At 50.7% G+C, this 104573-nt stretch overlaps 3 protein-coding genes across 7 annotated transcripts; all 3 read right to left on the bottom strand.

Moving 5' to 3' along the window:
* Positions 1 to 20035: 20035 nt before the first annotated feature.
* On the bottom strand, positions 20036 to 28159 carry Gatd3a (glutamine amidotransferase class 1 domain containing 3A). The gene is given in 7 exon segments (NM_001004225.1): positions 20036 to 20630; positions 21377 to 21533; positions 22663 to 22755; positions 25794 to 25913; positions 27230 to 27343; positions 27791 to 27843; positions 28015 to 28159. Coding segments are annotated over 7 exon segments (801 nt in total). The 5' UTR covers positions 28150 to 28159; the 3' UTR covers positions 20036 to 20501.
* Positions 28160 to 29308: 1149 nt separating this feature from the next.
* On the bottom strand, positions 29309 to 43642 carry Pwp2 (PWP2, small subunit processome component). Of its 5 annotated transcripts, none has more exons than XM_087598348.1 (22): positions 43138 to 43633; positions 42951 to 43050; positions 42630 to 42742; positions 41476 to 41570; positions 41199 to 41298; positions 40925 to 41068; positions 40081 to 40216; positions 39614 to 39849; positions 38659 to 38802; positions 38252 to 38322; positions 37413 to 37549; positions 36877 to 37025; positions 36636 to 36783; positions 36195 to 36345; positions 35424 to 35604; positions 34884 to 35031; positions 33932 to 34040; positions 33334 to 33399; positions 32181 to 32399; positions 31920 to 32070; positions 31729 to 31803; positions 29309 to 30511 (listed from the first exon to the last, which is right to left on the bottom strand). In XM_087598348.1, exons 2-22 carry the CDS (start codon positions 42960 to 42962, stop codon positions 30340 to 30342), a joined length of 2757 nt encoding a protein of 918 aa, XP_087454474.1. In that variant the 5' UTR covers positions 42963 to 43050; positions 43138 to 43633; the 3' UTR covers positions 29309 to 30339.
* A 257-nt stretch (positions 43643 to 43899) lies between these two features.
* On the bottom strand, positions 43900 to 103356 carry Trappc10 (trafficking protein particle complex subunit 10). The gene is given in 23 exon segments (NM_001173528.1): positions 43900 to 46840; positions 47488 to 47682; positions 51564 to 51741; positions 52923 to 53093; positions 54350 to 54476; positions 55568 to 55668; positions 57060 to 57289; positions 57843 to 58001; positions 59257 to 59398; positions 60331 to 60845; positions 63719 to 63831; positions 64139 to 64279; positions 65995 to 66086; positions 66980 to 67056; positions 67450 to 67564; positions 68121 to 68267; positions 71551 to 71798; positions 73869 to 73980; positions 77021 to 77216; positions 81167 to 81363; positions 87162 to 87297; positions 89844 to 89925; positions 103150 to 103356. Coding segments are annotated over 23 exon segments (3780 nt in total). The 5' UTR covers positions 103217 to 103356; the 3' UTR covers positions 43900 to 46601.
* Positions 103357 to 104573: the final 1217 nt, after the last annotated feature.

Below are 104573 nucleotides of genomic sequence, written 5' to 3'. Positions count from 1 at the left end.
GGTTGACCAGAAGTCCCTGTTGCTGAGGACATCATGCATTTTGGACACAGGACTTGGAGGATCCAAGATAGGTCAGGTCTACAACCCTCCCCGAGGACTAGCTCCCATAGAAGCAGAACGTGTTACTATGGAAGGGGGTAACCAACGGTCCTAGGTAGCTATAATGCCTGTAGATCACAGCAATGGCCAGCATGGTAGGATTACGGGGTAAGCATACAATAGTGGCACTCTTGTCGTGGTGGTAACCAATAGCTCTCTAGTTAGACTTAAGGCTCGTTCAACTAGAGAGAAATCATTCCTGGTGCTGGACATCTATCCAGCTACCTGGGCTGGAGAGGTCATGAATCACAGAGAGGAACCTACTACCACTTTACTAGACCAACATAACTCCTAACTGCATTCTAAATACTCATGCTCATAACCACAGGTAGTATAGTTTTCACCCATCATCAAGGATGCTTCTCTTCACAATAGATGGAGCCCATTGTAAAAACCCACAACTGATCAAAAAGCAGAGTTTAACTACTCACGAGGTGCCCAACCTCAATGGATGCATCAGCATACAGATACAACTCTGGCATCTAAGACTTAGGGACTGTGGTAGTTTGAATATGCTTGGCCCAGGGGAGTGACACTATTTGGACGTGTGGCTTTGGAAAAGATGTGGCCTTGTTGGAGAAAGTGTGTCCCTCTGGGGGTGGGCAATGACACTCTTGTCCTAGCTGCCTGGAAGCTGGTCTTCTCCTGGCAGCCTTCAGATGAAGATGTAGAACTCTCAGCTCCTCCTGCACCATGCCTGCCTGGATGCTGCCATGTTCCCACCTTGATGATAACAGACTGAACCTCTGAACCTATAAGCCAGCACCAATTAAATGTTGTCCTTATAAGAGTTGCCTTGGTCATGGTGTCTGTTCATAGCAATGAAATTCTAACAAAGACAGGGACCGTGGCCGAAGAGGGAGAGAAAGATTGTTAAGAGGCAAACAACCAGGAAATCTGTTGTGAGATTGTGTCTCCTAGAACTGACAAGGAAACTTCTCTCATGACACATCAACAATTCGGTCACCTAAACAAGTCCTGAACTAGGACAATGCCAGGAGACATGCTAACATGAAAGGAGGAAATCTCACAGGGCCCCAGCCCTAGACAAAGAACCACAGGCAGCTGAGAGTTGGGCGAATTCATCTTTCCTTTAATAATCATCCTCTTTAATACCAACTGGCCAGCCCTGACCTCCTATACATACAAGCAACAGTAGATGAACTCAGTAGGTTGTATTTACACACACACACACACACACACACACACACACACACACACACACACACGCCAATATATACTGTATGCGTGTGTGTAACAATAACAAAGAAAATTAGGTCATAAATTTGAGGAGAGGGAACATGGGAGAGGTTGGAAGGAAGAAAAGGGAGAAACTATACAATTCTATTTTAGTTTAAAAGGTAAAAAAAATGTAAAAAGGAGGCAGTGAGGTAGCAGCAACCATGCAGGTCTAAGTCACAGGGTACCCCCAAGTTCTGAGCAAACACCCCAAGAGAACTGCACCATTCTGAACTCCAGAGTAAAGAGCAGGTGCTAGACTGCAATATGTAGAGAGGCTGAGCCTGGTCCTGCCTGTGCACACCTATCTAGAAAGAAGCCAGTCCAAGACCCCTGAGGCCCTGCTCCTGTGGATCCAGAGTCCAAGGAAGTGTCTCCTCCTCCTCCTCCTCCTCCTCCTCCTCCTCCTCCTCCTCCTCCTCCTCCTCCTCCTCCTCCTCCTCCTCCTCCTCCTCTCTTCTTCTTCTTCTTCTTCTTCTTCTTCTTCTTCTTCTCCTCTTCTTCTTCTTCTTCTTCTCTTCTTCTTCTTCTCATTATTATTATTATTATTATTATTATTATTATTATTATTATTATTACATAAGGAAATGGGGAGGGACCTCTGTTAAAGCCAGCTGACCTCTGTTACATGGTGGACTTTGCCTTGGCTATGGAAAGAGAGGACTTAGAATAATGGAGACTCACTGTAATGAACTCTACAGATCCCTGGGGAGGCTGCTGGACATTCTTGCCTAGATCCAGGCCAGCCAGGCTCCCTGAGGGCCCAGAGGAAGGATCCCACTCTGACTCGACATCTCATGCTGTGCCACCCATGTGCAGGTGGCTCTACCCCCCAGTCCAATTGCTGGAGGACTTTACGTCCTTGCTTGGAACTTCTTCATTTCTCAGAAAATACCCAGAGGAGAAAGTCTTCAAGCCAGATGCCACTTTTCAGCTCCGCCTTCACTGAGGAAGTTGCCACCACAATGGCACTTTGGGGGGCCCTGGGTTATGCATATCACCAAAAGCAGGTGAGCTGTCACTGTGTATTCTCTGGCACTCAGGGATGAGCACCATATATTTTTTTTTCTTACCATTTCCGGTAAATCGGTTATATAACTCCACAATAGCAACTTAATGTCAAACATGGGTGAAGATTGGGGGCTTAAGGTGGAGCTGGGCAGGCCTTCTTTCCCTTCCTCAGAGGCAGCGGTTTCCAGAGGATAGGAGTCAGCCACTCCCGCTGAGGTGCAGAATCCCCCAGTTCCAAAAAAAACGCATACCCTATTGTTATTCCAAGGCATCCCAGATTCCTAGGGAGATCAAGGTGGGGCTTAGAAGCTCCTCTTGGGGGGCTGGGGATTTAGCTCAGTGGTAGAGCGCTTACCTAGGGAGCACAAGGCCCTGGGTTCAGTCCCCAGCTCCGGAAAAAAAAGAACCAAAAAAAAAAAAAAAAAAAAAAGAAGCTCCTCTTGGAAAGGTGCGTGAGGTTGAGACTCCACCCTCACCGGAGCTGATGGGATGCAGGGCAGGGACAAACTGAAGTTTTGGTGTTAGACAGCATAGCAGGACCTGTGAATAGTTTGGGGGCAGAGTTATGGTTTCTTCTTAGGGGTTTCAGAGAAAGGAGAGGTTCTGTACAAATGAGGAGTAGCCGTTAGGACATGCTTGTAGGCAGATGTCTGAGCCCGCAAAGCGACAAGGGAGCATCTTGCATTTTGGGGAAGGAATCCGACTTGAGAATATAGAGGGGAGGGGGGACCCATTTAGTTAATGCATGTCTGTGCCATGGAGTGGGTCACCAATAGGCCCCAAGAGCTTGAAGTCTGGTAGCCTATGACCTGCCTACAGAATCACTATGAGAGAGGAGGGACAGGGCTACGGATGGGTGTGACCTGAGCAGCCTCTTGCCTGGATTCTGATTGCTTCGGATCCCCGGGGCAGGCCCTGGGATTTTGGGAGTGAGAGTTTCTGTCCTTGTCCTGAGTTTGTTGTTGTTCGAGCTTGGTAGGTCATTGGGGGAGGGGACCCTTAAGAGGAAGCCAGTCTGTCCTGGGGATAAAGTCAGGCCAAAGGTAGGAGACACATGAATGTTCAGATTCCTCTTCCCTTCCGAGTCAGGGAGGCAAGGCTCCCCATCAGGGAGATAATCTGGGAGCCATGGAGTAGGGAGGATGCCTTCTCCAGTAGTCATGCATGCTCTGACCGCACGTCCAGTACAGCCGTGCAGAGATCAGGCTGTGCCCTGCTCAAAGCCACCACCCAATGAATCTTTTGGGCTGTCTCTCCCTGGAAGAGCTCATGTGACTATGACTGCAGAGGAGGGATGGTTGTAGTTTGCTGGATACAAAGACGCTACGTGTTTAGCATCACCCACAAGGCGAAACTCAAATGGTACCACTGAGGTTGACCAGATGGCTCAGTCCAAGATACTTCCTGCACAAACATTCAGCAGGGATCGGACCCCTAGCACCCATGCTAAAACCAGCGATGATCTCAGTGCTGGGGAGAGGCAGAGATGGGTCCTAGGGTAGACTAGTTAGCCTGTCTGGTACAGTTGGTGAGTAACTGGTTCAGAGACCCTGTCTCCAAAAAAAGTAAGGCAGCGAACAGTCATTGAGGAAGACGTCTGATGCTGATGTCTGGCCTTTACATGCATCCGCACCTAAACATGTATAAGCACAGAGGCACATGCACAGAGTACCACCTACAAACTTACACATGCAGGTTGGGAGTAGATAAACTCCTGACTGCCCTAAAAGCCTGTGAGGAGGAAAGGCACCAATGTGTTCATTTGGATTCCAGGAGGGCCCAACACTGTGAAGGAGATGGTATGTCAAAGAACTTATAAGTAAAGCGTGCCTGACTGTCCTGGGGCTCCTGCTCTGTCTGGTCCTCGTTGTTGGTCACAGCCTACTCAGATCTGTTTCAGTTTATTTTATCTATCTATCTATCTATCTATCTATCTATCTATCTATCTATCTATCTATCTATCGCATCTATTTTTTTTTTCTTTTTTTCAGAGCTGGGGACCGAACCCAGGGCCTTGCGCTCGCTAGGCAAGCGCTCTACCGCTGAGCTAAATCCCCAACCCCATCTATTTATTTTTTGTGAGTACACTGTAGCTGTCTTCAGACACACCAGAAGAGGGCATCGGATCCCATTACAGATGGTTGTGAGCCACCATGTGGTTGCTGGGAATTGAACTCAGGACCATCTGGAAGAGCAGTCAGTGCTCTTAACCACTGAGCCATCTCTCCAGCCCTATTTTGTTTTATCTTATTTTATCTATTTTATAGGTACCACATGCATGCAAGCCTTTAGGGGACAGAAGAGGGTATCACATCCCCTAGGGCTGGAGTTATAGATGTTTTGTTTTCTTACAGAGGTTCTGGGAATCGAACCCAGGTCCTGTGGAAGCATAGCCACTTCTCTAACCACTGAGTCATCTCTCCAGCTCTCGGTCTATCTGTTTGGCCTTCAGATCTGGTTCTGTTCCTCGCCTCCAAGGCTCAGCTCAACCACACAATCCTGTGGCCGCTCCTCACACAGGAAGTTAATATGATGTCTAACCGGTATGGGTCTTCGGATCTACCTCTGCCTCCCTGCGGCCTCTTAAAGCTCCCTGAAGTGGGCTGCTGCTGCTTCAACCCTTTGTAGCCATTCAGTGATCCACACGTCTCTGTGTAGATAGAACCACTGTGTAATGTGTAACCGTGACCTAAAGGTTAATAGTCGTGTTCAACATTAGGATGGATCTGTTTGCCAACTGCCATCAAAGCCAACCGGATCTCCTTGGCAAAACTGCAGCTATTAAAACCAACCTGGGGCTGGAGAGATGGCTCAGTGGTTAAGAGCACTGACTGCTCTTTCAGAGGTCCTGAGTTCAAATCCCAGCAATCACATGGTGGCTCACAACTATCTGTAATGGGATCCAATGCCCTCTTCTGTTGTGTCTAAAGACAGCGACAGTGTATTCACAGACATAAAATAAATTTAAATAAATCTTTTTTAAAAAAGCCAATCTGGTTTGCACATTTATCTATCTATCTATCTATCTATCTATCTATCTATCTATCTATCTATCTATTTATTTATTCATTTATTCATATAAATTCTGACATCACACAAAGACACAAATGTGTCTCTGAAGTAGCTATCCCTAATATGGGGGTCTGGTCCATGTGCTCTGCTTACTTCCGGTTTACTGTGTCTCCCTGTCTCTGTCTCTGTCTCTCTCTGGTGACTCATTTGATAAAAAAAACTAGTCTTTCACTCTTGTCCCCAATAAAAAAGAGCCCCTGGCTGGGAATCCCCTGAAAAGATCAACTTCCTCTCCAGACGGTGTGGTGACTGTGGCTGTCTCCCCTGTCACCTGCTCTGTGGTCGGGTAGCACCTATCCTGCGCTGGCCATCCGTAGGAACTTCTTGACCAGGTGAGGGATCGGGAACAATTGGAGGCTCCTGAAAGCACAGGACTTGGCCCTGCGCACCACTATCCAAGTGTCCAAGCAAAGCCACATATGCTGGCCTTTCTACAGGCACTGCCCCACTTGAAAGACTACTGGGAGAGTGACTTCCGGTCTTAGGAACACTTTGTTTTCCTGCCCATGATCTATCACCGATGACCCCGTCACAGCAGCCAGCAGACAGCGCCGAGGTCTCCAGGACTTCCTATGGTAATCTCACTTTCTCCAGGACTGTGGGTGGGAGGAAGATGGTATTGCCTGCTTCCCTTGCTAACTTACCTCAGATCCTCTAAGAGATCAGTCCTGGACAATCTAACTTGTCCCCTCCTTCCTGCTTCCTTCTGCGTGGCCCATCTCTCCTCTGTAATCCAATCACATGCACAAGAATCCCTCACCTCTACTGACTTCTGAAGAGCAGATATAGAACAAGTGGTAGACCCATCACCCTGCCTGGGATTGAGGCTCATATGAGAGAATCCCATAACCACCGGGGAACCTCACAGTGGTGGCTCAGGGACAGTGATGTCCTTAGGAAGTACCAAGCCTTTTCTGAACATGCCCATATCTCTGGTTTCCTGTTTGCCTCATATGAAGACCTCAGAAAAGCAAACCAAAGCAAGCCAAGCCAAGCCATGCCCAATGTGTGTGAACTGGTCAGGATGCCCGGGCACCCTGATTGGTAGGGGACGATGAATACTATGGCTTAAGCCCCACTGTGTATGCTTTTACTACAGTAGCATAGCAAATTAACTCAGAGCCTTGATCCAGACACATCCAGTTTCCCATGTCATTTTTCAGTTCAAACAGGTTCGATGGTATCTCCCCAGGCACTGTCTGGAGTCCTGGGTCACCCACGGAGGCCAGAACACAGACTTTGTGTGACAGACCTCTAGAACTTCCTGTTTGGGGCCATGTCAGAAACACCAAAAGACGCTTAATGTGAAATATTTTAGAACTTCTGCTAATTTGGCTCAAACCAGGAAGTTCAGGGATGCATGACACAAGACGGAAAATTCTAGAAGAATGTTTTTAAAGCCCTCAAAAGATACCATGGTTTGAAGGCGGCTCCACGAATTCCTTTCCTGGTCAGGAATGCTAGCAGAGCCCAGTCACACATGGGTGCATGGGTCTTAAGGAAGCTGCAAACAGGGTTCAAGAGCCAGGGGGCCAATGATGAAATCTGGGTTACTTCCCTTCAGGAAGTGCCGGCCCTGTCACAGAGCTAGGGCTTGGCCCAAGTCAGCTGTGGAGCATTGTTATGTCATCTCTCAGTAATAGAGCCACACAACCTAAGGGCTCCAAGGGGCTCCTGAGAAACTAAAACTAAGGACACGACCCAGCACCAAGGGTGTTCTTAGCAGTGTCTGTCCTGTGAAATACCCAGAACCATTGTCCTACCCACAGAATTCACTATTAAAGAGTGCCAGGCAGCAGAGGGGACACAACAGTAACAATCCAGGCACTGGCAGTAGATAGAGATGGAGACCCCGCTAAGGTCTCTCCTGTGAGCCATTATGTCTTCAATGTGCACCCCCATTGTGCCTCAGTTTACTCCTGAGAATGGGCTCATCTGTGCCCTCACAGTGTACTTGTGAGAGGCTTCATGCCAAACCCTGTGAATGGGACCTTCTCTCATTGTGACAGAAGTTAGGTCATTTAACCAGGCAGTGGTAGCGCATGCCTTTAATCCCAGCACTCGCAAGGCAGAGGTGGGCGGATCACTGAGTTAGAGGCCAGCCTGGTCTACAGAGCGAGTTCCAGAACAGCCAGGGCTGCACAGAGAAACCCTGTCTTGAGAAGACAAAATATAAAATGTGGTGGTAGTAGTAATACAATTAGATTCTTTAGGATCAGGGTCTTCTGAGATGGTAAATGGGGATATGGGGAGACCCGAAGAAGTGGAGGGCAGGGGAGAGAGAGATGGCGAGGAAGAGCTAGTGGAGAGGAGGAACTGGAAAGGATGAAGAGGAAATACAGATACGGTGAGAAAGAGACGTCATGAAGCAGAAGTCCTAAGAAAATGGAGGCCACCTGGAGATTTAGATCATCACAAGAGAGATTATGAGATAGAGACCATGAGGAGACAGGCTGTGAGATGGAGGGCGTGAGGAGGTGAGGGAGGGTCATCAGGACATAAGAGACCATGCAGGAATAGAGGCCACAGCTGGGACAATGCCATGACACACTAAAGGATACCCAAGATGCCCCGGGAAAGCCTGGGACGGCTCCTCCATGGAGCCTTGGAATGAGCTAGCCCTCTGACATTTCGTTTAGGAGATTCGATCCATAATATTTTAGGATCCTCTAATGTCAACTTACTCACTTTTGCGGTGACTCATCCCTGAGTGACTAAATACATCTGTTACCCATGAGCCACACAGGATTGGCAGATTCCAGGGAGCCTAAAGGATCAGATGAGCATAGGAGCTAAGCCTTAGGAGCGACCAAGGGGCCAAGGATAGACCTGACAGTTGGTGTGGAGGATCTAGGAGCTGGCCCAGAGGGTCCCAGATGAGGGTTCCATATTCCTTGTGCCCACGTCACTTAAAACCAGGAGTCACTTACTGGGTTTTGAAGCTAGCAAGCTAGGGACAGACAGTGTCCACCATTTCTAGAGTAAGTGCTACTTATGTGTGGTTTCGCTTGGCCGTCATATAGATCTAGAAGTGGGTTCTGTGGTTGATACACGGTCCCTGGATTCTACTTTCACCAAGGACCTCATACTCATGTCTGGACAACAGCTCACATGAGTCAGACACGCCTCCTTCTATATGAAAACAAGTCCGAAAAGAGCCACTGCTGTGTGATAGATTCTCTGTGGGAACACGCCAGAGGCTCAGGGTGGAGACATGCCATTGCCTGCAAAGGGTGCTCATGCTGCCACACCAACTCACTTCAGCTCAGGCCAGAAGAGGCCTCGGAGGCAGAAGCCTCATCCTCCACTTCCTGGGAGTCCCAGGGCGCAGAACAGCAGGTCCTTAGTCACCACAAGAGCAGTTGTTAACTCCCTGCCAACCTCTGGTTCTCCTGCCTTCTCAGGCCACAGTAGTGGTGAGAGGCTTGTTAGAGCACCAAATCCATGCTAAGCTCAGAGAAGATGCTCTCCAGTACTCCTGTTCCCACCCGCCCTCTGCTATCCCTTGAAGGAGCTTCCCAGCCTTCTCAAGAGTCCCGCTTGGTAGCCCTGACTTTCTTATAGTTGTGCTTTGTTCTAAACAGATGATTCCCACTGCTGAGCAACACACACATGGTTCCTGGGACAGGAGACAGCTTCACCTGCTCAGATTGTCTGCTGTATCCTGTCCTATGGCCCACCTAAGATCACACACACATTCTACTTATATTCCAAAAGCCAGTTAGTTACTCGTGTTCCCATGACCTTAGCCTGTGATGTAGTAACATGTAGGTAATATGACTGCTGGCCTTGAATAGTAGGATGTCTTTCCTGTGTTGAGTTTTCTTCCTCCTCCTCCTCCTCCTCCTCTCCCCCCTCCTCCTCTTCCCTTCTTTTTCGGTTCTTTTTTTTTTTTTTTTCGGAGCTGGGGACCGAACCCAGGGCCTTGCGCTTCCTAGGTAAGCGCTCTACCACTGAGCTAAATCCACAGCCCCTTCCCTTCTTTTTCTTTCTCCCCCTCCTTTTCTTCCTCCCCTCCTCTTCCTCCTCCTCCTCCTCTTTGTCCTCCCCGTCTTCTTCCTCCCTCTCTTCTTGAGACATGTTAACTATTGGGTTCAGGAAAAAGCTGAGAAAACTCACTTCAGGACTTTAGAAGGGGGTGAGGGGGAGCTGGGAGAAGCTTCAGTGTTATTCAATTGTATTTGACATTACAGGCTAAGCAAGGGAGTACCTATTGGAGACTGGGCTGTATCCAGGGCAGCAGGCTTCAAGATCCTTAATTCAGTGTGTGCAGTCAGGTCCCCTCCTGGACTCTGGGCCGAGATTTTAGAATAGTGGAATAAGGAAGTAGGCAATTGTATGTAGTCAATTAGGGCATAAGAGGCAATGGTTATATATTTTTATACCTTGTGCACCTTGGTTTGGGTAGTACCAATTTCTATATTCTTTACCAGTTAACAGACAATTAAGAAAACATTCGGAGAAGTGGGGTAGGTGTTCATTCCTAGGTCTATGAGCATGAGCTTGTTTGACCCTGCCAGGCAGATGGACAAGTTGTCTTTGAGATGGCTGGATTCAGACATCTGTCTCCTTACAAGTTGTCCCTGACTTGTCTGGATTCAGACAACTGTTTACAACAGAAGCTGTTCAGCTATAGGGGAGTCCCCAGCTCCCCTAGGGCCTGGGAACTTGAATCCAGTACTTAGAATAAGTTCCTTTTGCTTGGTCCCAACAGTTTCTCTGTGTATCCCTGACTCTGTAGAACAGGCTGACCTTGAACTTACAAAGATCTGCCTTCCTCTGCCTCCTGAGTGCTGGAATTAGAGGTGTGTGCCACCACCACCTGTCTCCTATGTGTCTTAATTTGTTTTCTGTTGCTGTGATAAACATCACTTCCAAAACCAACCAGGGTAACAAAGAATTGTCTTATCTAACACTTAAGGATGGTTCATCACCAAGAGAAGTCATGGCAGGAGCCGAAGCAGAGACCATGGAGGAGTGCTGCTTACTTGCTTGCTCCCAGACTCGTGCTTGGCTTCCTTTCTTACACAGCCCAGAACTGCCTCCCTCGGGATAGTACTATGACAGAGGGCTGGGTCCTCTGACATCAGTTAGCGATCAAGTCATGCCTACAGGTCAATGTGATGGAAGCAATCTCTCAATTGCGGCTCCCTCTTCCCAGGTGTGTCAAGTTGACAACCAAGATTAGTCATCACAACGTGGTTCACCCAAGGATGGCACCCAAAAGGTGTATGTTTCAGGGTCTCATTGGATGCTCATGGCCTGATCTTCTCCTACCCCTCCAATTTCACATGTGACACTACCTTCTCTGGCTGCTGGGTTCTAACTCTGCTTTGACAGTTGGAGACTTTCTCGTCATAGCCCCAGGACCTCACAGCTCCCAGAGCATTGAGAGGGCTGGTCTACTCTGACTGGGAAGTTGGGGCCCCTACCCCATGACCCATCTCTATCCAGGAGCCTCATTCCCCCAACCCCTCCTCTGATCTTCCCTCCTGATCCTCAGCATGGGTGAGAGTGATGTAGCCAGTGATCAGCTGCCCTGGCTCACCTGGGTACCTGGGTTTGGGAGGTCTGGTCTGCTCTGACTGGGAAGTTGTTCTTAGGAGGCACAGCCTTTCTCAGCAGATGACCCTGTTCTGTCTTGCCCCTCCCCATCCCCATCCCCAGTGCATACAGCAGGACACAGGAGATCTCCCATCTGCTTCTCTAACCGACACACTCTGGTCTGGGTCTCGCAACAACCATAACACCTAGAAGCTGTCTTAAACACCTCCGACCTCATGCTGCAGCCCACCCCCACTCTCTTCCTGCTCACATACCGTGAGGTCCTATGGTTCTTCAGTCCAGCTCAAGGTCCTGTACAGGGTACTGGTCAATGGAGAAGTGGCCTCTACCCCATGACTCATCTTTATCTAGGAGCCTTCTTCCCCGACCCCTCCTCTGATCTTCCCTCCTGATCCTCACCCACGGGTGAGAGTAATGTAGCCTGATCTCCTGTGGGAAGATTGTCAGCAATCTTCCCTGGCTCTCCTGGGTACCTTAAGTTCCCAGAGCTCTGCCCAGCCTGAAGCCTCTGCTCTCCTGGTTTACTATCCTGTTCCTTTTCTTCCCGCCACACTGGATGCGCAGGTGTTTGGGGACCAGTGGACACTTTCCTTGGGGCATCTGGAGTAAACGTCCAGCTGTCTGGTCAGCTGCAGCAGCTGCTCAATCATTCCCCAGATGCAGCTTCACTGCAGGCTTAAGGTCGTGCTTTGCTGGGACCCAAGGCACAGACCTAGAGTCAGCAAGTGAAGGAACCCCATGGGGTTTCTATTGAGGCTGACTCCTGACGTCTAACGTACTCCTCCCAAACTCATCTTCAAGTATCCTTCCTCTGTTCGCAATTGCCACTGAGGTGCTGACTTGCTCCAGTCACTGAGGCTCTGCAGTCAGTCTGTGACAACGGTACACAGCACAGTAGAGCCTTGGGGTCCCCGAGCCTTGTCTCTAAAGCTACCAGCAGGTCACAGGGTCATAATGAAAATGAAGGAGATTGAAGACGTGGCTGAGACCGCCTCGGGAGATTAAAGCTCTGCCCCACCTTATGGACCCTCCCTTGACTCCTTTCCCCTCTTCCTCTCCAGGGCTGGAGACCCCTGGAGAGCAGCATAGGTCCAGGAGGGAGCCCCGGGAGACATCAGAGTCCAAGAGAGGACCTCCATTCTGTAGTCCTGAGACAGTTCCAGGCAGCAAAGGCCAGGGCCCTACTTGAGAACTGACAGAATTGGCCTGGACTGAGCTCAGGTTAAGAGCTGTCTCAGGACAGAAGGACCACAGCGAGTCGCATGGCGTACCAGGAGCTGAAGTCACAAAACCAGCTTTCCCTAGCAGGCCATGCTCTAGGTGGGAATCAGCTACAGTCCCCCAATATCCTGCCACAGGGACATTGTTGGGGAACATGTTAAGCAAGGAGAAGCAGCACCAGACTATACTCCTGCAGGCAGCAAAATCAGCCTCAACACTAGGAAGAGGTACAGCTGGACAGACAAACACTGAGAGAGGTTCATATGCTCAGTAACACACGTGCCCTGCCTTCTGTAGTTATATCAATCACATCAGAGAGAACCATCATCAGAGCAGGGACATATGAGGGATAAAGTGACCCTCCATGACGATAAAGGGTTAGGGGTAAGTCAGTTCCATCAAGATACTTCAACTAGAAGGACACACATGTGTGTAACAGTGTTGAGCCACGAGGCAAAACTGGCAGAACCGCATAGAGGAGCAGATACGCCTGCGATTACAGCCAAGACTTCAGCACCTCTCCAGCAGAAAGGAAGCCGGTAAGGACAGCACTGAAGTCAGCAACGCCATCGGCCATAATGCTCAGTGGTGGTTGGTAGCAGAACATGTATTTTTTTTTTCTTCAACTCTCAAGGGGCATCCCTCAATACAGACCACGTCCTGGACCACGAACATCCCCGACTTAAAGGCCTAGAGGTCGTACATGGTATGCCCTCAGATGACCACGGTGGAGTTAAATCCCGTAGCTGGAAAACCCCCAGATTTGCAGATTTCTTGCAGATTAAACAAAATACTTATAAATAGCACATAGGTCAAGGAATCTGGAGAGAATTTTAAAAACATTTCGAACTAAGTGAAAATGAAAATAGAACTCATGGACAATTGTGGGATGCAGGGCAAACTGGGGCGGGGTAAGGGAGGGGCGTCTGTCCTGGGATGTGCAGACCAGAGGAGACTGTACCTAAGCGGATGCCTCAGGACACCGGATAAAAGAGAGTAAATTAAATCTAAAATGAGAGAAGGGAGGGAGGGAGGGAGGGAGGAAGGAAGGGAAAACGGAATTTGTAAAGCCTAAAGCAGGCTCTCTGAAAAGGTCATCAGTCAGTTTCTAGACAAGCTAAGAGCAGTACCAGGAGTAGGAATGGGGTCACAAAGGCTTGTGAACACTGCATCCACAAATGTCATAAAATACGCGAAATGGACCAACCTCTTGAAAGACAACCTGAAAAATCCACAGAGACAGTCTGCAAAGGTTCCATCTATCACCTGTCTGTCTGTCTGTCTGTCTGTCTGTCTGTCTGTCTGTCTATCTATCTATCTATCTATCTATCTATCTATCTATCTATCCATCCATCCATTCATCCATCTATGTGTGTACCTATCTATCCAGGTATCCATCTATCTCTATGTATCTATGTATCTATGTATCTATGTATCTGTCTATGTATCTATCTATGTATCTATGTATCTATCTATGTATCTATCTATGTATCTATCTATGTATCTATCTATCTATCTATCTATCTAACATCCATCCATCCATCTATATGTGTATCTATCTATCTATCTATCTATCTATCTCTTATCTATCATTCATTCATCTCTCTGCCTATGTATCTATCCAGGTATCCATTAATCCATTCATCCATTTGTATATGTTTGTATATACGTATATCTCTAACATCCATCCATCCATGTATGTATCTATTTATCCAGGTACCTGTCTGTCTGTCTGTGTCTGCCTGTCTATATGTATGAAATTGAAGATACTATTAACCTTCCAAACCGAAAGACCCAGCTTCATGGGTTCAGAGGCTCACTGTTCAACCCTACACTTACTGAAGACATTGCACGATTCTCGGCTATCTCTTCTGGAAGACAAAAGCAGAAAGAACTCGCCCTAGCTCATCTGTGAGGCCTGTGCTTCCCTAATACCAAAACCAGACAGACGGTAGAGAAGACAGAAACTGCCTATCATCAGCTCTCACAGAGAGACGGCAAAGATCGTAGCAGCGTTAGCAAATACAAGTCAGCAATGTTGGAAAGGAACTGCACATCAATGACCAAGTGAGACTTATCCACATGTGAACCACTGCTAATGCCAGAAATCTGGGGTGTATCATCCACATCGGAGAGGTTAAAGGAGAAAATCATATCGCTATGAGTGCTAGGATAAAAAGTATGCAGCGGGGGTGTACTTTTGGCAGACACATGCAAACTGAGAATTTTGATTTGGTACAAAAGAGGTTTGTTGGAGGGAAGGGAGGGGAGTGGGGACCTGGGGGACATGTAGGCATGTAGACAGGCAGATAGGGGGAGCAGAGAGACAGGGAGAGGGAGCGGAGAGACAGGGGGAGGGGGAAGGGGAACAGGGAGAGGGAGAGGGAGAGGGAGAGGGAGAGGAAGGAGAGGGAGAGGGAGAGAGAGAGAGAGAGAGAGAGAGAGAGAGAGAGAGAGAGAGAGAGAGAGAGAGAGAGAGAGAGCGCCGAGCATAAGCATGTGTCTGGTAGTCCTTTTATCAGCAGAGAACACCAGGCACACCTGGCAGTGGGAGGCGTGGCCAGTGATGACGTAAGCAGTTGCTAGGTAACTGAGAGTCGACCAGTGGACTTGCCTGTACACTAACAATGAGTACTATAGGGGACTTTCCTTACCTCAGTAAAGACACCTGAAGAGCACAGACAGCTAATATCGCTTAATGGTGAGAAACTAGGCAGGGACACCCCTCTTGTCGTTCCTTTTCAGCATCACACTGGATGTTCTAGCCAGTGCAATAAGACAAGGAAAGGAAAAAAGATACAGATTGGGAGTTCTCTTTGTAGATGAAATGCTTGTCTTTGTAGAAAACCAACAGACACTCACTCACGCACACACACACACACACACACGTGCACACACATAAGTACACACGATACACTCACAAACACGCACACACATATATATACTCACATATATACATACACATTCACATACATGCGTGCACACATAAACACACACAATAAACTCACAAGCATACACAAACTCACACATACACATTCACACACACGCGTGCACACCCATAAATACACACTCACAATACACACACACGTGCACACACATAAGTACACACAATACACTCACAAACACACACACATATATATACTCACACACACATACACATTCACACACATGCGTGCACACATAAACACACACAATAAACTCACACGCATACACAAACTCACACATACACATTCACACACACGTGCACACCCATAAATACACACTCACAATACACACACACGTGCACACACATAAGTACACATAATACACTCACAAACACACACACATATATATATTCACACACACATACACATTCACACACACGCGTGCACACCCATAAATACACACACACACACACACACACACACACACGTACCTACCTCTCCTGGAACTAATAAGCAACACAGAAAAGTTGCAGAATACGAAGTCAATTGCTTTCCTATAGGCCAACAACAAAGAGCTGGAAATCAAAATTAGAATACAGCATCATCGACTCTAGTACCCACAGAAGGAGAGAGCCTAACAAAATATGTACGAGATCTGTGAAAAACAACAAAAACAAACTCCACAAAACCGTGGTGGAAATAAAAACCCAAGCTCCAAGGAGCCTGAGTTATTCCACGCTTAAGGTCACGAAGGCTGTGACCGCTGCGTCATCGTCGTCAAGGTGAGGATCCTGCTGACACACCTGTGGACTTGGCACAGTCCCAGCTAGAACCCCAGCAGGTTATTTGACAACGAGCTCTTCCGAAGTGTATGCTGAAACATCTAAGCGTGACGGAGAAGGAAACAGAAACTGAGGGAGCACGGGACCTGACTTGGAGACTTAGAAGGAGCACTGACCTGACTTGGAGACTCGCCTCCAGGTCGCTGAGACAGTGGTGGGTTGACTGCCTAGACAGGGAGCCTTGGTTAAGCACTGGGAGTCCATGGGAGACCCTGGTAAACGGTAGCCGACCTTGACAATGGGCTGGAGGCATCGGAGGTCTTTCCAAAGGTGCTGCTTGGGGATCTCCACATTAGTTACTTCGTTTTGTTTTGTTTCCGGATAGAACACTGTGACACTCTCGGAACACTTTTCATTACTTTCTTCATTAATTTATTTATTTCCTTTACGTCTGGATTGATGCCTTCCCCCTTCCCAGTCCCACCCTCCCTCCCTCCATTATTCCCTCCCATTTCGAGAGAGTTTATTTTGACTCATCAGTTTAGAGGCAGGAGACTGGCTGGCCACTTTGCATCCACACTCAATAGGTGGAGAAAACAGGAAGTGGACTGAAGCCACACATAATCCCTCAAAGCCTGCCCCCCCAGGGATGTACTTTCTGCATCTCAATGTTCTATAATCTCCCCTAACACCACCACCAACTAGGGACCAAGTGTTCAATACCTGAGACTCTCAGAAGTGTTTCTCATTCAAACCACCACCTACAGGGCTAGAGAGATGGCTCAGTGGGTTAAGAGCACTGGCTGCTCCTCCAGAGGACCCAGGACTCAATTCCCAGCACCCACATGGCAGCTCACAACTGTCTGTAGCTCCAGTTTCAGGGCATCTGGCTCCCTCACACATGGAGGCAAAACACCAATGCACAAAAAAAACAAAAACAAAAACAAAAACAAAACAAAACAAAAACAAAAACAAAAACAAAAACAAAACTAAAAAACCCCCCAGGGGCTGGGGATTTAGCTCAGTGGTAGAGCGCTTACCTAGGAAGCGCAAGGCCCTGGGTTCAGTCCCCAGCTCCAAAAAAAAGAACCAAAAAAAAAAAAAACCAAAAAAACAAAAAAAAAACCCCAAACCTCAACATATACGTGGAGAGAGGGGGGGTGGGAGGAGAGAGAGAAAAATGTAACACAGTCTCGTCACCCTTTATGTTAGCTTAAATAGGATCACAAACTTAAATGTAAAATGCAAAACTTGGAAAGCCCCAGTTAATCACAGAAGATGAAAGCTAGATGATTTTTTTTTTTTTTTTTTTTTTGAGATGGTCTCGTGTAGCGCAGGCTAGCTTCCAGTTCACTATGTAGCAGGGGATGACCTGAAATTCCTGATTTCTCTTGACTTAGTCTGAGTGCTGGGACTTCAGGCTCACAACCTGCGTAAGTAAAGCTTGGCCAAGGCTGTGGGGCTGAGGCTTTGGCCAAGTCAACAACAACACTCTCAGGACTCCGCCCCCGGGGGAGGGGCTTCCTGAGGACTCCACCCAGGACCCTTTCCTTTTGAGTCCTGTTACCACCCTTTCTTGAGCATGGATCCATCACTCACACCTCAACTCATGAGGGCTGGCAAAACTCTTTTTGGAGTCCAAATATGCGTGTTGACGGGTAGTCGATCAGAATGTACAAAAGCTAGCAAATATGGCTTCCTCCTGCAGGTGTTTACAGCCTGAGACTGTCCAAAGTGTGCACACCCACATCGAGACTTCCCTCTATGTGTGTCTGTCCTTTCTTCCTTCCCTTACCATCCCTTCTGTCCTTTCTTCCAGGGCCGAGCTGCAAGGGTTCCGAAAGGGGTAGAGGGAGAGAGGAAGAGGCTGGTGTTCAGTGCTCAGGGTGGCTGGGAGCAGGTCAGGGGTAAGGATGAGAAAACACGGAGCAGGAGCCCCACTGGGAACTAACTCAGTCCACCCTCACCTTGAGACTTGCTAGCTTAGATGGAGCTGCCTGTGAAGTGAACCTGGGAGGCAGGGACACTGGGGGTCTCAGGAGAGCTTCTGAAGACAGTAGGGTGTAGGCGTCGGCGTTGGTCAGCACTGGGAACATACAGAAGGCTCCGAGGCTGGTCTGCTGCGCCCCCTGGTGGTGGTATCTAGAACTACAGCCCCGCTAACGGGGTTTGGTGGACTTGTCTCTAGAGACAGGACTTGCTCCAAGAACCTGGCTTTCTGGGCACACCCTTTCACTCATCCTGACTTGCTTCCTTTTCTTGGTTGGTCTCCGACCATTCCCTGATCTCCCTGTCCATGTGTCCACTCGCACCACGCCCCCCACCCCCCGCAGGCTTTCTGCCAACAAGCCCCTATCTCCATGAGGGTAGAGATCATGGTCTTGCCACGTGGACTGTGCCTGGCATACCATGAGGACTCAATTATTTCTAGGAGTTCAACAGTTAACCTCTTGCATCAGGCCCTGCTGAGGGCTTTCCAAACACCCCAAAACATAGTCCAGGATGGTTCCATCTGGCCTCAGCTAAGCAGGTCTGTGGTCTCCATCGCCTGTCAAATTGAGACGGACCAGGCCAACACAAGGATGTGATTCACACTGGTGACGTAATGGGCAGGCGCCGTGTGCTGGTCACACTTGGTCACTTCTGTGGGAAGCCTGGGAAGACGTGCATGTTGCAGCATGTGCAGCTAACAGCACTGACCTTTCCCTTGAGGTCTCTCTTGGGTTCACTTCCCTCTCAGCTACCTGTGGCGTGTGGTAGACATGAGAAAGGACAAAGTCCCGGGCAGTGGCCATTCCTAAGCCTGGGTTCCACTTGTGCACCTTACCCTCCTGCAGCATCTATGAACACCAAGGCCGCACGGGAGGGCCTGCAGTGGGCACGGGGTCTAGGGGTACCTTCACCCTGCGGGGTGCTCAGAGGCCATTGTGTTCTTTCCTGCCGGGCCAGCACGGCACAGCAGGTGAACAAGCAGCTTCCGGTCTGCACGTGAAGGGGATAGATGTGGCTTTTGATGAGGTGGATGCTTCCTTCACAGAAGCAAACCGGAGGGAGCATGCCTGCCCACCAGACCCCCAAGGAGAACAGGTATAGGATAAAAAGCCCATGGGCGCTGCTTACCAAACGAAGGGTTTCTAAGTCGCCTGTCAAAGAAAAGGCCCAAGTCAGCCAGCGAAACCAACAGATCTCTGCCCAGGGATGCCAAGGCCAGAGGGGAGAGGTGACTAAGTCAACCCAGTAGAGCTGGGCGGCCTGCCGGGCTAACAGCAGACTGAAGCAAAAATATCTGGCAGGTGCATGGCGAAGGTTGTGCTGTCACAGCTGGCAGAGCCACACATCACCGGGCAGGGACTGTCACCCTGGATGGTCTTGGGTAGACTGGAGCAGACACTTTGTGTATGTGTGGGATGCGGGTGGGGCTGTGCTGGCTCTGTATTCACTGTGGAAACTCACGGAGCTTTAACAGGTCCTCCTCGAGGGAAGGGCATACCGGCCTTGGCCTCCCCGCTTTAGTAAGGAGTGAGCTCCTCAGGTTCTCCAGAAGGGGGCCCTGTGACCAGTAGTTCAGGTATCATGGGCGCATGCTATGCATAGGTCCTGGTAAGCGGCCTGGAGACCCAGACCACCAACAATCAGGGCCGCTGGAGAGATTAGCCTCCACACACGTGCACTGGGAGACGGCAACATCTAGCTATGGAGGTTACATCCATAGCTGACAGCGACATCTAGCCTGGCCTAAACCTGTTTCTGCCCAGCATCTGACATAACCGAGCTAAAGGATTGTCTTATAGTCCAGTGTTGTAGTAGTTACTGCCAAGGCCAAGGGACGCCTGGCTGCCTGGCCCTCTGGGAGAGAGTTCTGGAACAGATGTGTGCTCTGTCAGACCAGTTTGACACTTCTCCACGAGGGACCACCAGGGCACTACTGTCCTCTACTTTCCTTCTTTGCCCAGGTTATACAATCTCACAGCCTGGGGCAACTTCCCAGACCCAACCAGCAGGCCCCTCCAGGGGCCCACAATCAGTGATTTCTCCCATCTCCTGAAAACTCAGAGCTGAGACTTGGTGACACCTCATGTTACGGGGTACCATTCGCTAGTTTCAGAAGGCCTGAGACATGGCTGGAAGGAGTTTCCACTGTGGAAAAGAGTTTATTGTATGGCTGCAGGGATCTACTACAGAATCCCCCTGGCTGCAGTTAGCTGTGCTTACTCTGGACATATCTCCGAAGACTTGGAGCCTAAATGGTTTTCTTCTTTTAGAGCTTTAGTACCCGATCCATCAGACCTAGGACTGCACAACGTGAGTCCTTGAACCAGGCTCTGGAAAAGGTGCCCAGACCACCCAATGGGGACACACAGTGAGGCCAGCCCCCAGTGAAATTCCTGCTGCTACCTGGGGCCCTTGGTGAGACTCTGGCTTCCGGCTGATAGAAGCCAAGGTTGGACGCATAGTTGCAAAGCTCCTCCTTCAGGCACAAAGTGTCTATGCTTCTAATAGAACAGCAGCTCCCGTGTCCTGGCTGACCGGAGCACACAGGCTGAGCGTGCCACAGCGACGACGGAGGCCAAGCGTGGTGCTGGTGGTGTTACTTTCCCGTGAGTTCCAGCACCTTCTTCACCATGGCCCCAATCCCGTCGTGGATGTGGTGGAGTTCGGTCTCACACATGAAGGCCGGGGTGGTGACCACCTTGTTTTTCTGGTCGACGTGAGCTTCGTGAGTACATGTTAGGGAAAATCTAGCCCTAGGCAGGATCATGGGCATCGCACAGGAAGAGCCCTGCCCACCCCCCTCAGTCCTGCAGGCCCCCTGCTGCTCGATGACATCACACCAACAACGCACCTCTGTAAGAGGAGCTTCTAACTCACAGGTACTCGTGAGGAGGAAGAAACTGTGATCTGGGGGTAGGACAGTGCCTGGTGACAGCCTACAGGCTGGCCCCACACGGGGACGTAAAACTCACCCTGGCCAGCTCCAGCTGTGGAAACTGAGGGGCCCACTAGAGCCAGGAGTCCTGCCCACCGCCCCACACTGCTCTAGTTCCGTTCTATGGCCACCAGCAAGCAGTTCCTAGTCTTCCAGACGCCACCTCTCCCCCCGAACCCTGCCCCTCGCCTGTATTCCTCACAGGCTGCCTCCCCTTGGGATCAGGTATCCTAGCTGTGTGCTCCAGGCTGATTCGCGGCTGACAGGTCTCACTCTGTGGGTGCAGGACCACGGATCCTCCTCTGCCAAGCGAGGAGCCAGCTTCCTGCCAGCCTGCCTGTGGCACTCCAAGCCAGGTATATTCCATGACACTGGCTGGCCCTGTGCTCCTGCCCAGGGGTTCCCTTCAAGTAAGACCAGCAAATATAACTGGTGTAGGCATGGCGGCCTGCCACGATCCCCTCCGTGATCAGATGAAGGGGCAGCCTAATGGGCTACCTGATACTGACCACACTGACCAGCTGAGGAAAGGATATGGTCACACCCTTCACACAGTGCTTGGCACCCAGGGCTTTGACGGCTTCCGCGGTTCCAGCATATGGCCACTTGCCCCCCTCCTCTTGCTCATGGCCCACGGTGACCTCCACACCTTTGATCACTTTGGCTGCGAGGACAGGAGCGATGCAGCATAGGCTGAAAAGTCAGAGGAGCTGCGTGAGCACAGGGAGCACACCGAGGGAGGACCGAGTGTGTGAGCACAGGGAGCACACCGAGGGAGGACCGAGTGTGTGAACACAGGGAGCACACTGAGAGGGAGGACCAAGTGTGTGAGCACAGGGAGCACACCGAGGGAGGACCGAGTGTGTGAGCACAGCACACACACTGAAAGGGAGGACTGAGTGTGTGAGCACAGGGAGCACACTGAGAGGGAGGACTGGGAACTGAGAACAGAGTTCTAGTCTAGTCCCCAGACAGTGAGGCTTGGGAGTCTTGCCTCAGGCTTACCACACTGGGCAGTCAGGAACTGGGGCCTGAGCAGCTCTGGGTGGAGATGGCTAAGGGGAAGCTGAGGGTCCCAGGAAGCCAAACTCTACACTGCCACTTGGCTGGCCACTCGGCAGTGGTTCTCAACCTTGGGGATGAGGGTTGAACGACTCTTTCACAGAAGTTGCAAATCAGATATCCTGCATGTCAGATACTTATGATTCCTAACAGTAGTGAAATCAGAGTTATGTGGTAGCAGTGACATATGTTTATGATTTGAGGTCACCACAACATGAGGAACTGTATTAAAGTGTCACAGCATTAGGAAGGGTGAGAACCACTACTCTACAGTGTCCAGTACAAGTTATCCAGAGAGCAAGAAACAGCCTTGCATGCCATGACCTGTGACCTGGACCATGACCCTTAAAAGTGAGCTGCCCTGGTTGGGCATGGTGGCAATCCCAGTATTCAGGACGTGGATGGATCTCTGTGAGTTTAAAGCCAGCCTGGTCTATATACTAAGTATCAGGCCAATCAAAGCTATAGAGTAAGATTCGAAATCAACAGAAAACAGTGAGCTGCCCTGACACACAGGAGGCAGAGAGCTGTGCCCGATGTTCCAGCTCTGAGCCGTGCGCTGGACTCCCGTGGCTGCCCCACTCAGAAACCAATCCTGCCTCTACTGCAGCCATACATGTTCCCAAGCCACCTGTCTTCAGGCTGCTGCTGGTCTTACTGGGCTCCAGCGCTGGTGACACTGCCAGACTAAGAGCCCGCAGAGTCTGTCAGGAACTCCCATGGATTCCTCCCGTCCTCTCGAACCCGGAGCATCACCTACCCAATGGGCTTCTTGGCTCCGTGGAATTCCTTCAGGACACGCTCCACCTCCTTGTTAACCTTGCAGTCCTTCCCGTCCACAGCGAATGTGCTCCTGCCATGAGAGGAGAGGCTGTCCTCATCAGTGTCCCACGATCTGGCCCACTGCACACCAGAGGAGCTGCCCACAGTGTGGCTGTAGGCCACACGGAGAGCCTGCTGTCACACTGAATGCATGGTTGCTAATCTAGCTCCTCACTGACAGCCAGCCAGCAGGGTGGGAGGCAAGAGGTGGGTGGCCAGTCTGTGACTGCACTCGGCCTTCAGGGTCCAGGGACGGCCAAACAAACACAAAACCCCAAAGAGGGTTCTGGAAAAAGAAAGACAATTAGCCTAAAAGTAGCGGCCATTAGCACACCGAGTGTCTGCCTTGTGTGCCTCTTCTTCCTGGGAGTGTGAAGGCCAGCCCAGGGCAGCCGAGGAGGTGGGACGTTACCTATCCTTAGGGAATGCACCCTGGCAGAGCCCAGCACCTTTCTGTCAGGATGTAGCTTCCTGTGCTGCGGCCTCCAGGTCTGGCACTGAGGGGCCAGGTTTACCGTCAGGCGTTGACTTCTGTCAGCCAGACTTGCCAAACCAAATCCTTTCACCCTTTAATCAATGTCTCTGTCTCTGTCTCTGTCTCTGTCTCTCTTGGACAATGTTAAAAAGAAGCAACAAGCAAGACTTCAGGTCACCGGGGCCACCAGCGTGGCAAGTAGCACGACTCCCGGCACCCTGGACGCCATGTGGAGTCTGCACCACTGAGCAGCTCTCAAGCCAGCTGGAAACCACACAGAAGTACATCAGGCAGAGCAAGAGACCGATGTCGGCAGCGACCAACTCGGCCACACACGTGCGGCTTCTCTAGAAGATACACAAGGCCAGCCACAGTGCCTGGACCAACTGGACCGACACATCGCACGCACGCAGGCACGCACGCACGCACACACGCACACACACTGGACCAACACTACACACACACACACACACACTGGACCAACACTACACACACACACACACACACTGGACCAACACTACACACACACACACACACACACACACACACACACACTGGACCAACACTACACACACACACACACACACACACACACTGGACCGACACCACACACACACACACACACACACACACACACACTGGACCAACACTACACACACACACACACACACACACGCACGCGCACACGGGCACACACATACACACACGCGTGCACACACACTGGACTGACACTACACACACACACACACACACGCACGCGCACACGGGCACACACATACACACACGCGTGCACACACACTGGACTGACACTACACACACACACACACACACACACACACACACACACACACACACCCCACCACCTGCCAGGCCCCAGGTGCGTGAGCCAGCCACCCACTACCTCAGCCCTGTTAAACCTCAGTTGCCCTTCACTGCGTATGCACACTTGGGCTTGGCCACCGGCTGCCACATGTGCTGCTACCTTTCAGTGACAGCGGCGACCACCGACTAGCATGATGGCCTCATGGCTTCAGCAGCAGCCCGTGAGCGAGGACCTACCATTCTTCTGTAAAGGTCAGAAAGAATGAAAATGGAGGCTTCCCCACAGGGGTCAGAGGGCTCAGACATAGGTATAGAGGCCTGCAGCCTCCTTAAATGCCATGGAGACTCAACGCCAAGAACCTCTCACACTCCTGAGCCTAACTCCTAAGAGAACAAGGCAGCCGCGCAGACAGATGTGGCCTCTGGTCAATCTTCCACCAGGCAGGAGCTGACAGGCAGGAGTGATGAGCACAGCTTACTTTCCCAATGGAAGGGAGGACCCAGTGACACCATGCCCAGCCATGCTGTTATGAGGATGGGCTGCACAGGACCCGGTTAGGGTTGGCACTGCCAGCTTCACTGGTTTCAGGATGAAGTGGGTGGGTGCTACCCAAGGGGCTGAAGTATACAGAATCTGAGAAGAGACATTTTGACGGCAGTACGAAGGGTCAGAGGGTTCACATTGAGAAAGGCAGACTGGTGACACTTCAGAGCGTGAAGCCCCGTGTCCCTCCCTTCTGGGAGCAGGACACTAAGTGAAGTGCCTTGGGGGGTATTTCAGAGCCTGCTCAAGGCTCTCCCTGACAACCAGTTGGGTGAGCCCCTCCCAGGCAGGGTCCTGCTGAGGATGGTACCTCGAAGACCTCCATGAAGGCTCAAGAAAGAACCAACAGGAGCTGTGGAATGGACTCCCTCGAATGTATCTTGGGCTTCCCCCAGCAGCAGCTCAAACAGCAAAGCAACAAAAGGCCTTCCTCTTTCCTGGTGCCCCGCAGTTGTAAGGGGGTGTTCGACTTACAGCTCTACTGCTGTGAAGCAGAGACATTGTGCTCAAAGTGACTTGGAGAAGAAGGCACTGTTATGGATTCAGAGGGTTAGTCCATGGCGTGAAGTGTGACAGCAGGCGGGTGGGCGAGCCATCGGAGCAGGTCCGAGGGCTCACATCTGATCCGCAAGTTGGAGGGAAGAAGGGAAGGAGGGAGGAGGGAAAAAAAGGAGGGCGAGAAGGAAGAAAGGAGGTAGAATGATAGACAGACACAGACACACACATGAGTGAGTGAGTGAGTGTGTGTGTGTGTGTGTGTGAGAGAGAGAGAGAGAGAGAGAGAGAGAGAGAGACTGAGAGACCCTGAGACTGAGACTGAGAGGACCTAGCATTCACTTTTGAAACCTCAAGGCCCACCCCCCCAGCGACACACCTCCTCCAACAATGCCACACCTTCTAATCCTTCCAAAACTGTTCCACCAAATAGGGACCAAGCATTCAAACATTTGAGCTTGTGGGGGCCATTCTCACTTCTCACAGCAGCCCAGAGCAGAGGGAGAACGGCTCTGTGTGAGAGCTGACACTTGCAAGGGCAAGCGGGCAGAGTTTGCGGGGACCTGACTCCCAGCATGGAGGTCAGCCCACCCTGACAGCTTCCAGGCACTGCAATGTTCAGAGGAGGGAGCAGAGACCGCCGCCCCAGTGATCTTGTTAAAGTGCCCCCAGCCCACCCCTTGTAAAAGAGAGGGTACGCGTGTGGTCTAGACCCTTACACTTGGACACGCACAGGTTTTTGGCAGCCCCAAAGCCTCCAGGGAAAATGGCAGCATCGTGGTTAGCAGCGCTGAGCTGAGCCAGGTTGGTGATCTTGCCTCGGGCGATCCTTGCTGACTCAGCCAAAACGTTCCTGGAAGGAGCAGATGACACGAAAGATCAACTTGCAGGCAGGGCAGGGACACGGGCAGCACTGCAGACTCATCTTCAAGTGAGCATGCTCACACGTGGAGACTGAATGCTTCCCAGTTAGCACAGCCAGGCAACACCCGGAGACAGTGACAGGATTCTAGTGACCTACAATAGGCATTGCCAGGCTGGGGTCAGCAGGAACCGGAAGCCCACCAAGTATCCACAGCAGGCAGAAACCAGGGCTCCACACCAGAGAGGGGTTGCCTAAGAAGCCACTCTTCAGGATGACCGAAGCCACCTCATATGGGCTTGAACAACAGGAGGGAGAGGGAGATTCAGGAGCCAGGGTTCTGGATAGAGAAGGAAATCCCCAAAGAGAGCCTCGGCAGTTACACCATAGTTCCTCCTCTTACCTTTACAGTCTCAGCCCCCACCCAGCAAACAGGCCTCAGATAAGAAATATAGGTGTGCTGGGCGTAGAGTCAATTGCCTTTGATCCCAACTCTTGGGAGGCAGAGACAAGTGAATCTTTGCGAATTCAAGGCCAGCCTGGTTTATATATAGTGAGTTCCAGGCCTGTTAGGGCCGAACAGACTCTGTCTCAAAAACAAACAAACAAACAAACCCAAAAACCTGAGGCAGTGATGGAGTATGCCTCTTTAAAAAAAAATTTTTATTTATTCTATGCATATGAGTACACTGTGGCTGCCTTCAGACACACCACCAGAAGAGGGCATCAGATCCCATTACAGATGGTTGTGAGCCTCCATATGGTTACTGGGATTTGAACTCAGGACCTCTGGAAGAGCACTCAGTGCTCTTCACCACTGAGCCATCTCTCCAGCCCGAGAGTATGTGTCTTATCCTAGCACTCAGGAGGCAGAGGCAGGTGCATCTCTGAGTTCAAGGCCAGCCTGGGCTACAGAGTGAATTTCAAGATAGCCTCTCTATCTATGTAGAGAGAGGCTCTCTACATAGAGAAACTTGGTTTGGGAAAACAAAACAAACAACCCTTTCCCCCCCTACAAAAAACAAATAAAGGAACTAGATAAAGAAAGGGAACACAGTGCCTTGCAGGGTCAAGCCAGAACAAACCATGACCACCTCACGTCCAGAGGGAGGGCAACAGTAGTTACTGCTCTTCCCGTAAGGGTCACTGGGAGGTCAGAAACATTCTGCCCACAGCAGTGTATTTCCAGACTTGCCGGATGACAGCTGTTTTGAGGGACACATGTTTGAGCAAATAATCAGGAAGTCTGCGCTGTAGAAGGTGCACATAGGAACATGGCTCTCTCCAGGTCCTTTCCCTCCCCATACCTGCTTTCCTTCTCAGAAGGCTCCCCCTTGGTGTGGTCAATCACGTGCATCTGAGGGACATCAGGAGCAAAGATATGGACCTCAGCTCCGCCTCGGCTCAGGTGCACCAGGATCCTACGTGAAGAAAATCCACAAAGACATCACTTCCAAATGTCTCCTCCAGCCTCACGGCAGCAAGATGATTTTGCAAACGGACTTCCACTGAGTGCTAGTGTGTAGGACATCTTGATGCTTTTTTACGAAGCCAGGGCTCCTGCCACTTACAGACCTTTCTGCAAGGTGAGGGTAGAACCAGAGCGGGTAGGCAGGTATCCTTTTACTGACTGATGAGCAGCGAGGGTAGCTGACTCGCAGGTGTTACATTTTGGGTATGTGCAGGGCCCCGGGTTCCTGCCAGGCGTTCTGCCTTCACCCAGGGCCCGGGTGGCACCTTTTATGTCTCGGCTGTGCTAATTTTGGCTTTGGACTTATCACGATGCGAACCCACTGCGTTTGGTTACGACGCTCTGGCCATTTCTGCCTTTTAAACCAAGAGAATGTTTACAAACTCTGAGGACTTACGCTGAGGCCTCGTGGATCTCGGTTCCGTCATAGACTCCGCAGCCCGACAGCACCTGCAGGAAGAGAGGCACTGACGAGGGCGTGGACCCGACACGAAATTACCGAGGGTACCGGGAAGCTGAACCCCACCAACGGCCGACCTTGGGCGGACAGGTGATCGACCCCAGGCTGCGAGGACCGAGCAAGGAGAGGCACATGGCCTGGGAGTCTGACCCTGTACTCACCAACGCCACCCTGGCCCGGGGCCGCGGTGCGGAGCTGTGAATGGCTGCGCGCTGGGAGGTAGTCCGGTGGCGCCCTGAGAGCGGTAGGAGCGCAGAAGCCAACCTCGGCGACACCAGAACCCTGACAGCAGCCATCGCGAAGGGCAGACAGCGACAGTAGTGTCGAGAGAGCGTGCGCAGTAGGGCGGGGTCGCGCCTGGCCAATGGAGGAGCGCGCAGTGAGCCCTTTCCTGAAAGGGCCGGTGGGTGGGGCCGCGCTTGCGCAGTGAACGACTGTGAATGGGAACCCCAGAACCATTTTCCAGAGCGGACAAGCGGGATGGCGGGGCCGCAGTCCTCAGAACATGCCCCCTCACCTAAGAGACTGATTGGCTGTACCTGCCCAGTGAACGGCAGAGTTGGGACACGCCCCTTCCCGGTTCCGAAATGGCAAGCATGGTAGTATGCCAGGTTAGGGCCTTCCTGTGATCGACCTTGTGGTCCGGCCTGGTCTGCCTAGAGAAGGGAGCCCATCTTGGCGTATGTCACCCCGACCACCTACCGCAGCTCCAGTCTATGCAATGACTTAAAACTGATTTTAAATAATGGGATTGCAGCAAGCTCCTGCCATTGAGTCTGCTCTGGATTCCCTTGTGGCCTGAGAGGAGGCTGCAGTTCTGCTAGTCACTGTTCAGTGGAGGAGCTGAGCCTCGTGCTTTCACATTTTGAATCATTGTGGTGGTTGTAGTTACATACAGTCCAGTGTCCTTCGGGGTAATGACCAGAAAGCTCCTAAGGTTTAACTGCCACACCTGGGCCACTGTGAAAGATGTCAACGGTGGCCTGGCTTCTCTAGTCAGCTGCTGGGTGTCCCCATCAGATGGGAACCCTTCACATTTAGGAGACACATGATGGGAAGAAGCCTAGGATGCACAGTGTATGCTGAAGCCAGGGAGCATACAGAAGCGGGTTTGGTGGTCCAACACCTTATTATAATTATTATTATTATTGGGAGCCAGGGATTATCCAGTTTCAGCTGACACCAGAAGGAGTGAGGGAGGGGTAAGTGCATAGCTACTCGATGGAGTGTCAGGCAATTTGCATCTGGCTGTCCACTGGGGATGGGGTGGATGGGTGGGTGGAGTGGGCATGGTCACCACAGAGCAGACTCGTAAAGTACTCCAAACTGAGTCCAGTTTCTGGTATAAGAAGTAAACTTAAGAGACAGGTGATGGCTCTGTGCTACTTGCCTGTCCTTCCCCAGGTCCTCAGTTCCACACTTACACCCCCCCCCCCACACCCCACACACACAGAGTAAGGCTTCGTAAAACTGTATTCACTGCTGTAGATAAGAGTCATGGCACAAAAGAAGCAAATCCCTGTCTCTCTCGGCGGCCAGGACCTTGCTGCTGGGCACATTGAGAAGCCGTTTCGTTTTCTACCCCAAGCTACACAGAACTGAACGGGAAGCTTGCTGATACCAGGCTAAGCTCTGGCTTTTCTCCATACCCATGTGCAAGCCTAGGTGGATTCCAGGCAACCAGGACAGTATCCAGTCATGGTGTGTCCCAGGTATAACGAGGACATGATAAGCTGATGGCTCTCGGTGCACCAGGCGTCACATAGATCCGCTCCTGTGGCCTGGACAGAGGCCAATGGGTAGTCATCAGTGAGTTGGCACCTGTGGGCCTCATCAGTGGCCAGTGGCATGCTGGGCCTGGTCAACCGCACACACAGGGGGTATCGGTAAAGCACGACTCTGGCATGGAGGGGCTGCCCCTCTCTCACATAACCCGTACATACTGGCAAAGATCAAGCTTCCCTGGCCAGCCTTGGGCTGTCATGCCCACCTGCCGGGGTCAGCCCAGCACATGCTGTTTCTTGACTACACATAGATGATCAGGGCCCGTGGTCCAGAACAGAGAGTCACTCTGATCTCCCTGCTTACCCGAAGACTATGTCTCACTCAGGACACATTAGAAACATCAGAAAAGCAAAGTTGAAAAGCGAAGCCCTCATATTTTTTAAGAAGCCCACTTTCCAACCCTAAGTTCATCGTAGAATGTCATATAAAAATATAAATAACTCTGACAGGAATTTTGCAAGCCCACACTTCTAAACCTGTCCACTCCTCAGGAAGTCTGTGCAGGGTCGTCATCCATGACGCCAGCGTTCTGGGCCCACAGCGTGTGTGCCCATTGTGTCCTGCTCATGGCAGCATGAGCAGTCTCACAGGAAGAGGCCTGGCTGGAGGGTCTTCGGACCTCTGGCATCTCCCACTTCCTGGGCCCAGGAGCACCGTGGTTCCATCTCCAATCAGCCAATGAGGCTATGACGTATGCGGTTCTACACCAGCATCCCCTCTTCCTCCTCCTCTGCAGCTCTGAGTAGGTGCAGACTGTCCTCATCAGATGCATCTGTGTCCTCCTCTGTGTCTACACGTTCGAGGGTGCGTTTCATACCCCTCTGCTTGGAAACCGCCAGCGCGTACTGGATGTTATAGCGGTTCCAGTCACAGCTGAGGACAGAGGACATTAGGTCAGCACCAGCATCTCGCTTTGCTGCCACCAGCAGGATCAGATGCAGCTGTTCCCAAAACGTATCCCCTCCTCAATTCAGTCCCTGCTCTCCCCGGGGTAGTGCAGCATCTGGCCCCTCCCTTCCAGCCACTTACAGAGCCAGGGGCCAATTCTCCACACTCACAGGACAAAGGGCAAGTTTCTGACCTTATCTCCCAGAGCCATGCGTGGGGCAGAGCTCAGTAGAAAGGAACGGCTGCACATTACACCTATGGGTGCCCTGCTACCTATAAAGGGCGGTCTCATCAACCTCACATAGTCAGTTATGCCAATGCCTTCGCCATAAAACCAGAGCAGGAGCAATGCTCAGAGAAGGAGGTGGAGTCTCAAGAGCAACCTCTTGGGGAGCTGTGGTGCACCAGCCAGGGAAAGGTTAGGTGCATGTGCCTTGCTAAGCAGACCCATGCCTTAGCACAGCCGCCCCCAACACCAGTCTTCCTGCAGCCAGGCAGAAGTCTAGGAGGGAAAGGGCACGAAGAGGAAGGGCTCGCTCTAGACTTGGAGAAGCATTTATAAAGATAATCAGGGGGGCCATGGGGGTCACAGTGCCCAGGTGCCAGCCTCCCCCTGGAGACTCTGTATGGAGAGACCAGCAGACACGCGTATTATACGCCTGGCTGGAACACGTAGCAACTGCTCAGTGACAGATGATATAGGGACACATGGGTCACAGACCACCAAAAACTACCTGAGAGTAGGCTGTAGGGGGAAGAGGTACGGGATGCACATGGGGTCATTCTAACTAGCGCCGTCCCAAGAACACTAGTTATATTCTGTATTACTGTCATGCTAGGGAAATGCCTACATTCATAGTGCAGATCCTAGGAATTCAGGCTCCCTGGCCCCAAGACTGTGACACAAGAATCCAGGCTAGGCTGCCTGGTCCTACCCTGTGTCCATGCCCAGGGTGAAGGGCTCTCACTATGCCTCAGGCATGTCCGTCCCATCTCTGCCTGTTCCAAGTGTTACATGCTGTCTTCAACAAGTGTCAGTCACACCCAGAGGGGATCCTCGCACCCATGGCAGGACTCAGTCCACCCAGCAGACAGAACGTGTATCTCTGACCCCAGAATATTCTGCCCCCGATCAGACACCACAGGGCTAACTGACTGCATGAACCCTACCTGACCCTGCCCACCAACCCCGAGGTACATACAGCTTGGAAATGTCATCTAGATGCCGCTGGAGGCCCTTCTGAAGGAACTGGACCACAGGCAGCAACTGTCCCGCCCTGGAAAGGAGACACCGTTGGTGTAGGCGCATGGAGGGGAATGTTCCCTGTGGCCAGGACCAAGTGCCTGGGTTACTTGTCCACAAGTGAGGAGCAAGGGGGAACCCATTTTATACCTGGACTTCAGGCGCTGTCCATGTGACATCAGTAACTTCTGTGTCCATATAAGGTAGAATTCCAGGTGCCGAGACTCTTCAAAGGAGGCGGCTAAGAACTCTAGCACTTTCACCACATACAGCTCAGGCAGAGAAGCGCTGACCACCTCAACTGCAGGAAGAAGAAAAGCCATGCTCAGTGTGCAAAGAAATCGCCAGGGAGAGTGGGGATGCCCGGAGCTCCTCTGTAGCAGCCGGGTGTGGCTGGTGGTCCTGGCTTACTCTCATTCTGTGGTACAGCCTCCAGGGCCTCCTGGGCCAGTTTTTTCTCATTGAGGCGGAAGGCCATAAGGATGGCCCGGGTAAACTCCCTCTGTCGGAGGGCTTCCCGGATCCGTCCAGGGGTCACACTGGTGTCCAGCTCGAATGGGTCAAAGAGCATCTGGGCGTCCAGGGAGAAGATGAGGAGCCCCTCTGTGCTGGTGGCTGCCCAGCAGCGCCCTGTGGAGCAAGCGGCAAAGGGGTTTCGTTAAACCTGGGAAGCTCATTCATCCCCTGCTTGGAAGGTGTAAACTGCAGGCAGACATTTTTTCCAGGGCTGCAGCTTCCCAGACACCCAATTCCTCTGGCTATTCCAGGAAGTCAGTAGGCTTCCCAGAACAGGGCAGACCTTCATTCAGCCTTGAAGGCCATATAGTTCGTGCTCAGCTGCTCACGCCACCCACACCAAGGGTACAGCCACACACGGGACGTAGTGAGCAGTGGCTCAGAAAAAAATTAAGGGGTTGGGGATTTAGCTCAGTGGTAGAGCGCTTGCCTAGCAAGCGCAAGGCCCTGGGTTCGGTCCCCAGCTCCGGAAAAAAGAAAAGGGAAAAAAAAAAAATTAAGCTGTAGAACTGAGTGGCAGGACAGATGGGACCGATGTGGGCCTCAGGCTGTGGTCTACGGCCAGCTGGTCTACCTTCCACAGTGGGAAGTGGGACACAGGGGTGATCGTCTCCAAATGTGTCTGACACATGACGAAACATACCTCACCCTGTCCCCTCCACTAGCGCTGCAGGGCACGGCTCGGGACCTTATACCTGCCCTGCCACGGCAGGTTTCAGGCCTCAGCAGACCCTTGAACATGCTGAGGGACAGAAACAGGGTGGGTAAGGCACTATCACTAGCTGAGGTGCAGAGAGTCTGCCTCCTAGGAAGGGTACCTGGACTGTCACCTCCTCCAAGAGCAGGGTCCAGGCTCCCACTGTGGCGGTAGGGATGGAGTTTCACATTGTACACCCCAAGAACTAGAACGCACATGTGCCAGTCACTTCCTTTTCACCAGACAGCAATGCCCAGAGGCTGTCAGCAGGTTGACACTGTCCTTGCCCTTAGGAACAAAGGCTCTGACACCTATTGGAATTGGCCTGTGCTAAGGGTTACCTGGACTCACCAGTGGGAGAGAAGCGTAGAGAAGTCACCCTGATTTCAGGTTTGAAGTGTCTGGAGCTCATGTCACCTGGAGAGGAGAAACAACTGTCCTTACTTGACTGTGCATACCGAGGCCCGCCCTCAGGTCCACTGTGCTGCCCAAGGGTGGTCACAGGGCCCTACAAAGAACAGCGTTGGAGGAGGGAAGCAGTATTCCCAAAGCCCAGCAGCCCCAAGACCTCTGTGGCAAGTGTTGTGGCCTCATGGAGCAGGGCATCGGGACCCAGGTTTGAGGACATGAGCTCCCGAGCGCATCCGCTGGCCAGCAGACAGCTTGTCTCTGCTCAGCCTAGGTGGGTCCAGGGAAACCCTGCATAAAGGAACTCCAGCTTTCTGACTCATGGTTACTGGGATGGTCAGCCTGGGTCCTGGGTGCCCCTAGCATTGATCCTGTGGAGCAGACGCATGGGGCCCTCCCCGTCTAATACAGCCTGGGCATTCCAGGTTCCAGAGAAATGTCTCAGTGTGGAAACAGGCAGAACCCTCATGCAGCCCCATGGAGGGAGCAGCAGTGCCACCAAGAAAGTGGGTAGGGGACAGGGCAGGGGGCTTCTGCTCACCCTTCCTTACACCCGGCAACGGAATCGCTACCCCGTTCTCTTCCCCGGCATCTTGGTCGATGAGTGCCAGGTTGCCAAACTCCGTCATCTTTCTCCGGTTCAGGAATTCCTAGGACAAAGAAGCCCATATTACCATGTCACCAACTGTGCCTTCACAAGGACCTGACATGTAGGCCCAACCCACAGACGCTTCCTTCACAGCCTGAACTCGTGGGGAGGGGGAGGACCCAAGGATGTGTACTGGTAATGTGGGGCATGGAGCTGTCTCTGACAGAGATGCCCTTGTAACACACACACACACACACACACACACACACACACACACACACACCCAGACACACACACACACACCCAGACACACACACACACACCCAGACACACACACAACACACACACACACAGACACATACACACACACAGACACATACACACACACACACACAGACACATACACACACACACACACACACATAGACACACAGACAGGCAGACAGACAGACACACACACACAGACAGACAGACAGACAGACACACACACACACACACGACAGCTGCAGGCAGCTATAGGCCTACTCAAGAGGTCCCACCCATATTCCTGAGCAAACTGAGTGTGAGGAGGGCTTAGGTCACAGACTGTGGTAAATAGGGACAGATACCCAAGGGATACTAAGGACACAGCCCTGTGACACCGGGGTTGTGCCTGGCCATGATCTGCCTTTGCTCTCTGCTCTGAAGGAGCCCGCATACCTGCCAGTTTACACTGAATACTCCTGTCCTCCAGCTACCTAACCGGGCAGTACCAGGCCCAAAGACAGAGAGGATGCCAGACCCTGGGCGTGCGGGCTTTTCTGGGCGGTCAGGCTAGCATAGCCACCACCCGTGTGCCAGCATTCTGGATCACCCAAGGCCCATGGAGCCAAAACACCTTCCAATGGCCCATGCCACTACTCACTTCCATGGCATCCAGAGAGAAGTTGCAGGAGAGCTCAAACCTCTTCACCAGGATTTGTTCCCGGACGTGGTAAAGGCAGACGAACTTGGACATGCCTCCCGCCAGGATGTTCTGGCCGTCCGCAGAGTAACACACGGTGGTGAAGGCCCTAGGTGAAGAGACAGCCTCTCAAGCACCAATCACTTTGACAGCTGGAGAAGGTAGGGACCACTCCACAGTAACACCCCAGGAGGCAAATACTTATCACACTAGGGTGGCTCAAGGTTCCCTGGCCAACCTCAGCAAAACAGGTACACCTGTGACCCTCAAAGACGGCACCACCCACCACCCCTTTCCTTTCTTAGATGGTACCCTCCTGAGGGAGCCCACCCGGGACGCCCCAGAATCAGTCCAGAACCACATGGTTCCGGTTGGGTCCAAGAGGGCAGAAAATGGAGTCCACCACAGACCAGAGGTCCCACCTCCCTCCCTCTGTGCCCTGTGCTAGCTGCCCTCCTCCCCCCCATCCCCGCCGCCCCTGCTGAAAGAGCTGACACTCACTTGCCCTTGGCCGAGTGTTTAGCTGTGATCTTGTCCAGCTCTTTCCTGCCCGTCTTCAGGTCATGCCTGCCCTCGATGGAGCCCACCTGTACAGCATTCTCCGGATCCCAGAAAGTGATCTGTGAATTCAGAGTAGCCACAGCCAGCTCTGCACCATCAGGCCGGTAAGTCACAGCTAGGACTAGAGAGAGAGAACAACATCAGGCCCAGGAGGCCGGGGACCCCAAGGTGCTTGGGGAATTCATCGAGAGCTGCCTGGAAGCAAGACTGTTGTACACACCAGCTGGGGACACCCACACCACTGCCCAGCTTGCTGATGGGGGCTTGGTGTCCCTCAGACACAAGAGCTCCCACGGCAGCACAGGGTGACAGCCTCAGGGCTGCAGTGTGCTGGTCCTGCAGGTGACAAGACAGTCACACAGACCACCCTATAGCTCAGTCTGCTCCAGGCACTCCCAGGGACTCAGTGGTTTAGCTTGAAGGCTGCTCTGGAGAGCAATAGGGAGCATGACGAAAGCCCCAGGACTCAGCCTGACGCAGTTGGACAGTGGACTCAATGACCAGCTTCTCTCGTCATGCCTCCAACCCTGGGGGCTGCCAAGCTGCTGGGTCTGGGGGGGTCTAGCATCGTTCTCAGCACCCACTGAGCTCACATCAGAAACCCAACTAGGACCAAGGAGGAGGCGGCTCACTAGAGAATATCAGCCTGGATGGCAGCAGGAGGAAAACGGCTCTGGCCCCGGTCCGTCTGCAGACCCAGCCGCAGCTCACCGTCAGAGGTCAGACTCAAGGTCTCCTTGGTTCTCCAACTGTCGAACATGTCCCACAGACGCACTGTCTTGTCCCAAGAGGCACTAGCCAGGATGGACTTCATGGGGTTAAAGCAAAGACCACTGATGGGCCCCTCATGGCCAGAGAGAACCTAGAGACGAGAATCAGAGACAGATGTGGGAGGGGCCCGAGCACGATCTCAGCTGTGAGGAGGAGTGTGGGAAGGCCAGGCCGAACCCTCCATTAACTGCCACTGCTCAATACGTGGAGGTCTGTGCTTGGCTCTGCGCCCAGGTCCCCGAGCCCCAGCCACTGCATCGGCTTTTTAGGGTATCCAAGTAGGACCCCATGGATGCCAAGGATTCAAGCAGGGACAGCCTTGCCCACCTGTCCCCAAGCGTTCTAAGTACGTCGTGGACTAGGGGATCAGACTGCTCTTACATCAAGGAGCCTGCCTGTCTGCATGGACCACACAAAGATCTCAAAGGAGTCCTGCGCCCCTGCAGAGACGATTTCCCCGCTTGAGTCGACGGCCACACAAGAGAACTGTGTGGGCCGTGGAGACGTGAAGGTGCGGAAATTCCGGTACCTGAACAGGAACAAGGTCAAGGCAGATGTCAACACACACACCCCTGCCCCTCTTGAATGCTTTGTCCACAAAGTGCTTGGAGGCAGGACTCACCTGTGAAGATCGTAGGCTCTCACGGTGCCATCCAAGGAGGAGGTGACAATGACATGGCCTGTGGCAGTGAATGTCACTCCAGTGACCCCACTGGAGTGTTCCGTGAGAGTGACAAAGCAGAAGCCACTGAGGGTGTTCCACACCTTGACCTAGAGAGGGAGCACACAGAAGCCATGACCACAGCACCTAGACCCTGACCATGCAGCCTCACAGGCATAGTGGCTATACCAGGTGATGCCAGGAGAGGCCACTTGTACCCCACAGCTCCCACACCTCTGGGTGGAGACTGAGGGTGGCAGTGAGAGCTCTAACAAGGGTGAACGTGGCCTGATCCAGGCCCAGCAAGTGCTTACCACTTCACATGTTGGCTGGTACTGGAAGTCTCACAAGAGTTAGAAACAGGAACATTTGGACCCTGTCCACCCAAAGTCCATGAAATGCGCCCCACTGAGGCTGTTAGCCTAAGAAATGGAGGCCAAATTTCCACCACCCACCTGGCCTACCCACAGCTCAGCCCAATGAAGCCCAGTGCCCACCTTGCCATCGTCCCCACCGGTGACAATGTACTGCCCGTCAGGGGAGTAGGCCAGGGCCACCATGCTGTTGAAGTGGCCTTGTTGTTTGAGCACGTAGGATTCACTCTGCCACTCCCACACCAGCAGCTGGCCCAAGCCTATGGGCACAAGAAAGCTGCCGTTACTGTCTGGACACCTCACCCCCGGCCTCTGCACATGGCACGGGACAGGGTTTCCCAACTACTCCTGCAACGCTGTCAGCCAGGGCTGGACTCACCTTGAACACTCACTAAGAACACAGGCCTACGGCAGCCCAAGGCAGGGGAATGAAAAGACCAAAGAGAGAAAGTGGACCCCACCCCTCGCGCCTGATACTGACACCATCTGCAGCCCTGCAGCTGACTGGACTGGATAGGTCCAGGACTACTAGACAGGGATGTGGCCACCTCTGCAGGCCAAAATGAAAGGGCCACCGAAGACTAGAATTTTTTTTTTTCTTTTCTTTTTTTTCAGAGCTGGGGACCGAACCCTGGGCCTTGTGCTTGCTAGGCAAGTGCTCTACCACTGAGCTAAATCCCCAACCCCTGAAGACTAGAATTTAAGTATGAGTGTGGGCCTCAGAAGATCGCCCATCTGTAGCCTTCACTGACTCCTGCCATTCACACCTAGAGTCTACACTTCTGCTCAATGAGCTGTGGGAAGCTCCTCTCCCCAGGGGAGCAGGCTTCTTCTACTACACAAGGCACTCTGGGGCCCCGCAAGGTGCAGTCTGGGTTCACTGGGCTCTCTGCCCCAAGACTTGACTTGAGGTCAGCTTCTGGGCAGATGCTTCCCTTCTAAAGCAGGGCAGGGAGACCAACCTGAGCAGCCAAAGGCAATCCAGTCCCCAGAGCTGTTGATCGCAACCGAAGCGACCCTCTGATCAGAGATGCTGGGCAGACAAAAGCATTGTGAGGGCAGGGTGAACAGGAGCGGCCATCTTGCCCACTTCCGCACCCCTCTCCCTTCCTGTCAGAGCCCAGGCCTGCTCGCTGGGGCCAGCCAGCAGTCACCGGAGGAACAAGCACTTTAATACTCTCTGTGCTTCTGAGATGAAGAAGGGAACGGAGAGACCAAGGCTGAAAGTGGACCCCGACCCCTCACACCGAGCCTGGCGTCTGTGGCTCATGTGTAGGGCGCAGTGGTTGGTAGAAAGCTGTCCTGCAGGCCCATTCACCCAGGGACCTTATTGTGTATGCCCAGAAGCATTCCAGTGAGCCCCACTCACCTCAGGGAGTGGATGAGGTTGAACTCTGGGAGCTCATGCAGATGGAAGATTCCAGAAGCAAAACCCGTGACCAAGAGATGGGTCTTCTTATGATAAGCGGCGGCTGTCAGGTTGTTAAAGTCTCCTTCTTTGTTCAAGAAGTACCTGGATTGACAGGCAGAGCACAGGGAGGATACAGGATGGGGCTCAGGGTGGGTCTGAATCTTCCCCCTCACCTAGGCTCGGGACAGGGGCACATGGAGAGCCAGGTGTGCCCTGTGCTCCAGGCAGCTGCTAGCCCCCCACTTCCTTGTAGCCTGCCCGCTTCTCCAGTGGGTGCTGTCTATGTGAAGGTGACTGGGAAGCACCTTTACCAGGGCAAAAGAGGTCTCCCTACAGCACACAGGTCTCCTGTATGGCTGTGAGGTGACCCAGACCTGTTTCCTGAGTGGTTTTTGCAGGTTCCACCCCAATCCTTTCCTGACCTCTCACAGATAGACACCTTCCTTCTACACTGGCACCTGCCCACAACCCTGGTGGCTGCTGCCCTGATGTTGGGGCCAAGTGTGCCCTACCCCGGTCTATGTCCTGAACCCCTATCTGGGATACCCTGAGACCTCAGGTCCATCCAGACCTTCTCCTTCATCACTGCTTGACAAGGAAGAGCAGTTCTTCCCATCCCCCACTCTGTCACCTTCCAGTTCAGAGGCCATGATGGCCACCCACCAGGTCCTGTTCTTCTATACCCCAGACAGTGGCTTCTATCTAAAGTCAGGTGACTTCAAAACAGAGCTGACCCTTGGGCACTCTTCCTTTGCCCAGAGCCCCACTACACTGCTAATGCCACCCCACAAGTCCCCCCACCCACCTCTCCAATGGAAACTGGGTGGGTGACATGTCCCCAGGGCCAAGGCCAGAGCCGGGCACACGGCCAGCGCCAAATAAGTAAAGAGAACAGTTAAGCTGGAAGACCTACTTGGCCAGCCGTGAGTATTTCACTTTCCCGACCCTCTCCTGCTCGGCTGGCACGGCCTTCCCTCGGATGGTGGTTTCTCGATTCCCTTCCCCTTCTTCGTCCTCCTCCTCCTCTTCTTCCTTCTCCCTCTGAAGTATGTCTGCCTTCCAGCCCCTAGGCGCCTTAAGCCGCAGGCCCTCAGGGGGTGTGTCACACTGCCACACACACAGGGCTCCATCTTGGCTGAGCGAGTACAGCTGCAAAGGAAGCAGCTGAGCTGGAAACAGGCCGCTCTCCCGATGCCCAGGCCCTTGTATCAGGTGCCCCTCAGGCTTGGTGTTTGGATTCTGATTCCATCAGCCCCAGCCCCCGCCCCCCAGGATGGGTCGGGGTCACACATGGCAGTGGCCAGGGCTAGAGAGATCCCCTAGAGGTAGCCTTACGAAGGCTCAGACTGCCAGGCTAGGAAGTGTAGGTAAGGGACGTACATCTAGGCTGTTGGACTCAAAGAAGCAGGCCACAATGGCGTCTTTGTGTCCACTCAGTGCATAGTAGATAAGGTTGTCCCAGCGCTCAGCTCCAAACACCCAGGTGGACATGTCTTTGCTTCCGACCACAAAGCACCTGGAACAGAGATGGCGCCGGGGCTCACAACGGTGCCGCTACCCTTGTGGCCCACCATGGCTTCCCTCTGAGAGACCACTGATGCCCCATAAGGGACTTAGAGGAAAACTCAATACTATGCCTGTGGGTCTCTCTGGGTATGGCTGTTGGTATTCTGTCCCACCCTGGATGCAACCTGAGATCCTCTTAACCACACTGTCAGGTGAATGGGATGGGCTTGTTGCTGCAAAGGTAGCATGCTATGGCTCTGTGCTTGCTGGAGGCCTGGCCAGGGTGCAGGAACAAGGAAGATGCCGTGACTACCACTGACCTCTTCCCAGGAGACAGGGTGTCAGCACCCAAGGCAAGCCAGAAACAAGCGGATGCCTTCAAGAGAAGGACAGTTAGATAGTGTACAAGGCAGAGGTTGGACCTCAGCAGCAGCTCCCGGACAGCAAAGCTGGCTTACGTGCTCCTGAGTGGGAACTTATTTCTGCGTATACCTCCATCCCATGAGGAAGTCTCCAGGGGTAAACGGGAGAAGGAAGAACACTACAGACCTCACTTAGAGCAGAGTTCAGTCCTGCTATTAGAGGCTGGACCAAACCACAAGACGGGCTCATAGCGTATTTTAAAACGCAGCCACAACTTATGGGAAGGAGACGGCATTCTCTGGGGACAGATGGCCTAAGGTGTCCTCCCTCCCAACCCCCATGCCCCCGGTCTCACTTGGAGTCATCTGTCCAGTCAATGCACGTGGTCTCATCGTAGGGCCCAAAATAGGTTTTGTCCAGAACAAAGGCATTGAATTCTCGCTTCTTTCCGGGGGCATGGTACATCTGGGCAATGTTGCCCTTCGTGATGACAAATTTTCTGCAGGAGAAACGGGGTCACATGTGGTACTGGAGACCAACAAATAGCTGGCCCGACACCAATGCTCTGTATCCTTCAGGGAGAGGCACCCACGGCAGCACCCAGACAGAAGGGAGACAGATGCTCTTACCTGCCATCGGGGGAGAAGGAGACACTGTGCACGGAACCCTTGAAGTGGAAGTGGTGGAGCACGGACCTGCACACCAAGCTAACTAGCAGAGCGGCGCCTCCTGCGAGAGAGTGAGACGGTGGCCACCCGACCCCAGACGCAGCGTGCCTGTCCACCTGCGACACGGACTGCCTGGACCCGTGCTATGAGGCTGACCCTGACCCGATGTGATGCCCTTGTTCCACGGCCCAGAAGATGCAGGGCCGCCCCAGTGCCTGACCACACCCACACCCATTACCTTCGTCGACGATGATTGCCAGGCGACCATCTGGGGACAGCCCCACGCACTTGATGTTGTACTTGGTGGCCAGAGGCAATGTGTCTGATCTGTTGCTGAGAAACACAAAGACCCCAGCGCACGGTTGGACTCGGGTACTCAGACCAAGGAGGACAGCGCCAGAGACAGACTAGCAGCTGGTTCTCCTGCTGTAGGGTCCCCTTGGGCTACAGCTTGTTCCTTGCTCTCCTGGGTAATCTTGGCATTGACCTTTTAGAGTCAAGGGTAGCACACTTGTAAAAGCTGTGTGTTCTTAAATTGAAATGTGGATAGAAGGGGGAAGCAGGGTTTGGCCAAGCTGGAGGCACATCACAGGTGTAGTAATGAGATCAGAGTCCATTAGTTTGTTCAGAGTCGTCTTTAACAAACAGGTTCTCTCTAATCCCAAGTCCCCGAGATGCTATTTAAAGAGAGAGCAACACAGAAGACCTGACTGGACCCTGTAATCCATCAACAGCAGGCAGAATAGGTTGCACTGCTGGCCCCAGCCTACAGAGTCTGGAAATGGAGGTTAACTGAAGCTAACAGGAACACAGTGGCCAGAAAAACTGGAGGGTCTTGCCCAGGATAGAGAGGGTCAGTCTACAGCCGCTCGGACAGTCCAGGCAGAGACTGTCAGACAGACAGGCAGAGTCTGTCTGACTCACAGTCAGACAGAAAAAGAACGGCGGCACATTTGTTGGGACAAACGAAGCTAAGCCCGACCGACCTCTGGCTGCCAAGTTGCCCATTCTAGATCTGACCATCTTAGCAGGGAAGGTGAGAACCATCAGAGCCGTTGAGCCAAGATTCAAGGCAGCCTGCCCAAGGCCCTCAGAGGCTTCCTCTCAGTAGTAAGTGCTTATCTCTTGAGATAACCTTCCTGCCTGCCACCACCTCCACAGAAGAGGTAGGGTCCCTTGCTAGCCAATAGCCAAAAGGCACATGACTTTTCCTTTCCCTTTAAGGATAATGTCGGTGTCCTAGATACTAGAATGAAAGATGAAGATCCCAGCAGGCAACCCTACCATGACCCAGTGACCTCCTAAATCCAGAAGCCCTGCAAGCCACAAAGAGGATGGCTAGCCTTCACATGAAGGCTACTGTCCCTGCTGGCATTGTCTCTCTATACTTACTTCTTAAGGTCAAACACAGTGACTCTGTTTCCCACAGGGCTGATAACAGAATTTCCATCACGTGAGAAATTTAGGTTTCCACACCGATAAACTGTACCCAGCAAATTGGAGAACTGCAAAGGAAATGAATCAGTCTTAACACAGAGAACACAGTGTCAACTCTCTGAGATGGTGATGGGAGGCATCCTGGAATTGGGTTTCCTCTAAGGGAAATGATACTCCCAAGACAGGAAGCATTTTCCAGGCACAGAAGGGCATAGGATCCCTATTCTAACGGAAGTTACCTCAGTGAACGGGCTCCAGGAGATGCTTACCACCCACCGTGCTATGCATCAGTGCCTTGGTGCATCCATGCCGTTATCAAACACAAGCATCGCCATCCAACAGACACAGCTCGGTGTAGAGGCCCGAGTCTTGTGTTCTATGTCCACATAGAAATGGCACATAAGCACCTGGACTGATGTCTAAACACTGCAAAGCCCAGTAGTGCAGTAAGGTAGCTGCTTACAGGGATTGCCTGGGCTAAAACCTAAGGCGGGAGTCAGTTTGGGCTGTAGGAGGACAGCCATGCAAGAGATAACACCAGGCAGAGCTTGGCTTCTAAGAGGTGTGATCAGCCCGAGGCGTGCTGTCGAATTTGTTCCAAAGACTGGCGGCCCGGTAGGGAGCTGGATGTTGCTTGAGGTGTGTTGTTAAGAGCCTTTCTGCAGCCACTGCTGTGTTGTCTGACCTGAGTATGGACAGGGCTAGGTACAGCCCGAGACCCTGTTTGGTGGGAACGAGGGCTTCAGTGTGAACCGGGAGCGACAGCTTGCGATGGGCCGACCCACCAGTGCTTTCCGTGGGCAGCCGAGATGCCAACGACCTCGGTCTCTTCCGCGTCCTCGGAACCTTCGATCGCCCTCCCGCTTCCCCTGCCTGACCCGCGGCTCACCCGATAAGCGAATTTCATCCCGGAGCCACACGTGCGGAACCCTGCTCCAGCCACTTCCGGAATACGAACTATCTCCGGCGCTCAAAATGCGTAATTCCGGGGGCGGGGCCTCAACCATAGTGTTCCAGGAAGTCCCGCCCACTCCCCGCCAGTTCGCAGGTGAACCGAGCACCGGTGAGCTGGCTCAGGGGACTGCCAGGACCGTGGTGATTAGAGCTAAGCTCTAGGTCTCCTTGTGTAATGATTGCGGGATCTTGGTCAGGAGCTGGGAAATCAACACACTCGCTTGTAACCGTGCAAAAACAAAAAAACAAAAAAACCCAAGTTCAAACGGAGTTTCTTCTTAAAATGTGTATTTTTAGAATTTTAATGCTTACACTTTAAACAATCTTAGTACAGTGGTTTTACTCTGACATTATGTTACAGAATACTGTGAAAATGGAAACAACGCCTGCAGTGTCAAGGTGCGACCGGCACCGTTCCTAGACCCAGTTCCAAAGAACAGCTGCCCGCTCTCTTACAGAGAAAGGGTGTCTTCTTCGTGAGAAATAAAAATTTAAAGTCATGTCCGGCTTATTTTAAGCATCATGGTTTAAAGGAAACACATTGGTCAGTTCTTTCATAAAAAGTGGCATAACTTTGCATTTTTAGATAAAATCTGGCATGTTTAATTGGATTTTAAAATTTCACCTTGTTTTTTAAATGCTAAAGAAAAAGAAAAAAACAAAAAACAAGAGAGGCTTTTCTAGGATTTCTACTCTTTATCTGACACAGGCACCCACTCCAGGCTGCACAAAGGGGCTGTAAGGCAGGAGTCATCAAATACAATTCCCATGTTACAAACAGAAGTTACAATTCTTCCAATCACAGGAGACCCTGTGAAATTCACAACAATTGTAACAGCCTTTCTTCCTGCGCATCTACACGTGGTGCCAACTGTCGGTAAACATCAGTGTATTTGCTTCCAAGACACACTCCCTGTCTGGCTTCACCATGTCTAACACCTGCTTCATCCTCACCAAACCACCAATACCCGTACAACACAATCCAGTGACAGTCTCTTAGCTCCTCTACAAACAGAAGAAAATAGGATGACTTTGTGGCCCATCTCTGGTCTTGAAAACAAACACATGTCGTTTTTGGGTAGCTAGAGGAGGAAAAAAAAATCCCTTAACAGATTGGATTTTATTCTATACTGAGATAACAGAACTACCACCAACATTTTAGATTACCCCTAAATATATATAATTAGGAAACTCCAGAGAATTCAGACCTATGAAAATGGGGTGGGTGGTTAACTCAGAACGAGACTCCACTCTGAACTCCACTCTGAACTGGGCAGCACATTACGCAGGGAGGTGGGAGGCAAACAGTGCCAGGTGGAAGCTTCTCTGACAGGAGGAGTTTCAAAGACTTCCTCACACATGGGTTTGACAAGTGTCAGGGCAACTGTCAAGGTTTGCCACAAACAGAGTCCAGAGGGCTGTAAACATTTAGGAAGTATGAAGTTCTAATTTGCACACCTAGCTCACCCAAGTTTATTAGTTTTAAACTGCACATAAAGTAAGTTTCCTAAAGGTTTTAAATGTTTATTTTCTTTATGCATTCCTCCAACTCTTGCAAATGAAAAAGATTTGGTGGTAGTGTGTTAGCGGTGCGTGCGCGCGTGCACGCGTGCAGGTGGCGGGGAGTGTCACACCATCTTTTATTTACTCAGTTAAAAGCAAATACACTGAATACTGAAAGTGTTGGCTTGGTTCTCCTGGATCTACCTGTGTCCCTGACTCCCTGAGCCCAAGCTTGGTCCCTGGCCACGACTGAAGAGGGCTCCTTGCTCTTCCAGCTCCCCCTCTCAGGTCCCACTCATGTAAGCCATGCCAATGAGCCCAGAGCACTCTGACTCCTATGTACAAAAATACAGCACTTTGGAGGACTGAACACATTTAATACATACAGCATGTATTTACAAGCTAGGACTTCCACGCCAGTAAAAACAAACACACATTTATTTTGTCCTTGATTTTTTGGTGCAACTTATACACAAACATTACATCAGTTAGTCTGTACTCTTAAAAATAATAAATCAACAATATGTACAATCAAATTTACAACCAAAAGTAAATGAACCCGTCGGTGCGGTATGACTGCAACCCAGTGGCCCAGCTGAGGTCCTCCAGGCCCTGAGCCGGGCACAAGAGAGGCCCCTGTCATCTTCACTGCAGACAGAACATCTTCAGTTCCGAGACTTAAGGTGCAAAGATGTCGATTATGCAGCTACAACACAAGCAGACTTTAGAGGGCGAGAACACATTCTCCCCCCACATCCAACAATTATAATAAATAGAGATTTAATTCCAAGTGCATATGCTATTCAATCAACATTAGAGGGAGTCAGGGGTCCAGGACCTTTAGCCTAAGCCGTCTCCATACCACACTTCCCTCCGCTCTGGTCGTGTCTGCAGGACCTTCCACGTGGCTTCTACAGATGGACCTTGTGATCTGCTGGGCATCCCAAGGCACAGAAGGGGTTATGTTCCCTCCCACCCCACCCCACGGACCCAAAGCTGTTACTATAAAACTGTAACCAGGGGCTCTGGGGTGGAGGACAGTGTTTCATCCTGGGAGGCCCACGGGTTGCCCAGGGACTGGGCTGTGTGAGAAGGGCACACAGTGCCATAAGAGGACTGCAGTCTGCTGAAGATCCACCTTAAAGAAACAATGGGGGTGTACGGAGAGCCACCAGAAGAGAGCTGTGAACGGAGACCAGACCCCCTTGAGAGGGTCTGATGAGTTGGGGATACCAGCAGGGGGCACAGGGTCAGGGATAAAAAATGAAAACAAATCCTGTGTCATAGACAACATGAGGTGACGCTCTACTCCACTGAGCAGCTGAAGGACACTATTCTCTGCTGCGTCTGTAGCTAGGCAGGACTGCCAGAGTCTGGTTAGAGCTAGTGTGTTACCACAGACCACAATCCAGCCACAGTCCCTAACGTGCACTCACGGCCACTCTGTGGCTTTGCTGGCTCATGGCACGGTCAGGTGACACTGACTTCCAGGACGTGGTCGTCTTGACTGGGAATGACCAGGATCTGCATGCCAGTGCTGGAGTTGAAGACCTGGCCAGCGGGCAGTGCCTGGAGCCGGGGCATCGGCAAGCCTTTGTGCTCGCCGCTGGAAGTGGAGTGTGCACTGCCTCTGCTCCGCAAGCTGCTGCAGTCCAGCTGGTCGTCTAGGTGCTTGTCCACTGACAGGCTGTCATTTTCTATCCAGCTGTCTGTGGGACACACAGGAGGTCAGACAGAGCCACCACAGAGTGGGCCTGGGGAGGGGGCGAGCCAACCTGGGCTGTCATGTGGATGCAGAAGAGCCAAGCAAGTGTCATGCTGTTACAGAATTCCTGTAGTTTTGTTTTTTTTTTTTTTTAAACTAGGACAAACTGGGATTTGGGTGTTAAATTCTACTGGCCATGAAAATATGTGTTAACTTTTCAATTTGTGACATGAAGCTACAGCTTATTCAAACACAGAATTTACCATTGATTTTCAAGAGGGCTCTGCCACAACTTTCTTATATGTTCAGGAGACACCATACTTTGAGCTGGCAGTGTGGTTTGGTCCTCTCAGGATGCCAGGTAGTAGCAGAAACTGCAGTCCCCAGTCAGCCTTCCCCGGATGGCCGGGGAAGCAGCAGGCCAGCACAAAGTGCACTGTGCAAGCCAGAGTTTGGGGATTCTGTGCTTTGTTTTAAACCATGTCTAGGACTGTACATTTAAACCAAGCTCTGTGCTAACAGTTCTGCATAAGTGAGACGCTAAGGCTATCACAGTGAGTGAACTGACTTCCGGTACTTTCAACATGGGATGACTTATCAGGATATGACCCACTTTATGTAAGACGGGTTTGCCCTGTGTAAACTCCTTACCAGCGTCCAGTTGAGAGGCATGAGCAGAGTGGTGGGGAAGGTACTTGAACAGTCGGACATCAGGCAAGGGGAGGTAACCAGCAAACAGAGGCATCACTTCCATGTGGACTCTGTGAGTAGCCTGGGCAGCCAAAGGCATGGCGATGACACCACAGCTCTTCCCACAGACAGCCCAGTTGCTGCTGTTGTCCACAACTGAAATGAGGAGGACAGACCATTGGTACAGGCAGCAAAGTGAGACCCTCCCTTTCCAATCCTCACGGCCACAGTAGAGACCCCATTATAGGACACACACGTCTCACGTTAAGTCCACCTTAGAGTGAGCATGCACTCTGATAATTAAGGCACACCGCTGTTTTAGTGCAACACTCAATTACTTCTCGTTTGACTGGATCACAATGGATGCAGACAGAAAATTACGTTTTCCATCAATAGCACAAGTGTTAAATAGGCTGTTTGGTGGCTGGAGGCAGATCTGTCTGTGAGTTGCATCAAGACCAATGACCTGTGCTGTGCTACTAAAACGCCACTGCAGGCTCACATCACAACGGTGCCCACTTCAGCAGTGGGCTCCAATGACTGTTCATGGGAAAGAATGGAGGAAGTTCTCTCTGGAGATGTGTCTTCTGAAGGGTCTATCTGTTTACATATCATTCTTCCTCTCTGCATCCTGGATGCTATAAAGTGAGCACATTCTTTTGCTGTATTCCCCAACAGCCATGTTTCTGTCTTGCCTCAGTCCCAAAGCAATGAAGCCAACTGCTGGTGAGCAGAGTGACCAAAGACAGTCTGCGTTTGGTTTTCACAGGCATCTGTCACAGTGATGGAGAGCTGGCCAGCACTGCCTGCGTCCATCCGTCCCTGTGCCTGCCAAGCTTGTCTGACCTCTGGGTGGGACCACTCATGGAGAAAGAATAAAGCTATCAACCTTCAGGTGCTTCCCAAGGGTCTACATTGTGTCACTGAGGCCCAGCTTAGGCACAGCAGGGCCTTAGCACAGGGCAGCTGTCATCGACATTGATTACTTTGTTTACTGTGTTTGTTTGTATGATTGTTGTTTTGAGACAGGGTCTGGCTGCTGCTGGACTCTCACTATGAGGACCAGGCTCACGCTGAACTCACAGAGGTGAGCCTGCCTCTGCCTCTGGAGTACTAAGATTAAAGGTGTGCACCACCACACCTAGCTGATCACCATGCTTCTTCTTAAAACCCTTCCCACTGATGTAGGGCGACCCTAACACTCAGCCTGAGGTAGGACAGTGAGCAAGACCAGCCAGGAGCAGTGATCAGGAAAAGACCCTTTCCACAGGAAGCAGACAAGCAGCAAAGCGGTGGTCACAGCTTCCTATGCTGTGACAGCAGTAGCAGCCTGCATAGCGTGCGACCTGATGGCCAGGGGCAACAGAGGCAGGTGAGGGGCCGTGAGGGGAGGTGCTGCAGGCACGGCCTCCATGCCACATTCATGGTGGTCCTGATGAGGGCACAGGCCGCGCTCACAGTCTTCACCAGCACACACCTGCTGGGTATGACAGCTGGACCTAGGAATGACCTCCAAAGAGCAGCCACCGTCCCCTGCTGTCCAGTTCATCCCCCAAAGCCTTTTCCCCATTTCTAGGGGTGGGGGGGAATGTGTGTCACAGAGCACATGTGGACGTCAGAGAACACCTTGCACAAGTCAGCTCTCTCTTTCCATCATGCAGGTCTCAGGGATCAAACTAGGTGGTCAGGCTTGGTGGCAAGGACATTGACTCACTGAGCTGTCTGGACAGTCAGAGGTGGCATACACCCAGCCTTCCCTACTGTGCAGTCTCAAATGAGGACAGGAGCTTGCACTGGTAGGCATGGCCAGGCAGCGGTCTTGAAAGGCCACCACAGTCAGAGGCACTTGGGTCAGCTATTTCTTTTGGTCTAATTCCACAGAACCACAGACATGGGCTCTCTGCCCTCGCCCTGACTCTTGCCAACCTCTGAACCATCCTCCTTCCTGTGGTGCTGTCACTTGAGACTGTCCTGTCCTCAGAAGAGGGGTAAAGACACCCAGCCAAAACAGCTGAGGACACAGAGCTAGGCCAGCCTGGTGTTTCAGGCTTTTCACATTCCCAGCTGCAGAATGGTGGCTGTGAGCAGAAGTGTGTAAGGAATTCTGCACGGAGTGCTGAACTAAGCCATCTTCACAACAACGGTTCAGCTCTTTAGTTAATGACTGGTAAACTATGATAATCTGTGCTAGCAGATGTTTAGGAAATAAAGCACGTGAGGCTGCCATGTCAGGTCAGAGAAGAACAAGGCAGGGACCGCAAACCCGACATCCCAGAACTTTGGAGGCTGAGGCAGGAGAACTTCATGAGTTTTAGGCCAGCCTGGGTTACAGAGAGAGATCCTGTCTCAGCTCCCTTTACCACCACCCCCATAAACCCTCAGCCCACAGTCTTTGTCTTGACTTTAAGCAAGCATTGGAGTCTGTGAAGCTTGCATTTGGCCCTGTGCTTGACAGTCCCTGTGCCCCTGTGCGGGTGAGCTGCTCAGATGTGCCTTCTCAGGCTGTGACATCAAACATGTCTACAACTGGAAGATATGCAGACTTGGGAAATCATGCTCTCTAAATGACCAACTCATGGAGCTACAAAATGACCCCTGGCCAAAGAGTCCCTCCAACAAGACAGATGGAAGGACTGCAGGACATGAGCGACTTCAGACTCCAAGCAGGGGTGGTTTCTAAAAGCTTCCTCATGTTCTTCAGCCGTACACCGCTTCTCCTCAGAGTGGGCACAGATGAGACATGGGAATTTGGTTACCTCTCATTAAGCTAGACAGCAAAGAGATCAAAGACCCCAGATGTCAGTCAGGTGTACTGTATCTTTCCACTTGGGAACAGAATTATTTTTCATGAAAAAATACCATGTTATTTAATCACTGTACTGTTTTATTGATTTATTGTGTACGTGTATGATGTACCAAGTGAGTCAGAGAGCTCCCTCCTTCCAGAGGGTGTCAGGGCTGGACTTGGCTGTTAGGCTTTGTGTAACAAGCAAGCTTTTACCTGCTGAGCCATCTGCCAGCCCTGTTTAATCTCATATGTAAATGCATGTTCGTATGTATGTACATGTGGAGGCCAGAGGTCATCTTTGGCCATCACTCCTCAGGTAGGTGAGAGACATGGTCTCTCACAGGCCCAGATCTTGATAAACAGATTAGCCTGGCTGGCAAGCAAGCACCACCTGTCTGCCTTCCAGCACTGGGGTCACCACATTCAGTTTGTTTGTTTTAAGATAGGCTTTCTCTGTGTAGCAGTCCTGGTTACCCTAGAACTCACTCTGTAGACCAGGCTGGCCTAAAACTCAGAGATCCATCCACCTGCGCCTGCCTCTGAGTGCTGGGATTCAGGGTGTGCACCACACTGCTGGCTGCATGCAGCAGTTAACATAGGGTCTGGATACTGAACCCGGGTCCTTGTGCTGCACTAACTGACGAGCCAGTTCTTGAACCCTGTTCTTGAAACAGAATCTCAAGTAGTCCAGGCTGACCTAGAATTCACTTTGTAACTGAGGCTGGCCTTAAACTCCCAATTCGGATATATCTATTTCCCAAGTCCTGGTGTTAAATTAGTGTTAGTGTGTGCAGGCCTGCGTGTGGGAACCAGTGCCCTCTCCACTGTGGCTCGGGTGGAGCTTAGGCCGTGCCGTAGGTGTTTCATGGCAGGAGCCTTTGCCCACTGAGCCATCCTGCTAGCCCCACTTTTAAACATGAAAATACTTGGTTCATCAGTCATACTTAGTGATTGTGAGAACGGCAGGGCCTGGGGAGAGTAAGAGAGGACTGTGTGATCAGTCAGGGGCTTCAGCTGTTGGGAGCATGATGACCGAGCTCTAGGGCGATGGCTGAACTCTGAGGCCGACACAGGAGGGCAGACGCATCAGTGGTGCTGAGTGCCCAGGCTGCTGCAGAGCGCTTGTTAGAAGCACCGTGCTAACAGAGCTGTGCAGAGTGAGCCCAGGAGCAGGCTCACCGTGAACCTATTGGCAAACACTCTCCCCTAGGGTGCCACTCTTCACTGGGAGGGAGAGCGTGAGTCCTACCTTCGTACATAAGCTTTGTGGAAAAATAGTCCTCAGACTCCACCAGTGCTTCGTCCTTGTCCACATCCAGGAGGTCGGCGAGCCGTGTGATGCACACCTCCAAGGAGCAGAGCGAGCCTGTCTTACAGAACTCGGCTCCTGAGGCAGGAAGGATCTCAGCTCTCACACTGTACAGCGTCTGGAGGGAGGGACAGAGAAGATAAGGAAGGGACGGCTGACCGGAGCCGCAGAAGAAACGCCATCGAGCAGGACAGAGCTGCACGGCCACAGAACCACCGGGGCAGCCAGCACTTACAGATGCGAGCCCGACTCCATGGCCCTAGGCGCTCTTTCCTTCTTACACTTCACTGCTGCTGAGAGGGCAGTGAAGTGCGCACACACCATGGCGGGTGTGGAAATCAGAAGGGAACTGTGTGGAGCCGGTTCTCTCCTTCCACCTTCACAGTTTCCAGGGATCAAAAGCAAGTTACCAGGCTTTTACCATAAGCACCTCTACGCGACAGCCACCTCACCAGCCCCTTAGGAGCCTTATCTGTATTTCAAACATGGGAGCACAGACATGGAGCCACCTTCCGTGTGTCTCCCTCACATCAAGGTCATTAATATTGGCATCATCTGCTTGGTCTGCGTCTCCACTGGGGTTTCTAAATCTGCCTAGGATATTCTGAAGAAGATTCCAGACAGCCTCCATTTCACCTCTCACATTAACATCGAACAGTACTAAAAACTAGACATTGTCTTGCCAAAATACACCACCATTACCAAAACTAGTAAAATGAACGCACCCCCTGGGTACGTTCTGTGACCCCCTTTCTCCATATCAGCCTCATTCACACAAACCAGTATTTTATCACCACCCAGCACAAACCAAGAGTCCCAACCTGCCTGCTGCCAGTGGCATAGGCGAGAGGCTCACACTACTGAGTTCCAGCTCAGAAGCCAGGCACTCTTGCCTGTGTGCAGAGCTACCTAGCATGTCCAAGAGGAACAATGCACTGCTGGTCAAAGGAGAGAGCGGAGATCTACGATCATGCTCTCTTCTCGAGACTCACGAAAAGGTGACAACTTCTGTGTCCTCACACAGCCTTGGTAATGACTTTCCTATCAAACACTCAGTGAAGTCTGCTCAGAGAAAGGCAATTGTCTGACCATCTGATGGGTGGTCTCCTTATACAGTGCCGCAAACAGGACAGGCACAGACAGCACAGGCTCTGGCTCAGTTGCTCCTTGAGCTGTGGCTCCAGCGTATTGAGAGAACCCACCCGGATCTCCGCAGTGACAGGAAGAGGAAGTGCCCTGTGCGTCCATCCCCCCCAACCCCGTGCCCCATGCCCCGTTGCTCAGTAACGAAGTACATACAAAAAAGCTCTCCACTTGGAACTCGTAGGTGTAGGGCTTCAGGGAGACAGTCAGCCGCTCTGCAGAAGCTGGGGAGAACCCCACTGAGAAGCGGCAGTGCAGAGGAGGGGGTGGCTCCTGTGTCCACGTCAGCTCCCAGACAAAGAACACGGACTGCTTGCTGTGGATAAGCTGCAACGAGAGGCACGACTTTGCTCACAGTGCTCAAAGCCTTGTAGAGCAAAGAGGCACGCGTCAGGCAGAGTCTGCGTGTGCCTGTGGGTTCCTGTGGCTACGCAGCACCTACCACTGCCCCATCCTGTGCAGGGGACAGAGCAGGGCCACCGGCTGGTAAAGGCTTATGGCTGTATAAACTCAATCATCAGAGGTCATGAAAAGTTACTTCAGGGTCACTCTTAGTACATAGCAAACTCCCTACATGGCTCCATAATGGGGACATCACTGTCCCAGCTGGACCAATCACTGCGTGGAGGTGGGCTAGTGACTGAGGAAGGAGGTCACCAGGGGTGTGAAGAGAGCCTTGCCCCCGGCCCCACTCCCTCCCCTCTCCTCGGTCACTCCTTGGCTCCCATGAGGGATTGGAAACAGCAGCTCTGCTCTCCATGCACTCCTCTCCATGATGTGCAGCCTCTCTCTGCACAGGCCCAGAAGTGACCACGAACTAAAGAAAACCTCTGGAACCAGGGCCAAAGAACCCTTCCTTCCTTTCAGGTCATTTCTCAGGCACTGTGTCACTGTGACAGAAGGCTAGCACACCATCACAGCACGTCCATGTCAATCATTTCCTACTAACATAAGCTAACTTAGGAGCAGGTCTAGCCAGACACATGGCCTAAACACCAGGGTCTACACCTACAGGAGCAGGGACAGGCTCAGCAAAAACCTAACAATGGCCAAGTAAGTATCAGTGGGAACATCTGAAAGACTGAAGCTGCAGTCACCTCTAGGAATCCTGACTGACATCCAGCAACACTACTGACAAAAGTACACATAGAAAGAAAGGGTGGGAAATGCCAGGCAGTGGGGGCCCACTTGAGCTTCTCATAGCAACACAGCACAGTAGGCCTTTCCTCACAGCAGCACAAGACCACCACACTGTCTCAGGGTGACAGCATGCACACAAGTAATAGATCCCACACAGGCCCGTGTTCACACAAATCACACACGGGGCAAGGCAAGCTCAAGGCTTAATTCCAGAATGACAAAGGCTTTCCTGTGCCACATGCTGGCCCCTCAGCCCTCTAAACCCACCTGTTCCACAAGTGAACTCTGCAGGCACATGACCCGGTACAGCGCTGACCCAGGCCCTCCTTGGTGCCCAGAAGCTCATGCAGGTCAGCAGCAGAATCTGTTCAGCTTCAGTCAGTCATTCTGGCCCCCTTCCCTGAGCTGCTGAGAACCTGCTGCTCAGAGCAGAGGACAGTTACCTGCTGGGACTGTGTGTTCAGGGGCACCAGCCTCAGGTCAGTAGCATGGCCTTTGTCTTCCAGATTACTATCTGACAGCTCAAAGTCCAGTTCCGATAGGTTCTGAACACAGACTTGCACATATTTCCTGAAACACAGAAACAAAGTGGTCAACCCAACACTCAGTACTCTTACTCCCCGCGTGTCAACTAATCATGTCAAAGATGGCTATCTGGATTAGTGAACTGAGGTCCTAAGCCCAGTGGAGTCGCTCCATGGGCTGGCACCCCAGCATGGATGAGAAGGCAAAGCAGATGGAGGACAAATCCACCTCTCTCCTCCCTGACTGGGGTGCAGTATGAGCGGCTGCCCTGTTCTGCTGCCGTCCTGCCCTCGCTATGCTGGACTGTATCCCCCATAACTATCAGCCCTAATAAACCCTTCCTTAAGTTGCTTTTGCCCTAGCAACAAGACAAGGAATTACTGCAGACATTTCCTTAGTTGCTCTAACAAAGTCGCCTGGAGGTTTTCAGCCTTTGCATGGAATGTTTCCCTGCTGAGTGACATGAAGAAAAAATACTGCTAGTATAACATTTTATTCTTCTATCTAAGCCAAGCCCACCAGTCCACGGGAAAGAGACTATTATAGGGATAGGGCAGTCGGGTGCCAGTGTTGTCACTTGAAGCAGGAAGAGCAGTGGTCCTGACACCTCTGACCTCCCCAGTAGGTCTGATGGATCCCTCTAGAGCAGCAGTGCTCCTCCCAGAAGACACAGCATAGCTGGGGCTGTGGGACTGGTGTCGTGAGAGACCGAGAGGCGCCACTGAGCACTCTGCAGAGTACGAGCACCAGGCTCTCTACCTGAGGCAGCAGGCAGGGACCAAGGGTGCAGTGACGGAGAACTAGCTACACAGACCTATGGGTAGACTGGGCAGCCTAGAACAGAGCCTTGTAGCTGTTGATCAGTTGCAGTCTGCCAGCACCTCATGCCAGCACCTCATGCCAGCACCTCAGTAGCTTAAAACAGAGATGACGGGTAGAAGGAGACTGCTGGTCAGCTGAAGATCCGATTGGACCTCACCTAAAACTTCACACCGACCTGTCAGCTGTGAGGCAGAGAGGAAGCTGGGAACATGGCCTGGGTATCCAGAACACGGGGAGCTACTCTGGTACTGTGTAAAGCTAGTGGCACACAGTCCACTCCAGGGAAGGAGCAGAGCTGGCCTCCCCTGCCTTACCGGGTTCCAGCGGACAGCAGAGAGTGCGCGGTCCTGAAGGGCACACTGAATGTCAGTGCGATGACAGTGGAGTAGATAGACCACGGGCAGTCGATGGACACCTGCAGAGAAACGCGACACCTTCAACCCACTGGCCAACAGCACAATCCTGTCACCGTCCAGCCGGCGCACAGTGGCTTCTCTGTGGTTCACCATCCTTGTCTTGAGAGGACATTCTATTAGACGTATTGTCACGTGGGCAGGGGACAAACAAGGAGTCACAGAACCAACAAGGATTGAATACAGAGTTGGACACAAGGCCAGAACAGCAGCTCAGACCCCGGCACATGCACTCAGGCAGGAAAAGAGCCTCCTTGTCCACCGAGATGTCAAACGCAGGAAGTATGCCAAGGCTGTAAGCAACCAGGAACCACTGGAAAGCAAGTGGCCATCCAATTACTTCACTTGCCTGACAGAACCCAGCTAAAGGCCAACCAAAGTCAGGGTACGCTGTGGACAAAGAGACACTCACTGGGCGCAGGAGAGGAACAGCTCTTGAGTTTGCTTTTATCCACACACAGAGCAGACCGCACCTCCCACTGAAGGAGACATCAGCTGTACTCCCTGTGTTCTCTGCACAGCGTGCAGAGAACAATTTCCAACCCCTTTTGAGAGACCGTGTAGTGGTCTGGATGATGAGCACGGCCCCCATAGCCCGTGTTTGAATATTTGGTCCCCAATTGAAGGAACTGGTAGGGAAGGCTTAGGTGTGGCCTTCCTGAGGAGGTGTGTCCCTGGAACTCTGAGGTTTTAAAAGCCACTATTACTAGTTAGCTCTCTCTGGTTCATGCTTGTGGATCAGCTACTGTTCTGTTCCATGCCTGCCTACATGCTGCCATGCTCCCCACCGTGGCAGTCATGGACTCTAACGCTCTGCAACCACACGCCACAAAGCAGATGCTTTCTTCAACAGGCTGTCTGGATCACCGTGCGTTATCACAGCAACAGATGGGAAGACTGGAAAGGAAAATCTCTTCTACAGAGACTGCATTTAAAGTGACTGCTGTCTGAAGCCTAGCCTCCTGTTCCTGTACCCATATTGGACAATGTGGGGGGCCCAAAGGGCCTCGGATTGGAACCCGAGTCAGAGGAGGTGGACACGCCTGTACGGGCTGATTTCACATGATGTAACCTGAGCGATCCTATCTCTGAGGAGCTGTCAACAGATGCCAGCCCCAGGCCCTACCTCAATAGAGCTGTTCCTGGCTGAGTTGACCCTGGCTGTGTGACACAGCTCCTGCAGCCTGGTCACAGGATGCATGGATCTACTCTCCCTCACAGTGACATCACTCTAGCTGCAGTGAAGTCAGGGACTCCTTGTCTTCTATGGTGGCTGCAGCCCCAATGATTGCACACGAGAGCACAGGAGGACAAGAAATAGATTCCGTGCTCCTCAATCCCGACAGGCAGAGGCTGCTGCCTAACCACACAGCCCACAACCCTCTCTCTCTACCTTGTGATCTGTGGTGACCATGCAATGGTCAGCTCTCTGAGAATCTTTCTGCTTCCTGTGGAGCTCTGGTGTCCCCAGAATACTGGAATCCTCGACAGCTGCTGGGGCTGAAGGTAAAGACAGAACCTCCAGCTCAAACTCGATCACGTGGTACGCAGGCGCAGTGGGGAGACCGATGCTGGTCACCTTGTCAGAGGACTGGATCCGGAGCAAGGCAGAGGAGCACTCTTCTGTGGGAGACAGAAAGTCACCTCAGACACAGATCCTTGTCTTGCTCCCCTGTCAGCAGAGGTGCTGCCCAGCTCTTGCTGTCCTAAGTACATGAATGAGGGCAGTGCTAGGGAGAGGCAGGGAAATCCAAGAACCAAGATGGGACTGCATAGGAGGCTGACAGGCCAGACACGGCTCAAAGTGCAGACAGGCAGAGGCAGCTCCCACAGGCCTGCAAGTTCCACCTATTCAGACCAACATCTGCCCCGAGGGAAAAGAAGATGAGGGCTAGGAGTGGGACCTAAAGGCCTTCTGCTTTTGCTCTTCAGTAGTGGGTGAAGTGGATGAACCTGGAAAAGCACCCCTGTGGAACAGGGTCCAGCTGTGAGCTTGCACTGAGCGCTCCCAGCAAGGCTCACAGCACCTGGCACCGAATGAATGAACCATGCTCTGTAACATCATCCCCAAACCCATGCCACACGCAGATGCCAGCTCCGGCCACTTACAAATGCTGACCCCAGAGGACAAGGTAAGGGCAGGGACGCCTGGAAGTCCCAGCTCGGCCTGCCTTACCTCTTGTATTAGAGTAGACCACGGCCCTGTTCTCCGCCTGACACAAGATGAGCATGGCCTCCACATTGCTGAGCTGGAGGCTGTCTCCGTCTTTTACTGTGTAATGGCCGGTAGTGACAGTAAACTTGACTTTCTGAGGAATGCCGGCCAAAAGGCTATCTAAATGAAACAAGACAGCAATTACTAATTCTGTCCCCAGACAGCAGTTATGGAGCCATGGAGAAGTGAACGAGCTTTTCTTCCTTTCCTGCAGAGGTTGTTAGGCCTGGGCTCCATTCCCTGCTGCCTCACCTTTTCCTCTCATTGTGGGCCACAGGACCCAGCAAGACGTCACTGAGAACAAAAGACACTGTGACCCTGAGGGAGGGAGGGAGGGAGGGGAATGTTACCTGGGCTGGCAGAGTGAGATTGTGGTGTTCATAAATGATCAAGTCAGACAGGTGGCCGTGGGAAAGAGTAAAGAAGTGAGCATTGGAGCTGCTCCAGAGAACGGAGCAGGGGAGCAGGTGAGAGGCCAGAGGGGGGAGCCGAGGCCATGGCAGGGAGGAGAATGGGAGTCAGGGCTTTCTAGGAGCAGAGCTCAGGCTGCCCCTAGTCACCCCCATGCAGGAGCCCCTAGAGACAGACTGCTGTGCCTGACACCCAGGAGTGACTGCTGGTGGCCCTGACAGAAGATGCAAAATAGAGAGAACTGAGGAAAGTTAACTGGAAAAAAAGTTTTCTTTCTGTGTTTTTTCATTTTGTTTTAAATAAGAGTTTAATCACAGCTCACAGCTAGGGGTTAAAATCAAGAATCTGCATCTGGAGATCACCTCCTGAGGCAGCCAGGGCCTTGCATGGAAAGACAGGGAATGTGTGTGGTTCATGTGTGCACTGTGTGTCTGAATGTGCACCAGAAAACTGCAGTCCTTAATGTTATTTCTGGAGGGAAGAAGACAGCAGGTAAAGGTGTTCCTAGTCTAAGACCTTCCTTCTCTGGTGTTCCAGAACATGCCACATGGCTGCAGTCACTTGTGAATGTTTGCTCCCTCTACTCTGAAAGCTTACCAGCAGGACAGAAACTCTGGGTTTCTTAGGGCCATGCTGTGGGGTCAAGCCCACTGAGAACTTCAAAGATGAAGCCTGATCAGATTGTGAACTACACTGTGTGCTGCCAGTTGCACAAGTTCCCTGCGGAATGCCTTGTGTCTTACTTTTAGATACTCCATGGTTACTAAGCAAGATGGCTAGCAATCAGATAATGAACATCCCCCATGCACAGAGCTGCAGCCAGTGGCTTCCAGGCTGCTTCTCCTACCCTTTCTTGGCGCCCCCTGCAGGTAGACAGCAGAAGAACAAGGAGCTGTGGAAGTTGGTACATGAGACCCTCCCTTGAACCCTCTGTGGCTCCCCGTGTGGTGCAGGTCGCACTCACCAGCCAGCGGTTCCACATGCAGCTGAGGCTCCTGAGAGTACACATCATACTGTACAATGGGGTGGATGTGTGCAAGGACAAACCACACAGGGCCCACCGAGGCCCGAAGCTGTCGCAGCGTATATGTTCCAGGTTCTTTGGCCTAGGGGCAAAACGAAGTACTTGGAAAAATGGCACTTGCTGTGTTACAAGTCCTGAAGGTAAAGAGGGGCCGCCCTCTCACCCAAATGCTACCCGTCTTTCCTGCAGCCCTGTCCTGTGTATCACACCTACACCTAGGCTGCTCCAAGAAACTGCTGGCTCTCAGGCCCTTCCTGAGCAGCTGATGCTTCTGGCTCAGCTTTAGCCTCTAATGAAGTAGACTCAGGGTAAGGACCTGTATGTGGTACAGACTCAGAGGGAGCTGAGTGAGGCACCAGCTGGTGCAGGTCCCGTTAGGGCAAGACCATACCCATGTGGTACACGAACATCTTCCTCAGAGCTGACCTCTCACGAGGTGAGAGGAACAAGGTGTGCTCCATCTGAGCACGGTGCACGTGCTGACACCCATGCAGCCACCAACGGGAACACTTATACAGCAGGTCACCTTCACAATCCCGTGACAAGGGGTGTCCTCATACACACAGGAGCCAGCTGAGAAAACCCAGTGACACAGCCAGTTGAAAGCTAACTGAAGTCCAAACCGAGATCTGCATAAAAACTTCACTCACTGGCTGGGCATGGTGGGGATGCCTGTGGAGTGGCTAAGGCAGGAAGACTGCCACGAACTTGAGGCTACTCTAGGCTACACAGTGAATTCCAGGCCAGCCTGGGCTACAGTGTAAGAGCCTGTCTTGAAATAAAAACCACACGAAACCAAAGCTTCGTTCAAAAACTTATCAACAGCCAAACTACTGTGTAAAGAAGATATAAAAAGTTGTATCTCTCCAAAAGCAGCAGAGGGCCTCACAGCTCTTGCAGGCTCCCAACCACCAACTGAGAGCCCAGCGCAGCCCCGCCCCGCCCCGCCCCACCCCGCCCAGCGCAGCCCCGCCCCGCTCCACCCAGCCCCGCCCAGCCCCGCCCAGCGCATACCTGGGTCTTGAAGACTATCTTGTTGGCGCCTGGCTGCAGAGTCACACTGGTGCACCTCAGCACGTGGGCCCCGTCCTCCAGGGCCAGCCCCGAGGGCGGCTCTAGAGAAGAGCCACTCTCCTGCCTCCTTAGGAGCATGTGGACGTTCCTACAGATGATGCCTGTGGTGTTCAGGGAGTTATCAGAGGGGCTTCTCTCCAACATCTCTGACAGCTCCAGGGCCGGCAGGCTGTTCTGAGGTGCAGGGAACAGGGAGGCCTCGGCTGGGAAGGTGATGACTCCATTGGAAGTCTTGTGCTTGGTCAGCCACTCAGCTGTCTTCCGGTAGTTGTTTTTTTCAATGCTGAAGTGGACGTTCACAGCAATCTGGTCCACATGGACAGGGACAGGCATCTGGCTGCAAACCGTTATCTCCACAGTGAGGACGCCACCCGCGTGGACCACAGCATTGGGAGGGTCAAAATGGAGATCCTTTAGCCGTGCAAACGAGTGCATGGGCAGTACCACCTTGTGACCTGCAAACACACACTCATGTCCCACACTTGAGCCACATGTCCTGCTGGCACCGGGAGGCGGTATACCACCAGCTCAGGACCGTGGACACTTAGAACAGAGTGCAAACCCCCCAACCTCCCACATTCCTTCCATCACAACAGCAGACCAAACAAAGATTCCTACAACTCTGGGAATGAGCAAATTAACAGCAGGGAACATTCCCACAGCTATTTTGGCAAATTTAGGAGGACTGGGGAACAACTGCTCCCTCAATTTCAAAATAAGACTGATCAGCAGTCTGAGTCCCAGAGTCCTCCACAAGGGACTCAGGTAACCTCCCAAGCAACTTTTAGACGCTCTCCAAGAAAGAGGCCAAGTGCTCCACGGTGCCCCTGAAAGTTAGTGCTGGCCTTTGCCACACTGTGGAGACAGTGCGGTGGGGTAGGGTACGCTCTAGAGACACGGAGATGGGTGAGAACCCAGTGTTCTCTGCACCCCTTGTGTTCTCCTTCCCACGAGGGCCTGGCTGAGTCTAGGAATGGTACAGTGCTGCAGACCCACTGAATAGTCCTGATGACCTAAAGGGATTGCTGGGGGTGGGCTCAGAGGAAGTGCGCTCAGAGGGAATCTGAGGCTGTAGCTATGGCTGCAGCTCCGAGCTGAACCCATTCAAAAACCAACCAACCAACCAACCAACCAACCAACCAACCAACCAACCAACCATTCCAAGTCTGCTCATAAACTAAGGCAGACTTGCCTAACTGACCTAAGAAACGGACAAACACTTTCCGACACAGAGGGGTGGAGGAGCAGGAGGGAGTACCTCACTCTCACCATGGCCCCCACGGCAGCAAGCGGAGATGTCTGTAAAGCAAACACGTGACACCGCTGAGAACATCGAGGGTGGCTCTGTGGATGGGTGAGCTTTGCAGCCTGTGGCCACACCCAGGAGCCGGAACCTGGTAGGGAAGTTGCTCTCACACTCACAACTGCTACAGACTGACTGCCGTATGTAGCCGGCTACATGCACGTCTGTGGCAGTGGACGTGGTGTTTGGGAGGCTAATCAGACTAAAGGAGGTCAAGCGGCACTTAGGAGAATACATCCTGCGTGCCTGCTGTCTTCTGCTGTGCGTACGGACACGGCAAGGAAGAAGCCGCATGACCCTGCGTACCATGACCCTGCACTTCCAGCCTCTACCACTCAGAACAGACGCCTGCTGTTGCGTCTCTTGTCAGTGTTTTACAATAGCAGCCTGAAGGGAGAGGGTAACATGGTGTTTCTCTTAAAAGGGCTCTTAGTCAGCTACACACAAGGAGCAAAGCTTTCTGAGTTTTGTCTGGCCACACAAAATCACATTAAGTGGCTTCCTCCAAACACTCACCCTGAATCTACCTGCCCAGAGTCTGTAACTGGCAGGCTCTCAGGTAGAGACTCAGGAAGAGATTCCACAAGGTGACCTGGTCTATGACAGCTGGCTCAATGTCTTGGCAATAAAGAAATGGTACAGTGGCACATGCCACACACCATGAGCCTTGAAAACACCGGAGGAAAGAAGCCAGTTAAAGAGACTCCGTGTAACGAGAGGCTACAGAAAGCAGAGAGGTGCTACTGGGGCTGTAAAGGCAAGAAGAGGGATTCATTCCAGGTAACAGATCAGCGGCTCTGGCGGACACACACATCTGTACATACACTAAAAGCCAAATAGGAATTCATGAAATATAAATTCTATCTCAGCAAAGCTGTTATATTTAAAAGGAACGTATCAGTGACCTTTAAAAAAAGACACAAGAGTAAATGTTTTAAATGAAAAAAGAACTGAGACATATAACCAAATTAATATATATACGTGCCAAGAATTAAGTGATATGTGGCTCTTCACTAAACTCCATCAAAATAATTGATATGGGTCTGGAGAGACGCCCATGGGCTAGGTGCTTGACATGTGTGCACGTATAACTGCAGCACCCACAGAGAGGCCAGCACAGGCACGCATCTGCTGCTCAGCACTTGGGAGCAGTGGCAGGCAAACTGCAGCAGCTCTCTGGCCAGCCACTTTAGAAACAACAACAAGCTGTAGGTTGGGGCTGGCAAGATGGCTCAGTGGTTAGAGCACTGACTGCTCTTCCAAAGGTCCTGAGTTCAATTCCCAGCAACCACACGATGGCTCAATGGGATCTGATACCCTCTTCTGACAGCAAAAGAGTGTACTTATAACATAAAAGAATAAATAAATTTTAAAAATATTAAAAACAAAACAAAAAACAAGCTCTAAGTTCTAGGTTCTGTGGGAGACCTTGTCTCAAAAAAATAAGTGAAGTGATTAAGAAAGACATCCTAACATAACTGGTCTACACAGACACACACACAGACACACAGACACACAGACACACAGACACAGACACACACACACACACACACACACACACACACACACACACACACGGGTGTGGTAATGCATGCTTGACACTTGAGAGGCAGATGCAGGAGGACTATTTTGAGTTTAAGGCCAAGTGGGCCTACACAGCTAATTTCAGACTAGCCAGGACCACACAGTGAGAACACGTCTCAAAAAATAAAACAAAAATTACAGCAATTCACGGAAACATCCAGAGATAATCAGAGAGCTGAGCCTGGGACTTTAGGCAGGCATCAGAGCCCTGCAGGTCCCCGTGATGCCTCGTGTATGATGAGGAGTCCAGAGCACTCTTTTATCTCACAGAAGCTGCTAGCCTGTTTGGGTGAAGTCAGAGCTTCACTTCAGTTCAGCAAAGAAAAAGAGACGGAGAGACAGAGACCCACGCCATGTGTCGCAGGCGGGAGCACAGCCCTGCTCCTCTCTTCCTTTCACACTACACTGAGTCCTGAGGCTCAGCATGGCCAGCAGCCTCACCTGCCTTGTCCTCCTGCTGACTGGCAAAGCTGAGGATCTCCTGGCAGAAGTGCTTCCGCTCCTCCTCCGTCAGGTGATGGTCGCTGGCCAGGAGGCTGCTGGTCTGCAAGTAGCTGAAGTGGTGGTTAAGGGCCACGAGGGAGGACCAGGAGGGAGGATCTCCTGAGGAGAATGCTGGCCAAAGGGGCTTCAGATGTCCTTGCCTACCTTCAAAGCACGGCCCAAGGAGATCTTCCTCTTTTTCACATACATTATCAGAAACTCAGTTAGACTTAAAAAGAGAAGACACTTGGTCTATGCTCTATAGGAACACCCCAGCCCAGCCCCCGTGAGCTGCCAGCACACTCAGCTGTGAGCACCACTACCATATAATCACACAGTTGCTTCCTGTTTTATGACAACACTGGTACCAAAGGATACTTTTCCATTTGCCCCAGGTGTTTTTGGCACTCGGCTAGCTGCTTCCTTGTGTGTGTGACAGGCAGGGCCCAGCCCTCAGCCATGTAATTTTTCAAAGCTCCCTGAAGATACATTTCCGCCTTCTGTGGCGACCTTTTCCTCCTTGCAAAGATAGCAAACAGAAGCTTGTTGGGTCTTACAGGGGCCAGCACTGCAGATCTGCATATGACACTTGCACAGTTTATAATCCTCCCACAGGCCTCCCCAAGCACCCTCCTAGAAGAAGCCATAAAGACTGCAGGGCACCGTCTGAGCAGTGGACTCAGTGATGCCGTGCTCTTGTTCTGGCATCTGATGCGTCCTTCACCTTTCCTAGCTGCACTTCAGGTCAGTGGATAAGAATACTGCTTACTGACAGGTGGGGCAGCCTGGCCTAGGAGAAGGGAAGGGCTTGTCCAAAGCCTGGTGACCAGTCACAGCTGAAACATGCCACACTGGCCCACACCAGCAGTCTCTACAGTCCAGCCATGGCGTGAGGTTAGCTATGCCTGAGCAGGTACAAGCTGGTTTCAGACTCAGAGGTCAAAGACTCGACAAGCCATACCAGAAGAAAGTCTTCCTAGGCCTAAGGAAACCACAGGGACACTCAGAATAAAACCAAGTCTCCAGCACCAGAGCTCCCATGCTTCCCTCAGAGGCTAGGATGCTGGGCTAACCAGAGGGCAATACTGCTAAGCTCCCCAGGGCATCCTTGGGGAGGGATATCCATTCACACTACTTCAGACACAATCAGAGTTCATACATCTGAATTAAATGTTTCTCAAATTAAGTAAAACTTAAAGTTACCAAAATGCATTGGTTTTTTCCTCAAGTCTTTGGATTCTTCTGCAAATGCCTGTTGTTTAAAGGTTCCAGAACCTTCCAAACCTCTTCACTTACTACCGTTAGGGATGGAAACACTCTAAGTATCCAGTGAGCCTATAGAGTCTGGAGAACCTTAAGAGGAGGAAGGCCAGCTGTCACTTAGCTAGTATGTGGTGAAGGTGAATTGGGTCTCCGGGTCCTAACCAGCAGGCCAGCGCCTAGCACTGGGATTCTGTGCCTCTGGATTCTGCAGGAGTCAAGTGCATTAAACTCACAGCACTGGAGGACTGCAGGGGTGGAGCATGATCCCTTGAACCTGCTCACGGTTCTAGCCCCACCCCCACCCCCACCCCCACCCCCACCGTTAGCTAGGTGAGGGACGGCTACTCCAGAAAACCTGGGGTCAAGTAGCTGTCTAAAAGTCCCTGAGCAGTTTTTGTCTCATCTATTACATTATTACAATATTACATTATTTCAATCCACAGGCTCCCCCATCCTTTACAAATGATAACTCTTTGCAGAGCTTGGGAACCGAATCCCACTGTGCCAGGCTGAGCTTGCTGCTCTGCAACACGCAATGACGCGGTCTCCAACGCTGGAGCAGGTTCCTGTGCTCACTCCCAGCTCGTCCTGCCGACTGTGTCCAGTGGGCCTGTGACACACTCTGGAGAAAGCCTACTTGACCAAACACTGCTTGCCTACCCTGGAGGCAGGCTCTGAAATACTTTTTCACTGTTCATTAAGGTTAATGAGGATGGTTTATGCGTGTATATCTGGATATATATCACTAAAGTTAATTAAATAAGTAAAGATCAGTAATAACCATTAAACAAAAAACCAAATGAGCCAAACCCCTCCCCATGTGGCTCTGGAAGAAACTCGCAGACAATGTCTGACTAGTGGATTCTACCTGTTTCCATCTACCAGGTTATGCAAACTTTATATTAGCTCTATGTATAAATCTTCTCGTTATGTGTGTGAAATGCTTAAAATCAGAGTTCACCATCAATTACATGTAAAATTCTGCCAGATCTTTTCCAACAAGCTTGGCAGACCGAATCCGCCCGATACTTGTATACATCTCAATGGTGGCATGGGACAAGTCCTATGAAAAAATAAAAAGCACAATTACTTGCTTGAATTTATTTTTAAGATGTATTTTATTTTAATAATGTGTATGTGGAGCTGAGGGTGTGTCCACACGAGTGCAGGGGCCCAACGAGGCCTGAGGCTTTGGATGCCCCGGAGCCAGAGTTACAGGCCTCTCAACGTGGATCCTGGGGAAAGAACTCAGGTCTTCTGCACAAGCCTTGCAGGTCTGTAAGCACTGAGACCTCCCTCTAGACCTGTACTTGAACTCTTAGGGCACACTTCATATTTCCTTTACCCAAAGCTGCAACGAGACACTGATTAACAGTTCTCACTTGGGACCCACTTTTAAATCGTCACATGACACACCATAATGTCCACGCACTGTCAGTACCTTGCACCTGCTTTATGAAGCACATGATAAAAGATAGCCTGAGCTCACACGGTGCAGCCTGCTGCACTCCCTCACTGCTCTGCTGACTACACCCGTCCCAGCATGCTTTCTACCAGCTTATGACATGGGACACACGCTGCCCGGCCCGCTCACAGTCTGGGGACTGAGCTGGCACCTTCCTCCCATGGATCACGCAGGAGCTCTGCTCACGCACAGGTGGGCACGTCTGACGATGGAAAGTACTCATGACCGCTCCTACAGCTTCTATTTACTAAAGGCCAAATCCATGCTGAGTAAAACTTTATGTATTTCCATGATATATGTCTAATTATGGTCTCAGGGGCACGAAGGAACAAGTGAACAACTACCCAGTCTTTATATATAAATAAATTATCCCAAATAACTCCTCGGGCTAACAATAAAGCACCAGTTCGTCCAATTCCAAAGGCCGTGTCAAGAACAAAGTCAGCCAGGGCAGAGGCTCTGTGGTGGGAGAGGACTCTTGCCATACTTACCAGGTAGTGCTTCTCAAAGGCCTCTACTGATGACAGCGCTTCCTGGAGCTTCTTATAAGGACTCTGAGCTGTGTTGGCTGAAAGACAGCGTAAGTGAGCGTCCTTACTCAGCAGCATGGTCGCATGCGTCACTGAGGGACCTCAGTGGACTCTTATGGGAATCACACAAACATCAGCTTCTGCAGGGTGACCCACACTTCCTGAAAACTGTTCTCTGAGGTAACACTTCTCAGAAGCATGCACTGCAAACCCTCAAATGGGGAAACGCCTTATGAACGTGGCGACACAGATCCACACACTTGCTGTGAGACCACCTGACAGTGGGAGCGCTGGGCTCCAGCATTCTCTCTTTTTTTTTTTTTTTTGGTTCTTTTTTTCGGAGCTGGGGACCGAACCCAGGGCCTTGCGCTTCCTAGGTAAGCGCTCTACCACTGAGCTAAATCCCCAGCCCGCTTCAGCACCAACCATACCTGTCTCAGGTCTCTCCGCTCCTAGTCCCGCCAAAAGATCAACCGTCCTGTTGAGATCTTCCGAGTTGGGCCCTTTTTCTGACACAAGTCCACAGAGGTACCCTAAGGACTTTAGCTGTTGAGGGAAGCACATCCCTTCAGTCCACTGGCCACCCACAAGTGTAGTAGATATATAATCTGACCCTTGCTCCCTGTGGAAGAACTTGCTTTCTTATCTAAACGATTCCTGTCTGAATTTTACACTGCATTACATGGGACTGCTGTAAGCTTACACCTTTTCTGGTTAGTTCTGGGCCCAGCTGAGGTTGTCAATCCTCTCCCTGCTATGCAGTTAATGTGCCCCACTCTTTTGATTACTGCTTGTTTGTACCCCACACCACCACACCCTGCCTCTGCAGCTCACCTACAGCGCACACTGGCTCACCCCTGCATCTCCACACACTGCTGCCCACTGCACCTTCCTCCCTGCCCATTCCCGGCACTGACACTGCCTCACTGGCCACCTGCTGAAGAAGCTGGCAAGAACTGAAAAGCTCTGAGCCCACTGCTGTGTCCAGACTCACTGTGAGGACACGAGACTATCCACAGCAGTCTAAATAAGCAGCCCGTGCTTTCTGACACACAGGCATCCTTAGGCAAGGCAAATTCTTCCTTCATCCAGGGGCAGGTACCTTTTCCATGGCATAGCTCCACAGTCCCACCATGTGGGCAATGTTGGAGTCTATCTGTGCCCGGTCACAGCAACCTTCTATCCTCTGCAAGACCTCCAGACAGCTCAGAAAGACCCAGCAATCCAGAGCTCCAGGAGGGACAGAGACCTGTAAGGATGCAAGCACAGGCACGTGAGGAAACCGTGAGCACAGGCCTATAGATACCATGAGCACCAGCCTATAGATACCGTGAGCACAGGCCTATAGATACCGTGAGCACCAGCCTATAGATACCGTGAGCACAGGCCTATAGATACCGTGAGCACAGGCCTATACCTCTCAGCTCTCAGACAGGGCCACATGCATGACCCACACAGCTATAGAATGGCAACCTATCATAAGCCACAAACAGGAGTGACCTGTGCATACATGTATCTCTGAGTCACGTGTTCAAGGATTACAAAGGACCTATCTGGTACACAATTTTCAGTTACCTAATTTTAATATCTTATTAGGAAAAGCCTCTGAGAACTTGAGAGTTGGCTCTGAGGTCAAGAGCACTTGCCACGGGGCTGGAGAGATGGCTCAGAGGTTAAGAGCACTGACTACTCTTCTAGAGGTCCTGAGTTCAAATCCCAGCAACCACATGGTGGCTCACAACCATCTGTAATGAGATCAGATGCCCTCTTCTGGTGTGTCAGCGATAGTGTTCATATACATAAAATAAATAAATAAATCTTTAAAAAAAAAAAAAAAAAAAAAAAGCACTTGCCACTCTTCTAGAGAATCCAGGTTCTACTCCCAGAACCCATGTAGTGGCTCATGACCACCTATACCCTGGCCCCAGTATCTAGCGTCTTTTTCTGTCCTCCTAGGGCACCAAGCATACATGTGGTACACAGACATACATGCAGGCAAACACTCATACCAAAAAAATACATACATATATGTATACATAAACATCACACACACACACACACACACACACACACACACACACACACACACACACACACACCTCTCTTCCTATGAAACGCTAACTATCACCTGGCTTGGCATGAGGCCTAACTATATTTATCTAGAGGGGAGTACCAGGACCTCAGGTGAGTCTATGGTCACAAAAAGAACATCAATGACATTCAACAATGACAGCTGAATGCTTTACAGCAGATCAAAGTGGTATTAGAATTGAAGAATTCCTGTAGCTTAGGCAGATGCACACTAGAACATGCATAATAGACTCCACACAACATCCTGAGATGTTGGAACATCACCCAGAAAAGCAAGCAGGGAAAAGGCAGTTACTAAGAAAGCTCTAAGAAAGCACATCCTGTTACAGTCAACTTTAAGCGCACCTCGCCCTCTGTGAAACAGAGTATGTTGACATTGATGACTGGCGGGTTATCTATTCTACAGCTGGTATCTTAGTCCAGTGAAACAAGTTACGTGGTTACATAAAGTGAAGCAGAAGTGAGTTCTGCACTGTGTGCAGGGCACCTTGTGCTCATGAGACAGACCCCCCAGACAGTGAAGAATCTGGATCGGCGGGGAAAACCAGGAGTGCCTTGGGGTTGCTTTGGATGACAGCATGGCCAGTCTCTGAAGGGTCAGGTCACTCACTTGCATTGAGGACAGAACCAGCTCCCTCCACAGTCTCACAGCTTTCTTCAGAAGCAGGGTCAGTCTAAGACCCCAAAAGAGCATGTCCTCTGCAGACCGTAACACTCTCACCTAACTGGGAGGCATCGTCACTACAGGCTGCGAGTCTGTGAACCTAGGTTAACGTGCCATCTCCCCTGGTACACACGGAGGAAAGAAAGACCTCCTGGGGGAACAGGCAATTCATCTGGAGCAGGACAGTACAGAGCCACTAAAGCAGGGTCTCTCAACCAATGTCACCACAACTGTCCAGGAGAATCATGGAGAATTATTTCTACTTACTTACTTGATAACAGATTTAAGATAAGAAAAATAATTTGGTAAAAATAACTAGGTTTAAAAAAAAAAGAGGGGGCTGGGGATTTAGCTCAGTGGTAGAGCGCTTGCCTAGCAAGCGCAAGGCCCTGGGTTCAGTCCCCAGCTCCGGAAAAAAAAAAAAACAGGATGCCATGGAGGTGGCTCAACGGCAACCTCCAGGGCAAGGGTGAGGCCCTGGGTCCAGACCCCACATACAGAGCCAGGCAGCCTTCACATGATGCCACCTCGGCAACGGGAGGGGGTGGGATGGAGACAGGTAGATCCCGGAAGCTACCAACCAGCCACCCTAACCAAAATGGTGAGTTTCCAGTTCAGTGAGAGATCCTGCCTTATTTGTTTGTTTTGTTTTTTTGTTTTTTTTAACTTCTTTTAAATTCTTTAGTATGTGAGTGAGTGTTTTGTTTTGTCTGTATATATGTCTACAAACTACATGTGTGTGCTGGTCCTCCATGAGGCCAGAAGAGGGCATCGGATCTCTGGGGAGCAGAGTTAAAGATGGTTAAGAGTTACTATGTGAGTGCTGAGAGTCAGACTTGCGTCTTCCGGAAGAGCAGCCAGTGTTTCTAACTGCTGAGCCTTCCCTCTCCAGCCCCAGGAGCTGTCTTAGAGGAGTACGGTGGACAGCAGTAGTCCACAACCACACACACGCACTCTCTTCACACAAACTGCATAATCTCTTAAGATTACTTCAAAAACATGTTGGGCCTGTCATTTAGGTACACAAAAATGTTCTGTGTCATGAGATACTGTCAAACCAACGCTTTAGCTAATGGAGCAAATTACCCGTGTGTCCTGGAGCTGAGCTGTGGCCCACGCTCTGAGCTTGCCTCCAGGGCAGACTGTTACCTTTAGGAGATGGCGTCTTGCCGCTGGAGTAGGTCAACAGGGACAAAGTCTTGAAGGTTACAGACTGGCCTCAGTACTGGCTTGTTCTCGATTCCCGACCCTCTGAGATGTGAGAAGCCTCCACCGTTCACTCTCACTGTCAGGATGGACTGAAAATCTCTAACACTGTGAGCCAAGAGTGTTTCCTGTAAGCTGCTCAGTCTGCTGTGGTCACAGCAAGGCTAATGTGACTTCTGTGACTCTGCACAGGGCCTCACCACAACTCTGCCTTGGGAAGCCTGCAGCAGGGCATGGGACGCCCAGGTGTGGATGATGACGGTTATATAACTATACCTATGGCTCTGGATAAAGCACTTTGGAGGTCTCCAATGAGAAATGATGCTGTAGGCCTGACATCCTATGTATGAACATGTGAATTTCCTGGGTGAAGAGGTCACTGGATCACATGTGACTCAGGTGGGCATGAAGCCAGGCAGTGAAGAGATCAGCATGCCTTAGAAGAATTATTTTCTAAAGGATTAAGGTTTTTCTATCACTACAGATAACAATTCAACCCACCACTCACTGACTTCACCCATAAGGTCCCACACTTCCCAGAAGAGGGTGAGTGGGAAGGGAGCCGACTCACTTCTAAGAGCTTCAGCTCCTGCACACAGCTGTGCAGCAGCTCCAGGGCGCGCTGAGCCACCTCCCATGGCCGCTGCAGGAAGAGGAGCAAGGTGCACTGGCGGGAGAACAGGTAGCTTCGCAGGTCCAGCAGAGTGGCCTCTTGCTTCTGAATCAACTCGCGCTTCTCCATGTCTATGGGCTTGCGGAGTACCAGTCCATTCCAGCTCTTCACCGGCTGGCAGAAAAAAGTCAGCCAGTTGGCACCATCTAAACAAACACACACCATGAAAGATGCTGACTGCAGGCCTCACCTAACTAAAGCTCCTGCCCAGGACGTCAAGGTCTCATGCAGGAGCAAGCAGCCCTCCACCAGCTACCAAAGTTCACTGCCCGGGCAGTCTGCCTTAGAGATGGCGCGGCTCCCACAGTACTCATTTAGATCATGCTGGTGGCTGGGCACAGTACCATGCCCAGGAGGTCCAGGGCAGGTTTACAATGAGTAAGACAGCACCTTGGTGCTCACAGGCTGTAGCGCTGTGGGCACCGCAGCCCCATGTCAGTGAGCCCAGTGACTCCTGAGCATCCTGGGAGATGCCTTTCCTCACTCAGAGCTCCCTATCAGCCCTGAGTGGAGGAGCTAGAGGACAGGATGAAGGAATTCTAACTGTAGAGTTAGAGCCCTCCAGAAGCCCACGCTGAAGCAACCCTTTCATTAACTCCAAAGCTTGGCCTGAGCTTAGTTTTAGATTTTTAAACTGACCCATATTTATTTTTAAACTGAGAAAAAAAACAAATTGTGTGAAATATAAGATTTTTATATTCAAGAAAGATGTGTCTATTTTATGGCTTATATGAATAGGTAGCATAGAACTAAGTGTGAGAGGGGCTGGGAAGATGGCTCACAGTTAAAAGCCTGACTGTTCTTAACCCAATTTAACCCAGGTTCAATTCCCAGCACCCGCATGGACGCTCAAGCCTGTCTGTAACTCCTCAGGGGATCCGACACCCTCACATACAGTAGGACATCGGAACTATTACATAAGGATTGCCCTGAAGTAGAGGCAGGTGAGAGGGACCCATGTCAGAACTAGGGCAGCCCAGGGTGTCAACTGTCCCAGTAACTTATTGTCCTCCAGGTTCTCAGTGGGTGCTACAGTTCCATGGGTATCTCTGCTTCCTTCAGGCACAGTGACAGGCTCTTTAAAGCATGTCCAGCTTAGCCCAGGGGCTGGGTGGGCAAGGCGAAAACAACCCACAGTCTAGCACCAGGGACATCTATCTGCAAGGCTCTCCGGAGGCAGCCTGGAGAGGGTCCATGACAGCCAACAAGAAAGGAAGAGAAACATGTCTCAGTCAGGGGCTGGAGAGACAGTTTAGCAGTTAAGAGTTCTTGCTGCTTTTGCAGAAGACCTGACTTCAGTTCACAGAACCCACATCAGGTTTGCTCACAACTACCTGTAACTCCAGCTCCAATGCCCCAATGCCTTCTTCCTGCCTTCCCTAGGTACATGTTTGTATAGTGCACACACAGAGACACAGATACATACTCATAACTTAAAACTTTTTCTAAGAATCTCAACAATATGCTAGTGTTTCTATCTAAATAAACAATGGAAACAGGATGACTAGCAATTCTTTGTTATGTCTATGTGTACCTGTTTGTGTGTGCGCAAATATGTGTATGTACATGTGGAGGCCAGAGATCAACGCTGGGTATCATCTTTAATTGCTCTCTTATTTTAGTAGAGTGGGGTCTCAACTGAACAAAGGGCTTTTGGACTAGGTAAGATGGCTGACCAGTGGGCCCCTGCCAAAGGGTGATAAGGAAGCTCCCACACCCTGCCGTGGGCGAGTTCTGGGGATCAGAGTTGGGTCCTGTGTTTACTGAGCACACTGGACGAGTGCCGATGCTTTGCCCACTGACACGCTCTCCAGCTTTCAACTGCTTTCTTTGTATGTGTTTTCACTGTGCTCATTTTACAATTTTAACAGAAGAATTTTAATACACCATTAAAGCACTTGAAAGATTGAGGGCACAGTAAACTCACAGAAGGAATCCTGAGGACTGCAGAAAGGGGGGAAGGGCGTCTACTGTCCAGGTAGGGAACTACAGAGCCCCAAAGCAGCTTTGCAAACGCTTTCACTACCGGAGAATTCTTCTAAAGTAACAGTGACTAATTCTTAATTATCCCTCGTTTTATTCCTATTCCAATAGGAACAGAATAGCCCTTATGACTTGAATAAAACGACAACAAATGACAAATTATAGGACAGACAGACCAGCTGAAATGAGGAGTGGGAACCGCTGAGCACCAGTGGTGACTGAAACCGACTCACCCCCAGCTCCGAAGTTGACCACATACTGTGAGAACAGGGCGTCCAGCTCGTCGTACTGCACCAGGGCGTCTTCAAACTGCTGCAGCATCTCAAACACAAAGGCAAGCTCCTCCTGTCACCAAAAGACACCAGTCAGCTCATGAAGCCACATCAGCCGTGGAGGGCAGACAGTTCTGTGGGACAGGTTCAGCCAGTGATCAGCTAGCCTCCACAACACCACATCAGGACTCACTCACGCAGGCGGACAGAGAACAGACAGGAGGAGAACAAGACCAGGCCTAGCCTTCCGGCACACTGGGCAGAGCTGGTCCCAGTGGTCCCTGTCCAGTGTTACCTCAGAGCCAGCCTCTTGTTTTCCCAGGCACACAGCTGCCTCTTCTCTGGAGTTAGAATGGTCACTCTTCCTCCTAATCTCCACACAGCCTACTCTCTGGCCTCTTCCAGGCTGTCTGTGTCCCCTGTCCTCTGCTGGAGGCCCTAGTGCTCCTGCCCTGGCTGCTGATAGCTTCCTTCCTTCTCCACTCTAACCAGTGCACAGGAAGCTCATGAGTCACCTGTGTGCAGCGCAAATGGCTGCTTAGTATCTGCTGAGTGAAATGATGAACAGAGATGGCTGTGGAAATTCTCTTCTGACTTCTATCAATGTACATGAAAGCAAAAGCCAGGAGGACAAACACATGTGTAAATCCACACTGACGCAGACACACACATGGGTGTAAATCCACACCGATGCAGACACACACATGGGTGTAAATCCCCACTGACACAGACACACACATGTGTAAATCCACACTGATGCAGACACACACATGTGTAAATCCACACGGACGCACTCAGATTCACTCCCTGTAGCTGCAGTCAGTGCTCCTGCAGGCTGGAGCACCAGACAGCACTCATTGGAGAGGATTCAGGAACACAGCCGGAACCCACAACCCACCTCAGAGCCGGCCTTCAGCCTCATCAGCTCTCCCACTGTAGCTAGGCTAGCAGAAGTCTGGGTTCCTCACCTGGCTCTTTATGTGGATAATAAATTCCCTGGGCAGGGTTTCTGCATGAGGACATACTCATACTCCTGCCTGCATATGTAGCATGCTCCTGGCACAGTGACTAGGCAGTGAGCCCAGCTGTTACCCATAACCCAGACAGAGGCTGCAGGAAGCAGCTGGCTTAACCTACAAGCCCAGGGCCTCTCGTTTGTGTCTGCCGCTTCTGAAAACACTTTGGACAGTGTCTCACAGACACCGATGGAGTCTCCTAGCTTCTCCCTACCCCCTTTAAATCAAGTGTGTTGCATGCTGAACACTATGATAAATTAATCTCTCAACTGTGGGATTTGTTTTTCCTTTCAAGACAGGCTCTCATTTTGCACAGCCCAGGCTAGCTTCAAATATACAATGTTCCCAGCACCAGTCTCTAACACTTGGATTACACGCCTGGCTGGTCTGCATCAGTGTAAGCATACAGCAGTGTGAACTACACCCTCACGTTTGTATAAGCAACACCCACAACCCTTCTATCCCTGAAGCTACAGATCTGTCCATACTACACAACTTGGCCACCCCTCCACAGCGTTGGGAGCCTCTCAGGGTCTGACAGCTGAGCTGCCAGGAGACTTGCCCAGGCAGCAGCAGGCAGCAGTGTCCTCTGCAGGCTTCTGTAATGAGCACAACACCCTCAGCCATGTCACAGCTTGTCACGGCAGTTGTTGGGCTCGTTACTCATTCACTCCACATTGCTTTCTTACTTTTAATCTGAATTACTTTTAGACTTACAGAAATATTGCCGAGAAAACAGTGATTTGTACGGAACTCTGAGTCAGCTTCCTGCCACACTAACACCTCCTGTAGCTGTAGTACCATTCTCGCATTCTGAAGTCACTGTTTGTACAGTACTACAAACTAGGCAGCCCTTACACGCACCTAACCCTTATTTATATGTATATGTGTTTCTCTAGAGAAGTCCAAAGAAAAAGGTGTCAGACAGAGATGAGCTACCATAGCGTGGTGAAAACGGTCCTTTGCAAGAGCAGCCAGTGCTCTTAAGTATTCAGCCACCACTCCGCCATCTATCTGTCTTCATTCATCCATCAACCCATCTTCTTCTCTTCTACTCGTCTGCTCATCTATCTGTACCTATGCATCATGGATCCTTCTACCCACCCACCTGCCTTCCCATGCAGCTCATCTGGCCTCTACCATCCATCCATCCGTCCGTCCGTCCGTCCGTCCGTCCATCCATCCATCTGTCCATCCATCCGTCTATCCATCCATCCATCCAACCCATCCATCCATCACATAGAGGCTCAAAATGACCTGCGCCCTAATCCAGTAGCCTTCATCCAGCCATTCCCCTACCTTGTCTATAATTCCCAGACTAAGCTTACTAAGCTTCAAAAATGAGGACACAGGGCCATCAGAAAGGTGCCCACAGTCCCACAGAGAATGGTTAACACACTCAGATCCCTCCTCTGCACCAAGTTTCCTAAGACAGATCCTTAGGCAGATCTCTTAGACAGATGCTTCAGAATGAGAGATAAAAATCAAATTTCTAATTCGAATGTGTCTTCCTTTTATTCCAAACATGCTACTTCTTCAGTCATGGCCACATGGTTGATGTCTACACAGGAAGTGTATGCTTTCTCAGAGTGAAAACCCTAAAAGCTCCTGACCCTGCACCCCTACAGCCCACAGCGCATGGACCCCCAACCCACACGCCTATGTGCACCCAAAAATTTTCCTTTCAAAACCCAAAAGCTGATTGTAAATAACAATTTCAAAAGCCTAAGTAATGTGTCGAATTCCAGTAAAGAAACAGCTTAACACAATCCTTTCCTGAGAGCCGTGGGATGTTCTCAGAAACCCATCCCTCAACCCCAGTGTCTGGACAATGGTGAAGCAGCACACCCATCTCAGGATTCCTCAGTCCTGGCCACCTCTACCTAACTCACAGCAGACTTTACAAGTCACCGTCCAAATAAAACCATGATGAGCCCGACGATCAGAACTAGGTGGGGCAGTGCTGGGCTCCGAGGCCGCAGGGGAGCTATGGAAATCATGGCCATCTTCTGCTTGTAGCCCTGGCAGCTACATGGTTGGCTCCAAAAGCTAAGGACCTAGCCTGAGAGCCGCCTCATCTGGTCAGGAGGCCAGTACCTGGACCATGAAGTATTCACAGAAGCTCCAGCCTGGCTCTGTCCTCTTTTCCCTCAAAGTCCGCATGTCATCCTCAAACTTGCCAAGGTTTTTGGTAAAAGACATGAGCAGCAGAGTCCTGAGTTTGGTCAGGAAGGCATTCCAGGATTCCTGAGTTCGAGAAGAGTCCTTCAAGGGGTCAGAGAGCACAACACACCTGCAAAGACATGAAAGGCAGTCATGCCTGGGAAAACCTTGGGGCACAAAACACCTGCTTGAGCCTCCTTCCCAAACCTCCCACTGTCTCTCCTGCTTTCTGCCTTCAATCAGTGAAAATCGTCAGGAATGCGCCCAAGCAGTTCGTGGCTACTTAGGCAGGAAGCACTGCAAAGGTTTCAAGGAAAGTCTGCCGCAGAATGGACAGGAGTCAGAATGGGACTGAGAAGGGGTGACCTGCAGGGCTGGTTGTTAATTCAGGAGCCACACCACCCTCGGCTCCAAAACCGCATCCTCACAGGCTCCTTATGCTGACAGGATGAAACCAAGCTATCTCACCTTGACCTGGGAGCCCCAGGCCCAACCGCAGCACCAGCTTCAACCCCTCTCACTGCAGTCTGGGTCCCTGAGCAAGCACACTTGCTCTTTCCTCCAGCACTTGCTAGCTCAGCTGACATCCCCCACACTCACACTCCACTCACACTCACAGCACTCCACTCACACTCCACTCACACTCCACTCACACACTCCACTCACACTCACAGCACTCCACTCACACTCACACTCCACTCACACTCACACTCCACTCACACTCCACTCACACTCACACTCACACTCCACTCACACTCACAGCACTCCACTCACACTCCACTCACACTCACAGCACTCCACTCACACTCACACTCCACTCACACTCACACTCCACTCACACTCCACTCACACTCACACTCCACTCACACTCACAGCACTCCACTCACACTCCACTCACACTCCACTCACACTCACACTCCACTCATACTCACACTCCACCCACACTCACAGCACTCCACTCACACTCCACTCACACTCACACTCCACCCACACTCACAGCACTCCACTCACACTCCACTCACACTCACACTCCACCCACACTCACAGCACTCCACTCACACTCACACTCCACTCACACTCCACTCACACTCCACTCACACTCCACTCACACTCACACTCCACTCACACTCCACTCACACTCCACTCACACTCACACTCCACTCACACTCCACTCACACTCACACTCCACTCACACTCCACTCACACTCCACTCACACTCACAGCACTCCACTCACACTCCACTCACATTCCACTCACACTCACACTCCACTCACACTCACAGCACTCCACTCACACTCCACTCACACTCACACTCCACTCACACTCACACTCCACTCACACTCACAGCACTCCACTCAAACTCCACTCACATTCCACTCACACTCACACTCCACTCACACTCACAGCACTCCACTCACACTCCACTCACACTCACACTCCACCCACACTCACAGCACTCCACTCACACTCCACTCACACTCACACTCCACCCACACTCACAGCACTCCACTCACACTCCACTCACACTCACACTCCACCCACACTCACAGCACTCCACTCACACTCCACTCACACTCACACTCCACCCACACTCACAGCACTCCACTCACACTCACAGCACTCCACTCACACTCACACTCCACTCACACTCACACTCCACTCACACTCCACTCACACTCCACTCACACTCACACTCCACTCACACTCACACTCCACTCACACTCCACTCACACTCCACTCACACTCACACTCCACTCACACTCCACTCACACTCCACTCACACTCACAGCACTCCACTCACACTCCACTCACATTCCACTCACACTCACACTCCACTCACACTCACAGCACTCCACTCACACTCACACTCCACTCACACTCACAGCACTCCACTCAAACTCCACTCACATTCCACTCACACTCACACTCCACTCACACTCACAGCACTCCACTCACACTCCACTCACACTCACACTCCACCCACACTCACAGCACTCCACTCACACTCCACTCACACTCACACTCCACCCACACTCACAGCACTCCACTCACACTCCACTCACACTCCACTCACACTCACACTCCACCCACACTCACAGCACTCCACTCACACTCACACTCCACTCACACTCACAGCACTCCACTCACACTCACACTCCACTCACACTCACAGCACTCCACTCACACTCCACTCACACTCACAGCACTCCACTCACACTCACACTCCACTCACACTCCACTCACACTCACACTCCACTCACACTCACAGCACTCCACTCACACTCACACTCCACTCACACTCACACTCCACTCACACTCACACTCCACTGACCACTGCAGTACATCATGGAAGGCCCCTGTGCTGAGCCCTGTCTGTCCCCATAGATAGGCCTCTGCCACCACACCTCAACTGTCAGGACAACATTAAGAAGCAAGACAGATACAGTTGACTCAAAGACATGTGTGATACAATTCAACTGCAAAGAGACTGTGTCCATGATGTAAATTAACCTAAACTCAGAAATGATTTAAAATCTGGATAACGGGCATCAACAGTTCTTCTTAATAAACATCTTGCTAACCAGCTAGCGACCAGCAAGAGGAAGCAACTCTGCTCTAACATCCCCTCAGGAGACAGCAGCCGCTACGCAACCACTAAAAGGTGAGGCAGCGCAGAAAAGCCATCCCTCCTGTCACCGACCCAGTAGGCACTGATCCCTCTCAGAAGGGCAGAGGCCAGGCCAGCCAAGGTCACCACCACGGGAGCTGCATTCTGCCAGCTCAGCGCCTACCCCTACGGCACTCTGAGGAGCTGCAGCTGCCAACACTCTTGCTGGGAGCAGCACAGTCTCCCGTAGTCTCCACACTACGGAGGAAACCCACAACAGACAGCACTCATGAGGCAGGGCCGCCGCCTGCATCAGTCATGCTGCACCACACTTACTCCCTGGTCCCTCCTTAGGCCTTTCAACTCCCATGCTCTCTAGCTCATCGTCTGTTTGCATAGGTAAAAAGACAGAGCCCAGCGCAGCTACTGATGTGAGGAATGGACAGCGATCAGCAGCACTGCAGCGTCTCCCAGCGCACAGAAGCTGCTAACAGGGGACATGGAAGGAGGGACCCCAAAGCTACAACCATCTCAGACAGCCCCTGAGTTAGCATCTGACTCCACAGTGTGAAGGTGTGAAGAATGAAGAACCTGTAACCAAGCACTTTCCCTTTAAGGAGCTAAGGACATTCACGGTATCTGGGCTGGGAGACATGTACAAGAGCCCAACAGTCCTTGAGGTTTCTATAAACAATGTACAGGCTGTGTAAATAATGTACACTGATGTGATGTCCTATTATGTGCTCACTAGCAATAACAGGACAGGGACATGGGACATTCACTATGTACTAAATGACAACAGCAGCTATCGATATTACACAGAAAATGACAGTGTTCTAAAGAGATGTGGAGAAAACAGCTCTGCTCTTGGCTGCTTTCCCACTTACTTCATACATCCTGGACTTCCCAGCCCATCCCTGGCCCCTGAGCACCTCCCTCAGGCCCCGAAGGCAGGCTGGTGGCACTCTTCTGGGCTCTTGCAGCATGGGAACCCTCCACTGGTGATAACAACCATGGGAATGAGAATGTATCACCACATCAGGGCATCTGTGAGACCCAGCCATCAGTGTACGAGTCAGCACACAGCCATCTGGCCAAGTGGTCCAGCAGTGCTAAGGAGAGGAAGTTGAAGCAGGCGCAGATGAGCAGTAAGACACTGCAAAGAAGGGAAGAAGCCGCTGCTTTGCAACTTCCTTCCAGGAACTTTTAGAAAGTGAATTATAAACAGAAATGTGTGTCCCACGGTTTAAAACTGTTTAGGGAACCTTACCCTATTCAAGGACTGATCTTCCGCAGGGCCACTTGGCCCAGAAGCCTCTCTCCCTAGGCTGCACACCTGGAGATGACCTGCTAGGCCAGAAATTGCAGAGGGTTGGGGGAAGGGGGTCCAGCACCCCTCTGTAGCTTTCTAGACTGGCTAAGTCAACGGTTATCACTGACATCAAAGTGGATAAAACACAAGACACACTTACCTGTCACTCTGTTTATTACAAAAGTCATTTCTTATTTTGTCCACAATAGAAGTTCGGGGAAGGATGTTGGTTTTGTTTTTTTTCTTGGCATCATTTTCTACTACCACTATCAGCCAGTCCACAGAGCTGTGAGCTTTGAGAACATTCTGCCACTTGGTGAGGTCGTCTTTTACTGTAGCTTTGTACACTTCAGTGTCCTAAAAACAAATAAGTCACTGTGAAGGTGAGCTCCCCAGTGCCCTTTCACCTCTAGGATCAGGGGGTCAGGAACAAAGAGCCACTAAGCCACGGCATTTTATTTATTTATTTATTTATTTATTTTATTTTTTTTTTTTTTGGTTCTTTTTTTCGGAGCTGGGGACCGAACCCAGGGCCTTGCGCTTCCTAGGCAAGCGCTCTACCACTGAGCTAAATCCCCAACCCCTAGCCACCGCATTTTAACACACTGTGGCAGCCAGAGAAGAACAGGAGTAGATGTCTCAGCACCCAAAGGCATAAGATACAGCACCAAGAGCTGAGGAGGCCACCAGAGTGCTCCTGTCCACAAGCCAAGCAGGAGCTTTAGTCAGGGTTCTGTGCCCAAGCCCCATAAGCCCGACATCACCATTAGTCAGCCAGGACCCTAGCCTCTCGCCAGCTATTCTGTGACCCTCAGCTCTCAGAAAGCCCTAGAATCCCGATCCAACCTCAATGCCCCTTGAATTCCCCACATAAGAGCCAGAGAGAAGATCGCCCCAGCTCCCTCAAGCTGCCCCAGCTCTCAGGAGCTGACGGGAAGCTGCTCAACTCAGACTCAGCTCAACCTCTCTCTCCTGGGACTAGCCCAAGTGGTCAGAGAAAACAGCACTCCCTAACACAGCACATGCTGTGACCCTGATACTATAGACGCCACAGCAGAACTCAAGACTGAAGTTAACACAGCACCAACCGCACGGGGAAAGCCTCTCAGAACACAAAGCAAAGCCAGGTAGTGGTGGTGCACGCCTTTAATCTCAGCACTCAGGAGGCAGAGGCAGGCAGATCTTAAGAGCTCAAAGCAGGCCTGGTCTACAGAGCAAGTTCCAGGGCAGCCAGAGATACACAGAGAAACCCTGTCTTGAAACAAACAAACCAAAAACCAAACAAACCACTAATAATCAGAAAGGATGGTCCTTATTAGGACAATTTCAATGCAAAGCAGGACCATTTACAATGAGCCCAAGAACTAAACTAAGCAGGCATGGGGGAGCTGGACGATGCAAAGCCTCTCTGAAGTTACGACTAAGGCCACAACAAGGTACAAAGGAATACAAACTCGCATCATGTTCCTGGATTCAAGAAAACTTACCACTATTAAATTCTTCTTGAATCAATAATGAATTAACAAGGCAATTTCAATAAAAACTCCCATGCCCCCCATCCCACCCTTCTCTCTTCCTTCTTCCCGTGTCTCCAACTGTAGTTCCAGCCACCACTGTGTAATGACTTAGTTCTACTGTGCTCATAGAGCTGCAGGCAGAAAGTGAGGGCAGAGCTGTATGTTCTAAGGCTGGGAGCCGGGACACAGCGGGTGACTCTCTAATGGCGTGGGCCTCTTCATGGCTTTCTGAGACCAGGAGAAGATATAGACTGCTTTAAAAATTATAGCCACACAAGCTGAACCAGAAGATATAAAGACCCAGCCTCTCGACAGAGGAAAGTCCCTGGCATACAGAAAAGTGTATTTGGGGCAGGGCATCCTGGAAAACACGACTCACACTCGTGACATCCAGAAGAGAACATGTGTCAGCAGAAGTTCATTTTAAATATTTAGAGGCTCACCACTGTGCTCTCATCCAACCTTAACACTATACACTATGTAACGAAAAACTGAGTCTGACCCACAACAGTCAACAGAGCTGAAGTATCCACACTGGTGTACACACAGAACATGGTTTGAATAGAGTTGAAGTTTCTTTTTCTTTTTTTCTTTTTTTCTTTTTTTTTTTTTTTTTTTTGGAGCTGGGGACCGAACCCAGAGCCTTGCGCTTGCTAGGCAAGCGCTCTACCACTAAGCTAAATCCCCAAACCCCTCTTTTTTTTTTTAATTTTATGTATCTGTGTACACCGTGGCTGTCTTCAGATGTACCAGAAGAGGGCATCAGATCTCATTACAGATGGTTGTGAGCCACCATGTGGTTGCTGGGATTTGAACTCAGGACCTCTGGAAGAGCAGTCAGTGCTCTTAACCACTGAGCCATCTCTCCAGCCCCAAGATGAACTCTCATTGCAGACACGAGGCCTTCCTGAGTAGGACACACTATTTAGAAACCATCTTCGGCAACCACATGCTTCATTCCATAAAAATTAAATTAGTGGGCTTAATCTTTAAAAAAAAAAAATAAGCTAGCTATGGAGCACATACGTGCCTGACACTGACAACACACCCATCTCGAGGAGGATGACGGAGGACCAGGGACAAGCTACTCCACCACCAGACCATGGAAAACAGGGCCCAGGCCACAGCACAAGAAACTGCGGCACATGGAAGACAGCTCTTATGGACCCACATTTTATTATCACAATCTGAAAAATGGGATCACAGAGAAAAGCCAAGTGACACAAAACAAGAAAGTACAAACAACCCTTTGTGAACACAACACCACCAAACTAGGGAAGTTACTCTCCTAGGAAAGGCTACATGTGCTAGCCCACATCTAACCCTCCGCTCAGGAGACAGCAGCAGGAGGATCTCTGTGAGTTCAGAGCTTGGTCTATATAGCAACTTTCAAGCCAGTTCTTTAAAGACACTGTCTTAAAATACATACAAACAGAAAATAAAGGATTTATTGGGCTGGGGAGAGAGCTCAGTGGTACAGCACTTGCCTATACTGTGTGAGGCCCAGTTCCCCCCACCATACATACAAAACAGCAACGCAACTATAACGACTTCCGAAAACAAGATGTACTTCAAGTAGTAACCAAGGAAAATTAATAACTTTAATGATTTGTTATCAATTAAAATTTAAGAATAAAAATATATACATTTCAGAAATGTGAAAAAGTAAACAGAAGAACAAACTATATGAAAGGAAAGACCTGGATATGGGAGAAAACGAAGTTGCCATCCCACAAACACTCTGGTCCAGAATTGTCCCTGTCTAAAGAACCGCAGGGACACAAATGGAGAAGAGACTTGGTCCAGTGACAGGCCCAAAGTGGGATCCAGCTCAAGGGGAGACCCCGAGGCCTGCTATGGTGCGCTTACAGATGGGAACCTGACATGGCTGCCCTCCGAGGGGCCCAACCAGCAGCTGACTGAAACAGACACAGATACAGTCCAACCAATGAGCAGACGTCTGGGACCCTTGTGGTTCAATTAGGGAAAGGCTAGAAGAAGCTGGGGCGGAGGGTGACCCCACAGGAAGAGTAACAGTCTTAACTAACCTGGAGCAGATCTCTCAGACACTGAGCCACCAACCAGGCAGCATACACTAGCTGGTCTGAGGCCCCAACACATATACAATAGAGGACCGTATATGTCTGGCCTCAGTGAGAGAAGACTTGAGGCCACAGGGAGTGGGGATGTCTGGGGGGTTGGGGTGGCGGGGTCCGAGACAGGGGGAAGAATGGGATAAGGAACTGTGAGAGGGCGGACCAGGAGAAGGGTAACTACTGGACTGCAAAAAAATAAATTAAAATTAAAATGGTAGGTTTCTGACAACTAATCTAATCAAGGAAAGAAAGCAGACACACAAAGTAAGAGCTGAGTGGCAGGAGACCTGGTCAGAATGCATACCGTGCAGTTCAATGGAAACAATGTTAAAACTTAACTAAAATGAGCAATTTATCAGCACGGTCTATGGAAATTAACATAAAGCAGGCCAATTTCCTGAAAGGCATCTAGGAAGTTTCCAAGAAAGCACTCACAGGAAGACAGCCACCCCACACTCTCAGAGAATATTCCAAACCTTAGAGCCAGCAGCTCCAATGCAAACCAAACAGTTTCAGGAAGAGAAATAAACGGAAACTTCCAAACTCCTTTTGTGACTCAAAGATTATATTGAGGGACTAGAAAGATGGCTTAGAGGTTAAGGTGTTCTAGATGATCTGGGTTGGTTTCCCAGTACCCACATGGCAACTCATAGCCATCCTAAATTCCAGTTCCGAGGTCCCCAGTGCCCACTCCTCTGTCCTTGGTGGGCGCCAAGCATGCATGTGGTACACATCCATACGTACATGCAGGCAAACACTCACACACAGAAGATAAATAAAAATAGACGGTATTAATACTTAACCCTCATGAAGACAGTACAAAAGGAAACTAAGAGCAGCCTTGTGTGAACACAGCAGAAAACTCCAAGGGCTGCAGTGCGTTTCTCCAGTGTCACGCTGAGAAAGCAAGGCTGGCCAAGAGGGACCTGCGCTAGGACCACAGGCCAGCCTGACCCAGACTCGTGGAGGACACTGTGGGGTTACTGCCACCATGTCTCTCAAAGGGCATTCATTGCCAGGTTAAACTCGTGAGAAAAACGGAAGTGGATGCTGTCGGCTCCATGTGAGCATGTGTTCCTGCCCTACTACTGAAGAAAAGCTAGCAACAGCCCACGAAGAAGGTCAGGGTGAGGGCAGAGGGAGCCATGACATCTTTTTTTTCTAAAGATGTTATTTGTTTATTTAATGTCTATGAGTACACTATAGCTGTCTTAGACATATAAGATCCATTACAGATGGCTGTGAGCCACCATGTGGTTACTGGGAATTGAACTCAGGACCTCTGGAAGAGCAGTCAGTGCTCTAACCACTGAGCCATCTCTCCAGCCCTTGACATCTTAACATCAGAGAAAACAAAAACAACTCTTTCAGTTAAGAACTGACAAGGAAGAAGGGTCCTTCTCACTGATACACAAAATCAAAGAGTTCAGCAAGGCTAATCTGAATGTAGATCAGCAGGCTTCCTACACAGGAAAAAGCAACACGAGACACAAGGAATGAAAGCCCACTCACAACCAAAGAAGAAAAGGAATGTACTGGGGCTGAAATACATCTGAGTATCTCAGTATGCACCTGCAAGTATATACCTGCCTAGCACATGGAAAGACCTGGATCTGAGCTCTAGGACTACTATATACATATACACATAATATGCATATACATTAAATAAAATAAAAATAAATCTGACATTGTGGATGGAGGGTTATGGAGAGAAAAGTTCACAGGATAAGTCTGGCATGGTCATCCTACCTGTGAGGCGGCTTCCTACTCTACCTGGGGTTTGAACTTGGGGAGGATCCCCAGGGTTCTCTCAGGTCTAGACTGTATGTGTATGTGGCTAATAATATATCTGCTTTCCTTTTTAGCTCTGAGTCTAACCATGCCAGATAGAGGCCCTGTGTGACCATCCTCACTGAGACCCATAAATGCCCGGTCTCTAGCGAGTTTGGCTGGTAGACAACACCTTGCACTCATCCCCCATAGCCTGTGACTTCCTGAGGAACAATTCATGGAGCAAGTACAAGTGTGACCAGGCACAGGCCTCCAGAGTCCTGCCTTGTTCCAGTTATAAAACTTGCTGTAGCCTCAAAAGCAGGCTGAAATCCCAGAGGAAATGACTTCTGTACTTCACACCCTGCCAAGTGCTTATTTTATTACTTCAAGCGGAAGAAATAACCCTCGGAACTTCCCCTCAGGAAAGGGAATCTCATGGGCAGGAGAGTCCTATGTGGGTTCATGAATACACAATTAGAAAGCACAAGTGAGAGCTACAATGCCAAGCAGAGTGAAGAATGGGGCCTACAGAGCAGAGGATGTTCTGGAGAGGGAAGAAGGGTCATGACAACACAAGGTGAACAACTCTGGCTGATTAACCCTATGGCTACCCGGGCTCAGTTAGGTGAAGCAGAGACAGGGACACTGCCATGGGTCTGGCAGAGGCACCAAGGCAATATGACACCAACAGAGAGCACAGGCCATGCCCTAGCTCACGAGTTCGCACTCCCTCTGCGACAGGCAGGCTCCCGGCCCAGCCAGTACTTACACAGCACTCCGTCCAGTAGATGTGGAGGAAGGGGAAGGTGAGCAGGGCTTTGTTCCCTTCCTTAGGCAGCAGCTCCTCCTTGAACTGAACAAAGTTGGATTCCAGGTGAATCATTTTCGGAGCCCGGCCATAGGACCTAGAACAGGTTTTAAAGTCAGCAAGAAAACAACTGAATCACAGAGCAGAATTAGGGCTGTGACAACATAGCATCCATTCACATCTAGGGCTTCAAAACCATGCTAACTATGAGTCAAAACTGGCCAGAAACCCTGCATGGATTACTACAACAGCTCTCACATCAAGACCCCTCTCTAAAGAGTCTTTCACTGTTCAAGAACACAGGCGCAGCAGCTCAAGGGTCAACCTGAGCAAGGCTGCCATGGACTTGTGAGAACAGTACCCTTGCAGGAACCCTACCCCGGGCTCACTCTAGAAGGGAAGGCCAAGTGTCAAAATACAGAAAACTCTTTACACTCTCAAGAGCCCCAATGCTTTTGTGACCTACTGAAAACTTGGGGGAAAAGAACAGTTTGCTTGCAGAGCTCAAACGGAGGAGTGGCACAAGCCCCTTTCAACCTGAGAAAGCAGCCACAGACACTGCAGGCCGCCTGCGGCTCCTGCGCATAAGGAGCCCCTGCTGCTCTCTGTAAGGTCTTTCCTATAACTCTGGGTTCAGCAAACGAACGTCTACACTAACAGACGGTGCTTACACTCACAGGGTGGGCTTCCTATCTGCATTCTCTAGTGCCTGTGAGATTGATCACATTTCCTGTTGCGTTGTTTTGTTCTGCTGGCTTCAAAGCTTACGATCTATTTCCACTCTGCTGTTGATTTCACCTTATCTTGAAGTCCTCCGAGCTACACCTACGTTAAAAGCAAACCTTTCATTCAGACTGACGCTTTGCTGGGACTCCTTCAGTTACCCCAGAGAGGTTGCTACTGCTTCTGGTCTTCTAACAGCCTAGAGACATTTCTGCTTCCTGCAGGGCTTCTGACCAAATCCAACAGGCACCACACAGCTGCCCCAAGGCCCAGGGGCACAGAACCCTGACTTGGTAGCTCTTGCTCACGTGCCTAGACCTTTGCACAGATGGGACCTCCAGGCTTCCACAGAGGTGGTCAGGAACATTCATCACTGTGCAGAGGAGATGGGACTTCCAGGCATGATCTTTCCTTGTCAAGCTGCCCCCAGACTCCACCCCAGCCCTGCACTCTGTATTTCAAGTTCCACGTGTTGTCACGGTTATAGACTTGTCTATGCTGGGAGTTTCTGAAACTCTCCCATCTGTCTTTCTTCTCCCCAGACTCTGTCCACACTCTGTAGCTGCCATGGCTGCCTCCCTCTCTCTGCTGCTGCTCTTAGGAGCCCTCCAAAGTTCCTGGGTGGAGACCTGGTCTGTACTTCACGGTGCGGAGACAGCCCTCTGTGGGGCAGCCCATTTCAAAAGAGCTCGCTTAGGCTGCCACTGGGAACCGGTTCCTGCTCATGCAGCCAGGGCCCTCAGCAGCCATCATGGCCTTCAGAACCACATGTCAAATACATTTCTGCTCATGTAAATACCTCAGCCCGCAGTGCTCTTTAAAAGCTCTGTCCCTGTGAATTTGCTAGTGAGTCCTTTACCCTCACTGACTGGGGCTCAGGAACGGGAGGAAATAAATCCACGTTGTTTCACTATTTGTTTTTTCCCACCATCTTTTCCTTTGCTTCATGAACACATTTCTAGTGTCTTCAGAGACATTTAGTAACGCACTTAGCTGGCATCCTTTACCGATCATTTCTTCAGAGATTAGCCACCCCCTTCCCAACATCAATCTACTTAACTGCTTTCTTGAACAGCATCGGGCCTTTTCCAATGTTGAATAATTTTTCTCAAAGAGCACTCTCCAGCACTGAATATTTGTTATATTATTGATGGCTAAATGAGACATCACTCTCAGGCACAAATATGTTGACAATCTAACTCAAAAACCTGTCATCTAATGTCTAAAACAACAGCAACAAATTCCATCCAGGAGAAGCGGGGTAGATAGACCAGGGATCTCGGTACTCAAGTGTCTAAGATGGGAGGACCACGAGTTCTGCCTAGGTTGCAATGCAAGTTCAAGGTTATCCCGAGAAACTCAGTGAGATGTTGCTTAAGAATATGAGGTAAAAAGAGAACTGGGAATACGGCTCGGTAGAGGAATGCTTGCCCACTGTATGCAAGTCTCTAGGTCAAGGGGCAGTACACACACGTACACACACGTACACACACGTACACGTACACGTACACGTACACACACACACACACACACACACACACGGAATCAAGAGTTCAAGAGTCAGGAGTGATGGTCTGGCCTGCAACCCTAGTATACTACTCAAGTGGTGGAGGCAGGGGCAATGCAAGTTTGAGGCCAGCCTGGGCTACATAGCTAATTCAAGTCCAGCATGAACTATATAACAGGATTCTATCTCAAAAGAAAAAAATCATGATGAGGTAAGGAAAGTGAGGCCCTGGATTCAATCACCAGCACCACAAACACAAAACTGAAACAGCCTTAAAGAGAAAGCCCCATAGGCTCTGTAGGCCACTGTTCATCAGCCTGTGCTCCAGAACAGAGGCACTGCTGTCTGAGCACCCACTCATCACTCGAGCACCTGAGTTACAAGGAGAGTCCGGCCACACACAGAGCCTGTACCTTCTCCACTCCATTGGTTCTCTTGGAAGCTGCTGGGAAAGTGTCGGATAGATGGAGGTAAATAAATTCTGGTCTCCAGCACCTACAACAGGAACAAAGAAAAACCAATTACGTGATTTTAAGATAAACAAAGGCAAAATATACTTTACAGTTTAAGATGTTGATGTTCTTAGGCAATATTATGCTCAGTGGAGTAGACAGAAAAGCAAGGCTATTTCCCACCTAAAATAAGTGCCTAGTTTCAGGAACCCAATAGCCTGCATGGTTGAACTGGGGTTACAGAGCCTCCACAAAGGTCTGTGACTCTCACAGAGAACGAGGTCTGCCTTGGGTGCAGCTCAGCCCAGCCTTCTACTTTCTAATACCACAAAGGAGTCCACAGCTCCACACAAGCAGAGGAAACATGAGAAGTTCTGCCCCCACACAGTTACTCAGAACAGCACTGAAATGCACGGAGAGCGTCCCCAAAAGAGAGAAGGAAATGCACACCAGCCCAACTCAGACTGGGTGCTTATTTAACCTGTGAGCCCGGCTCTGGTGAAGTTAAGGTAATAGGTGGGAGGGAGCACAGCTGGCCTGGGAAGACACTTATGTCTGACTACAGACTGCTGTCCAGTTTGTCATTCAGCTCGCACCCTAACTTTAACAGAACTCTAAAGTCTACTTGGCTCTCCCGAAATGACAACATGACCATACCATAAAGTAAAAAGGGAATGTTTCCTACAGACAGCTAACCTGTTTAGACCCAGGGTCCTCTTTAAGAGAATGCACTCTCCTGCCTGCCGTGATTGACTGTAAAGAGGAGACTGGGAATGGAGGTGAGCCATTAGCAGTTTTGCCAGCATGAGCCAAAAACTGATCATGAAGATTACACTGCAGTATCAGATCTCCCGGGAGAGAATGGTCTATCTGGGCACCAGGAAATGGTGGCTAGTGTGGTGCCGGAAAGCTGACTGCCTGGTCCTGACTGTCAGTCAGCATGCACCTGCATTTGTCCTCTCTGTGCCTTGTGTACCAGACAGGAAAGGGAAAGGACAGGTCCCCAGCAGGGCCCATCAAGAGGGCATGTTGACAGCAGGTTAAGTCAACACATGCACACACCACACACACCACACACATACCCCCCCCCCACACACACACGCACACACCCCACACATATCACACACACACACACACACACACACACACACACACACACACACACACACACACACCCCAAGGGCAGCCTGGCAGAAGCCATCACAAGTCTGCTGTGGTTTTCCTCCTCTCATTTACTTGCTAGTCATTTGGGAGATCAGTGAGGTCCCCAAGATGTTCTCCCCAGGAACCACTGCACAATGAGGCCTGTGGGTGCAGCTCAGACAGTAACAACCCGTCCTTCACTCTGTAATGGACCTGCCTTTACCTGTGTCCTGATTTAGTGGTACAGGCCATCCACTTGCCATGTGCAAAATTATCATCTGACACACTGGGTCACCTCAGAGGTGACACACTCAGGTGACAGAACACTCTGGATGGGTTCGCAGGCAGCAGACAGCACATCTCACAGCTCTGAGGCCAAAAGCCCAAGAACAGAGGTGCTGCCTGCTGAGGGCTCCCAATCCTCTTTGTTCTGTGTCATCGTGGAAGGGGTGAAGAGTTCTTGGGCTCTTTGGTAAAATACTCATAAGCCTTAGTAGGGGTTCTGGCCAGCATTCCTGACACTTCATGTCAGCCCATGAAGGAGGGCTGACAAGTACAGTGGAGGTGGGGGGTGCTTCCCAGCAGCCTGAGGACAAGCAGCTGGTAAGAATCAAGAGGCCTGGCCCTACGCTCTTCAGAAGCAGCACTGGACCTGGACTTGTCTTAGGAGAAAGCCCCCCATGCTGTCTACCCTCAGGGATTTGTCTTAGGAGAAAGCCCCCTGTGCCCTCATGGCTCCTGGGACTTGAACTTAGGTTTCCGTCAGAGCAGACAGCATTGTGACTGCCTAAGTGAATCTTGTATGTCAAAAAGAGCCCTGCCAAGGGTTCCTAACTTCCTTTCCCATGTTCCCTCCTCACCTTAAAGTCTTTATTCAAAAACAACCTTTTCGGGGTTGGGGATTTAGCTCAGTGGTAGAGCGCTTGCCTAGGAAGCGCAAGGCCCTGGGTTCGGTCCCCAGCTCTGAAAAAAAGAACCAAAAAAAAAAAAAAAAAAAAAAAAAAAACAAAAAAAAAAAAACCTTTTCAATGGGGTCTAACTGCAGTTTCAAAACTGAACAAAGAAGAAAGAGAAAAATCTGGCAAGTCCAGCACCTGGCATGGCTCCACACTTTGTGGGCTTTGTCACAAATCCCACCCCGAGAAGGAACAGGACCATGAGCACATTGGTTTCCTCAGACTGGGACCATATTCCAGGTATAACACAGCACAGCGCAGCACAGCACAGCACACACAGCACAGCACAGCACAGCACAGCACAGCACAGCACAGGACAGCATAGCGCAGGGCACAGCACAGCGCAGCACAGCACAGCACAGCACACACAGCACAGCACAGCACAGCACAGGACAGCATAGCGCAGGGCACAGCACAGCGCAGGGCACAGCACAGCGCAGGGCACAGCACAGCACAGCACAGCATAGCACAGGGCACAATGTGGGAAAAGAAAGGTATAGAAGATGGGCTGGAGAGATGGCTCAGCGGTTAAGAGCACCCGACTGGGTTGGGGATTTAGCTCAGAGGTAGAGCACTTGCCTAGCAAGCGCAAGGCCCTGGGTTCGATCCCCAGCTCCGAAAAAAAGAAAAGAAAAGAAAAAAAAAAAAAAAAGAGCACCCAACTGCTCTTTCAGAGGTCATGAGTTCAATTCCCAGCAACCACATGGTGGCTCACAACCATCTGTAAAGAGATCCGATGCCCTCTTCTGGTGTATCTGAAGACAGCTACAGTGTACTTATATATAATAAATAAATAAATCTTTAAAAAAAAAAAAAAAAAGAAGGGTATAGAAGAAACCACCAGAGTTAGCAATCTCTCACCTGAGAGTGGGGAATACAGAATGTTCACATTCTTTTTAAAATTATTTAAATTAATTTTTAAAAATTTATTGGGGGGATGATGACTGCACACGATCCATAGTGTGCATGTGGAGGTCAGAGGTCAGCTTGCAGGAGTTGCTTCTCTCCTTCCGCTATCTGGGCCAAAGGGATCAAACTCCAGCAGGTACCTTTACCCACTGAGCCATTCTGTCAAACTTAGGCCATTTCAAATAAAGGAATAAAGCTTTTTGAAAGTTGCAATGGGATGCTTAGGTAGAGGAGATGCCAGGGGAGACGGTAGAATTCAGTTGTCCCTTACATCTGAGAGACTTATTCCAGAACCCCAGTGGACACCAGCCCCTCCAATGCTCAAGCCCCTTATCTGAGGCAGCACAGTTCTTGCACGGAACCCACACTCATTGTTGTACACACTGTGATGCCGCTAGCTGACTGAAGGCCTGATCTGATGACAATGCTGTCTGTGCCTCAGTACACGATTACAGATAGTGTCACAGGCTGAGTTACATATACGGGTTTTTTTCCCCCGGGGGGGGGGCGGGGAAAGCACGTATAGGAGATAGAATAGTTAGAGTAAATAAAACCTTGTAGTCTTGAATCCTAACTAAGACCATTTTTAAAATGTAAAAAGACACCAGTGGCAAATGTTCACATCAATAGACTCCATTCCTATTGAAACAAAGCAGGACAGGGGCTGGAGAGATGGCTCAGTGGTTAAGAGCACTGTCTGCTCTTCCAGAGGTCCTGAGTTCAATTCCCAGCAACCACATGGTGGTTCACAACCATCCATAATCAGATCTGGTGCCCTCTTCTGGCCTGTAGGAATGCATGCAGGCAGAAAGCTGTATGATGTATACATAATAAATAAATGAATGTAAAAAAAGAAAATTTGAAACGAAGCAGGGCTCCTTGGATGACAGTGACTGCAGATCAGAGACAGGGGACAGAGAGCTCAACAGTCAAGAACCTAGCAAAGCTCCTTGCCTCAGAAGCTGAGGTTCTGACTGAACTGGTTAGAAATAAAAGTGTGCTCTAGTGCAGCAGCCGCAAGTAGAGGAACACACCAGGGATGCTCATGACACGGGAGAGGCGTCACTTAGGAGAACAGTCAGCCGCCAGCCGCTCTGAAGACAGTTCTGTGAGGGAGGAGCCAAGGGTGCTGAGCACTAGACACATACATGCACAAATGCTTCCAACTTAAGCATCCCCACTAACGCATGAGAAAGGTGGTGTTCAATTAGAATCTCCCCATTCTGCAACCTTTAGGAGGTAGGGAGAGACAACAGGACGGTACATGTCTGCCGAAAGAGGAGTGACACAGGTAATGAGGCAGTCTTGCAAAACATAAACGACAAGGAGTACAGTGCTGAGCTCCTCGCTCAGACTGACCAGACAGTGAGAACTCTGAGGGACGGCTGAGATAGGGCTGCAAAAACTGGAGGGCAAAATGAACCAGGAGCAGAGGCTCTAAGAGAATTAGCACACTTACAAACTTCATTTGGAAGGCTGGAAGATGGCTTGGTGGTTAAAAGCAGTTGGTTCTTCTGGGATCAAATGTCAGCACCTAGGAAGGCTAACAACCTCTATGACTCCAGTTGTCGGGGACCTGATATCTGCATGTGTGCTACACTACACACATGCAGTAAATAGACATATACTCAGGCAAATAATATACATAAAACACATAAAATAAAAGTCCTTTATTTGAATACTAATTTAAACAATACTTTGAAAGTTAGGATATATGGGAGGCCAGGTATGGTAGTGTACAACTATTGTTAGCCCAGCATTCAGAGACAGAGGTTGGAGGATCATGAGTTTAAAGCCAGCCTGGGCCACATAGCAAAAGTCTGTCTCAAAAAGATACAGCTAGTTAAAATTCACTATCTCATAGTTTTTGGGTTTTTTTTTTTAATGCTTTAAGTACAATTTTTGAGGCTATGTTTTTAAAAATTCACATCTTCTAAGATTTATTATTTAAAATTTATGTGTGCGTGTGTGCGTGTGTGTGTGTGTGTGTGCGCGCACCTACAGAATCCAGAATCAAGTGTTGGGCTCCCAGAGATAGTAGTTATGGATAGCTGTGAACTGCCCAACATTCGTCCTGGGTTGTCTCTTAACCACTGAGCAGTCTTTGCAACCCCTATAAAAGGGTTACAGCTCTGATAAGTCATTGTCATCTTGATCTGAGAGGACCGGAGACCCAGAGGCTGGGCGCAGAGCAGCGTACCTTCTTCAAAGAAAGAAAGGTCCTCACTGTTTTCAAGGGAAGCCATGTAATCAGTAAGAGCCCTGACCCATCTCAGATGTCATGAGTGACTAAAAAGAGCCAAGGGACTCCTAAGTCCCTGAGTAAGTCCTAAAGAGCCTTGAGTGACCATAACAAGAAGGTTAAGGTAGGGCCACCGCCAACATGGTCTTAAATACCCAACCAGAGACCATGACAAAGAGTAAAATGCCCAGCAATATCCCAAAGCAATCTCCAGCAGCGCTGCCCAGACTCTCATCCTGACCTGGGTTAGCTAGGGGCTGGCACTTGTAAAGATTCACAAAGGCATTGTTCAGGTGACCACTTTAGTGGATGTAAATGGCTCCAGAGTTGTTATGGCCCTGCTCATCTGTGCAGGGTAAAGTCCATTTCCCACACAGCACAGGAGATGGAAGAATGCACCATCCAAGTGGTAATCAACTAAAGACCTGTACTTTCTCTAGCAGAAACTTGCTTCCCTGAGCTCAGTCCCTTCTATACATCCTTCTTGTACAGGTCCCAGCATTAGGATGCTCTGACCCCTTGGGGACAGCCATGTCCTCCTCCTTTCTGGGTACCACTGAACAACTGCATTATTTCCTTACTTCCTTCACAGCATGCTTAGATCCTGAGAACTACATACACCTCCTCTCCAAGCTCCTCACCAAAGACACAGACATGCACAGTGGTCTTCATCCTTCCCTAGTCAGAGCTGCTCAGGACTGCTGTGTTTTAACCTTCTGTCATGCTTATGTCTTCCAGGGTTCAACAGTTCTAACCCATGTGACACTCTGACAATGTTCAGCCCCTGGCACTGGGAGCCCCACTTCCCATAAGCCTTCTGGACTAGACAATGCAGACCTTCTACCAAAACTGTTCCAAGTATGGTTCTCTTTTCATGGCCTGCCAGGAACTCCTGCCAGCTAAGACAGGGCCAGGCATGCAGCCCCCTTGCTCAGCTCCAAGAGGCTACTAAAGAAGAGACTTCCAACCAAACCCCCAAGATTGGGTTCATGGCTCTACTGGGGCAGAGGGTGGCAATGTGAAGGAAGGCCGTGAATGAGAGGTCAGAAGGGAGGGACAATGTGCCCCCATGTAAGCCTGGTCCCCGGCTCTATTCCACCCAAACTGAGGAAGAGAGAACAGTTCACCAAACACATCAGAAGCAACCCTATACCACAGAGCTGCTCCAGCTGCATGAGGGAGACTGCATACGTGGTAGTTCACCCTAACCAAATACTAACCAATCAAGACTGCCCTTGTTTACATGCAGGAATTACACACCAGGAAATTGCAGCCTCATGAAATGCAGTCCACTCTCATTGTGCAAGGACTCGATGCTCATGCCTCACAGGCTGTTCCTCATCCACCACTGCTCTCTTTGCCATGTGCTAAGTCAGCACTTCTTAATCTGGGGGTTGTGACCCCTTTGCAAGTTGAATGACCTTTTCACAGGGGTTACATATCAGCTCTCCTGCATAGCAGATATTTACATCACGATTCATAACAGTAGCAAAATTACAGCTAGGAAGTAGCAGTGAAATATTTTTATGGTTGGGGGTCACAACACAACAAGAGGAATGTATTAAAGGGCTGCAGAATCAAGAAGGTTGAGAACCACTGTGCTAAGTAAGCATGGTTTGTTCTAACAAAGAAAAGAGGAGCCGGAGATGGTTTAGTGGATAAAGGCCTGCCTTGCAAGGCTGGGCCGGATAAAAGTGGCTGTGGTTGGTTGCGGTGTGTCTGTAATTCTAGCACTGCAGGATAGTGGGTGGCAGGGAACAGACAGAGCAGAGCCGCTGAACATATCTGTCGGTTGGTCTATTGTAGCCAATCAGTGAGTACCAGGTTCCATAAGAGACCCTCTCTCAAAAGATAAGGTACAGAAGACACCCAACACCGACTTTACATGCACATATATAATCTCTCTCTCTCTCTCTCTCTCTCTCTCTCTCTCTCACACACACACACACACACACACACACACACGGGGGGGGGGGCGGTAGGGGGATACAAGACATTTAAGAGAAAATACCTTCAAATATGCAACTGTTATCTGGAAAATAGAATTGAGTTTTGCAACTCAATAATACAACTTAAAATGAACAAAACATTTCAATAAACATTTCACTAAGGGCTGCATGTGGGGCACTTGTCATCTGGAGACTGAGTCAGGAAGATCTCTAGTTATAGGCCAACCTGGGCTACACAGTAAGAGTGAGACTGTCTCAGGACAAACAAGACAGAGGAATCTTCCACTACCATGAAAAAGGCAGACAACAGGCTGTCAGTGAGGATGTGGGAAGCTGCACACTGCCAAGGATGTTAAACAGTATAACCACTTTGGGAAGAGTTGGCACTTTCCTAAAAAGCTAAACATAATCTCACCATGTGACACAGCCATTCTCCTAGAATCCTCTATGAAATAAAAACGTCCACACAAAAACATGCGGCAGAATTACAAGAGCTAAATGTAGAAATAACCCAAACGTCCACCAACTATTGACCAGATAAATGAGGGACAGACTGCTCATACAGTGGCACTCTGTCTGGCCATCAGTGGGACAAACTGCTGACAGAGGACGAACCAACGTGCTGTATCTATCAAAGACACCCAACGCAGAGACTGTGTGCTGTGATCTTGCAGGGTACTGGAATTACAATGGCATCTCTGAGGCCTCTTCTAATGCCAGGTGGGTCTCACAGCACAAGGCCCAGCCCAGGACAGCAAGCCTTGGCTTGGTTGTGATGTTAAATATGCTCTGACTTGTAGTAAAGAAAACGTAGCTAAACACAGCTGCCAAGATCTCTCAAAATGCCCCCTAGCATACTGGTTAGTTTGCTTTACTGGATAAACATGTATTCCCCTGGTTAAAAGTCCAAGCAGAACGCACAAGTTCAGTTTACCTAAGAACAAAGCAGGTAGTCCCCAAGCATTCACACAGCACTTAGTGTACAGAAGGAAAAGAACACTATGGCATTAGGAGGTTCTACCTCATAGAAGCACTAAGAGACAGTCAGCAGGATGTTCCCCGAGAGAATGTGTGCTCACTTACTTATCTACTCCACAAACAGCCTCAGCACCCAGTACTTGCCAAGTGCTATTCAAGGTGCCAAGAACACAGCAGAGAACCACAGATGATCAAGAACACAGTAGTGAACCACAGATGATCAGGAACACAGCAGAGAACCACAGACCAAGAACACAGCAGAGAACCACAGATGATCAAGAACACAACAGAGAGCCACAGATGATCAAGAACACAGCAGTGAGCCACAGATGACCAAGAACACAGCAGAGAACCACAGATGATCAAGAACACAGCAGAGAGCCACAGATGACCAAGAACACAGCAGAGAACCACAGATGATCAAGAACACAGCAGAGAGCCACAGATGATCAAGAACACAGCAGAGAGCCACAGATGATCAAGAACACAGCAGAGAGCCACAGATGACCAAGAACACAGCAGAGAGCCACAGATGACCAAGAACACAGCAGAGAGCCACAGATGATCAAGAACACAGCAGAGAGCCACAGATGATCAAGAACACAGCAGAGAGCCACAGATGATCAAGAACACAACAGAGAACCACAGGTCACGCACCCCCCCATCATGAAGCTTTACACTCTAGCCTGCATTTCATGTGAAGAGAAACAGTAAGCAAAGACAAAAATAAATATTTATGTTAGGAGCTTTGAGCCAAGAAAAATGGGTGAAGTTAGAGGGATCCTAAACACAAGTGGGGTGTGGGAGGCAGAGCAGGCCTAGGGTTCAGTGACCTTTGAATAAGTTGGGAGAAGAGAGAGGCAGAGAGAGGACAGAGACCACTAGGCAGGGGCAGTAGAGGCTTGACAGCTCCAGGCAGAGTCAGAGGCTAGTTCGGGAGGCTTTTGAAGGGTATTCTGTTTGTTTTGGTTTGAGCAGTGCTAGGGTAAGCTCAGGGCCTTGCACATGCTAAGCGAACATGCACCACTGAGCCATCCCCAGCCTTGGGAAAGTTATTCTGAGAAGGAAGTGAACCAGTGGAGGGGCCTAAGCTGATGAGTGTGTGTTATGACTTCTCTGGAGAACACTGCAGGAATCCCACAGACAGACAGAAAGGCCTGTGATGTGGGGCCACCATAAAGGTGGGAAAGGTGACTGGATCAGACATAAGGGAGCCAGGGGAGTCAAAGTCATCAACCTGTAACTTAAAATCAAATACTCAAGTACCATAAGTAGTCTGACAGCGTGTGTTGGGAGCAGACACAGATGGTACAGTTAGAGTACAATAGGCAAGAAAAGGCGGGACAGGAAACACTCAGAGGAGACTAGGAGGAAAGAGACCCAGAAAGATGCTTCAGCCTCAAGTTTCTCTCCTCCTCACCTGCAGGTGAGCACAGAGGTCAGCAAGTGAGAGCAAAGCTGTTGGAGATCAGTCTGTGATACCTCATGAGACTCCACAGTCACACTAAGCCATGTCATCCATGTGACCTCACTATATGCCAGCAAAGAACTCTCCTAGCACAACAGCCCTGCTGTGACTGAGGGGACAGACTGAAGGACTTACTAAATGCAATAACCAGGGGCTGTAACTAACTGTGACATTCAAGGCACTGAGGCCACACAAGGTTTAGGCTCTCCTTAGCTTCTTTAGCATGTACTCTGTCCTCTAATCTAACTGTCCGCTTCACAGCTGAAGTCCCTCAAGAAGGAAATGCCCGAATGGCCCGAAGACACAAGCACGCCTAAGCAGCGGGGACAGAAACAGCACACATACAGAGAGCCAGGCTTGTTGTAGCAATCCTGTAATCTCAGCTATTTGAAAGGCTTACGCAAAAGAATCCCAAATTCAAGACTAGACTGAGCATTGTAGTGAGAAAAGGTCCAACAGAGCTGAACATACAGCTCCACGGCTGAGCCCTTGCTGGGGAATGGGAGAGCCTGGGTTCTATCCCCACCACTGTGGAGGCCCAGCAGGTCAGTACTGATGCCCTCTTCCTGCCTGGTTTGCCTGCAGACCTCTTCAGGCTCCTCCCACTGCTCGGTCACTGGCTGCTACCTTTACTAATTCTAAGAAAACACACTTCATTTATTTTTGTACTTTCAGACTGGGTAGGAAATTCAAATCTATAAACTCTCACCTATAAGGGAAAGATCAACTCCAACCAGATACAAAACTCTGCACGCACATCAGCTTGTTTCTGCTGTCTTCTTTTTCCTTTCAAAATTTATAGCACTAGATCCGTCCCTAATGACCATCAATCATCTGGAGAGGGCATTATCTATTAGATGTTTCATCGTTCCAAGGTGACCATGTGTGCTAGTCACAGAGGAAAGCTAGACTAGAGGACTACATCAACTGTCCACTGAATGAGCACACAGCAACAGGAACATGTCCTCTTTTTTTCTAAAACAAAGAAACCTGGTCTTGAAGGGGAGAGGGAAAGGAAGCCAAAACCTAAAGTGTAAACAAATGGACCGGCTGGTTTTCAGTATCGCTGAGCATTTCTCATGATTAATAAATTTTATGGTAAGCATCATAATATTCTGACTAGGTGATTCATCATCCAAGCCACTGCAGCGGGCTTCCCCAACTGCCCTGTACCACAGAGATCCTCTCTATACCACGGAGATCCTCTCTGCAGAGGTAGTCTCTCGCCCCCAGAGCCCACAAGGCAGGATGTTAAGAATCTTCCAATTACAATTAAAACCTACTAAAACTTCTATGCGGCCTCAAAACATTATTAAAATAAATCAGGAACATTTCGAGTAACAATCAATTCTGTCTCCCCCAACCTTTGAGAACCTTCCGCTCTTCTCCTGCCCCGAATCTAGCACCAGTCACTGTCCAAAGGAAAAGATGAAGCTGGGAGGATAAGACAACTCATAAAATGCTTGCCCGAGAAACATTTATTGGTCCCTAGAACCCATGTGACAAGTATGCCATGGTGATGTGCTTGTAACCCCAGCAATGGGGAGGTAGATACAGGTATTATTTCTAGAGCTTACTAGCCAGTTGGACTGGCCTAACTGGTGAAGCCCAGGTTCCAGGGAGAGACACTGTATGAAGACAACAGAAAACCCAGGTAGACAGCTCAGGTGGACCAACTCCTGAGACTGATCTCGGTTCTCCACAGGTGCAAGAGTCTGCACACACACACATGCGCGCACATGCGCGCGCGCACACACACACACACACACACACACACACACACACACACACGGATAAACATGAGCTCTGCTTTTTGAAGTGAACACAGACTGGCTGGGTGAGTGTTGAAGTACAATTTTTTTTAATAAGAAGGAACAGACTGTTTGGGGAGCAAACACTAAGAGCACTATAATATAGTATTGACGTGTTGTTAAGAGTGAACTGGCCTTCGGGTAGATATCAGTTTGTTAGCTTCTCCTTTAAAACAGAACAAGATAAAGAAGGAATGAGGTGGAACCAGGCTGAGTGCCTGCCAAAGCTGCAGCCCCAGAAACATAAAAATACCATAGAGTGTATGCTGTCAGATTTCCCGAGTGTCCAAAAAACAAGCCTTTTATTTTAAAGAGAATCCTTTTACTTTTCTCTGGAACGACTTTGTTTTCTGAAAGTCCAGTGAAAAGTTGTACCCTCCAACTTGGGGACATCATCAGCACACTTTCTTACGATGCTACCCCAAAGCCATGGGAATTCCCCCACCAACATCCAAACTCCAACAGGCCTGCAGGAAGGCACCGTGCAGCTGTCCTCACGAAGGAAGGTAAGGCGCTAAGTAGCACACATTTCCAAGCACTAACTACCAGAGTAATTAATCTGTCCTCTTTAGCCACAGCCCATGCCTCAGAGCTTTACCTTCAGAAGGGTCTCGAGAAAAATGCCTATGAAAGTTAAAATGCCTAAGTTCAAAGCTAAGGGTGGAGAGTGCAATCAAGTAAGTGGATGCCCCTCTGGGTATGAATAGCAATTCATCCAGAATTCCTATTGTGCATAGTACTTGGGGGAGAGTTCTCAAGAACTTTGAATCCAAACATGAACTGGGTGCAATTTCCCTGAGGGGATCAAGGAGCACCTGGGCAGGGTGGGGCAGCCTCCAGACCAGTTCTGTCACATCTGTCGCAGGTGAAGTTTGGCAAGGCTTTCAGTCGCCAAGCATTCTGGGGTGGGGGTGTGGGGGCTACCACTCAACTACGCAAGTCTCCCAACTTTATGGGAGATACATCCATGTCCCTGAGAAAGTTGATCTAGCAATAAAGCGATGTCATAAGTCTTTAAATATGAAATGTCTAGGAGGTTTCAGGAAGGGACTGGGAGGAGCCCATTTATCCAAGGGCTCAAAGAAGAGAACAGATCAGGGTGAGCTGGAGACCTTGGGAATCCAGGGGCCTAGCGCCAGGTTTTGCAAATAGTGCTTCCTGTTTAGGAAAAAGTAAATTCTTAAGGTCAAGCACAGACTGAACTGCCAACAGCCAAATATCACACCTGCACTTTGGGAGACAGCACTGCAAGCTGTCAAAATGTCAACCAGCTTGTCCACATTTGCCATGAGTCCGTAGTTTGCAGAACTACTCAGTTCTGGAACTGTGCTTTAAAATGAGTATTGTTTCCTTAGCAGAGAAACGATCTTTGTATGTGTGCATTCCGTGGGAGAAGGAAAAGTGCAGAGGGGATGTTCGAGCGGGAACTCGCTGGTGGAGCAGCTCTGGAAAGTGCCTATAAGCACAGGAAGATTAAACCAGACAGAGCTGGGTTCCTTCCTAAGTGGCTTGGCCGGCCACCTTCCACTCTGGCTTGATTGTCACTAGAGGAAGAGCACCTGTGCTCTGCGGAGAGCCCGGCCTGCTCACCGGACTGCGGTCAGCACCCACGGGGAAGGCCGGCCCGATCCCTAGCAGCTCTGACAGCACACAGCAAGCTGCTCCGGGCCGCCCAGGGCAGGACCCAAAGCTCGGCGTCGGCTGCACAGCGGGTCGGAGGTCACCGGCGGAAAGGTCGGAGGTCAGCTGTGTCAGCGTAGGTGGGAGTTGCCCAGCCCGGCCGCGCCCCCCGCCCGCCCGGCCGCACTTACAGGTGACGATAGGCTTGTTCTCCATGGTGTAGACCACCGGTGGCTGTGGCTCCTCAGGGGCGTCCATGGGCGTCCGGCGTCACCGGCCCGGCCCCTCGCCCCCCATGGGCACCCGAGGCAGCGCGGGGCCCACTGAGCCCGCGCCTCCTCGCCGCCGGCCCCCGGCAGCTCCTAGCCGGCCGCCCGCCGCCGCCGGCCGCGTCTACTTCCGGCCCCGGCGCCGCCGCGTGACCACTTCCGGGGCGCGCGACTTAAAGGGGTGGGCCTCTCCGCCGAATGCCCTCCTACGGAAAAGGCCGCGTGCGGGGCGGGGCGGGGCGAGGCGGGGCGGGGCGGGGCGGGGCCGCTGTAGCTGTAAGGAGCTGGAGGTACCACCGCCTCGGTTCTCAGGCAGCTGCAGGGGACAGAGGGCAGCGCACGTGCCTGTGCTCCGAGACCCCACCTTCTCACCTGCCCAAGCTTGGTGACCCTTGGCTTGTTCGACCTGTCTAAACTGGATGACCCTCGGCCTCTCACCTGCGGGTGCTCCCTGACTCCCATCCTCGCTTCTACCCGTGCGCCCCCACCATCACATCTTGCGGAATTCCCTCGATCTCCGAGGGAGTTTCCTCCTTTCCGGCCTCTGCAGGATGCCTTGGATCGGTTTTTACATCTGGGCGAGCGCGGCTGTGCAGTGCCAAGCTGAGTCCCTGCTTCCTTGTTAACAAGGACTTGCCAAGTGTGCTGACTCAAAGCAAGGCAAGATCGAAAGTGTTCCACCCACCCCGTACAATCCAGGCACGCCAACTTCCCACTGTCCTTTCTGGTTTTGGGGGTTTTGTTTATTTGGTTGGTTGGTTGGTTGGTTGTTTTTCCTCAAATGAACCACCACACACATTTCCACCTGCCTTCAGCCCTCAACACTCTTCCTGTTGGCTTCCAGAATGCTCCCCTGTGTCCCACCTTCGTTAGTACTGGCCATCTATAACTGGTACTGCTTTGAAGTCGCTTGGTATTGTGAATATCGCAAAACCAAATCTTACTTTGAACTGAACGGCTGGAAGCATGTTGGTATGGGCTTGGGGGCGACTGGTTAGGGTAACTGAAGCAGGTAGAGACCTGCCAGGCACAGCCTAGGGCAGGGATTCTCAACCTGTGGGTCCCGAGCCTTTTGGCAAGCTTCTACCTCCAAAAAAATTTTACATCATGACCCATGACAGTAGCAAAATTACAGTTACAAAGTAGCAACAAAAATAATTTTATATTTTATTTATTTCATATTTTAATATTTTAATTTATTTACTATTTTATTTTAATTTAGTTAATATTTTATTTAATATTTTATTTTATTTATTCAATATTTCTATTTATTTAATTTTTTTATTTGGAGGGGGTCACCACACCATGAAAAACTATCAAAGGATCACAGCATTAAGAAGGTGGAG

The sequence above is a fragment of the Rattus norvegicus genome, chromosome 20 (genome assembly GCF_021556685.1).
Source record: "Rattus norvegicus strain SHRSP/BbbUtx chromosome 20, alternate assembly SHRSP_T2T, whole genome shotgun sequence".
Classification (NCBI taxonomy): Eukaryota; Metazoa; Chordata; class Mammalia; order Rodentia; family Muridae; genus Rattus; species Rattus norvegicus.
This window is presented reverse-complemented; position numbering and strand designations above follow the sequence as displayed.

What these genes read in the sequence shown, in the direction of transcription:
- Pwp2 (XM_087598347.1), bottom strand. An exon ending in AACCTCATCCACTCCCTGAG is followed by an intron (nt 38,323 to 38,658) that starts GTGAGTGGGGCT and finishes TTGTCTGCCCAG; the next exon opens with CATCTCTGATCAGAGGGTCG. An exon ending in TCTCTCTGGATGCCATGGAA is followed by an intron (nt 34,041 to 34,883) that starts GTGAGTAGTGGC and finishes TCTTTGTCCTAG; the next exon opens with GAATTCCTGAACCGGAGAAA.